Below are 139,850 nucleotides of genomic sequence, written 5' to 3'. Positions count from 1 at the left end.
TTTCACCAATTTTCTTGAGTTGATGGTCATATGATCATTTAGCCAAAAACACTGTATTGATATGTAAATGACCAGATTAGATTTTCAGACTATTGCATCAGTTGTATGGGTTTTTTCATGAATTTTTTAAAACCTTTTAAGACCTTAGCAAAAGATTAATAAGTTAGATAAAACATATTTCTTAGGTGAAACTTTATGCACAGGTAAATGACTTGATTATATTTTCTTGTCAGTACAGCAGTTTTTCAGTTTTGTATACATTTCTTTGAACTTTTGGGACTTGGACATTTTTGGATATAATCCTTTTAAAACACGTTTGAGCAACAGCTATTTGAGATAGTAAAATAAATTTTACCAGGATTGTTTGCTTGCATAGCAGATTATCTGTTAGGTTTTTATACCATTTCACAGATTAGTCATTTTAAGGGGAAGCTTTTTTAAATCTAGACATTTGGATCTACATGTCACATGTTTTACAAAGACAAATCTAGTTTTCAGCAACTCCATTGGTAAAAGATAATTAAGAAAATAAAAAAAATAAAAAAGTTTTTTTTGTTTTTTTTAGCTCTGCTGGTTATAGACTAGAAGAGCTTATGAGATGGCATTTTGTCCATTGTTGTCTATCATCTTTCTGTGAGCCCATGTTTCTTATCACAACTCCCCCTGAACTGCTTGGAGGATTGCAGTGAAACTTTGCACACACATTCATCCCATGATCTGGTTGATCCTAAATTACAAAGGGTCTGCTCAGATATTGACCATGGCTGCCACATTGGCCTTCTTGAAAATAATGCTATTGCCACTCCTTATGGACAGAAGTCATATGGCCAATGAATTTTCACCATAAGGCTTCTTTTAATGTGCAGTTGTAAATTTTCAAATAAATGTCATCACCTCCTGGATAGCTGGTCATTTTTTACCTGAGGTTTCACCAAAGGACATTTTATGATGGCTAGTTGGTCCAAATGAAAATATCTGATATTCTGTATTCAGTATGGCCACCAGGATGGCCATCTTAAAAATCTTGTTATTCATGAACAGAAAGTCTTATCACCATGGAAGCTGCACAACAAGACTTCTTATGTAGTTGGTGCTAACTAAAAGTCTCAGTTATTTCTGTTCCACCTGAATAGGTGGCCATGGCATCATTAAAAAGAACATATTTATTGCAGTACACTACTATGTTTATCCCTATATTAAAATGGTACTGATCAAGCTCCAAAATGGCTTCCATGATGGCCCATCTTGAAACTCTTTATATGGCTGCTTTTCATGAATGGATGGTCTTATCGTTATGGAGTTTTCAGTTAAATGCTAGAATTATTGTTGTTGGTTCATCTCACTGCCAACATGTCACCAAAAAGGTCATCTTAATAATTTTGTTATCACATACTCTTCTTGCAAAAAGGGTGCCATTGACATGGGATTTTCACTAAAATACTAATGGCAATATTTAATTGGTTCAGAATCAAAATGGTGGAGATCTGACACGCGACATATCTGCACTTTTGTGAAGGAGTTTTGAAAACCAGACCTAATTGGTCTTGGAATCAATTCAAAGGTCATTTCTTGCAATTCTACCTTTAATCGAGCTGTTATTAACACAATGACTTGTACATAAAAAAGTGAATTTTGTCCCACTTTCACATTGCATTCAGATGAACAAATTGTTAGTCTGCAGCCTGGCATTGATTTAAAGTTCAAAGGTCTTCACTCGGGTTGTAAACATGATAATGCAGACAAAGTATAAAGGGATTTGTGTTGAATCCATTTTTGGGATATATCTGAGGAATATTATTGATACTCTCTTATAAGTTGGTTCAAACTGCAAAAACAAAGACACTGATCCAATGAGGCATAATACACCTGCAGATCAGGGTCTGTGCTTTTTGTTCTATTGATTACTTATAACAAACTGCACAGACCCAGGCACATTATGTGATGGCAGATCTGGGTCTGTGCAGTTTGCAGTTGGGTTTGTCTTATAAGTGAGTATATATGATACATTAAATGATGGCACATACATTTTTTTTACAAATGTCACCAAACAATATTAATTATATATTTAACACACAAAAAAAGAAAATGGATGTATCTTGACATTTTCTGGGACATTTTAATGATTTTCTATCCATCAAATCCGGTTCAAGGTCAGTATTATTTAATGTTTGTGATGGTTTCAGTATTCGGCAGTTGAAATGAAGAAATTGTCTGATCTTGGATTCCTGAACATTTTCGTCATCCTTTAGATTGTCAGTCCCTTCAAAAGACTCGTGGATTTTAGACATTCTGCAGTTGATTTCTAATTTTTGTCAATGAGATATAATCAACAAGGATTGTGAAACTATTGAATCAACAGTAGTTTATCATTGTGGAATCTTTTTGGCTCGAACCTGGATGGTCATAGACCCAAAAAATTTAAATTGTTTTTAGGACACACATTTTATAATGGTGGTTACATTAAATCTCATTCGCATAAACTAGAAATCTGTCAGACTGATTTGCTATCTTCCGTTTTAGTTGAAACTCTACTGTTCATAATTTTCATGATGGTAGTGAGACAAGTAAACTTGTGAAAATAGTACATTAGTTTCCCACTGTAAGTACTTAAGTATAACACAGTCCCTGATATAAAACAGGTAGATCCCAGTTTTGAATTTTAATTTTCCATACAATACACCTAATATAAAGTGACCTTTCTTGTATCAGAATATACCTTCATGGATCCCCTGACCAGTGTTGTTGTTAACCACTTCAACAATTGTTATAAAATAAGATAAATGCCAGTGAAATGAATTGTGATAATATTATGTTGTAAATATTGATCATGTCAGGATCATTACGCTGACTAATCATTACTTAAAATTGCTGTTTCATAGATGTTTTTAGTTTAAACAGATAAAGACCAGCCATAACCTATTTGACCAAGCTTCCATTATAGTCACAGCTTGAAACTGTCAGAGTACATGTATGTTAGAAGCTGATCAAAGCTTATATTTGTCAGATTATATGTATGTGTGAAACTGGTTAATTTTATAATACAGGTGTGGACATACATGTATATGCAGTTTATTGCTTCATAAAATTATAGTTTTTTCTCTGCTAAAGTTACATCCTGTTTTCTTTTTATACACTTTTTCCAAAATATAATGTTTCATTATTTCTTCAAAATACTTTTAAATTGTGTTTTTTTTTATTATTTTCAAATGATATACATTAAAGACTGGTGAAGTAATAATATATTTTTTACCTTAATGATGATAATTGTCTCATCTTTTAAAGAAACAAAATGGCAAGGCGTCTAAAAAATTTCCTAAGCATGTTTGTTTTTTTTTCATTACATGTAATAATCGGTGATTTGTTACACATAATGCATACATTCATTTATTGGAGATAGTCTGGTTTACAGAGTTTATTTGAGTTTTCAGGAATTAACATTTACTCTGATCATACAAGAAAACATTTGATTACCATATTGTCTATTATTTTTACCTTTAATTTTTGTGATCTGTAACTCATACAAGTCAGAATTAAATTTATAGCTAAAATTGTCACGAGGAGAACTTTTTTGAAATTTAAATTTTTGATCTTGGATTTAATTACATTTGAATTTCCACATCTAAAATTAATTAAAAAATGTATGAAAATTTGTGAAGTAAATAAGAATGTATTGATGTATTTTGATTGTGTTTTTGATCTGATTTAACTTATTTATGCAACATTTTTATTATTTATTATGTTGTATATTTTTCAGCCAAATTTTCAAGATGCATTTACATCCGTATATAAAGAGGTTTACTTTTGATTCTTTTCTAGAATAAATGTTTAGTCATACTTATGGTCGTTGATTTTTAATTCGAATACAGCTAGCTTGGTTGTTGGTTTTTTTTGTTTTTTTCCATACATCCATCTTTCTTGTGTTTTGGATAGCTTCCACAGCAACCATAATGTCTCAGTAGATACCAGGCATTCCATAACATCACTCTGCTTATTGTTCTGGAGGGGCCCCGAGTGGTCTAAAGCGCTCTCCGTTACGGATCACTGCCATCTCACCTCTGTCTGCGTGGGTTCGAGTCTCGGATTCGGCCAATGTGGGTATGTGAGAAAGCTTGCCAGTAGCTTCTCGTGGGTCGGTGGTTCTTTCCGGGGTTTTCCCGGGTTCTTCCTCCACCTTTAATACTGGCCACTTACAACAACAACAACTTATTGTTCTGAATTGTAAACAGATACGTTCCTGTCTATATGTTCTGGTAAACTTGCAATATTGTTGACATTCAAAGTAACCATATAGATTCCATAAAAATGATGAAACGTTTTGTTTCTCTTATCATTCATCTGCATAAAGTTCAGGAAGCTTGTGCTATACCGCTTGTGTTTGGGCATTATCCTCAGTCAACCACATACCTTCTGTTTTTGGCATTATCCGCAGTCAGCCATGCCCCTTGTGTTTTGGCATTATCTGCAGTTAGTTATGCCCCATGTGTTTTTGCGTTATGCGCAGTCAGCTATACCCGTTTTGTTTTTGCGTTATCCACAGTCAACTGTGTTTTGGCGTTATCCGCAGTCAGCTGTACGTCTAGCAGCCGGGAGGACTGCGTTTCTCCTCTACTGACTGGTATCGACAAACCATATTACGAACGAGCATATCCTGTGACCGTGGTTGTTTATGCAATATATTCGCTGAATAATATACCTAACGCTGATGACCTCCTGCCGATAAAAATGTCTCATTTGAATTGTGTTGCAGAGCGAGTTACAGAACAGTTCACAAATGCAATGCGTTGAAATGGTTTAATAGATCTAAGACGTAAAAAAAAAGATGAGTGGGCAGAAATAGTTAAAGATGCCGGAGAGTCTATCAAAGACGTTGCTGAACTTGAAAAAATTAAAATTTCCAATAAGGGCGAAGACACTTACAGGAGAGATTTTATATGAATCGAAATATTTATTTTTAAAAATGGAGCTTCGATAGAGATTATTTATTATAACGCACACGCGTGTACTTCGGGTGACTGTTCTAAATATTTGGAGCGATTTTGGACATCCAACACACGAGATGACCAGAGTTGCGATTAATGGACATTTGCTAGATTTTGACCTAACTGGATTCGCCTGCATTGAGTCATTCGATTTTGCATGTAATCTTCATCCGATTGTTTATGTTTGGTTTGGAAGACATTTTTCAGAAAATTGTTGGGCTTCAGTGAGCATCAACGACATCAAACTTTTTACATCAAGCATGTATCGTCGATGATCGGATCGAATGGTCGAATTTAGTTTATCTAACGGTGTCGAGAGATGTTTCAGCTACGGAGGGTCATCATAGACTGTGCAATGACTCAGGAAACCACTGATAGCAATTGTGATAATATAGTTAAGAAAACAATAGCTGGTTATCAGCGATGTGACAACAAAAAAAAATAAGCGTGATTTTGATCTTGATATTCAATTTATCATGACGCAGCAACAACAACAAGATAATCATTGTGTGAGCTCTAACACAGTAATGTTTTGCAGTATTCGAATAATAATCCAAAACAGCTTACCGTGGATAGAATTAATAGTAGTCTCAGCCACATACGCGAAAATGTGATGTTGACCTGTCTTGAGTGCAGTCGACGTATGGTGCTAGTGTCCTGTTTTTACAGAAGTGAAGATGGTGGTAATTGTGTATCTTCAGGAATTACTTGTAATTGTTCACGCACAAATCCACGTTGAGGAGCCGTTGAATCTAGTCTGTAGATTGCATGTCTACACGTGGATCTTACCACGCTGAAAATTGTATGCATGGTTACACTCCAAATAGGATCAGTTGCTCTTCTTTTACCACCTTCAGGTTCACCAGGTTCGTATAAATATCGTACAGTCACATTACCTAGTATTTATTGTTTTGAGAAAGAATCACGTCGTTGTACTGGTATGTTTTATTGTGATCGTGCTGATGGGTTTCATAGACGTTGCACGAGTAATTTCATTCTTTAATGCAGCTATCACACTTGGTAGTCTTGCAACCCATTCACTAGATCTTTCTGAACTTTATTCAAGGATATTTCCTGCGCATACTGATATTCAAACAATCGCTCAGCAAATGTTCGATTAAATCGCTCAAATATTTCCTGATCGCGATGAATTGCGGTATGTCCTTATGTGATTTTGACGTTATGTTGTTTCATCATGGACGTTACCGCACCAAGAAGTTCTTTGCCAGAATCAACCTGTTGCAACTGTGGCCATCGCAAGGGTCTTCGTTGATAAATTCATTGAAACGCAGATTCAACTTCAGTTGCTGTTTTAGTTTATAGTGGTTCTGCTTCTTTATATCTACTTGCAACGTCAACGACAGTCAACGCGTATGTGTATGTGCGTGATTGACGTCTATGTGTTTTAATAGTATCGTGTGGTAAAAATAAAATATCTGCTTGATGAGTTTCATTGGGAGCGCTGACATCAAAATGTGAGTGCTGAATTTTTTTAGGTGGTGATAGTTAAATGTGCCATATTGCCTGTTGTGCTAACCAATTTGCAGCGACAGAATGTGTGACATTTTCTGCATCAGCAAGTCTACTAATCGCTGCTCTTCCCCTCCAATATCCTCTTGGGCTATAATAAATCGATTCCATTATAATAGTTATTTATGATTAATTATCAGCCCCTAGCTCTAGTTTACCTTTCATCGCAGACCTTACCAACTAATTAGCTAACGATTTTATGAGAGATTTTTTTAAAAACAGACTTTATTATGTTTTCAACTTCACATCAGCAATATATTGTAAATCTGGAATTTTGTACGCGACATCATGAAAATGGCATGCTTGATGAATCGCATTTATTGGATACTCTCCAGGTCTTGGTTGGTCTCGTTTGTAAAGCGGATATCAAGTCTGATTCCAGGACCACAATAGTTATATTCAGGAAGATGCTTCTCACCAGGATACGTATTCCATGGAGTCCCTGGTAATTTCCCCCAGTGAAGCAGCGATATCACCGCCGGCGACTTTTGTTGCTGACGAAATAAATCTGTATTTGTTTGTACCACATTTCACACACTTGCCTGTAAGCGCACGCTTTTTTAAAATTATTGTTGCTAATCCATTTGTGGGGGTGGATTCTCTGAACCGAACATAATATAAATCCATACTATTTATTATATTTCTACAACATGGATATTATTGACTTCTCAGCGACACGAAAGCAAGAGCCAGTCAAGCATCATCCAGCGCTACCAAATTCAATCAGAGCAACTATCATAGATCCATCTGGGTCTGGTAAGACGCAATTGTTGCTTAATCTGACAAGGAGATGGCTCAAGTGGGATAAGTTGTATTAACTGGCATCTTTTGCCAATGATCAGTGATGATACGATGTGCTTAAAGATTTTAATGAATAAGCAAAGTGATCGGATGAAGACTAATGATATTTTAGATTTTATGACCGATATTGATGAAGCTCAATCTGTAGATGACCTGGATGGATGTATTAATAATATCTTAGTATACGATGATGTGACGCTGGACAAACTATCAAATCCAGCTCTAATATTTTCCCGAGGCAGACACAAAACACCGATGTTATATATATATTGCTCACAGATATACACAAATACCTAAAGTTATCAGAGATAACTGCTATATTTTAGTTTAATGGAGTCGATATTCTGTGAAAATATTAATCATACTTGTTGTTCAGGGGACATGGACATGATTAAATTTATAAACTTCCTTTCAAAATCGCAAGCTACCCCACACGGATTCAGTCGCGATATCGCATAGGTCTCGATAAACGTTTTGGCTGAAAGAAAAGAGCAAGGAGGTCGACGACAAATATTGAGTGTCCGGGTGGATAAACGAGCACGCATAAAAAAAAAACAAGCGTCAAAAGATAAAATATCCTGACCTTGTATTTTCATTTTTCGTAGGAATCTTTATTTTTCAAAAATGACCACTGCAAAAAAAAGTTGTAGGATTCTCCCTGCTGCTTGTCCTGATGTTTTGGCGTTATCCGCAGTGAACTATGACGTTCTCAGCAGTAAACTATACCCCTTTTGTTTTGGCATCATCCACAGTCAGCTATACCCCTTGTGTTTTGGCGTTATCCGCAGTCAACTATACCCCTTGTGTTTTGGCGTTATCCGAAATCAGCTATATCCCTTGTGTTTATCTGCAGTCAGTTATTCCTAGTGTAAACATTTTATATTACTACCACCGCTTACATGGAACCAACCCATGGGAAACAGTTCCAAGTGAATTACTCTATCTTTGGCACAAGTTATTTCACAATTAAAGGTAAACCCTGATATAACATTTTGTCTTCCTGGCAAACCTTAAAATGCAGGCAAAATATATTTTTGCAACTTGTTAAGAGTGTCCATTGCAACTGTCTGAACTACCCAGGAGAATGTAGGTCACATTGGTCATTTTTCTTTCACCAGCAAATGTTTACTTATAGATTTATCCCATTGTACAGGTTTAGTTTTTCTTGCAGATTTCCAGCTCAATGTATGATGTGTTCATGGAACTTGGTTATTGTTTTCCTTACGTCATTCTGAACCACTCAATGGAAAAGTAGATGACAGTGATATATATTCCTACACTAATAATAATTGTTAAAGTTTTTTTAAAAAACATCTAATGATCTCCGACTGTAAGTATGCTATGTTTATGGAAATTGTTCAGAGTTTCTCCTTATTTCAGTTTAAACTAACCCATGTAAAGGTTGGCCGCTGCGAACCACTTTCCTGACACTAATGGCTTTGATATTTAAAGATTAACCCTAGTGTAAAAGTGTGTATAATACAAGTCACAAGTATGCGCTCTTACTTTTTTAAATTCAATATAAATTGTTCTTTTACAATTTAACTATAATTTTATTTAACCAAAGTCTATTCAGTTCTGATTATTGCATGTTCTGCACCGTAACTGTCACAAAGAAACCTCCAGACAAAAACTATCCATTACAGTGGTGGCCGTATACTAAACTAGGGTCAAAATAAGAGGGCGTCGAGTGAAATCGTAAAAATCGACGGTAGTACAAATTCGTTGATTAATATGCGCAGTCTTATGTTACGTGTTTAGGCTCTAATAAACAGTAACAAAAGAAAGAGTGAAAACAACAAGCTTTGAAAAATTTAACAAATAATTTATTTCGCTCGAAAAACTCAGTAAAATTGAAAAATAAGAACTTACTGTTTTAAGATTCCAATCCAAAAATAATCCAAGAATAATACAAGAATTAATTTTTAGAAGTGTAAGTAATGAAATGTTCTAATGGATTTAAGTTCGAGTCCCGACAAAAAATCCAAACTGGAAGGTGATGACGTATACTGTAGGCAGTATGGTGTTGTAGTGTCTACATTTCTTTGCTGATTCACAAACAATAATATTCCGGTGTTTGAATTTCAGAATAAAATTTAAATAAATGTCTTTCTCCAAGAATTCTGTATGAGCACTCAAATATTTCCAGGAAAAAGAATTAATCTTATAGAATCCAAATAATCTGAATAAAAATTAAAATATAACTCCAAACTGGTCAAAAACAAACACCTTGACATCAAGTGTTTTAAGCCCAAACTGAGAAATATCTCTCTAAACATAACTAATAAATCTAAATAATGGGCAATTTCGGGAAAAAGCAGAATTTCGAAATAGGGCTGTTTATAATCTAAAGTCACATACCTCCAGTATGGTCTTGATAAAACCAGTCATTTTACCCCAAGAATAAAATGAAAATAGAAAGTTGTTTACTTGTCTCAGTGATTTCTGAATCAAGGTCGGGAGTAAGTCAAAAATAAAAACAGTGTTTCTATTATTAGGTATTTATGAAAAGATTCAGGTCAAACTGACTTTTCTGGAAAATATCAAATTCCTAGTAAACAAAATTACATTACATTGACATGTAATAAAAATAAAAAAATAAAAAATTTAACACTTACAAACAGACAATTAAATTAAATCAAATATAAATTAAATCGAATAACATAAAAGTAGCTTTCGTTGTGACATCACAGCGCACGACATTCTATCTGGAATATACTGGATCACACCTTTAGGTTCCCTGCGTCCAAAAATATCTACGTACATTAAAATTGATTTTGCCGTATACACCTCTCGAGGCGTCTAAATAATGATCTTCCAAAGGAATATGGATGTATAGGATTCCAAATGAAGTGAATACTTGCCACTTAAAGGTATGTAGAATCAAATTCTTAAAAATTACACCCATTACTGAAATAGCCGGTGCTGAATGCCTGCATGACCCGTCTGATTGTAATATTGATGGCGAATCACCAGATGTAGACGTGGTAATGGTCGTCTCATCAAATGAGACAAGGTAAAAATGTTACCTTACTTAATAACTATTCAGCCTACATGCCTGATATCTAAGTTTTTTCTTTTCAGGTTTAAAAGAATCCTTGCAGATCAAATCCTAATTTGTACTCCATTAAAATCTTGTTCAAATACATACGCTTCAATTAACATCAATATGCACATACTAGAAGTGCATACTTTTGGAAGACCAAATGGTGGATATTCTGTATATGTGGGTGTTATTTCCATACTGGAATTTGGTCATGGAATGCCTTGCATTATTGTGCCGCCCCCTTGCCCTCCGACCCGCCCCCCCCCCCCCGAAAAAGTAGTTTCCCGTGATTTTATTGTGTTACACCAATTACTTTTTTATATGCAAGTTGTATAACGTTAAACTTTTAGTTTACTTTATACGACTTCTTTTCAAACAGATCTGACTAATTTTGATATAAAGCATCATGAAATGAAGGGCGTTTAAACTGGTATATATGATGCTGATCAGCTATGAAATATGACTGACGTTAATTAAAAAACAACAAAACAACTTTTAGTGGCTTTTCATAACCCGCTCAACAGAATTTGCAAATAGCATCCTGGAATTGGTGTCTTTCAATACTGGCAATGGTACAATGTGCAGTCAACTACTGACGAAGATACAATAACTAGAAAAAACTTTAAGCAATTATTTAAATAATATATCCAGTCAAAAGAAGAGGAAAAAATATGTGTAGAAAGCATCCTATGAACCTGTATTTCTCAGCCATCTTCACTTGCGTTAAATTTGTTATTAGGCAAATAACTGTCTGAACAGAGAGTGATTGCACTCCCGCTTGGGCCTCTTGTCTGCACACGCTTTTCTTAAAGCACGTTTCACCTGGCATATACATTAACTGTCTTAGTAATTGCCACATTAGTAACATATGTTCAGTATACTATTACCCATTACCAGCTAGATGCAGATTAAAAAGCCTATATGCAAATAACAAGTCAACAAAAACAATAAATTTGTTCGTGGCTTACATATTTGTTCAACAACTTTTGAAATGCAGTTTGACATTTGCACAGCAGCTGTCTAATTGTCATTATTGTGTTTGATTGTAAAACATCTTTGGAATATCCCATTGTCAGATAAAGGTAATGCTTCTAGATTCTTTTATAACCGAGTGGTCTGAATACATACATATGCGCCGGTCATTTTTGTGTGGCTCGCGCTCATATGCAAAGTAAGTTCTATAATTATAGTATAAATATTGTGATATGTATGGCCCACGAACTTTACTTTTTTTGCCCCATGTGACCCACGGTATTGAAGATGTTGGACAACCCTGATTTATATACACCATCATAGCCGGGGAAGTTTATCCTTCTGAAAGGGAAATAACTCTTGATAAACTGTTTATAACTGACTCATAGCACCATCCCACTTAACTGGGAAAGTTTGAACAGTGACTAAAGTAATTGGTAAATCATCTATGTATAGTAAGGCTTGGTCGTTCAAATCCAAGTGGACATATACTTTGAAAACGTTGTTGTTATTTTAGGGTTTAACGACATTTTCAGCACAAGTATCAATGGTGGAGGAAGAACCCGGAAAACCCGGGAAAGATCCACCTACCCACGAGAAGCAGCAGCAGAGAGGGTGAACAGGCCTTTTGCTGAAACGTTATTTTTGGGAAAAAAGCTTCCTACGAAAACGAAAAACAGTAAGGTCAATAACGTCAACACGAAGCTTCTAACTTACCGAGAGTTTCTCTAATTTGGTTATTATTTTTTTTTACGTTATCGTTGAAGTTCGTGTTTTTCTAAATTTGTATGCGCGTGCGTTTACCTTTCGGACGTTTCAGGTCGCACCCTCTCTGCTGCTATAAATAAAATGAGTAATTAAATCATTATTATATCAATAATGGATGATTACACTAGTAGATTAGCTAGAGAAAGATTTGAAACAATTAGAAGATATCTGCCTGTTCATGATACTCTCAAACAAAAACTGCAAGAACGTCAAGAATCTCAAGTTGAAGATACAGAAAGTACAGAAAAATTATTTAAACCAATCATCGAACCAACCAAGAAATTTTTTACAGCAACTGAGGCGGCTCAAAATACACTTGAGACATTGCCTGTTGATATTGCTGGCCGTTTTCAAGCAGCTCGACCCCCCCCCCCCACCAGCAACCTCCTCAACCACAACCTGAAGATAAGCCACAATTTTTTCCAGGAGTCAAAACTAAAATTACAGATAAATTCAAGCCTGACGGAATCGACATTATCGAGGACCGAATCAAATCAATTGATATTGCTGCATTTGGTTATTATGAAAGAGAAAAAGATGTAAAACCAGAATATGTTGCAATTCTAAAACCTGGTGATTGGGTTACGGATGTATTTCGTGTCACTAATAATTAAAAAAATCAAATCAGATTTGCGGAAGATATTTATAATTTTAGCCTCGTTGAACAGGAAGTGAATGAGTATATTGAAAAAGTAGAGCAGAAGGAGAAAAAGGAAAAAGAAATAAAACAGCAATTGGGAAAATTAAAAACAGACAAACTAAAAGGAGGGAGAAATTACCTTCTTCACTAATGAAGAAGAAAAAAACCCAGATATAACAACAAGTGAGGAAGAAGGAGCAACTAGAAGAAAAACAAGTGAGGAAGAAGGAGCAACTAGAAGAAAAACAAGTGAGGAAGAAGGCGCAACTAGAAGAAAAACAAGTGAGGAAGAAGGCGCAACTAGAAGAAGAGCAAGTGAGGAAGAAGGCGCAACTAGAAGAAGAGCAAGTGAGGAAGAAGGCGCAACTAGAAGAAGAGCAAGTGAGGAAGGATAGTATTATGATACATAACCTGGCACCATCTCCACTGGAAGTGGTTTTTCTAATCAAGGAACTTGTCCTGACAGTGTTCCTGCCGATATTGACCGACTAGAAATTCTGATTGGAGGAAAACGTGAGGAAATAATTTTCCAGAAATTATTAATGAAATCTCTGATATTTGTCGAAGATCATTTATAGGAGGTGTTGTGGATCATACCATTTATCATTCTCTGACTAACGAAATTGTCGACTATTACAGCAATTAAAAATAATTAATTAATCAGTGTGTAATTTAAAAACTGATTATACACAATGATCAACGTGGTCATGTAATAGTTAGGGTATTAAACTCACGATTACCAACTTACAGCGCGATTTACGGAGATGGACTTTGTGATGTTGTTCAAGGTCCTTTTTAAAGAACGGCTCAAAAGTAATACCATTTATAAAAGAGCAATGTATGCAGGCTATTGACGTTATTTCGCGATAAAGGTATCAGTGCTGTTGCTGGTAAAGCATTTTCAGCAATCAACGTAAGATTAGCCCGACTAAGACCAAGAAAACCTCAACCACCAGTAAAATTACCGAGGACTGCAAATGTCAGTAAAATAATAAATCAGGCTGCAAATCAAACACTAGCGCAGTTGGTTGTTAAAGAAGTCGTTCCTACAAAGTTGACTAATGAAATTATGCCGACAAATACAAGTTTTATTTCAGATAATGGTATTCGTGTAAGACGAAAATATTTACAATAAGCTGTTTAAACGTATATCCAATTCTCAAAGATGAATCTATATGCGATTATCAATATTATTCTTACGACGCACGTGTACCTAACGCACGGGGAAGAATCGAACTACAAGTTCAAGATACAAATAGGTATTTCTTTCTTACCTGCTGAATCCTTTATTGAAGTAGAAAGAGAGCTTGTAACAGACGTCCCTCTTAATGCAGCATATGGAGCTAATGACATAGTTGGTTTTGTTAACAACGGTATTATGGCATTGTTTGATAGCGTCACATACATAATTGATGGAAGAAATGATGAAACAATTCAAAAAGACGTTGATGTTGCTACAACGATAATAAATTTAGCAAGATATTCAGATGCTAATACAAGATCAGCTGGTATGTCAACGATGTTTGCCAAAGATAACACCGATCATCCTGATAACAGACCACATTTAAGAGTACAAGTACCACGAAATACTGCGACCGATCCACAACTAGCTGGAACGATAGACAGACCCGGTACTGATTTGTCTATATTACAGAATACCAACGACAATTACAATTTAGGATTTAATACAAGTGTATTAATGTTACATGGTGGCCGTAAAAGATTTGCATGTGCTATTCCATTATCACACATGTTTAGATTTTGTAGAAATGTTAGAAAAGTTATCTTTGGAGCGAAATATACAGTTGTACTTGTGAGAAAGGGTAATGGCAATGATGCTATTTGGCGGCCAGCCGCTACTGCTGCTGGTAAAGTAATATTATTTTAACTTTCACATTGGATATCAGTAATGACTCCATCAGTTGCTGAAGAAGAAAGATTAATTAGTTTTATGAAATCAGGCGATAAATATTTGTTATCATGTTTAACAATAGCCACGGAAAGTATTCAAAGTAATGTTGCTGGGTTATTTACATGGCAGATAGTATCACAGCAAGGAGTTTCTGCACTACCACATACATTCATCGCTTTACAAAATGCTGATCGACTATATAATCAAGAACGCAGTCATATGATATTTGACAACCTTGCAGTTAGTGAAGTTTCTTTACGGATAAATGGACATCAAGAAGCATCTGAAGATATAACATTAAACTGTGACAGCACGTATTTATCATATCATCGATTAATGATATTTATGGGACGTGACCAAAATATAGATACCGGGTTAGATTTTAGAAATTTTTATCCAATCTCTTAATTTTCTTTGAAACATTTAGATTTATTCAGACAATCTGTTGTTGATATTCACTTTCGAGCTCGTGTAAGTCCAGTTGGCGGTGTTAATTACAGAGCAATCGCTGTTATACTCAGCGATAAAGCAATGTTACTTAAAGGTGTTGGTGCACGAATGAGAGTTATTGATGCTCCAGGAAAAAAAAAACATGTAATTAAATCGCTCACGATATTTATAGTGTCCTATAGTCGTTAATGTCACTCTCACTTCCGGTCAGGTAAAAAATTACAATCAAATCTTGCAAGGAAATGCGGAACAAAAATAACGTTAAAAAAGATCAAACTTCTAGTGGTGGTCCAAACAAATTATCAAAAACCAAGATCTAACTTAAACATTTAGAATCAAAAACTGGAGTTCAACTTAATCTTTCTCCGAGTTCCATTAAAGACTCAATTAAAACAGGTGGCATATTTCCACTTCTTGCAACTATACCAGCGTTCAAAGCCGCTGTAGCTCCAGCTGTTGCAAAAGCAGTTGCACTTGGTGCTGTTGGAACAGCTGCTGGAATGGCATTAAAAAGAATAACAGGACAAGGATTTTTTTTTATTAAAAAGAGGGAAAGGTCTAAGATTACCAGGAATTCTTTATCGATACGGAAAAGATCTGATACTTCCAGGAACACTTCGTTAATCCGTCCAATGTCAAATTTTTATTTACTTGATACTGCAAAAAAAAAGTTAAATACAAAACATTTCAGAGTTGCTTTTTATGCGTGATCAATTACCGAAACAAACACATAATATTGAAACAGGTATCATTATTCTTGATAGTAGTTCTGTCCTGGTACTCATTGGGTTCCATACACATTTGATCGACGTGGAATTGTTTATTTTCATTTGTATTGACTGGCTCCACCAAAAGAATTTTTAAATTACGTAAAATCAATAAAAACTCCAGTCTGGTATTCAACATTACCAATACAAACAATAACCGATCCGCCAATATGCGGGCGTGAAGCAATTGCTGTACTCGACGCTATATCTTTATCAACATTACCGCCTTATAAAGTCATGCACGAGTATACAAGTAGCCGTTAATCGTTTTAAACAGATCTTAAAGTATAATGGTACATATTTACGGAAGATCCTCTCGCTTGAGTAAAATTCAGCAAGGCGACTTATCTAAATATGCAACCCTTGATGAGGTAAAAAATGAATTCGCTAATCTTTTGAGTCTTGCAGATGTGGACGAAAATGAAGTTTTATTCAGGATAAACAAGGACGATTAAAGACGAGGAATATCCCGTTGACAGATATTATTCTGCGGGTTCCAGATGCAACAGTGGTGTTTACTAAAAACGGTAAAATTTAATAATCAGATGAATCAATTCTATCAATCATAGGGAAAATTGCTGGACGTATCAGAAGAATTGGAAATATTATGTACGGGGATCTCAGTATGAGTAAAAATACAATTATTAATGTGAGAGAACCAAAATCAGATAATACTGTGGTAACAAGAAATATATGTAGACAGCAATAACAACATGATAAGAACTGAGATCAGTCATCGTTTATTAACCGCGGGTGATACAAAAACTGGTTCTCTCAATTTGAATTATAACAAACTTTTACTGGTCTTGGAGAACCAGAATCAAGCCATGACGCTGCAACAAAGAAATATGTCGATGATAGCAAAATTCCGATGATGAACTCGTTAATAACAGTCAATGATGGAATGGCCACATTTAGATCTAAATACTTTAATCATGTACAGGCGTTTACAAATTTTCTTAGGAAACAAATAGAGCCATTAATGAATTTGTGGGAAGCCCAGCGGTTATTGATATTAAACTCTCTGACACAAAAAATTACAGACAGTGTAGTATATACAGCAGCGTCTGAACAAGCATTATGGTCACCACTTAATACATCCATTAAACATCGCACTGATGTTACCATGTTATACAGATTTTCAATACTGGGCATTACAACATATGCAATATCTACTAAAATTTCACGGTGTTTTCCATTAACTGGATCCTCTGGATATTTGTTAGCAGCACTAGATCAAAACGACGAGGGAATATTCGTGGTGGTACCCGAAGAGAAAGGCAACCCCGTGTTATATTATGGGTGTCTTGAATTACTTGTTAAACTACCACCTACTTAAAATTCAATGAGCTCCCCACTCAACATTCAAAGTTTTGGATAGAATCAAGCACGTGAATGGCAAACAAAACTAAAAAAATTTCGTTGACGAATATACAGATTAAGTAAAACAATATCGCAGACGTGTAGTTGGTGTTGACGTAATTGTACATTCGGCGTTTGCTGTTATTGCTGGAACCAGCATATTATTATCAACAATAACAATGACATCACCAGCAGTTGTAACAATCTGTGTTTCAGCTGCAGCAACAGTTGCAGGTTTTCTTAGTATCATCGCAAAAAAACGCACGTATACAGATACAAAATTTGCATGATGATATAACAAAATTACACACAGCGACGGTAGCATATTCCAAAGTATCCTCGTTATTATCTACAAGTCTTAGTGATGGCCAAATATCATATTTTGAGTTTGCAAATATGATTAAAATTGACAAGGAAGTAATGACTTTGATAGAATCCACGTCTGATTTAGAAAATCAGGATTTAAATAAGAATGTCCACTTCGAACGAGCTGCTTCAGCAGATTGTCGTTAATGCAACTCCGTCAAAAACTACGATGATATCGGCGAGCTCAGCTAATCCAGAATTTAGTGTTAACTTTCCAACTGCAATTCCAGCGAAAGAAATAGCGCTAGCACAATTACGAGTATATTACAGCTGGCCAAATATCAGATCAAAATCTTTTGATGGATTATCAGCAAATAATTCACTGGTATTTGCAAATAAAAATAAGGATGATAGAACTCTTGATTGGCAAGTTGTAAGAATTTCCACAGGTAATTATCAAATTGAACAAATTAATGATGAATTTCAGCCAACGCAGAACCAAATCATAACTGGAAAAGAATATAAAAAACCCAGATATAACAGTGCACGAAACAACGTTATCAGCTGCAATTTAAACAAACGCTCTAGATTATGTTGTAGATATTTATCTGTATTAAAAATAGATCTAAAAGTAGCTAACGCAATGGATGTGGCTTATTTAATGTTTGTAGTTCTTTATTATTATAGCTGATTAAATCTAGATGAAGCAAGAAAACTAATTCAGAAAAATATGGATAATATTTTTTTAAATCAAGCAAAATAGCATTGTTTGTCAATAAATAAAAATTGTTTCCGCTTTACCTTTATTCCTCTTGACACTGTCAAAGGATTGTATCATCGACGAAGTCATAAAAACATTACGATAGAGTTATACCCTGAACAAAGATACCTTTGTTTGTGTTTCTTTGAAAATACCGATTTGGTAATATTATTTGCAACACGATGGGGAAAAATAACAAAAAAAATAATAATTTATTTATAAGCAAATATTTGTATAAAATACAGGTGAGGTTACTCTTTAATCGCTCTATCTTTTACCTGACAGAGCTATCTCTATTCATCTGTCTGTCTCTAACACAATTGGGAGATACTGAAATATAATTTTTTGTTTATATTATTGAGAAAACGCCAATCTGATAGTATTATTTGCGACACGTTGTACTGAAATATCCATTCGTTGATCAAACTATTATTTCTTCACCAGTCTCCACGTTCAGAGATTTAACAACCGTTGGAAAGATATGACATTTCCCAGTATTTCCAAATCTGCAGTTTTGACTGTGTAATAGCTCGCAAATTACACATTGTTATTTTTCGGATTTGACTCATAATGATCGATCACAATACCGTCGTCCATTAATCCGTGAAAAGACTCATAATTGAAACAAATTACCGTATTAAGTCAGAATTCTAGACCAGCAATGTTGACTGGCATTGACAAACCGTATTATGAAAGAGCGTATCTTGTAACTGCAGTTATTCATGGAATTTATCCGATAAATGATAAGCCTAGCGTTAATTATCTAAAACCGATGAAATTTTCAAAAATAAATTGTGTAGCCGAGCGAGTAATGGAACATTTTATCAACTCGAAACATAGAAATGGTTTAACGGATCAGCGACTAGACAAAATAAACAAATGGGCTGAATCAGTCAAGGAAAAGGAGCTACAATAAACGATGTTGCTGAATTAGGAAAAAATTAAAATTCCCAATAACAGTACGAACGATAACCAGAGAGATTTTATACGAATCAAAGTATAAATCTAAAGGAGCTTCCATTGAAAGAATTGATCATAATGCGCATGCGTGGACTAATGCAGTAGCAATATTTCAGCGAAATCGAATTTCTAAGTTTTATAACGGTAATACATTTAATTTTATTAATCAGATTAGTAAAAGTGATCCTGTATCCGTGTGGCTGTTTCAAAGCACTGAAGATGATAGTGATCTGATAAGGTCTGATCGAAGTATCTGCATCGAAGAAAAGAGCAGATTTGATCAGATTGTAAGACCTACGGGTGAGATTTATCGAACAGACTTTCTTCATAGAAAAATGAAAAATCTTGCATCAAAATATACCCACGACGATGTCATAAATGAAAAGTTACTCAGTAATTGTTTTAAGATTCCATCCGTCGCAACTCATTTATCTAGAGAGAAAAATTCGTGGAAGCCTACTGGGTTTGATTTCCTGAATGATATAATATCGAGTTGTGTCGAATATGGATACGGCGGATTATGGAATACTAAATACGAATATAGGGATGTTATTTCGGTTGATATGGTTGCATGTTATCCCGGAAGTTTTCTTGGTATGGGAGAGTGTTCTAAGTATTTTGTGCGATTTGAACATCCCACACACGAGATGACCAGAGTATCGAAAAATGGACCGTTACCAGATTTTGATTTGAGTGGATTCGCTTGTATCGAGTCATTTAAGTTTGCTGAAATTTTCATCCGATTTGTTATGTCTGGTTTGGCAAACCTTTTTCAGAAACAATTATGGGCACCAACAGTATTATTACCGTATATGCTTGATGTAAAAATATTATTATTGTTAACAGTAAGTGAATCAATTATATCATATCGTACGCAGAAAGAATATTGTATACCACTACAAAAGAAATATTCTGCTGATGAAAATCCTGATATGACTGATTTTGAGAATAAAATCGCAAAAGATCTTATCCGAAAAATAATCGGTAAATTCACCCAAGTAGGATCATATGATCATAAACGACATTGCACAATATTGATTATAGATGGTGCTGAGCTTGGTTGTATAATTGCTGATACAATGAATAGAAACACGTTTATGAGTCGAAGTAATGTTAATTTATCAGACGGAACTAAAATAGGTAAGGTTGTGAGTTATATTGATGGTGAGTCACCGCAGTTTACTCATTTAAGATCTTCAATGCTCGCGTACGTTTCCATAAATATATTATAAATGATAAATAGAGTTTCTGAATTTGCTATCAGAGTCGCTACGGATTCGTTTTATATCAATAACAAATACAGGGTTGCTAGAACAACTACATATCGGAACTGATGTATCATGGGGTAAATGGAGAATAAAACAAGAAAATATATTTAATTATTCTTAATCCGCTGACGTTGGAAGTAAGTATATTTATTTCCACACAAAAAATCAAATATCCAAATTATCATCTGCACCATCTGTATATGATCCTGTAGCTAGACATAAAACAGTTTATCTCAATGGGCCTGACGGTTCTGGTAAAACAACTCGTGTGATCGAATTATTCTTGAAAACTTGTTCAGAAATAGTTGTTTAGACACCTACACACAGACACGCAAGAGACATGAGAGAAATATTAAATCGTGCACTTAGATAAATTCTTTCGATGGAAGGGAAATAAATGGACTCCTGAACGAATGGGAGGGAAATATATTCCAATGATAATTGTTTGGGATGAAATATGCGCTGTTTCATTAGAAAGGTTAAAACTATTTCTTGATTGGTTATTGACAAAAAATACTACTGTGATAATGTGTGGCGATCATGGTGAACCACCACCCTTTGTTGGATAGTCTCCACGTAAATGGCTGATTAATTTTGCAGATTACTATGAAGAAATAGCTGATGATCATAGCGCACTTGATCAAGAATTAAGAGAGTTTAAGAAATTAATCAGACTACAACCGAATAAAATTCAATTTGAAAATAATGCGTGAAATAATTTCAGAAACTCATATAAACAATTTTTTTTTTTACTTTATGGAGTCCAAATGATTTGATAGTGACAAGCAGAATGATAGTTCGTGATACTCTTCAACAGCAACTATTTATGCTAAGTAAAGAAAAAAATTAAAATCTACCATCAACCAGTAGATACGCGATGACAGAATATCGACGTTGATATACCAGGATAGTCAGAGAATCCAAATTTTGTATCAAATGATATTGTTTTAGTTCCTCTCATTGTTGTTGCGAGCGCCTTAATTAGGGATGGGGAAAAAAAAACTCCATGGACGCTAGGATACGCAATGACAATGCATTCATCAGAAGGATCGTCGATGATCGTATCGAATGGTCAAATTTAGTTTATCTCGCATTGTCTTGAGTCAGAAGAATATCTCAGCGGCGGAAAATTGTCATAGACTTTACAGAACTGATGGTAATAGCGATGTTATTGATGATGATATAGTAAGAAAATTTTTTAGTAATTATAAACAATGTGACAAAAAGAATAAGCTCGACTTTGATCTCGATGCTAAATTTATCATGAAATTATAACAACGACAGAGTAATCATTGTGCGAGCTGTAACACAGTAATGGTGTGGCAGTATTCAAATAATAATCCAAGACAATTTACCATAGACAGAATTAGTAGTAATTTTGGTTACACACCACAGGCGAAAATGTAATGCTGAGCTGTATTGAATGTAATCGACGTCGATGTGCTAGATTATAAAAGTGAATGCGGTGATAATTGTGTGTCTTCAGGAATTACTTGTAATTGTTCACACACAAATCCACGTTGAGGAGAAGTTTAATCTGGTATGTATATTTCAGGTCTACCAGTGGATCTTACCACGCTAGACATTTTATGTGTCGTAATACACCAAACAGGATCAGTCGCTCTTTTTTTAAATTACCTTCAAGTTCACCGGGTTCATATAAATATCTTACAGTCACATTATCTAATACTGTTTGTTTTGAATTCATGTCGTTGTATTGAGATATGTTTGTTTTTTGTAATCGCATTAATAGGTTTCATGACAGTTGTTCGAGTAATTTAATTATTTAATGCATTTATCACACTTGGCAATTTTGCAACCCACTCGCGAGATATCGTATCTTTCTGAATTATTTCATTCGCATATTGATATCCAAATAACCGCTCAGCAAGTGTTCGATTAAATCGTTAAACTATTGCTTTATCACGATGCATTGAGGTATGTTGTCGTCTAATTTTAACGTTATGTTTTTGCATCAGAGATGATACTGTACCAAGAAATTCCTTACCAGGATCAGCCTGTAGCAACTGTGGCCATCGCAAGGGTCCTCGTTGATAAATTCGTTCAAAAGCAGATCCAACCTTAGTTTAGTTTAGTTCAAAAGCAGATCCAGTTTTAGTTGATAACGGCTCTGATTCCTTATACTTGCAACGTCAACGACAGTCAACGCGTATTTGTATATACGTGATTGACTGATTGACGTCTACCAATTTTCATAGTATCATGTGGTAAAAGTAAAATATCTGCTTGATGAACTTCATTAGGAGTGATGACATCAAAATGTGCATGCTGAATTTGTTTAGGCGGTGGTAGATAAAATTTGCCATATTGCCTATCGTGCTAACCGTTTTGCAGCAGCAGAACGTATAACATTTGCTGCATCAGCGAGTTTACTAATCATTGCTCTACCCCTCCAATATTCTTTTGGGCTATAATAAATCGATTTCATTATTTTATAATAATCGATTGATAAATTTTCTAGCTCCGAATAATAATTTACCTTTCATCGCAAATTTTATCAACCAGTTAGCGAATGATTCTTTGAAAGATTTTTTTTTTTTATTATATAGAATTTAAAGCATGGATCAACTTCACATCTGCAGTATGTATTTTATACGTAATATCATGAATATGACATGCTTTATCAATAGTGTGTATTGGATATTCACCAGGTCTTGGTTGATCTCGCCCGTCAAGTCGAGTATCAAGTTGAGTTCCAGGGCATCATTAATTTTATCCTGGAATATTGTTATCTCCTGGGTATTTAGCCCATGGAACTCCTTGTAATTTTCCTAATGAAGCAGCGATATCACCACCAGACACGTTGTGTCCGGAGATAAATTTATATTTATTTATTTATTACCAAATTTTGCACATTTTCCTGTAAGTGCACGCTTTTTATTTTTTGTTATTGTTGTTAATCCACTTGTGTGGGGTGGACGATCTGCATCAAACACAATAAAGATCCATATTATTTATTATATTTGTCTAACATGGATGTCATTGATTTCTCAGCGACACGAAAACAAGAGTCAATCAAACAGCATTACCAAATTCCATCAGAATGATAATAATAGGTCCATCTGTGTCTGATAAAACACAATTGTTCCTTAATTTGATAATGAGATGGCTCAAGTGGGACAAGTTATATTTAGTAGCTCCGTCAGTTCATGATCAGAAACGTTATGACGTACTTAAAGATTCTAATGAAAATACAAAGTTGTTGGACGAAGATGGTAACGATGTTATTAATTTTATCACCGATATTGATGAAGCCCCATCTGTAGATGACATTGGTGGATTTATTAATAATTTAGTTGTAAACAATTATGTGATGCTGTACAAACAATCAAATCCAGCACTGATATTTTCTCGAGGGAGACATAAAAATTCTGATGTGATTTATGTTACTCAGCCATATACAAAAATACCTAAAGTGATCAGAGATAACTGCAATATTTTAGTTGTATTTAACGGAGTTGATACACATACTCTGCGAAATATTCATCAGACTTTGTGCAGCCGACGTATGGACATAATCACATTTAAAAACTGTTTCAAAAGCACAATCTATTCCACATGGATTTACAACAATAAATTTGCATGATCCTCGATCACGATATCATAATGGTCTTGATAAAATATTTGGTTGAGAGATTGATTTAATTACTCATATATTTATAGCAGCAGAGAGGGTGCGACCTCGATGAAATGTCCGGAGGGTAAACGAACGCAAGTACAATTTTAGAAAAACGCTAACGACAAAATAAAGTAAAGTTGTTTTAACCCAATTAGAGAAACTCTCGGTAAGTTAGAGGCTTTGGTTTTAACGTTATTGACTGGGTTTTTTTTATATCTTTTTCGTTTTCATAGGAAGCTTTATTTTTTTTAAATGACGTTCCAGCAGAAAGGTTTGTTCACCCTCTCTGCTGCCGAAGCTACTGGTAAGCTTTCTCACGTACGCATATACCCATATTGGCCGAGCCCGAGACTCGAACCCACGCAAACAGAAGTGAGAGGGCAGTGAACCGTAAGGTCTCACTGGATAGTTTCGTATTTTGACACCCCTTAATTTTTAAGGTAGAAGGCATGAACCTAATTATTACAAGCCTAGCATTTATAAATGCACACATAAGCTAAATCTATAATGTGGTTTAGATTTACTTTGAGTTAGGCTTGGAAATAGGTTGGCTTGTTGGTGACTGCCTGTGACAGTTAGATGAGCATTGGAGATCAAATGCGTAACTTGGGCTGCAAATGAGCTGCCTACTTGGCTTTGGTATTTATGTGTGTCTGCTACAGATGTAAATATCTAAAAATCTAGATGATTGAGGGGTGATGAAAACTATCCTAATTTGTTATAGTACTAGTGAACTTTATTCATGCATCAGGTACATACTGATTCTTTTAGCTGCCTTGTCACAAAAAAATATTCAAAATAGCTATTTCTTGTCAAAAATGAATGTAACATTTGGGGGTTGGTGGCAGTGTTGGTTCAGTATAAAAACCACCAGTTGCATCAGGAATTAACCTGATTACTGCAGTCAAAATCTCACATGTATGCTTTCTGCAAAAATCATTAGTTTGTTTTTATTTGTATCTTCAGTGTAAAATTATTCTCATTGTTCTGTAATTGGTCATTGTCGGATGAAAATTCACCAGATAAACTGTCCAGTGAGACCTAACTGTCAGAGCATTAGATCACTCGACCACTCGCCCCCCCCCCCTCGAAAACGTCATTTTGTGGGAGTGATTTGGCTATATTTGACAGTTGTTTTAAATCGATCTCTTCCTATGAAAACGAAAAAGAAAAAAAAAAGTTCTATAACGTCAAACCAAAGCCTCTAACTTACCGAGAGTTTCTCTAATTGGGTTTTAAAAAATTTATTTTATTTTTGTCGATAGCGTTTTTCTAAAATTGTATTTGCGTTCGTTTACCCTCCGGACATTTCATCTAGGTCGCACCTTCTCTGCTGCTATAAATATATGAGTAATTAAATCAATCTCTCAACCAAATATTTTATCAAGACCTATTCAATATCGCGATCGAGGATCATGCAAATTTATTGTTGTAAATCCATATGGAATAGATTGTGCTTTTGAAAAAAGTTTGTAAATCTGATTATGTCCATACGTCGGCTGCACAAAGTCTGGTGAATATTTCGCAGAGTATGTGTATCAACTCCGTTAAATACAGCTAAACTATTGCAGTTATCTCTGATCCCTTTAGGTATTTTTGTATATGGCTGAGTAACATAAATAACATCAGTATTTTTATGTCTCCCTCGAGAAATAGTCCGTACTGGATTTGATTGTTTGTACAGCATCACATAATTGTATACAACTAAATTATTAATAAATCCACCAATGTCATTGACAGATGGGGCTTCATCAATATCGGTGATAAAATTAATAATATCGTTACCGTCTTCGTCCAACAATTTTGCATTTTCATTAGAATCTTTAAGTACGTCGTAACATAGAAAAAGAAGAGGAAATGGTTAAATAATTTTACTATTTGCCAGGATCAAATATAATTCTAGGATATGGTGGTAATTTGGAACATGGAATTTGGCAGTAAAATTTTCAACATTGATTTTTGCTGTTTCTGAGTGCGCCAAAAAGAGGAATGAAGTTTGGTTTCTGGGCATGCATGATTTGGTATTTAGGCCTGAAGACTACATAGTATATGCGATTATGTGTATTTGACGATAGCATGGTTGTATACTGAAGAGCAAATTTTCATTCTTCTACGAAAAAGCGAAAGTTCATTTGCCTCAGTATAGATGGTTACTGAAGGGGAAGTTCTAAATGCAACCAGACGAAGTCAAGAATGTCCATACTTTTAAATGTATATCAATCGAGCATCTGGAGGTAAGATGTACAGGTTAATTGGTATAAAGACGAGACATGCTCAAGTTAAATCTTACTAATAACCTGCATAACTGGAGCAAGGCCTTCCGAGCTGCTGTCCAAATTGTTTTTTGACACTTGTAGTAAATCAATGAGGTGTTTTCTTTCGTTTGTTTTTTCGCTTCTTGTTACTAAGGTATCTGATATGTGGAAGAAAATTTAGTTTTACGGTCGAAAATAAAGCCAGAAATTTGATATTCTCCAAAACAAAAATAATAGAACTGTCAATATAGAGTTTTTGGTCATCATATATTCAATTTAATCGGCAGAAGTGCATCCAAACAGTAAAGATTTCGAAAATTGTAACACGTATTCTTCTGCCTATTTTTGAACTCTGTTTAAGTGTATGTGTACTTGACGTTGAATGTATGCATACATCTGAATCTATGTAACAAAAACAAATTATTTATTTATTATAGTCAGTTCCTGGATTAAGGTATTTCGCTACTATTAATTTTGATGCAAAACAGGGTGAATGACAGTATGCTGCCCTGAGGTACACCCATCTCCTAAGGATAGCTTTCAAACATTTGAGATAAGTTAGGTAGATGACCCTTTGGACACAAGTTGAATAGGTCATTCATTATGCCATACTTCCACATGGTGTCATACGCTTTGTCCAAGTCCAAATAAGAGAAACTGTATGTTTTGTTTCTTTATAAAAGCTTCCCAAATACATTTTTTAAGTATGGCAAGATGGTCTAGTGAAGTTATCTGGCGTCTGAATCCTCAGTGAATGTCAGACAGTAGTTAGCCGGATTCAGTATATCAGGACTCTATCATTTATCGTCTATTCCAAATATTATTCGAATACAGATTTTTCAATTATCTTGATCGGATGATAATTGGAAGGGTCTGTTTGTTTGTTCATTGTCGGGTTTAGGTACTAGTATTACCGTTACTTCACGCCAAGACTGAGGGAAGTCACCAGTTTTCCAAATTTGATTAAAAAATATTTAGCAGTATATTAAGACCTATGTCAGATAAAGTTAATAGTGGATATCATCTGATCCTGCTGAAGTGTCACGAGCTCGAGCAAGAGAGCCTTCTAATTCGATGAGTGAAAATTTTATTGTAATCTTAAGCTTTAGCAGATTTTAAATTTAGAGAAACATTTTCTTTAAAGTCTTTGACATTGTGGACGATTTTTACTTAATTCTTATTTGAAGAATTTTTCGTTATTGTCTCTGCCATTGCATTTGAGGCTCCTGGTACGGTTGAGGCAACTTCATAAGATTTCTTCCAAAGATTTATAAAGCTGATTTGTTTCAGCCAGCGATGTTAAATATCATATGCCATATTTAATTAACAGTCAAAAGAATTCAGCCTCGACCCATAGACTCTCTCTCTCTCTCTTTCATGGTACTATTTATCAAATTTTCAGTTGTTAGAATGCCACTGAAATGTGTACCGACCCTTTCACGCAAGTTAACCAAAGGAATATTTGAATGCATCATCAAACTAGTGATTGTTGACACGTTTAGGAATACATGAAGTTTTGTTTTTGTATCCCACGCTGCATCATGGAGTGACATTGATAATACGGGGTATCAGATCCACTAAGTTGTCAAAACGACCAGATCTTAAATTTGATTTGCAGAGGTTTTAACTGTTTCTCCAATATGATTTGTTCAATTTTCATCTCTGCATTATCTCTTGACATTTGTGAATATTCCTCTTACGTATGTTGAAAGGTCGCATGTAAGTATACGAATTATAATTACAAATTTAAAGATAATGTTTTATAATAATCTGTTATTTTCTTCCCTCTCGGATTGATATATTGACCGACCCAACGTTTTGTTGACCGTTAAAGTTAAACAAAAGGGGTTGGTAAACTATTCAATAAGATGGATTAGATTGGACTGATTGAATGGATTGCATGGAAGGAGATATTTGAGTTTGTATAGAGAAAAATTGCTGTAGTAAAGTAGCACCGAGATTATTTTGTCTGCAAGGAGTTTTATTATTTGTAATGATGGATACTCTTCCAGTAGCCCTATCACTCTGGTCTTTACTCGCTTATACGTCGAGTAAAACTGCAAACAACAATGATCTTGATCTGCCGTAGCATAATGCACCTACGGATCAGGTCTGTGTTGTTTGTTCTACTGATTAATCTCAACAAACTGCACAGACCGAGACAGATTTTATTCTGTGCAGTATGCATTTGGACTCGACTTATATGCAAGTACAGACGGTATTTCTTGAAAAGCTGTTGTGAGTTGTGAAGTTTTTAAAATTACCGTTTTTTGTTTAAAAACGTTTCCTGAAAACAGACAACTATTGGATCACGTTCTTTTGGTAGACAATCAATTTATCAAAATTTGCATTTAAACCTCTGCAGTTCCATATCATTAAGGTGTTAGACACACGTTATTTGTGAAAGTGGTGGAAGTACGGGACTTCTTGGTGCTGTCACTAGATTGTTAAATCAACTTTTTATTTTACTTGGAGCTTGCGTTTCTACTTTCGTCAGAGGTTTACTGCTCTCGTGGTGGGCCGGATATAATCGGTATTTTGGTAGTCGAGTTATGAATATTATTAGTTTTGTATCCACTGGGGCCAATGGTTTGCTGCTAATTTCGTGAGCTCAGTTAAAAAGCATTCGGTTTCTTCACTGCTACAATGCCGCATTAGTTTTTTGTCTAATCTATTTTGTTCTCGATTCGGGTGGCGCCTATCAAGGATTTTGATGGCATCAGTATAGAGAAGTTGCTTTGAGTTTTTGGCCATGTAACATCTGGCGAGATATAAACTGCATTCGTGGCAGATTTCTTCTCCACTCAAGTTTTGCTGGTGTAGGATTTGCCAGATTTGGCAAATGGAGCTGTGACTTCCATAAATTTCATAACATCAGGAAAGCTCTTGCCTTGTCTGTTTCACGCGTTGTAACTCCTCGAATTTCCAACCAAGACAGCCTCTGACAATTAGCACAAGGAATTTCCTTCAAACACGACGATTCATCGTAGTCCTCCTGCGCACGTCTGGACAGACTGTTTTCCTCTTGAATCCATCTTTTTGGTACCCGTTTTTCTGACAGATAAAGCACCGAAACGGATTAGTGAGATAGGGATGTTCAAGAACCCGACATTGATTGACGTAAGCAAAGTGGCGCAATTGAACATAAGTTGTTTTTGTGGATGTCAACTTGCCATTACGACGAATGTTGATTCGTTTTATTTGAAAGACGTTCTGAGAGCTGATAATTTCGAGCATCTCATCCTCACTGCAGCCAAAGAAATCTAGAGATTGAACACCATGTCTTGAGTTGAGAGATTTTTGTGGAAATACCACAATGAGTTGATCGTCCAAGTCGCCTTTGCAGCCATATATTTTAAGTGGATGACCCAAATTGACCTTTTTTAAAAATATATTTTTTAAAACACTTCTAGTCTTTTCCAGCCAAGCCTTGAAATGCTTTAGCTATCACAAAAGGTGATAAAAAATTTTGCGGTTCTCATCATTGAATTGAGTGATGAGAAATCTTGGCCAATCCCAGACTTGGACGAGTTCCTTATCCGAGTCACTCGTTCGATTATTCCCGATTCTTTTGAGACCAGGTCTCACATTGCCGGTTGTAGTTTTAGCTAGCTTTCACGTAATTCAAGATTTGTTTTGGACGTGGTACATAAGCGTCGCGGGGCCCAACAAAGGGAGAGTCCTTTAATTTGATATACCGCGTTTCACATGTCGGGGCTACATACTGTAGATATACTCAATACATTAAAAAAAGTTACTTAACTGACCCTTGCCACCGCCCCAGATTGCTATATTGCTTTTATCACAAATGTGTCCTTCGAAAGTACGCAGATCAGTGCAACTGGAGATCTTCATTATACCCACGGAATCTTGGGATGACTAGTGAATTGATTAGATTGGGTCTTCATGATCACACGACAAGCTGAAGTCGAGGCCAGGTTTGTGCATCGGAGTGGCAACCATCGGCCTATCCTCTACCTGTTCCACCGTAGAGTTACTGTATGTATGCGTATTTTAAACCCGAAAATAGTAAGACTATTTATAATTTAAATAAATCAATCATATGGTAAGAGGGAGGACTGAACTGTTTGTTTACTTGCGCTGTAATTGCTATCAAGTGTGAAAAATCAGTTTTATGGCTTTATTTTAAAAGTACTTACCTGGATAGATTTAGTGTTGTTTTTAAGATATTAATGGAGGTTTTCACTTTGAAACGATTCAACACATTGTCGAGCGCCTAGCGGTCATGCATCTACCGTAACGGAGACCACAAACAACGGCTGATTATGTCAAGTCAAACCCACCTCAAGTGTATCCAACAGTGAACAATGTCGAAACACACATGCAGTTGCAGAATAATAGGGCAGTAGATCTGGGTCAATGCTGTTTTTCTCCACAACTGATTTAAAGTACACAGCTTAGAATATTATCTTCTGACATACTTTATTAAGGCAGATCATGGACTACACTATTTTCTGTGGCCTGCCTTATATACGGGTACATATGGTATAACGAGGCGAAAGGTACTGAAGCAGGCCACAGAAAATAGTGTAGTCGATGATCTGCCTTAATAAAGTATGTCAGAAGATAATATTCTAAGCAGTGTACTTTAAATCTATTGTGGAGAAAAACGGCATTGACCCATATATACTGCCCTATTATTCTGCAACTGCATGTGTGTTTCGACATTGTTCACTGTTGGATACACTTGAGGTGGGTTTGGCTTGACGCAATCAACCGTTGTTTGTGGTCTGTTACGATAGATGCATGACCGCTAGGCGCTCGACAATGTGTTGAATCGTTTCAAAGGGAAAACCTCCAACAATATCTTAAAAACAACACTAAATCCATCCAGGTAAGTACTTTTAAAATAAAGTCTTAAAACTGATTTTTCACCTCAGACGAATGAGAGAACAGGGAATTTTGCCTCTTAATAGTACAGGTTTGTAGGTAAGGAATTGCCTCACAATACTGTATTAACGTTTAACTCGTACAGGCAACGGGTCATTGGTCATTTCAAATATAGTCACTCCGTCCACACTTGATAGCAATTACAGCGCAAGTAAACAAACAGTTCAGACCTCCCTCTTACCATATGATTGATTTATTTAAATTATAAATAGTCTTACTATTTTCGGGTTTAAAATACGCATACATACAGTAACTCTACGGTGGAACAGTAGAGGATAGGCCGATGGTTGCCACTCCGATGCACAAACCTGGCCTCGACTTCAGCTTGTCGTGTGATCATAAAGACTCAATCTAATCAATTCACTAGTCATCCCATTATTCCGTGGGTATAATGAAGATATCCAGTTGCACTGATCTGCGTACTTTCGAAGGTCACATTTGTGATAAAAGCAATATAGTGTTGTTCGTCAAACCTTACAAAGGGCGCAATCTGGGGCGGTGGCGAGGGTCAGTTAAGTAACTTTTTTTTAATGTATTGAGTATATCTACATTATGTAGCCCCTACATGAGAAACGCGGTATATGAAATTAAAGGACTCTCCCTTTGTTGGGCCCCGCGACGCTTATAGACCACGTCCAAAACAAATCTTGAATTACGTGAAAGCCAACTAAAACTACAACCGGCAGTGTGAGACCTGGTCTCAAAAGAATCGGGAATAATCGAACCAGTGACTCGGATAAGGAACTCGTCCAAGTCTGGGATTGGCCAAGATTTCTCATCACTCGATTCAATGATGAGAACCGCAAAAAAATTTTTTTATCACCTTTTGTGATAGCTAAAGCACTTCAAGGCTTGGCTGGAAAAGACTAGAAGTGTTTTAAAAATATATTTTAAAAATAGGTTAATTTGGGTCATCCACTTAAAATATATGGCTGCAAAGGTCACTTGGACGATAAACTCATTGACGTATTTCCACAAAAATCTCTCAACTCAAGGCATGGTGTTCAATCTCGAGATTTTTTTGGCTGCAGTGAGGCTGAGATGCTCGAAATTATCAGCTCTCAGAACGTGTCTCAAATAAAACGAATCAACATTCGTCATAATGGCAAGTTGATATCCACAAAAACAACTTATGTTCAATTGCGCCACTTTACATACATACATACATACATACATACATACTGTGTCATTAGGCAAGACACTTTACTCCAATTGCCTTTGCACTAAACAATATACTTGTGTTGCTGGGCCTTAAACCAACAAATCAAACCAACCTTTCCCTCCTAAAAGATACCACATATTATTATTTAAAAATAATTCCTATACCACACGGATATTTTAATTGTTGCTGTACGAATAGTTTTTATTAGACGCTGCTGGTTCCTGTTTTTGTTTTAAGACGATATTGGTTTTGTGTGAGCGTGTGCGTGCGTGTGTCTGTGTGTACACGCGCGCGATTTAGATTTTTAACGTAACTTTTATAAAAACAATTGTCATATAGCTGCGATGTCTGCAGTGAGGCAGCTTATAGTGATATCTAGCATCATGCCGCAGACATTTAGCATCTTCTCCCACCCAGTCACATTATCCTGACACCAGGAAGACCATTCCAACACTAACCTCTTGATGCTGAGCGCCTGGTGAGGCAGCTGCCTGTGCCATTTTTCTAAGTCTCTAGTATGACTCGATCGGGGTTCGAATCCGCTACCTTCCGCATCCAAGGCAGACGCTCTGACCACTTAGGCCACTGGAGCGGTTCGTTGTTAGTTTTAATATGATGGCTAGGTAATTCGAGCTAAGTGCCTTTCGAAGGCTGGTTTGGATGGGTGCTGAACCCTTGTATTACAAGTCCGATGCTCTGTAAAATGAGATACTCTGCTCCATTTTTCCAGACGGATACAATTTGATTTTTACATAGACTGGCAGTGGGAAGCGAGACATAGTAGTCGCTTTTCCGGCGTTGTTGTCGTCATCGTCAACATTTTAAGATGTAGATTGAGTTTTATTTTCTTTTTTTATGTATATATTTCCTGAACCTCTTGAAAGATTTCCATCATGCTTGGCGTAACTCAACAAATATGCATATCCGCTTGCCACTCTGCCTTTAGACCAAGGTCACGGTAATGGAATATTTGCGTTACGGTTTGGTTGACGCTTTTGTCACTTGTTTTCATTTCATAATACATTACAAGAATCATTACGAAGCAGACGACATGTCATTCTACGTCTCTACTATAAGTTCACTCGATCCTCTCTCATCTTGGAGTCGAGGTCACATTCATTGAACGTCTGCTTTAAGATTTTGTTAAAATATTTTCCTTTACAAGTATTTTCCAAACCACTTGACGGACTTTTTAAATACTTCGGATCAATCATTAGCATGTTGCTAATACAATTCCTTCTGCGACACGCTCGCTTGATCGTTAGGTCAATCCAGTCATTAAAAAATATACGTTAAGGTTTGTTCACGTGTTTTCATTCACTTATAGTCCCTAACCCACTGATGTTTTTTCTTCATACTTTGAATGAATCATCACGAAGCTAAGTCAGTTTTCACTGCGACATGATTACTCAACGTGTTGACAAAGAGGCGAAGGTCACTCGTTTAACAGCAATTCCCACTGTTTATTATTTGGGGATTTAATACCTCAAGAACGCAGTTCTCCCATTATAAGAAGTGGAGAGAGAGAGAGATGTCTTATAACGTTGTCCAAAACAAAATAGCGAGTGGGGTTATTTATTATACAGAGATACGTTCTAGTTATAATATCAGGTACTTTTCTTAAAAATTTGAGGTGTGCTAATTATTAAACATGGGCTTCTCATTGAAAAATATGTTAGCCACAGCAAATGGCCAGAAGCAAATGGCAAACCTCTTCTACTCCGACCCAAAAAAGCAAAACAGAGCAACTTCATAGATTGCTGTTTTAATCTGCATTTTCGGCAGCAGAATTTGTTAATCTTATAAAATCTGACAGAATGAAAATATTACGGCACACAACAGTTCCAATAGTTTATCCTCAAATAAATGTATTTTAAAAAAAAAGAAGTGACGATCCACTCGAATTACCAACCTTTCACAAATACATGCATGAGCTAATTACATCTTGTAATTATGAGGACACAGCGGTACTTGACTGTGTACAGTATAAGGTCAGTACCGGTATATATTTAATTGCCTCCTTAATATGGCATTTATCAAGCAAGTACTATTTTTCAATTCAATGATGAATTCACAAAACACATTTTTTTTTGTGCATCCAATATACCGTTCGTGGTACTTAGATTTTATTTGTGGTTAAAATACTAATGTTTAATGGAAAACAGCGCAGGTACACCTGTCGATGTTTTACTTGCTCATTGTTTTGCATAACATGGATGAAGGTGAAAACGTGATAGTCATTTTCATTTTCATTCAGGTGGGAAGGGCATTTAAAAGAGGTCCCAAATCCTAAGTTTTATTACGCAAAGGTGGGGAGTGGCATTTCTGAATTTTGCAGGGACCCAAAATTTGAAGTCGCGCGTTCGATCGTTTTCCTTTCGACGTTGTTAAATGAATACCATTATGTCCAAATATACTACGGAACTCTTGCTAAGGTTTTCACTTGTCGTGTTTACTGACTTCTAAGACTCAGATCTGTTATTTGTCTAGGTCAATGATGTTTGTTCTACTAATTATTCCTGACAAACTGCACTTACCCAGATCTAATGGCACATTATGCGACGGCAGATTTGGGTCTGTGCAGTTTCCAATCGGACTAGTCTTATTCTGTGTGTTTTCTTAATATTTCAGTCAGGAGATGTCCATTGTTTACTTGACACACTTATGCACATGAATGTGGAGTGATAAATAATATGGAACAGGACATTGCGACAGAACTGTCGATCGAGCTTTGATAATGAAGTCAAATGTAAAAATAAACTTTGTGGGTAAAGTATGAGGCGCCGTTGCGGACAAAAGCTGATCTAATGAGAAAGTTGCAGTAGAAATTTCGATGTCGTATGTCGAGAAATCCAATATCACATGTTGGATAAAATTACATCTTAAAGTTCTATTTTCAAGATCGAGATTTTAGATTTTATATGTTGAATTATACAGTGGTGGTTTAAAGTTGTATTTCCTGTTACAGTGTATATTTTGAATTACACTGCGGTAGTTGAAATTTCAAAGTCATGTGTCGAGAATCCCTAATTCACACGTTGAATGTAACTGTTTGTGATGAAAGTTCCATTTCATACGGCGAGTATTTAGATTTCATCTCTAAAATTTCATAGTAACGAGAAGCAGTCTCCTTGTTTAAAAATAACGCGGTCCGTTCACGAGAGCGACCTCTAGCGAAGAAATTCGTAGTAATTCTCGACCTGTGAACGGTAACTTTCAAACTGTAAATGCATGAAATGTAATGGCGCCTTTTAAACGAATACACGAAATGATGTATCTTAATACTCGATATTATTTTGACTTGTTAAAGTGGACATTGTGTAACGATACTTTTAACACCAACAAATCATTTCACCATACAAAAATAACAATTCTGGCAAGCACAATAAAATGTCCAATCACCGGTGTAATTCAACAGACACAGTCTAAAAACTCAACATACGAAATGGAACTTTCAGCACCATCAATGTGATTCAACATGTTAAATTGAAACTCTTGACATATGACATTAAAAGTTCAACAACCGCCGTGTAATTCAGAAGATACAATACAAAAACTCAACAATGGACTTGGAATTTTCAACCAGCGCTGTGTAATTCAACAGATGAAATCTAAATACTCAACATATTAAATGTAACTTTCAACATAACTCTTTGAATCAATACATAAATTATGAATTCTCATCCTATTACATTGAAATTTCAAACACCTCCGTGTAATTCAAACGACACAATCTAAAACATCGACATAGAAAATATAACTTTCGACCACTACTGTTCAATTCAACAGATACAATCTAAAATCCCGACCTAGAAAATGGAACTTCAAGGCCAAGCATTTTTGATGCAACATGTGAAATTGGAATTCTGGACAGGTGACATTAAAATTTCAACGGCAACATTCTGATTGGACCAGCTTTTGTCCACTATGGCGCCTCATAGTAAAGAACACTAACCTGTCAGCACCTTCACCCGTGTTAAGCAACATGTACAACCGGTATGGATGTGCCGCAGTATTGTCCATATATGTCATGTGTGTGTGAGAGAGAGAGAGAGAGAGAGAGAGAGAGAGAGATTTGGATTTTTAACATAACGTAACAATTTTAAAATAATAAAACCTGTTAGCGGTATACATTAAGTTGGGGGAGGGGACAAGCCATAAAGGGGGAAGAGAAACTAAAATAAATGGGTTATAATTATATATTGTACACTTAATTTTGGTTCTACCAAATTCTGCCTATGAATAGAGGATGGCTGAATCTGGACAGTCTTGACCAATTAGTAATATTTTCATTGAAGTTTCAACCTATCTAAAAGTTCTTTCTTAAAGCTGCCTTTCCATTGGCTAATTCAAAAGTCATCAGATCATGACCCCTAAGCGGTCGCTGTCAAACCTTCACGTAGGACAGTGGAGATCTGATTTTAATCAGATAGCCTCTTAATGCTGAACAGCTGCTAGTACAATTATTATATGTCTTTGGTATGACTCGGCCAGGGTTCGAAACCGCGACCTCTCGCATCCGAGGCGGAAGCTCTAACCACTTCGGCCTCCGGGGTAGTTCAAAGTTTATTCATATAACCTAGATAAGAACAAAGGTTATTTTGGCAATGTACTTGTCTTCTTTGAGTCGCATTTGCCAAATGTATAACTTTTCGCCTCAAAATTAATTGATTGCATAGTAGCTATACAAGCAAAACCGTACAGAAAGTTTAGTCAAGGTATATTTCCTACAGCTCAGGTTATTGTGGGCGAACCATTTTCTTCTTCGAGTCAAAATGACCCTGATGTTCGAACTTTTGACCCCTACAGTCAAACATGTCTTTGATGCATCAAATGCAAGCCATGCACAAAGTTTGGGTGAAGTTTTCTTGAAGAAGAAGAAATGACATTTAAAAACACAGTACTCATTTTACATTCACAATAACAATGACAAACATGAATCGTACTTGCCAAAAGTCAAGCCATTCGCAAAAACTGGCCAAGGTACGTGACCCAGAACTAAAGATACTGTGCAAGAACCAGTTTTCTTTTTCATTAATAGGGAATTTATGTTGTTTTCTTTTTTTTTAAACCATAAACATATCGATAGGCATCTTCAAACTAAATGCAAGCCACCCACAATGTTTTGGCAAAGGCCTTGAATAACTAATTAGGTAGACGATGTATCATAAAGTTCAAGGCAATGTTGGAATGGTGAGGTTTGATCATTGTTGCAAACATTAGTACATACCAGTATACAAGAAAGTCAAGTGACAATGTACTAAATTAAAATATATTACTAGAAGCAATCTTATTCATGAGGGAAATAACAATTTTGAATATTGTAAGTGAATATAGCCAAATGTGTCCACATATATCAACTATATGTACCAATATATACTATATCATCAGCTAAATGTGAAATTCTGATCCCCAGAGCTTGTAAACAAGGATGGACATTTGCATATGTGAGACATGTACACTGTACTCGTTAAGATCAATGTAAAAACATAATTCAAATGATCTGTTTGAACATTTTTAGTTTATTTTTAGGAGTGTTGGTTAACAATTATTAAGCTGAATGATTCACTGGAATGTGATATCAGGCCGATGCTACATTACCGTACTCTGTCAAATACTAAATTGAAATATGTTACCATACATAGGCATATTCATGATGAAAATAACATTTTGGGATATTTTCATTGCACACAGCCAGATATGCGCCTTACAGATTCACTATATGTACAATGTCAGCCTATATGATGTACTGAATGTGAACTTTTGATCCCAAACGTTCTAAATTATAGGGATATTTGTTCATGTGGGATATGTAACCATATAAAGATCAGTGGTACAAAGTTAATTCAAATAATCTGTTTGAATATTTATCACGCAATCTTTAGTGTCAGTTAACAATTATTATTAATAATTAATAATGCATAAAGCAAAATATCTCATTAGAATTCTAATAATATAATATAGTACACAACGCCGCACTACATAAATCTTATCTTAACCAAACTGAACGATAAAATGAAATGCAGTTTGTGTACAACTTACATAATGTTCCTGTTTCCTTACATCCAAGAGTAGAAATACATGGGGATGGCGTATTTTATCCCTTTGATCTGTATTTCATTCCCTGACAGTTTACATTAATTTAGTAGAGAACTTGAGTAGGTTCTACTATAAAGTTTTCATATCTGTCCTCTCATTAAATATCATATAACCATGTTCACAAACAATTACTGAAAGCTATACAAGTATATATTTGTTACTCAGGATGTCACCCCATCATAAACACATAAATTAACCGTTTGGATCCCTAATAAATAGTCTGAATGACCTAAAGGCACAATACCAAATAGAATTTGTCTTCGTGTATTTTAAGTGAAAGTCTCATTTTTTATAATTCCAAAGAGTATGAAACATCACACTGTATAAATAGTATAATTCTGCTATTTTCACATTTGTAGGTATTGAGGAGGGGAGGGGGGGGGGTCAAAGTTACGTTTGTCAAGCACTTCTGCATCCTGAATTGTGCTTCTTTAGTGTCCAATACCTTACAATCACACGAGTGCCATTTCAACAAAAAAAAACTAGAATCGTCTCTGTTTCCCCTTAACGAAATATACGTAGAGATCATTTGAGTTCTAACTAGGTCAGGTGGATAACATGTGGAGATATGCGTACATGCAACTCAAAAGCTACTTGTTGTACACGAGATTTAACGAAGTTCGCGCGCACATGTGTGTGTGTGTGTGTGTGTGTGTTACAGTGGGATTTTCCATCAAATGAGTGTCATCGTAACTTATATGACTAAAAAAATACAGCTAACAGGTAAAAGTATTTACAGTACGTCCTAATTAATGTCAACTCCCTTGTGTGCGAGACCCACAAAAAATGCTAATTTATACCGTAGCCTGAGGACAAAATCTACACAACGTTCCAAATTGGAAGAAAGAATATGTTTCAATATCCATAACGGCTGGTCCATTATCTCTTATGGTAGGGTTTAGATGAGCATTGTGTATTATGTGTGTGTGTGTGTGTGTGTGTGCGCGCGCGCACGCGCGCAATACAATGGTCAATTACTGGACAGCTAAAGATAGAGGCCACCTATATTTACATATTAGCGTTCAAGATTATAAGCCGAATGACATACGTAATGTGTCAAGCTATACGTCATAAGACTCAAGTATATCAAAGCCCCTGACCAAATGTGTGTATGCCCACAGACACAGGGAATGTGTCCAGCTATATGTCAAGCCCCTGGCCACATGTGCTTCGTATCGAAATAGTGTTACAGTTTGGCTGTTACTGTTGTTTTCCGCTTAGACATGTAATAGTCAAACAGTAAAGAACTATCCATAAATATGCCTAAGTAATACGGTACAGAATAAAAAGTGTGCCCTGAAGTAACCCAAGCTGACATAAGCAATATCAGAGACCGTTCATTAAAAAAGGGAAGATAAATTAACGCGTTACATTTTTCAGCTAACGCATTACAGCCCCAATCCCGCCGTTTTTCATAAATTTAACCATTATTCCAATCTAACTAAATTTTGTGAAGGAAGAAAATGATTTGCGACAAAAAATACATGTATGACATTCTTTGAAATAATCAAACTTTTATATTTAAACAACGTACAAATATTCAATTTAGTATTAAGAGGTGCCACATCCTTATTTAATCATGGAAGTCGATCGTAAAAAATGCGTTCTTTTTCGGGAGTGCTCTAAAAGTAGTGACATGAAACATTCGACAAAACCCGTTAGTGACTAATCTAAAAACAACAACATTGATGGGCAAATTGATTCGAGAGGGAATGGAGAGAAACGGCCTTTTATAAAGCAGATCTGATGGGGGAAAAGCATGCATTAGATACAAATAAGACTTGGGTGAATATTGTTGATCAGCTGGGGACATGGAATACCTTCAAGGGCGAACAAAGGATGAAGACAAACCCATCTGTTGCGGATTTCCATATTAATTGATAAGCATATGACACGGACTTGCAAAAATAATGTACGTCAGTTATGCCTTTGAAGAAAAAATGCTCAAAAATGTTAGTTTTAATGCTGCATCATAACGCAAAAGGAGAATAGCGTATCGCATAAGGATCCCATACCATATCCGACATTGCATGTTGTTGGTGTATTATGTTTACAGAGGTGACGTCATCAAATCTTGTGTTCCAGCTTTGGACTTAAATCGGCTGACAAACAGATGTCGCCGACCAACATCAGATTAATTCGTACAAATGTGAAAAATGACCGGGTTTCTCAGTTAGAGGGAGAAATTACATGGTTCATAATGTAATGAAATGTCGATAATATATATTTCTAATGGCATCCAACGATGTTTAGGACCTATGTCTTTCAAAATTAAATATTATTCCGATGATAAGGCATATAATAATAATAAACTATTCTGACGACACGCTCCCACACCATGCTTAATAGTTTAGAATATTGTGATGATCTATTCATGTATTTATATGTTCGTCTCTTTATATATCTATGTACCAGCCCGACTATACAAGTTTTCTCATAATGCGAGTTTTAATTATAAAAATGAATGCGCTGGATATAGTTCTCTAACAACTTGTTTTGTGTCATTGCATTTGGGTTGAAGGCAACTTGTAACAAAATGTAAGGCTAGGGTCTTATATTTTTATTTTATGTTTCTTTTCGTGAAACGATTAAAGTTTAAACTCATCCCGAAAAGACTAGCAATACCTGTGCCTAATTTTATGTTATGGACATTTAAAGTGTAACTATTCCCGAAAACACAAGCAATACATGTGCCGAATTGATGTCTTGGACCTTAATCGACCCTGAAAGGCTTTGTGGAAATCAAAATTGTAGTGCTGTTAATAAAATAGTTCTACATGGAACACATAGTTTGGGGATTTTCTTTTCTCACTGCGAACCATCAATGACTTGTTTGACGTGTTAAATCATTTCTATTCACAAGATTTGGAAAAATCTAACATACTGTTTTACAGTTCGTCCACATCTTTGTAAATATGTAATGTCCTTTAATTCCTCCTTGACCACTTAAGATATATACTTTACCTCTGGGTCACCTATATTCCTATAAGTATATAATAGGCCAACACATTTAGAATTCACATCTTGACTTTGCATGTAGGGCTAGTGGGTGTAATAGTGGCTGGGTGTAAGAGTGGCATGAACTCAATGTTCTACACCTCCGGAATGGTGTGGTTCACATATCTGGGAACCAAAACACGTACTCTTTTGAGTGTCAAGATATGACCCATAGGTATTTGGTCCCCCAGCTAGTAACTTAGAAACCTGTAAGATTCACAACCCATAAGTTCCAGTAGCAGCTTTAGCGAGGTGCGAAAAGTACGATTGCAACAGGTCCGAAAGCGCAGGGGGGGGGGGAAGCAAAAATTCTTAGTTATTCTTACTAAATCTGTCTTTTTATTTTAAATTTTCTGTTTAATGTTCAAGAGATGATTCTTTCGCAAATAAAGCAAACCTGTCTTTTTCTATGAATATTTCACAGAATTTCTTCAGTGATACACAAATTTGATTTTGGGAACCCATTGTCCTCATTTCACACCGGGCCTGCACAGCCCTAAAAGCGCCGCTGCCTGACATAACCATATTTTCAGTTAGTGGGTATAAAAAGGACCATTATAACATTCTCCCAACATGGCCCTTGAGTTAAATCTGTAGCCCAACCCCTCCGAATCAGTAAATATAAAATTTGATATACAACAACAATGGCCCTTGGGTGTAACTTAACCATCTGGTTCTTAGCCAACTCATATTCACATGCAAATGACAGGAACCACTGATATTAATATGTGCAACGTTTGGGGTCTGGATTGAATACAATAGTAACACACTCACCCCACAACGTTATGGTCTTGGATTCGATATACAGCTTGTTGCTGCCTCAGGCAGCAGAAGATGACCTTTTCCTCAATACAGATTGTGAAATTGTTCTCTCTCTCTCTCTCTCTCTCTCTCGTTGTTATAACTGAATATTTGTCACTAAAGTTTCTGTGGACAGGTGATTGGGATGAGATGTATATCGGGAGAATATAATTATTTCTTCCAGCTCGCCCATCAGCCCTCACCCCCACAGTTCCGTGGATAGGTGATTGGGATGAGATGTATATCGGGAGAATATAATTATTTCTTCCAGCTCGCCCATCCCCCATTTTGAGGCCCTGTTCCAACGCGTTGATTATGGTAGAAATACCCTTTACAAAATGTCTTGTATTTGTGTTGAAATAACTCTTATGTCAGCTGTTAATATTGTTGAGATACCACTCCCAATATAAGTGCGTTCAGTACATGTCAAAATGATACTCCACGAATAATGCACTGCGGTAAACAACTGTGATAACGTTATTAGATACTAAGGTAACCCGACTTCTGCATCGTACCTGGTCATTAAACGAGTTTTTTTGTTTGTAATTTGAATTAAATCGTTGTCTGAGAAAAACGTAGACCTAGATAAATAGCTATGTTTACCAATATATTGGGTTTCATCTGCTTTGTTTCTTGGTTTGCATGTCTTTTCTGGGTGGGGGTAAGCGTGGGGAATGGAGGGGATATTATGTTGATACAAGTTTTGTCTACCATTATCCCCAAAGACGCGTCTATTCTTCAGGGACGTCCGGGGGGGGGGGGCATTTACCCCGCCCTCCTGAATTTGCATGTGCTGTAAAATGTAAAATTGCTGTTGCATATACACGAAAATTAACAAGCCCGTCAAGTTTAGCCCCCCCCCCCCCGCCGAAAAAAGTTGAAATGTTATTTTTACTGTCACGTATTCACTTTTGGCTTTTGGTGTAGCAGTTTCAATATGCAATCTTTTCAAAAACTGGAGTGTTTACCAGTTTTAAAACACTCCCCGTATTGTATTTAAATGACCTAATTATTTGCTGGAGATAAAAATAACCCCATGTAATAGTGTTTACATTATGCATATACTTTCTGTGAATGTACCTGTAAATATTTTGTGCATTTTGGGATTGTATGAAGAAAACAAGAGGTAGTGTGTTATTGTTAACTAATAAAAGCGGTTGAACGCCAAAAATGACATTAGAAGACAGATATTTAACCAAAATTAGAACACTATCTGCAGTTTTACGAGTGTAGGAAAGGTTGAGTTATTGTTCCCCATGCCTGTGCGGGTAACGGACCCGCAAGCCTTGGATTACGAATCCGACGCTTGTCAGTGACCTTGATCTTGAAGATAACCCTGGCAGTAATGTGACACTTTGCTGAGATAATTAACTGTACCATATTTCATCCCTGTACCTCAAACAACTTTTTAAGGAATACAGCAGAGAAAGAAACCTTAAAATATTAATCACGAAGTAAAAGTTTTAAGCTTTTTTAAAATAAGCCTGAAAAGTAGATCACTGCAACCCTTCTACAGTGTATGATAAATCTCCATTCCCTGATACATCCAAAAGTAAAACACACCACCCCACCCCCAATTTACGGCGAAATAAAATTTAGCGAACTCAGTGTCTCACCTGTATAAAGTTTAACCGTACAACCCTTTGTACCGGACTTTTATCACGTAGGGCAAGACAAAAACTCATTGCGTACCTGCATGTAAACGTTAGACATACTGTATTACTGTCCTATATTTTAAATTGAATACAACCACTGATGCAGGAAATATGCAACTTCCAAACATTTTAATACCAACCTTGAACATTGTTTACAAAGCATACTTTGAGCTTACGCATTTTGCGGAGGCATGTGAGACAATCATGGCAGAAACTCATCGGTGGGTTACCACCACTGGTCGTCCAGACTAGAAATTTTGTTATGCCTGGGTGCGTTCAGCTCAATTTGGTAAAATTCTGTGTAGCATTTCTTATGCTAGAAGTCCTTTAAACATTTCCAAATATTTAGTAATGGTGACTATATTCGATAGCTACTTAACAGTGTTTTCAATTTCTGCAGGGACGAGAGCTGTAGTAATATTAAATTCACAGGTGCGATTGTTATTAAACTTATTTCAGAAGACTTGAAGGATAGTTCCAGATTACGTAGTTGTTCTTGTACTTTTTGTCAAGCAAGCACAAATTTACTAAATAAAATGTCAGGAGAATTTACACGAGGAGGGAGTATGTGACCCTGGTCCAGCGTTATCTACAAATTTGTTGTAGCTGGATGCAAACTGAACCAAATGCCACTTTAGCAAGCTATATTTAGCTCACCTATAGTCTGTTCCAATGTTTATGTTCGCTGTCTTGTGTGGTGTCAAGTTCATGGGTGATGAACAATGTGCAGGTTTGTAACGAGTTATTAAGTTGTTGTAGGGTTTAACGTCATTTTTCAGCACACGATAGGCTATACATGGCGGCCAGTATTAATGGTGGAGGAAGAACCCGGGAAATCCCCGGAAAGAACCACCGACCCTCGAGAAGCTACTGGCAAGCTTTCTCACATATCCACATTGGCCGAATCCGAGACTCGAACCCATGCAGACAGAGGTGAGATGGCAGTGATCCGTAACGGAGAGCGCTTTAGACCACTCGGCCACTCGGGGCCCCAGTTATTAAGTCAGCAATTGATTGCAGTGCATGTGCCAACATTGATTCCATGCCAATCTAATGCAAGCATCTCCCATTCCTCCTCTCGACTTTGGAGACAACACTGGCATTCCACTGTAACGTATGATGAGGCTGGTCTTTCATGCAAGTGAAAGCAGGAAATGGGCATAATTTTAAAGAATTATAATGCTTCTACACTTCCGAGTCTGCAAGATTATCATTTTTATCATTGTGCTAAAAAAAATTAACTGGCATGTGGGTTGTGTATTGTATGTTTTGTTTGTAGTTACTCCTAGTCTTGTGTAATAAGTATTCACTATGTATTGTTTTAGGTTTATTCCGCACTGTTCATATCCATTAATAAATCCCTTGACCAGCACCAAGTGTTGTAGTTTATCACTTCTCCTTAAATATAACCCACAACACATTGGTCTGGTCAAATAGAGTTGCTATAAGACATTTAAGTTGACTGCCATAGTGGATATCAGCAGATATGTTCATTTCAGACCAGCTAAATACTTTATGATCATTCAGGAGTAGCGTTAACACTTTTCCAAATGATTGTTGTGGCAGCCATACTTAACGTCAGAGTCAATTTTCATTTAGAACTAGCCATGACAAGTCTTGTAATGGAAACCCAAGATGGCCTCCATGGCAGCTATATTGGACATTGTCTGAACAGCATTTTCATTTAGGACCAACCAAATCATGGGATGAATGTGTCAAGTTTCAAAGCAATCCTCCACAACTTGTGCAGAAAGGAGGTTTCAAGATCTGCAGTTATTGTTTTGGACCAACTAGTTAAAACTAAGCCCCATGTTGACGTGACAATCTATTGAGGAGTGGTGACAAGACTTCAAGATGGCCACTGTAGTGTCCATAACGGATGCCAGAGCAACATTTTCTTTCTAGACTAACGAGACCATAGGATAAATGTGTGCATGACGAGTTTCAATGCAATCGCCCAAACATTTCATATGCTAATGGACAGATGCACATCAGATCTTCCTCTGAGCTCTTCTGGTCAATATCCAGTGATATAAAAAATGAAAAGATGCCCCAAAGAACATGTGGTCTCACTATGATCTCTAAACATTTTGTGGAAGTAACTCAAAAGGCCCACAGATACAATTCAAAGGGTGCACTTACAAATTTTGTCGTTAACAGGGATAAAGTTAAAAGGAACCAGTCCATAGCAAAGTGTGCCCACTCTGTTTAACAAACTAGAACATGGTCAATTTGTAAATTATATGCCAACAGGTCTCCAGGACTTGGAGATTCGGTCAAGGAATTTTATTTTGAACATTTGTAGAAAAAACTTTCTTTTAGCATTACCCTGACCACGATCTCTGACCCAAGAATCAATAGGTTTCTTCATTATCCCACAGTAAATCATCTGAAAACTGGCCAAGGAACTTACACTTCAGCAAAACTAATTTATTATGCACACCAACCTTCAGGTATTGCAAGCTCTTAAAATCAATTGATCAACTGACCATAATGGTTGCAAAACAGCACGAGTCGTTTGGTGAAAACCAATGTCCAATTGACCACCCATTTAAGATAAGTAGCGATTACAAGATACTGGTCATCAGGTTGGCAGGTTTCAGTTAGAGAGAAAATAACAAATTTTAGGACTCATTTTTAAAGTACAAAACTTTTGAGTAAAGATGCAATACTGCAGCTGAAGGTACATGTGTAAAAACCTTGGTTTCCAGACTCCACCATGGCTATAGACGTAACAAGACAAAATTGTAGTGAAAAAATACAACACATCTCAAAATATTTTTTTAGTTTAGAATTTCAAACTGCAAAACATTGTATGACAAGATGTTATTTTTGACGAGGTTTCAGGATATTTTCATCAAATTCAAATCAGATTCTAGGACCTTCTTAAAATGTTGGAGGTTATGGGATCCCTGCAATTGGGACCAGACAGACGAGAAATATTTCGGTAAAACCGCATCCTTACAGGACTCTGAAAGTTACCGACTATCCATGTTCTTGAATGCTGAGCAGAGTTTCAACAATACAAGGCATGGAGTCCTGGCATGCAATGGTACAAACCGAGGCATACAGCTATTTTGTCATTTCAGCAAAACACCCAACTGATGGAGAAGACACAACTTTCAAATATATGGGACCTTAACACCATTTACCGAGAATTTCACAATGGAAAAGCAATATGGAAGCCTCAACATTCACAGGCTAAGACCCACCCACCCATCAACAAACTTGGAATTCTTGATTTTAAATGCAAGGTCGTTTTGTTTGTCCTTGTGGTGGAAGGATAGGGATGAGAAAAATGCAGCATTCATTTCTAATCAAATTTTATTTCAACACATCAATTAGCACTGATACAAATAGCCCACTTACATTTTCAAACAAGAAAGCAACTTGTAAATTACTTAAACTTTCAAAATGACATGGTACATTATTGCTTCATTCATTTACATATAAAAAAGATGTTAGGTTGGAAGCCAAGACATTAAAAATTGGAAAGTAAACGTCTTTCCCTTTCATTATGACTTTTAGGAATTTCATCAAAGCCTGCAGAATTATCACTGAGACTGCAATAATAGGTTGTTAATGAAATGTTAAATTTCGAAAAAAGATGTATCAATGTTACTCAAGGTGTTTATCTAAGACTACAATTTACAAATAGACAACACAAGAAATAAAGTGCATTTTCACGTCAGCTTTGAAGGTAGCATTATTTTGTTGCCTTAGATTTTTTTGTTTTTTTTTTAAATTTTTACATTTTTTTTTCATTTTTTAAAATTTTTGTTTTAACATGTACATCGTGCAAGAGGGCAACAAGTTAATGTATTCCAATAGGGCTGCAAAAGAAGACTTGCTCAAGAAATCAAAATAGGATGAAGCAATGAATGTTCACCTTGTATATTAAATATTAATAAACAAAATCTAAAATCTAAAAAGGAATTTTTATAACAATCAAAACATGAACTTAAAAATTTCCTCAAAAGAGAATAGCACATAATGCTTCACAAATAATGATATGCAGGTAACACAAGCAGCTGTAGATGGCAGTGGTATCTATCCTGAAAAGAATTTACAAACATGTACTCAATTTTACAGCCATATCAGAAAAACAGTCAGTTGACAGGAAAACACTATCATCAGTTATGCAACTTCAAAGCATTCAATCAAATCATTAGTGTTATGTCGTACAAAAGTACGGAAAACTTCTAATCCTCTACTTCAATGTTCTTCAGCTATCAACTTCATCACATTCTGTAATGCAAACAATTGTCTACCAAATACAAAGAATTATGTGTACAATAATAGTTCAATCATGCAATCATCTGAGAAGTGCACAATAAAGAAATTGCAAAACAGATGATATTTTTAATGCAGATGTTGTAAATCCTGTACATCAAAGACAAAATTTAGAGAAAAAAAAGAGATGCAAGGGTCTAGGCAAAGGACATTTCACCCCAGGGTAACCCCATCTACAACTGTCCATCAGTCAGAGTCACAACTGTCGATAGTGTAGACCAGAAACAGAAGATCTTCGGCTTTTGGTACCAATGGATCGCCTGGTGGAGCCACACCAAATCCCAAAAACATGAATGTCCGAACCAAATTGGCTGAAAAGAGAATGAAATAATAAACATGTGATAAGTTCATCTACAGGTTCATAAATGAAAAACATTATCCAGACAACAATGTTATGAAAACTGTTGTTACCTGATGCAGTAAATGCACCTTTTTTAAATGTATTCGACTATACTTGTTTTGAAGCTATCATATGGACGGACCCAATAAAATTGTCCTAGTCCATCTTCAGAGCAATACAGAACAATGGTTCTACATGTTTTAGCCTACATTTTCATCGCAGCTGTTACCTGAAAGCCAAGAGATATTATCCTTTAATTACTAATCTACTGGTTCCTTGCCAAAGTTTTAGATGGTTATTCAATTCATCAAAGTAATGCAACTGAATGTATCAAGGCTTCAACTGATGTCTGCACATTTGTCCTCGAGTTGCTTTGTTCATTAGTGTCATTTATTTCCAATGTTGTTTAACTGCCTAAATTGGGGGGGTTGGGGTTGGGTTTAAACAAAATATTAAGAATCTGATATTATTAAAGTTTAACAGGACCCATATATATTAAAGAAGACCACATTTCAGCTCTTTTCTGGTACACAAGACAAACATATAAGCAGATTTCTGGACAGGGATATGTATCTGGCATTTGTATGTTCGAGTCTCTGGTCAACCAATGTGGGCATACAAGAAACCTCAAGAGCAGCTTCCTGTGGATGGTGTTCTACCTCGTGCAAACAGACTGGTTGCAGTGTATAGCTAGCTTACTGTGTGCTTAATCCCACAAAACCAAAATTTCTGGGCAAACATCTGGCAATTGCAAAATGTTAGCACTAATGATATTCATGATTTGAACATGATCAAATGATACTTTTGTAAAAGAGCCAGTGTAGTTACCTCGGTCAGTCCTGTTTTTCTTTAAACAGAGAATGACGTGGCTGCAGCCCAGCTGTTCATCTGCATACTCCAGGAGAGTAACTAGGCTGTGGAAAAGAAAATACAAATGTTTACTCCTAAATAACTGTGCCAAATAGGTCAACTGAGTTTCAAAGAAACATCAAGGTCTTACACATGAGCATTGAACATGTTTTAACAGCACTCAAATTAACAACATAAAACATCACTTGACCATATAATAAATTCAGCACAGAATAAATACTAATTAAGAATTTATGTAAAAACTCTGGTAGAGCCAATAATGTTCAAGTAAGGAATAATCTGCAAAGTAGAACTGACGACTGTCCCAGCATAGACCCAAATATGTGTAATATTTTAAACATTGCTGTAACTAATTATCTGGATATGATTCAACAATCACGGATTAAAATATCCATAAATCAGGCTAACGGGCAAATAAAAACGTGCAAGGCACAAACTTGTCCAGGCGAAATAACAACATGCAATACCATGAAAATCACAATTTAAGGCAAGTAGATTATCTTTGAATTTCTCCATTCCTACAAGTGAATATATATATATATATATATATATATATATATATATATATATATTTCTAGGTCTTTGTCTATACTCTTAATGAAAGAATAATGAACAAACCGACATTTCAAGAGCTAAGCGCGAGTGTAACAGTGTCTATTAATTTAGCCACATCAACTGTACCTTTCCTTGGATCCTTCAGGCAGAACGGTATTAGGGATCTCAGCGTAAAGCTTGCCATCTACCAGGATTGTTTCCCATGTGACGGTGATACCATTAGCTACGTTGATCTGGAAACTAAGATTCTTGGCGACCTGTCATTCAAATAATAAAAAGGAGTTAATCAAAGGTAATTTGGGTCAAAAAATACATATTATACTGTTTGCCTTCTCCCACAATTGGTCTATCACATCTTCAATTGCGACAGACTACTTGTGGGAGGGGGCAAACTAGTCTTCGTAGCAACAAAAAAAGTAAAGTAATAATAACTTCAAGATCAAAATACACTTGCCTTGTTCTTCTGTGCCAAAGGTCTGACAGTGGTGTACTGCTGGTTGAAATGTCCTTTGACTTCGACAGGGGGCTCTTTTAAAACCCCCACGCCGTTGCCCTCTGTCACGAATGACACGTTGACGGCGTGGGGAACATCAGGAGCACCACTGAGGCCCTGGACCCAACCGAATACAATACCGTTGGTCTGACAAACTGAAGAAGAAAAACAAATTGCTCAGATAAAATTCAAATACAAGCAAGCATACTATCAAAAAACATAACCAGTAGTGTATTGTATTTGGCCTACCATCATTCTTTACAATCACACCCCAGCCCACAATTACTTTTGTGCTGGATATTAAATGATCAACAGTGTTCAAAAAGATAAAAGCCATGTGCTGGTAACCTTAAACGCATCAACCCTAAATGAAATTCCAAATGCCTGGACTCACAATTTCCACATGCCTAAAATTTCACCTTTTTAAATACTGTGACACACTGGAAAGGCTATAATTCGAATATAAAATCAATAGGGTTCAGAAGAAAAATATCAGCTTGAAAAATAAATTGAACACTATTCGGACAACTGAAATGATAATAATATAATTACAGCTTTGTAATTTAAAAAAATCATTCAGATCAGAATGAGGTTTCCCAGGTTCTTAATAAAACTTAAGTAACCGGAAGAATAGTCAGAAGTCTGCATCAAACTTTTTGTTGTTGCTCATTTATTTACAACCCAGAAGCATACAAAGCATGTGCAGTTTTGTTGAGTGCAGAATATATCTTTTCACAACTAATATGGCAGAGGCTAGTGCAAGATTGCTAAAATGGTAAAATTCCAGAAAGTACAGAGTCATGGCATTGCATCACACAAGGCAGTCAGTTTTTTGTGTTCGATGGAATTGTATCAAATGAATGAATGCTACTGTCTATGAAGCTCTTTTTTGACCCTTCAAATCTATGAGCCCAGGGATTGCAATGGGCCTCGCTAATGTCAATTTTTTTGTGCTGTTAACAATTAAATATAGTCTTGGGTTTGGAGTTTGAGAAATTCAAAGGCATCATGACAGGAAGCCACAAACTTGAATATAAAATCGTACTATATTGTTACATAAACAAATCTTTTGTTCCTATTGACAAACCATCCCAGCACTGTTACATCATAATCCACTTATGCTGTCATCTGGCCTTAGTCTCTTAATATAACCCAAATAGTCACGCTACATGACTAGCTACATTTGTCTACCACTTAAGGCTGGAAAGAGAATGACTACAATCGAACACGATTGCAATTTTTTTTCCTTTTTGAAAATTGTACCAGTCTGCCGAAACTTAAAAGAAAAATGATTACCTTTGAAGCAGTGACTGTTTTGTATAAGTAAAAAAAAAAAAAAAAAACATTTTAAAAAATGCTGCCTCCATCAATGTGTTACAAATATCTGGTGTTGCTGAAGCAGTAAAGAATAGGCATTTGTTTGGTCCTTCAAAAAGCACCTTTAGCAGTGCCTTCAATAACACGTGAACCTTTATCAAAGCAAGCCAAGACCTTTGCTCAAAAAAGTTGGCAACAAACTTAAATAAAAGCATCACATGTCATTTTTCATACGTGATTGGAATGTATTTATGACAGTTTCCTGTTTGCAACAAAAAACTTTATGCTTACAATCAAGATTCCATAAAAATAGAAGACGAAATATAAAATACTTCAGCATGGGGTAACAAGCACTGATGGATAGAGTAATGGTACACTGCTTTTATAATAATGATTTCACGGAGAATTTAATAAATTTTATCTGAAACAGAACAAATATACGTCTGTTATTGGCTTTCTATGCCTTTTTTTGTTTTTTGGCCTCTCACCCACGACATCACAAAATGGCGTCCGACTGGTTATAAGGCGATGGTCAAGAACTAGGACAGTGAACTGACTGTTCTTTAGGAATTAATTTTATAAAATCATTTCCAATGTACTTCCTAGGAGTTAATAAATAAGAGTTCGACTGCCTTTTGTATTATTAAATTAACTTAGTTTCACCGATGGAAAACGCCAAGAAAATTTAGCAGTGATCAGCTTCCGGTGGAAATTTTCCATCAACATCGTGTCGAAGGTTGTACTTCTACCAAGCAATTCTGTTAAAATTTTAAAAGTGAACTAAAATAAAAAGGAAATAATATTATACATACATATTGGTACTTCGCAAAGCTGGCATTTTTTCTTCCTGCGCTTTCGGGCCAAAGTTCTCGTCTAAAATTATTGCGTCCTCGACACTCAACATCGCTGTTGTGAGGTGTACCTCACGCACAAAGTTGACTTGCACGCAGCTGCGGCTTGGCGAATATATATACCCTTAGTTCAACTGACGTCATCAAATTTCGACGACTAAACTTAACTGAAACGAAACTAAACAGTCAGACCTTGTTTTATTTTTGCTAGAGGATAAAAAGAAAGCAATAAAAGTATTTTTTAATTTTATTCGCACATCGAACATATAAACATTTCTGAGCATGCTTGAACAGTAGTGACATATAATCATCATCACCATCATCATCGTTGATGTATCGTCCTTAGTTAATTGATTATTACAATAATGCACTGTCCTCGTTAATAGACTCCATTGACATGTACGCATTATATCATTTATATCAGACAGGATTTTCTGTTAAGTTCTTTTCTCAATGGTTATTTACTATGATATATTTGTTGATGTTACTTTTATTGTAATTCTAAGAGAAGGCATGTGTATGATTTATTTCCAAATTTATTGAAATCTTGTTGCCATTAGATCGATGACAATAAGGACATTTTACGGACTCATGTTGTTATATCAAGTTGCTCTTCGTTTTCTATTAATTGGTATTGGCGTGGTATTATGGGGTCAAAATGTATATATGGTTAAAAATATTTATGGGTCAAAAGTTTTATAGGTCAACGTGTTCATGGCGGTCAAAAAATGTACAGGTCAAACGTGTTATAGGGTCAACATGTTTATCGGGTCGAAATATTAATAAGGTCAAAGTGGAAATTTAATGTTAAAATATGTATCTGCAATCTAGGACACCGCATATACTATCCAGCAATTGCTTTTTTTATTACAATCCAGCATACAACACATACTGTCCAGCAACTTGCTTTGTATTACAATCCAGCACACAACACATATTATTCAGCAACTTGCTTTGTATTACACTCCAGTACACAACACATACTATAAAGCAACTTCCTTGTATTAAAATCCAGCAAACCCCTACTATACAACACTTGCTTTTTGATTACTATCCGAGCACACTACCATTATAACAAACAACTGCTTTTTGATTATTATCTGAACACACTCCCCTACTATCCGACAAAAAGGGTAACATTATTTATACACACATCCTATATTTACAATTTCAAGTTTTCTGTATGGATCGAATTTAGTACGCCGGCAGATTTAATACAGTCCAAAATAATCAACAAAATTCAACACGGTCAATAATCAAGTGACGAGTAAAACATCACCTATGGATGAAAAACGCATTCTTTACATGATTCACGTTTCGCCTCCTAAAGGTAGGGACTACGCAGAAGAGTGTTATTGTTTCATAAAATTCGCACTAACAAATGTAATATAGTCTAGATTAAAAATTCACAAGATCAGATGTGCTCAGTCCGTGTTATCAATGTGGGCCGAACGTATGCAGATAACAACGATACAGCAGAATGAAAAAGACCATTGGAAAGAATTCGACAACCGGACAGAGCCAATAAACGAATAGAAAGAAGAACTCCTTTTGCAGCAAGGAGGTATTTCCAAAGAGGCCAAATGTCACATTCCTGAAGTCGTTTGTGGAGCTCTCGTGCTTCAAGGATCCAGTTTCACAGACGTAAACAACATTCATGTGTATCATCATCAGGAACATTTCAATGTCATTTCCAGTATCACAGATTGTCTTGTATACACTTAGTATTGTCAGAAATGAGACCAAGGAGTTTGCAGTAGGGACCAACACATGCACTATGGAAAGAGATGCCATGGGTGTTTAGCTTCCAACTCATGCATTCATGGCAAGAAAAGAATGAACTGGACAAGTAGTTGCAATACAAGTATTTGTTAAATAGAGTGACTGTACACCAAGACTGAATCGAAGTATGACCGTGTTTCAATTGATGGCAAATGCTAACGAGTACAAAACCATCACTGAAGAAGCCATAATATACTCGCACCAAGTGGAAGTTTTACCTAAAGATGTCAAACTCTCAGCATAACGAACGCCAAGTATCCTCTAGTACGAGTGAATGTGAACGCCTTCACAATTGCCTCTGAACTCCAATCCAATATAGAAGATCGTGTTAACCAAGGACAACTGCCCTGACGTTTGGTGATTGGCATCGTCGGCAATGCAGCCCTGACGGAGCCATCGATCAGAATCTTTTGACTTCCAACACTTAAGCGTGTCCAAGATATAAGGCACTGGAGTGTACACGACCTTTTGAACCTAGCGTTACCCAGAAAATATTACTTTGAGATTTCACTCGACACTTTATGAAGCTACAGGACAGTTAGCTACCAACAGCTTCCACGGTATTTCCTACGACGATTATGCAAGGATGATATGCTTTGCGGCCATTTATTTCACTCAATACCAGTGCAGCCACGAAGAGCATTTGCACCCAATGAAAGCAGGCCAACATGGTGTATAATTTCATCGACTTGACATAACCTTTCATGTAAAATGTCAAGTGTGAATAAAGATGTTATCATAATCTGTCTAAAAAGAAAGAAAAAGAAAAATGGTACATGGGAACTTCATTACCTTTTGGCTTACAATTCGTACACCGATTCTTGGAATTCTATATTGTGAACTTCTCATCGAAGACCTATAGATGTTCGACCGCTCCGGAGGCCTAAGTGGTTAGAGTGTCAATGTGGGATGTCGCGGGCTCGAACTCCGGCCTATTTATACCAAAGGCCTATACAAAATGGTACTAGCATCTGCCTCGCTAGACGCTCAACATTAAGAGGCTAGTGTTAGGACTCTTTGGTCTAGTGTCAAGATAATGTTACTGGGTGGGACTTGATGCTACATGTCTGCAGCATGATACCCCAGTGCTAGACATCACTATAAACTGCAACACTCCAGACATCGTAGCGATAAGACATAAATTGTTAAGCTACGTTAAAAATCCAAATCAGACACAAACAGACGCACGTCTAAAGCCGTTCAAGCCTATGTTATCAACAAAGACGATATTCATCATCCAGGAACCCATTTAGTAGTCATCTATCTTCCCAACAGGCACTGTGGAACATTTTGATTCTTGTGGAGTATCGCCTCCGGATAACTACATCGTTGGCTTTATAGACGAATGTGAAAACGTGATTTATCTGCCCATAGGACAGCACTCTTTTGCATTGGAAAAGCCCGTGAAACCAACTTCCGGCAAGTATTGATTTCATGACATAGAATACCAGTTGATCTGATTGGCTATTACAATACCAGTAAAAGAAATCAATTGTTGTATTTGTAGTAATAAGCGGATAGATAAACAAAAAGTTACCTTGTACAGACTCACATCGGTCCCCGAAAAAAAAAAAAGATTTTCATAACGCAGTGCAACATTAGTGAAACAAGCAAATTTCTACCTTGTGTGACATTTTGTAGCCATGTGAAGAAGGTGATGGCGTTACAGCAGATAAAGGGTTTATGATATCAGACCTAAGCACACCAAAAGCTATACGTCTCATCATTCCACCATCTAAAAGTAAATAGAAGCTACCCAAGCGAGAAGAACAACAGACTAAAATCATTGCTTTTCAACGGATACAAGCTGAAAGAGCAATAGAGAGGATAAACCATTTCCGGCTGATGCAGGATGTGAAGCCAATGACTATGGACAGTCAGTCATCAAAAGTATGGAAAATTTGTTCAAGTCTTGTTCATATATATGCTGAAAATATGATATTTAAAGTGTGTTTAGCATTACATACTTTTGCTTCTATTTAAATCACAGGTTGTAATGTTTATTGTACAGTTAACCTATTACTTTCATCAATAAAGTGAAAAATATTACCCAGTTACCATGTAGATCCCTCAAACAACTGGCGTACCTGCCCCTGCTACACTTCTGCTTGTCAATGACATTATAAGTGTTCCATACCCTTGAATGAATGACATAATAAATGAAAGAAATTAAACTGGGTGATAAACATTCAGTTACCATCTTTTATCTGATGTGATATCATCAGTGAGTATGTTGGTAAGTTTTCTGGATTCTTTAATTAATTAAAAATGTTCTCATCTATACATTTATAATTAATTCACCTTATCATTTAAACATCCTTTCAAGGGCTACTAATACCCTTAACATACATTTTATACAAAACAACACCAATCCAATAATGCGACATAATATTATATGAAAAATATGTGCATTTAAGATAACTGTTAACATTATTCAACACACAGGAATATGAACACATACACTTAAACGTATGCGCTTTACAGCATTTTTGTCCGTAGCTAGGTATATGTACTTACCGGAAGTTTGTAGTATGCAGCTGCGCGCTCTAGCAAACAGGGTAGGTAACCGTACTTTCACATTTGCCTATTACAGGAGATGCTGTATCAATACAATTCAATAATGTGAAATTATGGAAAGTAGTGGTGTGCTGGATTGTGATAAATAGAAGTTGCTTGGATTGTATATGTAATGTACTGTATAGTAATCAAAACGTTTGCGTGTGTGTGTGTGTGTGTGTGTGTGTGTGTGTGTGTCTATAAATCGTTTGACACTTAAATTTTTAATCCATATGAAACTTTTGACTATAAAATAGTCTGACCCAGTAAACACCTTTTTTTATTATTCCCCTTACAATGGTACTAGTGGGTCTAAGAACCAACAACTGACTGCCTCACAATTCATTATAAGCACGCAAGTTATAACAATTGATACTGGTTAAAACTAGTACACAGTGTTACGCCTCTATGGTCATAAACTAGGTAACGGCAAGAAGCAAAACCAACACGTTTTGTAACAAATAATTTAATGATCAAAGATATAAAATGAAAATGCTAGATGAATTTACAGTATTATAAATTGGATCCAAAATAATCTTAAAATGTTCTATTCAAGTCCGAACAAAATCCAATATTCTCAAAGAATACCAGTTCCTCGAATGTACGTATCTCAAAGGCATTATCCAGAACTATTTTGAATAATTCAGTTTAATCTGAGAAATATTTTCTAGTCCAATGAACAAGAATCCGAAATAGGAATAAATCCAAATTAGGAATGAATCGGATTGTTCAGTTTTATTCTCTTATATGCCTTCAAGAATCTATTACGACTATATGTCGCAATATACCCCACCTGACAGATCTAACTATTAAATCTAATATTGAAAAATACCTATTCATGTAACCTAACCCATCCAATGGGGGAAAAGCTAAGAACCCACCAGACGCACCAGCCATAGAAAAATTACCCTAAAGTTGTCAACGTGTTGTTGTTTTTTTTTTTAAAGATTATTATTTTTAATCGAAAACACCTACCTCAGCAAATATTTTTAGATACTACCCTATCTACACTCTTAATATAATAAAATAGAATTTGATGTCCATGTACAAAATCTATAAATAGCTATATAATCTCTTGACTGCAGACGATCATTAAAATTTACAGTCAAAACAAACATTACACATAATATAGACACATTCATAAACCGGGGGCCCCGAGTGACCGAGTGGTCTCAAACGCTCTCCGTTACGGATCACTGCCATCTCATCTCTGTCTGCGTGGGTTCGAGTCTCGGAGGCTAATGTGGATATGCGAGAAAACTTGTCAGTAGCTTCTCATGGGTCGGTGTTTTCTTCCGGGGTTTTCCCGGGTTCTTCCTCCACCATTAATACTGGCCGCCATGTATAGCCTATCGTGTACTGACAAATGGCATTAAACCCTACAACAACAACAACAATAACAACAACAACAACAACATTCATAAACCAAGAGGTCCACCAATATTGAGATCCATAAAAATAGTATTATTCTAATTCTAAGCCCATTGCAAAATTTGATATCGGATGCTTCATATAGGAGAGAAAAGGAAAGGAAGAAAATGTGCCAACAGTGTCTTAAGAAAGGAGTGTGGCAGTGCAAAAATGAAAAGAAAACTACATTAATTGTAACCATTATCTATATGTACACATATATACACACATGCAACTATGCACAAATACGTACACATACATGCACACATAGGAGCTATAACAGACAAGGCATCACCTTCAGTTTTGGGTTTATTCTGGACTTTTACTGCATTTTATTAAGACTTTAAATTACTATGATTATTTTGGGATTTAATTCGCATTACCGTAAGTTCATTTTTATCATTTTCACTTTGTATTCAAGGGAAATAAATTATTTCTTACATTTTACAAAGACTTGTTGTCTTTCACTCTTTTCTGTTACTTATTTTAAGAGCATAGACGCGTAACAGCACGCACACATTGATGTTGCCACTAGATTCAACATTCACTTGTTCTTAAAAGATTTTTTTTTACAGTAACTGTTTTCTCTGCCGATTTGATTACATTTGTATTCTGTTATCATTTAAAATGAATATTTTCTCTTTTTACAAATCCCCGTTAAAAAATAATTAAATACATAAATTAGGAGACAAATAGCACTTTAACAATTTATCTCATTAACACATTTGAAATTACTCTGCTTGATAAATCTGTATTGGACCCCAGTCCAAAATTTAAAAAAAAAATATTAGCAAATAATAATTCTTAACTTTACCGAGGAAATATAAAACGTTAGATAAGTCCTATTAGATGATCCTGTAGTTCACAAACTGGACGAGTTAAACAATATGTATGTATGTATGTATGTAGGTGCGTGTGTGTGCGTGCGTGCGTGCGTGTGTACGTGTGTGTGTGTGTGTGTGATTCAGATTTAACGTAGCTTTAACAATGTTTCAGTCATATCGCTACGATGTCTGCAGTGTGACAGTTTATAGTGATGTCTAGCACAATAGATGCGCAGTAGAGCTATCCGTCATCAGCAGCTTCGTTCTATCACCGAATTTCTTTTTCAGCTTGATGTAATATAAATCGTATATCTGTAAAACAGTAAAACCACCATACATCAGTTTATTTCAGAATGACTAGCTCCAAGTCATCGTCAGTAATTGTTCTAGTGCCAAATGCTAGATCTTTCTGATACTTAAAATGTATTTTCATCTGTATATATTTTAGCTGATGTTCTCTATCTGAGGTCATCCCTTTGCTTTTCAGCACTGAACTGTTCATCAGTTTGAAGAAATCGTTTTCGAATTATTCTCTTGATATAGATCTAAACTGGTATTTAACTCAACTCATGATTTTAACCAAGGTTACTGATCACATCGAAAATTCTGAGTCGGTTATTGAGTTTTGGTCTTAAGTTTACGCAAAGCTTTCATTGTATACAATAGTTTTGGCACATTTAGTTTTGTAATCATTCGTCAATTTCCTTTGCAGCTCTGAAAAATCATTGTCATTTTCCCTGGAATTAATTTCTCCGGAGGTCACTGTTAGTAATTAAAACGAATATGGACAAGTTTAGAATATAAAAATCAACTTCTATTATGTGACCCGAATACCTATCAGCTACTTAGTTTGAACAAGTTTTTTTTATTTATTTGTTATTCACTGACATTTTTCATAATTTGCTCATTTTAAAGTTTGAACAAGCATGTGCTTGATCATGGCCCAATCACTACAATTATCAAGATATTAGTAAGTAATGAATGACCTTGAAATTTCTCGCTCGCCATAATTTTTTTAGCGTTATTCCTCTGCGGCTAGGTTCGATCCTTTGAGACGAATGAATTTTTTCCTATATGGAGATTACCACATGTGAGCAGTGTTCTTTAGTTGCTTTAATATTTAAATGGGGGAATCATCGTAATTATATCTCCTATTCCTGACTCAATCATCATGAACATTGAACACGGGATATCTTTAAAATCACATCATGAGCTAAACCAGGGATACTATAATTGATGTGCTGGCTAATGTGCATAATCATTCTCACTGATATTTCTAAATATTTGGAAGAAGTCGCAGTTCATTAGTGTATTTCTTATTTCTTTACTTAACATTCCTTTTTGAGTTTACCTATTTGATTCAAGGATATAATTGACATAAAATAGCATGTACATAGTGGTAATCGTGATCAATGTATCTGAATCGTGAAGTGATGTGTAAAACGTTCCTTTATGAGGTATAGTTGTTTATCGAGTCCATTGAAACTAGAAAGATACTCAAATAGATTATGGTCATGAACGTTATGGGCGCAGGTATTCGCCGTGTCTAAATGTATCTTTAAGGACTTTTTTCACGCATATATGCATGAATTTGTTGAGTGATAATATTTTTCTTCATCTTTTGCAAATACCATAACTTCTGCATTCTCTGCCTCAATTTCTCGCACATAGTTTTGTAAATAGTTGTAAATCCATTTAACACAATTTGTACATCTGTAAATGATTGGCTTAAACATTTATAAATTAATTGTAGGTATATATAACCCTGAGAAAATGTGTTTAGATTCCTAGAAGTCATATTACTAGTTTGTGGCACCATCATGTACATTTCATGTGAGATATATAACAATACTTTCAAGGTCACAATAAACAGCATTACGCTTTCGCTTATTTTCTGTGAATGTTTGGCATATTATATCTGAAATAACATTCTGTGACATTATCAATTTCAACCCTGTTCATTAGGTTAATAGAGCTTGTTATATGGATAAATTCTCTGTAGTCAAATTTCTCTCCGCCCTCGGTTAGTTTCTTTATAAATGTGATTGTTAACTCGAGCTGAAAATTTATAGAAACCAAATTTTATGATTTCCGTAAAGATTATATTTTAAAGCAATGTTCAATGTCATAGAGAACGAAATATACAAATATTTATTGTTAAGGGCGTAAAATATGTACGTTTTTTTTTTATTTGAACAGTCTTTAAGTCTTTAAATGATTCTGTTAAAAGTTTGTTTATTCTCAGTTCATTTATTTTACGTGCACGATTAAAATGAATCTTTTTTCCTTACTTTCTTAGAATCGCTAAATCTTTATAGTTGCTTTATTTAAATATCAATTTTTCAGTAGAGTTTTAATTCCGCTTATAGGTGCAAACAAATGTCAGTGGATACTGTCACTATTTTGATTTAATTTAAAAATTTCCAGTCAATATTTAAAATCTTAGAAAATTTAAACGTACACTTCAGTACTAATTTTTCAAAAAGTAAACTATTTTGCTTATCTATCTATCTATCCATCCATCCATCCACCCACCCACCCATCCATCCATCCATCCATCCACCCACCCACCCACCCACCCACCCATCTATCTATCTATCTATCCAGCCATCCATCCATCCATCAATCTATCTATCTATCTATCCATCCATCCATCCACCCACCCACCCACCCACCCATCTATCTATCCATCCATCCAACCATCCATCCACCCACCCACCCACCCATCTATCCATCCATCAATCAATCTATCTATCTATCTATCCATCCATCCATCCATCCACCCACCCACCCATCTATCCATCCATCCATACATCCATTCATCCACCCACCCACCCACCCACCCACCCACCCATCCATCCATCCATCCATCCATCTCTCTATCTATCTATCTCTCTATCTATCTATCTATCTATCTATCTATCTATCTATCTATCTATCTATCTATCTATCTATCTATGCATAGATTGTGATTGCCTGCCTGAATATATAACGCCTATATGCACTGTTAGTTGTATTTATCTGAACTGCACAATCTGCCACCACTCAAGGACGCGTACGTTATAATACAGTGCATCCATGCGTTCATTATCGACTAATTCAGTAATGATTGTCATTTTTAGAAAATTCGATTACACTCACCATAATTCACATTGCAATTATTCACTTTGTTTCATTCGAATGCATTCACATTTCTTTAGAAGCAAAACGTCGATGTTATTTTCTAAATTCTTTATTGATAATTTAACAATGACTCCGAACAGTATGACATTTTGGCATGACATATACAATTAAAAGTATTATGTGAACAAAAGAAGTAATTTAGACATTATATAAAGACAATTGTGGGGAGCTACGTTTGTACAGTGACAGTAGCTTCTCGTGGGTCGGTGGTTCTTTCCGGGGTTTTTCCGGGTTCTTCCTCCACCATTAATACTGGCCGCCATGTATGGCCTATCTTGTGCTGAAAAGTGGCGTTAAACCCTACAACAACAACAACAACGTTTGTATAGGATTCACACCATGAAATAAATAAATAAAATATAGGCTGATATATTAGGATGTGAAAGCGAAAGAATCAAATTAGAAGAATGGCTACATGGAGAAAATACGCATAAAGAGTATACACACACACGTACGTACGTACTTACATACATACATACATACATACAGGTATGGCTAATAGACTAGAAGCGGACCATAATCTATCGTACGTGAGCATTGTCACATAGGCGTATTTACTACGGTGGCGTTAAATATTCATTGTTGTTGTAAAATTTGAAACAAATATAGTCTAACTAAAGTCTATTCAGTCCTGATTATTTAATGTTTTTCACCTTAAATGTCATAAAAATACTTCATGCAAAAGTTGTTGATCGCTATGGACTTTTACAATGGTGGACAAGTATTGAACTGGGTAAAAAAAAAAAGAGGACGTCGGATCAATTATAACACATAACAGGATAGTTCGAATGTTTTTCGATACGTGCAGTTTTCATCGTGATATCAGAGCGCAACATATAATCTGGTTTGTACCGGATGATACCTTTTGGTTGGCCTTGTCCAAAAATGAGAACAATCTTTAACGATTTTGCCGTATATATTTCCAGTGGCGTGTATATAATTACCTTGAACTGTGATATACTTACGGGAAGTATCTCGTAAGAACATAAACAAGATTTACCTCCTTTCCAATATTGTTTATTGAGTTTTTGTTACGAATGACCTTTTATAAAGGGAAACGACTATTAATAGCGCGCGCGCGTGTGTGTGTGTGAATTGGATTTTTAACATAATTTTAAGAAAATTCAGTCATATCGATACCATGACTGCAGAGTGGCAGTTTATAGTATTGTCTAGCACTGGGTCATCATACAGCAGACATGTAGCATGTTTCCCGCCCAGTCACTTTATCTTGATACCAGGACGACAAGTCCTAACACTAAAATATTAATGCTGAGCGTCTAGCGAGGCAGCTATTTATTAGTACCGTTTTATGCCTTTGGTTCTATCATGCGTCCTCCTGTATCCGAGGCGGACGCACCAGAGTTAATGAAACCGTTACAGAAGTTTCATGTTTATCTTCAGATACTAAAACTGTTGTCTGAATGATCTATACTGCCGTGTAGTATGTATGTATGTATGTATGTATGTATGTCTGTATGTCTGTCTGTCTGTATGTATGTATGCAGTGGCGTCGCTAGGGGGGTGCGGACCGCACCGGGTGACACCATCTCAGAGGGGTGACACCAAAATGAAAATTTGCAAATTTTACAGAGCACACACTGCTCGGTCTAGTCGGATTTCATAAGCGGATAACCGATCATAGTTAAATACATGACTAGCAGGCACATCAGTGGCGTCGCTCGGGGGATGCGGGGGGTGCGTACTACACCGGGTGACACCATCAGAGGGGGTGACACCAAAATGACATTACTAAGGATTCTGTATGGTCTGTTACGGAAGGAGGACCATGGGGGTGACACAAAGTTGTTTAACTTACGGTTGTAGACCGCAACGAACACATTTAAGAAAACTGTGTACGTACAAATTTTAGCTTATTTGCACTGTAAACATGTTGGCCCGTATCAGCCATAGCTAATACCCTAGTATGCCTATTCATTATTGCTAATAGCTCTGCATAGAATATAAATATAGAAGGTGAAAGTGGTACCCTTTGTCTAAAACTACGATAACTGTTAAATATACCCATTCACTATGACGCAGGAATTTATGTCGTCATAGAGTATAATCACACATCTTTTAATAGAATTTCCAAAATGAAAAATATTTCCGTTAAATATTTCATCAAAAAATATACTTTAGTTGAAACCCGTTTCTTCTAGATACCTTTGTGGTAATAATTTCTGCACAATCTTAGATCAAAAATGTAGTATGATATATGACAACAAACTGTGCGATGCCGAAACGTTATTAAGATGATGAACCACAATAAAGCTTACTCCATAGGGTAAAAATAGTAGTCCTAAAAAAAAGTTGCTATTGTCAAAATTAAGTGACTGGATTTAATATTTGACAGATCCTTCCGATAGCTTCATAAAGAAGATAACAATTTCTGGTTGTTCAAGTTTAATTATGATATAGGATACTTCCAAATAATAAATCCTTAAAACATAATTAATACTGAATATTAATAAAAAGCACTTTTTTGCCCCCAAAAATCACCTGAGTCACTAGATCCTTTCTTCTGTGAATGTTCAAGAATGCAAACTTCTTGGACAGATTAAAAACGTTACATAGATAATGATCTGTGTTTACTAAATGTGGTTTTGAATGTGATTCATATTCACTACTCAGACCAAAAGTAAAGATTATGAGAGAGAAATAGCATAAATGAAGTGTTCGATGTGTTCTACATTCGGAATACTTACTTTAAATGGCAGGTTGTATGACGACCTTGATGGCACTTTTACTGGTAGGTTGTATGACGATCTTGATGGCACTTTTACATGGATAGCTAAGGTAGGTGCGAGCTCTGTAGACTACATAGTTGCTTTCTCAGGACTTAAATAGTTTATAACATAGACGATTGTGTACATTTCCCTTTCAAATGCACCTTGAAATATTCTTTTAATTACTTCGGATGACAATACAAACAGTGATTATAAAGAAAATACTTTTTCTGAGAGTTAATATATATTTTAAACGATATGTTTAAGGAAAAGGTTTTTTTTTAAAATTTTAATGAGTGCATTGATTAACCAAAATATCGATGGGACAATAGTTATTAGATTTGTTTTATACGACAGTTGATTTTTAAAAGTTCGACACAGTCTTTTCTATTTAAAACAAATTGATCACATCTTGTTTGGTGGATTCTGAGTGTGAAAATAGCAAAGGTGGAGATAAAAAATAAGTTGCTACACTCAGTTTTAGAGGAATTAACTCTCCGGTTAATCTTGAGTTGTAAAAGCATGCAAAAAAAATCAGTTAAATTATATTTGTAAAGAAAAGGAAGGAAAATATAAACAGAAACATATGAGCTTTCTTATTTCTGTGAGAGATCATCAACAAACGTTGCGGAAAATTCTCAGATCATGTGGCAACAGGACATATTTGAGAAAATCTAACTTTTCTGCGTCAGACTGTTATAATTATTTAAGAACTTACTATGTTCTTAAAGGTCGCTGAAGATAGCAATGACTAGGACCTCTTTTGAATAGACAGATTGTGATAGATGAACCTATATCTGAAGAGGAAGTTGCACACGGCATACCTAGGCTCAAATCTGGAAAGGTGTGCGGTCCAAATGGGATAGGAATTGAGTTTTCCAATGTAATATGCAGCTTATCACACCCCTGTTAATAACACTGTTTAACAAAGTTTTTAATACTGGTGTTATTTTTTTTGAGTTTGTTAAAAGAAGGTATTATATGGCCACTTCATAACAAGACTCTTTAGACGATTCGAGTAATTTCAGGGATGTATCATTGATTAATGCTGTGTGCAAGGTCTTTGCCGCTATTTTAAACAAGTACGAATGGACTGAAAATAACTGCATTATTGACGAAGCACAAGCTGGGTTTCGACGTGGATATTGCGCCGCTAATATCTTATTCACTCTACGGTCTGTCATACATATATAAGGAGCCATAGTTTACTGTTTGTATGTCAAATTTTCTATCGCAAGATGTTGGAAATGTTAGAATATTTTGTATCTGTAATATCACTCTCTCAAAGAGTGAAGGATTGTACTAGTCAAGACTGGCATGATGATGTTAAGCAGTCCAAAAATATAAGTATTTTCTCTTCTTTTCTTTCTTTTCTTCCTCCTTTTTCTTCTTTTTCTCTTCTTTCTGTTTCTCCTCCTCTTTTTTCTTCCTCTTCTCATTTTCTTCTTCTTTTTCAATTTTTTCGTTCCATTCTCTCATCCCTATCCTTTCCTCTTCATCCTCCTTCTCCTCCTTTATTTCTTTCATCAGAGCACTGATCATGTCCTTTACTTTTCTTAAATTGTTGATCTCCATCTTCACTCGATGGGGACTATAAGAATAGCGATCCTCGTTTAGCCTAACTAACATTTGCTCCATCATACCCAAATTGTGCAGGACGTCTTGCAATGTTTTCATTTTATCGAGTTGGTTTGAAGCCATCTTCTTTTTTATTCTCTGTAGAATGGTTTGAACGACGAATACTGTGGGTTCTTATACGAAAAACGCGGACGTGATGGAAAACATCCCCCTAAAGCCCAAAAGTTATATTACCTAGATCATCACTTAAAACTTGCGGACGTGAAGGAAAACATCCCCTACTTTTCTCATATCATATGATCTACTATCCACATACCTGAAGCAACAATAAACAAACCCAAAATCTACTATCCACACACGCAAAGCATTAAAATCAAACCCCAAATTTACTATCCACACAAACATACGTGATCACTTACAAAGCCCAATAATCTACTATCCACACAAACGTACGTCAGGTCTTACAAACACATACACTCACACCACATACGAGTCAGTGTTTATATTCACACTACTCTACATACACACATTGGCAAATGGATTACTATTTCTTTTCTAGAGATTGGGGTAGCCCTGAAATGGGCTGTTTGTTCTTGAACTCCAGTGACACCTGGTTAATGATGGCACCTTCCAGGCCTGGCACCACACACACACATCTTCTTCCCCAGTCTCCTTTTACTTTTATTTTTTGAGAGCGCAGAGGGAGGATGATTGGATTCAGCACCCCAATCCTCTGTCTCTGGTATCTTGTAAGCCATCCTCTCTCCTATTTTCTTTTCCTCCTCTTCCCTCTGTCTTCTCTCCTCCTCTTCCTTCTTTATTCTTCTCTCTTCTACTATGGCCTCCGCTGCCAGTTCATTTAACAGGCGCCTGACATATTCCAGATGTATCTGGAGTTCAAGAAGTTTGCTTATTCTGGTATTCATTGTCTTGTTAACGAATGAACAGGGTAGCTAGACTGCCAAGCGAGTTTCAATTTATACTAAAAGCGCGGACGTGATGGAAAACATCTCCCTAAAACAAAATTGATATTACTAGATCATGATCAAACAACGCGCGGACCTAAAAGAAACACTCACTCACTTTTTTATACTACCCATTACTATTCTAAAAAATTTATTAAACCAATAATATACTATCTACATACGCAAAGCAATCCAATCAAACCCCAAATCTACTCTCCCCACACGTCAAACAGCAAAAAAACATGATCTTAATCTTCTATCCACACAAACGTACGTGAGCACTTACAAACACACAATCATATACACAAACACATACACTCACACTATAAAAAAGAGTCAGTGTTTATACTCACACTAATCTACATACACACATTGGCAAATGGATTACTATTTCTTTTCTAGAGTATTGGGTAGCCCTGAAAAGGGCTGGGTTTTTTTTTTGTTTGCTATGGCAATCTTATAGTTTCTAAGAATGCGACGTCCTCTGACGATAGACTTTCTGACGATAGGTCTGCTTCTTCGGAAAGAGAACAAGAACTCTTTGGTGTCGATACGACAGTCGACAAAGCCTCTGTCAGGTTCAGGTTTTTGTTGCTGCTGTTGTTGCTGCTGTTGCTGCGCTCTCTGCTGTTTCTGAAGTCTGTACTTCTCTGTCCATTCTTCTTTCTCCCTGTTCACTTCTTCTCTGAAGAGCTCTTCTATCAGGTCTTCAGTGACTTTTAACATTCTCACATTCTCTGTCTCTTCAGGCTTCGGTATCAGACTGTGTCTGACCCTATGCAAATTCACGTAGGCTTCGTTTAGCTTAGCTAGTTTGGAGCACATCTTCGTAGGAGGATGAGTCGGCAATGGATGGTTAGACTGTTGTTGTTGTTGTTGAGTTGGATTATAGTGGTGTGCGCTCGCAATGAGCATGTACCACTGGTTTGTGGTGCCACAGGCACCTTTTTGATTGCTCCTGGGGGAAGGAATGGTGCCACTTCCTCCAGGCATTTATGTGTTCACAGAACACTTTTTGATTGGGCCGTCAGGTCGAAGTACTTTTGTGTACATATCGACCTGATTGTAAGGCCTATATTTTTGTTTGTATTTGTATCTGTAAGAGTGGGATTGGAGCCAGCACGCATTCTGTCATTCATTTGCATTGATGAGCGACCAGTGGGATTGGACCCGATCTAGTTCGCGTTTTAATTTATGATGCGTGCACTGCATGTATGGGTTTTGATGTCTGTCCGTGGTAAGGGGTGAAAGTGGTCGGGCTCGGGCGGAGTTGTCTTGCCACAGGTTAGCAGGGTTTTTCCGATCCAGGATATTTGTTCTAAATTTCCGTCTTTTGGAATTTGAATAAAAAACTCTGTGCTGTTTTTAAGAGAGGTAGAGTTTATTGAGGTAGATGTTAGCTAATAGGTGACAGCAATTTGATTGGTTTGTTTTGCAGCATTGTGTTGCTGGCCCTGGATGGAATTGGTGTTTTTTCCATCTTATTGAGTAATTATTTAGGGTCCTGTTTTTCTAGTTATAAGTTTTGGTTGCAGCCTTGTGCTGCTGGCCCTGATAGTCATTGAGTTTTTTGACTACCTTATGCTTGTAATGTTTTGGGGTATTGTTCTATGTTATTGTTATATTTGCAGCATTGTGCCGCCGGCCCTGATAGTCGTTGGGTTTTTCGACTACCTCATATGTGTAAGTTTTGGGGTCTTAATAAGGGTATCCCTGATGGTCTATTCTTGCGACCACCTTATGCGTTCTATTTTTGGGATTACATAGTTATATCTAGGTTTATCTTGGCTGTCACCTATGTATAGAGAAAAGAGTTTTTGTAGCTGTTGGTTAGGATGTTAGGAGAAGGATAGGTAAGGAGGAGTGGAGTAGGATTTTATTTTCACCACCTACCCCCCTGTACATTTCTTCCTGGTTTTTGTACTAGTTGTTTTTTTTTATGGTTGGTGTTTTTTATTTTATTCTTGTTATTTGTAAAGTTTTATCAGCCAGTGGATTTGTTTTGCTTATAATTGTTTGGATTTATCCTTAGTTTGTTTTAGTTTATCAGGTCCCTGAACGGTCGTGTTAGTCTGTGAACCCACCAGATCTATCCGGCTGTCGCAGTTCCTAATTAATTGTATTTAAATTTTTGTATAAAGTTCGGTTTTTTAATGAAAGTAATTCCTTAGTTTGTTTTAGTTTATCAGGTCCCTGAACGGTCGTGTTAGTCTGTGAACCCACCAGATCTATCCGACCGTCCCAGTTCCTAATTAATTGTATTTAAATTTTTGTATAAAGTTCGGTTTTTTAATGAAAGTAATTCCTTAGTTTGTTTTAGTTTATCAGGTCCCTGAACGGTCGTGTTAGGCTGTGAACCCACCAGACCTATCTGGCCGTCCCAGTTCCTAATTAATTATATTTAAATTTTTGTATAAATTTCAGTTTTTTTTAAGGAAAGTAATGATATTGTTGTATGTGGTGTTTAAGTTGGGGTTTGTGCTATTGAGGAATTCTGGATATGTACTCGTCGATCCTATTTTATTCTGTTCCGTTTTGAAAATTTCCCTTTCTTTCCGTAATTTGTAACATATGTTAAAGATATGGTGCAGGTCTTCAGGCTCCCGACAGTAGTAACAATTTGGGTTGTGAGGTTTTGGTCCTATGTGTTTTCCGTAGCTGTTGGCCAACTTGGTTTTTCCTGTATAAATTCTATTTATTACTTTTTGATCTTTCCCTTTAAGTAAAGGCGGTTTCCTATTTCTAGTGGTTTCTTTGAGTGTGGTATGTAGTTTTTTGCCTGTCTTGCTATTGTCCCAATATTCCTGCCATTTCTGATTTATCATGACTGTGATTAGGCTGTAGATTTCACTAACACTGTAAGCCAGTGGTACGTGGTTTAGCTCGCTTAGTTTTAGTTTAGCTAAGTCATCTGCTAGATTGTTTCCTAGTATGTTTATGTGGGATAGGACCCATAGGAATTCTACTTGTTATTTATTGCTTTTTAGTTTCTTTAGTATTAAGTTGGTTTTATTTAGAAAATTTTCTCTGCTGTTGGTGCTGTTATTTAGAATGGTTGTAAGGACGCTTAGCGAGTCGCTTATTATTACTGTTTGGGGTGGGTTGTTTTTCTCACCCATTCTAGTGCTTATAGTATTGCCCAGAATTCTGCTGTGTAGATTGAACAGTGGTCCGGTAGTCGGTGACCAACTTGTATTTTAAGTTTGGGGATTACGTATGCAGCTGCTGTTTTTGCGGGTTTAGTGGTTTTTGAACCATCTGTGTATATTTGTAGATGGTTTGCATATTTAGTTGCTAAAATTTCTGATGTTATAGTGTGCAGCTGCAGTTCTTGATTTAATTTATTACCATGTTTGGAGATAGAGGTATTGATGTTTGGATCTTCGTTATACCAAGGTTCAGGGTCGAAGTTATTGTATTTTTCTTTTTGGTTTATGACTATGGAAAGTAGTTTTGCTAATTCGTGCACTATTTTTCCTGTTGGTACGTGGTGCTTTTGGGTGTTACTAAAGGAGATGTTGCATTTCTCTATTGCTAATAAGGTGGGGTGAGTGTTTGATTGTGTTCGTAATCGGGCTGCATATCGCAGTATTAATTCCTGTCTTCTGAGATGGAGCGGTAGCTCACCTGTTAGTACTTGGAGTTCTGCTAGTGAAGTTGATGGTAATGCTCCAGTTATTGTATTTAGGGCTTTTCGTTGTACTTGCTCTAATTTTTTTAGTTGTTTTGCTGGTGCTAGGTTGTAAACTTGGCACCCATAATCAAGTTTGGATCTTATTAGTGCCCGATATATTGCTAACAGTATTTCCTGATTGGATCTCCAGTTCGATCCTTTAAGGCTTCTTATTAGATTGATGTCCTTATCGCATCTTTGTACTACTTCCTGTATGTGTTTTCCCCAATTTAGGTGTTCGTCGAAGTACATACCCAGGAACTTCTTAAATTTAACATATTTAATTACTTGATTGTTTATTGTAAAAGTCGGTTGTGGTTTATTTAGTTTACGTGTGGGTGAAAATATTATGACTTCTGTTTTATCCTGTGACAGTTTGAACCCCCATTTGTCAGCCCATTTTCCTATGTTATTTAGACTATCTTGTATAGTTTGTATGGTTTTTTGACTGCTGGGGTTGCCAGCTTTCCATATTCCGCTGTCGTCCGCGAATTGCGAAATTTCAGTTTGTGTGGTTGCCAGATTTTTATCTAGGTCGTTGATCATTAAGTTGAAAAGAGTGGGACTGAGTACACTGCCTTGTGGAGTTCCATTTTCAAGGGGGTGTATTTCAGAGTGTGTGTCTCCAACTCTAGTTATTATTTCGCGGTCTGTTAAAAAGTTTTCGATGAAATTAAACATTTGACCAGTAATTCCATAGTGATTTAATTTGGCTAGTGAGCCTTTGGTCCATACTAGGTCAAATGCTTTTTCTAAGTCTAAGAATACCGCTATTAGATTCCTATCTGCTTTCCTTTTTGAGTTGAAGGCTAATTTGATCGCTGTTTCCAGTCTTATGAGTTGATCCGTAGTGGATCTTTTATTTCTAAATCCGCATTGGTTTTCGGATATTAAATTATTTTGCTCTAGGTGGCATTTTAGGCGATTAGTTATTATTGTTTCCATGATCTTGCATATATTGTTTGTTAATGAGATAGGTCTGTATGAGCTGACGTGGTGGGGGTCCTTATTTTGTTTCAGTATAGGAATAACTATAGCAGTTTTCCATTTATCAGGTAGTATTCCTGTTTTCCAGATTTTGTTTACGAAATTAATTATTGATTTTTTGATGTTAATTGGAATATTTGTATACATGATATATCCTATTTTATCCTCTCCAGGGGAAGTTTCTTTTTTGGTGCTTAGTGCCTTATCCCACTCAGCAGTTGTAATATCTTTGTTTAAGTAGGAATTTTTATTGCCAAGGTCAGTAAATAGTTTACTATGGGTTCTTTCTACCTTGTTTCTATGTTGTTGAAATGAGTTGGTGTGGTTTTTATTACTGCTCATTTTTGCAAAGTGCTTAGCTAGTGTTTCAGCCTTATCTTTGTTTGTAATTGCCCCTGGTAATTTTGGTGTGCTATTATATGTTTTTCCTCTAATGGCTCTAATTTTGTCCCAGACTTGTTTGGTACTGGTTTTGATATTTATACTTTTGCAGTATTTTTGCCAAGTAGTTTCTTTGGCTTGTTTAATGATTTTTTTGAGTTCCTGTTCTTTGTTTTTGTAAGTGGTGAAATCCAGTGAGTTTCCTGTGCGTCTAAACTTACTGAGTGCTTTTTTCTTATTTTTATGTGTTTGTTGGCATAGTTCGCTCCACCACGGGACTGGTTGTTTGTTGGGGCGGCCATTTGTTTTAGATATGCTAGATGTTGCAGCTAGATTGATAGTATTAATCAGGTTATCATAGTATGTGTTTAAATTATCATTTTCTATATCCTTGTGGTCTATTGTGCTGAGTAAGGTTTTATACATTTTCCAATCTGCTTTTTCGTATTTCCACTTGGGTTGTGTTTGTTGTGAGTTGAACTGAGTAGTCATTTGCAGGGTGGTTATCAATGGGAAGTGGTCACTGCCTATGATGTCAGTTTGATCCACTCTCCATTCCGCCACCTGTGCTATTGATGTGGAGCATATGGTTAGATCGATGGCGGTGAGGGTACCATTTTCGGGGTTTAATCGAGTTCTGGTACCATTGTTTAGTATGGTCAGGTTGGATTCTGCTATCCAAGTTTCAACCAACCTGCCTCTTTTGTCCGTTCGATCACTTCCCCATATCTCGTTATGCGCATTGAAATCTGCGCATATGACTACTCGGTCCACCTGTTTGTTGTCATTAATTTGTCGGTATAAGTCTATGTTTGAATTTTTACTACTGCCTCCTGGATCGTATAAATTAAATATTTGGATGTTCTCTATTCCAGTGTTTATTATTAGTGATTGAATTTCCACTGACTGATTTTCGTCTACTTTAAGAGGTATGGGCACTGGTGTTACGTTGGGCATGTTATTTATAATGAAGATAGCTAACCCCCCTCCTTGCCCTTTGAGTCTATTTTGAAAGTACCCTGGGGCGTAACCCTGAATTTTTGGTAGGGTCCTTATTTTGTTGGTGATTTTTGTCTCTTGAATGCAGATTATGTCAGGTTTTATAGATAAGTTTTGTAGCTTTAGTCTTAGCTCATCTATATTGCCTGACAGTCCCCTCGCATTCCATTGCCATATTGTTAAGTCCCTATTTGTTGTACTATACATGATGGTTATGTTCATTTATTGGTCTATGGTGTTGTGGAGTTTTATATCCTACTTGTTCCAATATGAGTTTTAGTATAGTTTCTAGGTGTTTGATCCTACTTTCTAGTGCGTCTAGTTTGTTATTTGTAATATTTGTTGGATCCTTGATTTGAGTGGTGTTAATGATATGCGACCTTTGTGGGTGTGGGATGGTAGGTCTACTAGAAGTTTTTGAGGATTTTGAAGTGACAGCTTTCAAGTTTGTTTTGCTGTTAGATACGGTTTGCTTCGGCTTGTTTAATAATATTTCCTGTTTAGCTGGATGGTAGCTCATGTTTTTAGAGTTCATTAGTTGTATAATTTGTTCTTCTCTAATAGCATGGGGGCAGTTTGGTGTGTCGGGGAGGTGGTTTCCCTTACAGTTTGTACATAGTGGGGTTTCCCTTTTGCATTGCCCTCTGTGGTTACCTCCGCACTGTTTACATGTGTGTTGGTATTTGCATTTAGTGCCATAGTGGCCCCAGCGTTGACAATTGTTACATAGTCTGGGTTTATTGATATATGCTTCAAGTTTATATCTGATTCCTGTGGAGTTTAGTTTAATTATTGTAGATAGGGGTAGGTTAGATTCTATTACTGCTGTGTTAGTTTCGAATCCATGGTGGTTCCTTAGTTTGAAGGCTCTATTGATTTTGGTTCCACCTTCCTTGATTTGAGCAGTGATTTGTTCATTGTTTAATTTTTGCAGATTCCTGGTTAACTTCAGGATAGATTTGAAAATTGTTTTTGGTGGCTCTTCCTTTTCCTGTGTTGGATACCTAGGTTTGTTTGGAATTCTGATATTTGAGTTGAGAGTGGCTCCTCTGGTTGTTTGGTGGTGTTTTTCTACTTGGACTGGTATAGTGTTGATGTCCCTTATTTCTAAATAGTTGGCCATTTGCCTTTGAGTGCCGCAGTGCACTATTATGTATCCTGTGTTAGGTCTAATTATTTTGAGCTGCCCTGAGTGATTTCTTTGTAGGGCTCCTATGATACTGTTTGTAGTCATGTTGGTAAATCTGGGGTTTCTACTTTTAATGTATAGTGTTAGTTCTAAAGGGTGGTACTTAGATTTGGGTTTTTGATTTGCGTGTTTTGTACAGTTTGTTTGGGGGTAGGTGGTTTTCTCTAATTTGGTAATTTCTTCTATTTGTGGTATTTGGTTTGCTGGAGTCCGTTTTGTCTTAGTCATGTTAGTTGGTTCCAATTTTTGTTTCAAGGGTCCTTTTCCTTTTCCTAAATATCCCTTTTGTTTGATTGTTGTAAAAACGGGGGTGGGGGTGGATTCTAAATCGATTGGACTATAGAGTAAGTCTTTTTCCGTTAATGGTTTGGATGGCCCCGGGGTTTGACTATTATGGTATTTAATTGCACAGCTTTTGGTCGGGTTTAAGGGTTTTGTTCGGGTTTTGCCCGTAGGCGTTATTGTTGAGTTTCCTTTGTTAGTCTGCTTAATCCCCTGCTGTGCTATCTCGCTATAACTTCCTGCCCCTGCTGTTTTTGTCTCAATTTGTATAGTTATTGGTAGCTTTCTAGGGGATAATGCTAATGTTTGGAAATTGGGAGTTGGTGTTCTAAAAGAAAGGTCTATCGTGTTGTTTTCCATGGCCAAGGTACTTTCCAAAACCTCCCCCCCCCCCGGCAAGGTATCGTAAGTATTGAATATGATGGGAGAACTAGGGCTGAGTTTTACTGCCTGTGCTCTTATCAATTCAAAGTCCGGGGTTGAGGAAGTGAAGGATAATTCCGTGGCTTGTATTTGTTTGGAGTTTGGTGTAGTTTTAAAAGTTCCTATGTGTGTAGGAGTAGAATCTGTAGTGTGTTTTTTAGCATTTATTTTGTCCATTTTCCTTTTTTGCCTAACTTCCCTGTAATTTCTGGTGTTCCTATCGTGGATTGCCTGCTTTGTTTGGTTAGACTGGAAACTGCCCCGGTTTTTTAAGTCAAAGCGCGGACGTGAAGGAAAACATCCCTCCACGGTTTTCGAGCCGGAAGGTTCAGTGAGTGTCATGAGAGGGATAGTAAGAAGTCAAAGAGCATGAATCAAGATTTCTATAGTCAAACAAACCACAAAGGCATTTTTTCTTCAAAACATAACATTTTTTATTCAAAATCACTTAACACTAACAAACAACTATAACATTTTTAACAATATAACATCAAACATTTTTTTCAAATCACAAACATTTTTTTCCAACTAACACATTCTTTTGGACAGGACTGACAACGTTGTGAATGAAATTGTGATTTCCACTGTTGGAAGTCATTAGGCCATTGATGGACACTACGTTTCCTAGCTTGAGACAAAAGATAAGCATAATGGTCACAAAACGATTGATTTACTTTCACATCGTTTCTAGAAGAAGAACGAGATCAAAATGAGTCACTAAATGTTCTAAAGATAAGCCCAGGCTGCGATGATGCAGAAAATACACACAATATTGTCCACACACCAAGGAATCTGTGCCTTGTAATTTCACATTATTGAATCGGGTGGTCTGAGCATTTCTTCTCATAAAGTCAATGATATCGTCTTCCAAAGGAGGCAATCCATACGAATCGAAATATTCCACACATCCTTCTTGAGGAAAGTAGACGGCTACCCAGTGGGTTCCTGGGAGATGACTGTCGTCCGTGTTGATCACATAAGCTTGATGGTCCTGAGGTTTGCGATGAGGGAGTTCATCTTCAGCACAGACGACAGGATTCCAAGAAGCCGTGTACGAGCTGTGGTTCAAAAGGTAATAAAGTTCCCAGGTATCCATTGATTTGTGTGGTTTTCTTCTTCACAGGTAATAATAAGTGATCAATTCGATCCTGACTTTTTGCTTGAAAATGCCTGACAAGTAAAAGGCGTTTAGCTTCGTCTCCCCACTTTGATTCAGGACAACTTCGATACGAAGAATCTCTTGAGTGGTTAATGGTGGACAAGAATGTTCACGCAAGTCTTTATACCACTGATGTAACACGACTTCGTCCGAGATGAGACTCCAAGCTTCGTCCAGATACTCGTCCAATTTTTCTTCTTGACTCAGCATCATGCACTTATCGTGTTGAATTTGACTGGGATGACCGTTTTGACATCCATAGCAATCTTTCTTGATCAATTCCGTTATTTTTTCGACCAAGTGTTTGGCAAAACAGGAGACTAAATGGACTACTTGTTCTGGCCATCTCGACTTCATCATGATAACTTCTTCTTCCACGGTCTCCTCACATTCCATCTCTAAAGTTTCTCCACTTTGTAAAGAGGGATAACAGTCTTCCATGGCTTCTAATAGTCTAGAATGACTTCTCTCAAACTATGGTATTGTCAAATTCTGCATACTGGAGGACGTTCACTGTGTGATCTGGAGGTGGATTTGCAAACTGAAGTTCCACACGAATCTGACCCGATTTTATAGGGTGGAAATGTCCCTCGTCGCTGCCTTGGTCTGGAGTGAAATCAAAACCCCACAAAGCATAACCTCCTGCATAATCGTCGTACGAAATACCGTGACTGGTGTTGGTTCCTAACTGTCCCGTGGCCTCATACAGGGACAAGTACGATCTCAAATAATTCTTCGCGACACCAAAGTTAGGCTCAAAGGGTTGGGTACACAAGGTCTTGCCGTCGCGACTGACTTCGATCTTGGACACATTGTAATGTTGAAACTCAAAAGGATTTTGATCGTGGGTTCCGTTGAAGGCTGAATTCCTGACGATACCAACAATCAAACGCTTGGGTAACTGTCCTTGGAACAGATGATCTTCGATCATAGATCGCTGTCCAGAGGGAATGGTGAACGTTTTCACTTCTACGCGTCGTATCGGATACTTGGCAGTCGTTCTGCTCAACGTCTGACTGACGTCGTTTCCCACTTTAGGTAACACTTCCACACGACGCACGTAAAGTCGGGCTTCTTGAATGATAGTTTTGTATTCATTGGCATGGGCCATCAAATGGAAAGCGGCACTGCTACGATTCAGTCTCAGACGGATATCCACTCCGTTGATCAAATACTTTTCTTGTAACCACATGTCCAAATGCAAACGATCCATCAGTTCTAAACTTCGCCCTTGCAGAATTTTCTTACGACGGTCGTTAAACCCCACATTGTGAGGATTGTCATCTTCTGTCAGGACTGTGTCGCTAAACGTGGCTACACCTGCCGTGTCAGGTTTCCATACCACGCAAGCATCCAGATGAGTATATTCTTGGCTTCTTTTCCGTACGTCAAGAGATTTTCAAGGTAGGCAGGATATGGGTAAGTATCCATGCTGCTGCTGACCAGTTTGTTATTCAAGTACAAGTCCACTTCGCTGAACAAGGAATGCATGAAATTGTTGACAGGAGCTACTCTAGCATCGCCTCCTTGATTGGTGTTGTCCGTTTTGATCACTTTCACTTTCAAGTACAGGTAACTGCTATTCAGATCGATGTAATCTTTGGGCTGTCCTTTGATTTCAAACTAAATGGGAGCGGAATCCGTCAAAGAGGAGACGGGGTGAAATTCCACCCATTGGGATTCTTGCATGGTCATCATGGTGGGTGGCATGGCAAACAGATCCAGTTCCGACTTGGAACAAGCGCAAGACTCTCGGTGCATCATTTGTTTCTCTTCCTCAATAATCGAAAACGTCTAAGTCTCGAACGGTTCTTCTTTTCTTTGCCTTTCTAGCTTTAGACGTGTGAAGTCTGGTGAAAGGGTGTTTTCTTCGTCGTCTCTTTCTGCCTTGTCCTTGCTGAATGCCTGACTCGGTAGCGTGCAGGGCATTTATAGGTGTGTCTCGTCGACCCAAAAGGTCTTTGCCCGTTTGCAGCAAGACATTTTTGCCTGCCCTCATGAAGGCTTCTTTAGGATTTTGTTTGTCGATGATGACATTTTGGAGAAATTCTTTGCCTTGTGTCAGTTCCGCATCTTTCAAGGCGTGCAATCCGCGTGTCACCATCGGTTTCAACACCAGGGCCACCGAACGAAAGGCCGATTTCAGCATATCTCCTAAACCGTGTCCTCGCTGTCGAGCAACCCCTCGGTACACTGGATACATGACTTACGAGTCGTGAGAGAACCGTTTTCGAAAATGGAGTTTCACCGTGACTTTTCCTTTGGTGAATGGAATATTTTGTCCCAGATCTCCTTTTATAGTAATGTTGACCGTGTCCAAATACGACTTGCTGACAGGCAAATAGTGAGGATGTACAAATTCGCGGTGAACGTGGTAAGTGTTTCCACCTTCCTCGTCAGTGACCGTGGCAGAATCCACTTTGAAAGGAATGACACGCAGTAACGGCACAGAGGTGTGTCCCACCACGTTGTACTCCACTACATCGGAGTACACAAACATCAAATTCAGTCCTTGGTTCAGTTCTACCGGGGCACGAAATAACTTGCTAAAAGACTCGTTGTCGTAAATGATTGGTAATTCGTCTTTCTTGAGCATGTCCATTCTCATGTCCATGTCTCCGCCCAACATGTCAAACAATTCAGGACAAAATAAAATGGAGACGATTTTACTCCCGTCAAATTTCATCAAGAAGCGACGAGCTGCTTTGTGGTATTCCATGGTGACACTTTTCTTGACACTTTCCAAAGCTTTCAGAAACACGACATTAAACCTGGAGGCTATGGTGCTCACCAAATGTTGACCACTAAAATAATAGCCTGGGGGAACGAACAAGTGATAGGTTTTGTACTTTTGATTTTGTGTGCCAGGGGTTTTGATGTTATATTTGCCATGTGTATCCAAGTACAGTTGCATTTGCTCGTCATAAACTTCCACATCAAAAGAATTTTGATTGGGAAGGACATTGAGGACTTGGGTCGGGTGAATGATTTCTACTAAAGCCACTTCCCAACGGGCTTCGTGATCTAATGGGATTATCTGAGGTAATTTGGCCGTGTAACAGCACAACGTGTACTTGGGAAACACCTCCATGGAACTGTCACTGGGTAAGGTTAAGTAAAATTGGTTTTGGTGACTCATAATTCCAGAGTTCTGTGGCTGTCCGAGGGGTTACTGGACGTCGTCCAGTTAGGTAAGTAACCTTTGTCGAAAGTGCGTTTGGTTTTGCCAATGCGTACCCAGTCTCCCACGGTCAACACTCCACTTTTCTTGGGGGCAGCCCTCGTCGGGGACGTACCAAACAGGCGCTCAAACACCAGCACTTCGTTCTCGGGAGTCACTTCTTGCGGGGCACGTCCGATGCTTCGATGGTAAGATTGGTTGTACGCTTGCACCAGGTGCGGTAAGATGTCGATGTACTTCAGAGTGTGGTGATGCTTAAAATATTTCCACATACGTTCTTTCAAAGTGCGTTGAAAACCTTTCACGATGCTGGCTTTGGTTTCGGGATTCTCGGTGGTAAAAAAAATGAATGTCACGTTTCTTTAATTCTTTTTGGAAAGCTTGGTTCAGAAATTCGGTGCCTTTGTCCCTTTGCCATCGAAGAGGGTGACGACCACTTTGTTTCAACACTCGTTGCAGGGTTCGCACTAACTCGCTGCTCGATTTGGAAGTCAAGGGTACGACCCAGGCAAATTTGGAAAAGACGTCGATGACACAAAACAAATATTTGTAGCCACGATTGTAGCTGGCCAAATGAGAGACATCGGCTAAATCGGCTTGCCATTGATGATCGATGCCTTCCACTTGGGTGCGACTTCTGGAAAACTTGCGTCGAATGGGTTTGTGTAAAGTGTAGGTAGCTTGTTCTTGTAACCATCGTTGCACTTGATTTAAACGGACACTTTTCAGTCGCATTTTGGCAGCACGATACAATTTTTGAACTCCTGCGTAACCTGCAGGATGCGAGGGATCGTAGTAAATGCTGGCTAACACTTTTTCCATTTTGTGTTTGTGTGTTAATAAGGTACCTACTCTTGGAAGATGCTACTCTTTTTCTCTTGGGGTACTTTCTTGGATTGCAATGCTTTGCGTGTGCGACCGGCAATAGGTGTTGAAGAGGAGGATGTCGGAACAGGGGATATCGGTTCTTGTTTCACTTCTGTCTTCACTTCTGTCTTCATTTTCTTTTTCTCTTGTGATGAAGAAGGGGTGGTCATCATCTTTTTAATCCATCCAATTCTGGAGGTAGGTGGTGTTGTTAACTTGCGTACTTTTTCTGGTGGAGTTTGAAACCCTTCTTCTTCTTCTTCTTTTTCTGTCTTAGTCACTGGTAGTGGTGGTGGTGGTACTGGTGATGGTGCTGGACTTTTCATCAAGGTCTTAAAATCTTTCAGAGTGGGTAGAGCTGTTTCGTCTAAAGCTTTCTGGTGAAAGAGTTGTAGTCGTTGCAAGAGTTGACCGTACTTTTGCGATTTTTCTGTTTCGGACAAATCTTGGAGATCCATCAAGGACTGCAATTCGTGTTGTAACTGGGACATTTAGCTCAAATGGGGATTAGGAGGTAAATACGGGGTGCGTTGTTGTTGCCAACGATGGTATTCCATCCATCGTTTGTAAGGCACTAAAGCTAGTTTTCGTCCTTCCATGGGGTTGTCAAGGGTCGATTCTGAGATCTTGGGACTTCAGAGGGTCTTTTTATCTTGCTCCCATCAGTCCTCCCAACATGGTTCCCAAGACTCCTTTCAGCAATGGGCCTAACAAGAGGGGTAAAATGCCTCCACGTTGGACCAACATCTTCTTCTTTTGACAAAGGGGGATTTTCTTTTGAACCATTTGGCGAAGAACGTGACGATGTTTGCCTAAGCATTGTTTCTGGTGTTTGGACAAAGGGATCGTACCTTTCAAGACGTTCAAACAACATTCGCACACGGTATCGATGACCTCTTTGGAAGCTGATTGAATGAGTTTTTTTCGTAGGGGTGGAGAAGCTTTGGACAGGACAGATAACATGTCCCCATGTTTGACTAAACGTGGTGGCAGTCCTTTCCTTTTCTTTCCTTGGGGTTGTTTAGAAGAGGGATGTTTTCTGGAGGGTGACATCTTCAGGAGCACCAAAACACTGATACCCTACTTGCTCACACACCTTTTTTATACTGGAACGCGTCGCCACTGATTGTCTTTACGTCGTATCAACTTGAGGACAGGCATGACACGTCGTGCAGGGGTACGTAACGGACTAAATCGAGCCAGTTCTTGCTTGGACAAATCCAGTAAACTTTGTAACATGCCCGATCTTTCTTGGACTTTGATTTTGGGAGAAGGTACTGTGTGAGCAGCAGCCACTGCCACTAAATTGGAGGGTCCTGCCACTGGGGAAGTTCTTGGGGTCATCAACGGAGAAGTTCTTGGTGTGATCAACGTCTCCAAGTACTCTTCAGTTCTTGGTGTCATCAACGGAGAAGTGGATGAACTTGAGGCTGCCGGAGACGGAGTCACCGTCGTGGCAGGTCGTGGTTTGCGAGTGTAAAGTTGCGTCCTGGCCGAAGTGCCTCTCTTGCGACTAGTTTTCTTCTGTGGACTTTTCTTTTTCTGGGGACTTTTTCTCTGTTTCTTTTTCTGGGGGCTTCTTTTCTTTTTCCGGGGTGGTGTCTGGTAAGAGGAGGGTCCCGCCACTGGAGAAGTTCTCCTTTGGGACCTGGTCTTTTTCTTCTTCTTGGAGCTTCGTTTGACTTTTTTCTTGGGGAGAACTTTGGGGTCATTAGGATCCCATCTTAAGAGAGAGCGAATGATGACCCCTCCTAGAGTACCGCTCCCTCCAGGTTTCAAAATGATTTGTTTTTTGGTTTGAGTGTCGATGCGGGAATCGGCCAGTTGGGTCAAAGCGACCTTGTTTCGATCAAAAAAGCGTTTGGTTTGATGAGGAATCTGAATGATCCCTTGGAGTAATTGACGTGCCGTCACCGTGAACCATCGTAAATTTGAGACTAGCTTCTAAGACACGAGCTCGTGTTTGTGGATTTTTTTCTCGACTGATGCCATACAAGGCACGAATCGATTTGACGGGAAGATGCGACTGAAGGGACGTCATGTTCACACTGTGTGAGACAGACGAAAAAAGGTCTGAGGTTTTTATAGATTTTTTTTATGGGGAGTGAAATGAAGTCGAGGACGGAGACGTGTACAGGACAGGCCCTCCGTCTTGGCACCAGTGGTGAAACAAGTGGGTACGAAATCGCAAATCATCGGGGGTCGTAGGTTTCAAGTCGAAGAGTAAATAGGCGTGTGGAGTTTGAGTGGCATCGTCGTACACCTGAGTCAGCCAAGGCGTTCCTAACTGTTTGGCTAAGACTTGCACTTGCGATTTATCTCGAGGGCTTTTAAACAAGACCACGTAATGCGCATTGAGACTGATGGTGCGATGGGCTTTACTTTGTTGAAACAAATTTTGAGTGATGTAAACGACACTGGCATTACGATGGTGCCCTTTGCTCGTGAACCACAGTTTAATTTCTTCTTCGTCTTCTCCTAACATGTCGTCGAAAATGACCAAATGGGTTTGACGGGAGTCAGAGACGATGCCGTCGTCTTCTTTAGGAATGCCTTCCACAAACACGATGGAATCGCCTTGACTTTCTCGCAAGAGGCTGTACGCCGATTGCCACTCTTTGTAACACCACACGATGCGCTGAGGTGGTCGATCGATCAAATGATGTTTATGTTCGATCAAGCGTTTGACGAATTCGGTTTTGCCTGAACCGCTAGGTCCACTAGGTCCAGCAATGAGCATGTTAAAGGGATGGTGAAGATACAAAGCCTCCCAACTGGCACGATCTAAGTGTTCGTCGATGACTTTGACAGTAGAGGAAGAGGGAGCAGAGACAGCAGAGGTAACCATAGTCTTAGGAATGTCACTTGTGACACGAAAACAGACAAGACAAGAGTTTATATACTTTTTCAGGACACGTTTATTGAATGTTTCAAATATGAACAACACGAAAGACAAAAATACATAAAAGCCAAATAGTTATGTACATGAATAAAAAACACATCAAAACGATCAAAGTGGAAGATAAACAAGTCTCTGTACAACATGTTTTTGGTAACCAAGATGTCCTAGGGACAGTGTGTAATGTTCTTACAGTCTCTACATGAGGTATTGTCACACAAGTGTCCTCCCGGAATGACCTTTCAGGAACGTCCATGACAGTCCTGTCCTGAAGCGAGTGGTTGTTCTCGGTGACGGGCTCTTCTGGCACTGTCACTAACACAGGTTGAAAAGTAACTTTTTTCCTTGAACAACTCTTGTGCATACTTGGCCACTTCTTGGATCCAAGCCTCAAAACCCCCCTTTTTCCAGTCACGAACATCTGTCCAGTGGGGGTGTAAGTCACAAGCTACACACACATCGTCATACACGTCTTCGGTAGCTAAAAGTTGACGAATCTTTTTTCCTGTTGAGGTAGAGAAGTATCCAGATGAAAACGCAAGGCTTTGAGCAAAAGGAGTCTTTCGTGACCATTTAAGGCCATTTGGGTGGTAAGTACTGTTCGTAAAGAGTCCACAAGGAATCGGCTAGTAAACGAAATCCCAGAAAACAAGTCACTAAGACACACACCACTTGTCGACCCAAATTGAATGGATACAGTTCTTGTAATAATTGATGGTAATGATCCACGGTTTGAATATAGTCATTGAGTTCCTTCCATGGAATCTGTTCAATTACATGTGATAAAAGTCGTGGCATGGCAGCTTGTTTTTATACTCTCTTTGTTTCGGAAACAATACACGTACTTTCTACCCAGAGATCTTCGTTCTCCAGTGGGGAATCTAAATCTTGCATACCGTAACCTAAACTTCAAAGTTTGTTTAGAAGTTTCCTCTTCCTCTAAGTAGATTCCACGTAAAATATGTTGGTAATCCTTTAACTTGTCTTCCTGAATGCGTTGCACTAGGTGAATCTCGAAGCAACCAAAATGATCAACACGTGGATCATCGGGGTCTTGGAAGTATTGAACAAGGTCTGACCACTGAAACAATTTCTGACGAATCAATTCTCTTATACCATTCAGGTACCAGTGGTTAAAGATCTGGTGGCGTAACGGATGCAGCTGTTCTTTACGTTTCACTTGTATTTTGACCAGCTCTCGGTAAATGCGTTCTCTCAACTCCACAGGCAAAGCACGAATGTTCTCTTGTAAAGCATCCATGAATAGGTCAGTCCCTACAATTCACAATCTTCTCCTAGAGCAAAAGTAATCCACATAGTGAGTAATTTCTGACCACTGCCATTCAGGGTAACGTCCAAGAATGTCACTGAACTCTTTTGATGTAAACGGTCTAGAGTAATATAATAGGACGAATGCACACTTGACCCAAAGAAATCTAACACACTGGCTGACTTTTTTCACTTTCCTCTTATGAATTTCTCGACACAAAAGTTCTACAGTTACCCATTGAGATTTCACTCTGGCAAACCCCTGCCAAACTTCCTTGTAAATCTTCTCTTGCAGTTCTTTAGGTAATGATTCAATATCGTTTTTGAAATGAAGTTTAAATACTGGTCTCGGTGATGTCCAACATTTGACTCCTAACCAATCTGGTTTCTTTTTCGTCAACGACATGGTAAGTTACTTCAATGTCTCGGTCCCACTAAGGGTAAGTAATGACAATTCAGTGACCATCGAGCATGTTCTACGTAGGCCGAATCTTGCGGTTCCCAGTGGTGAAGTGACACACCGCAACTGAAGCACTTGACTTTATCCCCTTCGCCCAAGTAGAACAATCCGGCTCTGGCTAATTCTTCGGGGGTTGGTCCTCCCAGATACTTAGGCCATTTTCCTTTGAACGATTGAAGACGATTTTCAAAGTCGCAGTATTCCGACAAACACACAGGAATCGAATATTCGTCTTTCCCAGGTTCGTTTCGATGAGGGTTGGGTGACATGGACAGGAGTTTTCTCAGGGCTGGATTACATCCGCAGGGGGGTAGACGTGAAGGTGAACATCCACCTTTAAAATGAAACCCAGTAAAGTGTCCAAGAGGACGAGCGGCATCGCTTTCGCATCCCTCAGGTTTGGCACGCACAGCATCACTTTCCATGATAGGGGTAGTGAGAACAAAGTTCCCATGATGCTTTACGGCATCGCTAAGGTTACAGCGTACAGCATCGTTCCCATCGCAAGGCTCACAATCGCATTCCACTTCAGACGTCCCACACTTGAAGTCTACCTGTCTGAACTTGTTTTGTGTTTCTCTGAAAGTATTCATCTTGTTCGCTTGTCTTGGTAGTCACAATGAACTATCGATCTTGACCATAGCCCCTTTTTATACTAGTCGCAATGCAGTCTTAAGCTTGTACATCGTTGTCTTGTTTTGGAAGGTACCGTTTCTAAGGTACCGTCATCGTTGTACCGTAATGTCATGGGTGGAAAGGCTATAGAAAGGTAAGGGCATTGCGGAGACCATCGAGTATGTTCCAGAATAGGTGAATCTTTATACATACATAGATCCATTCGTAACTTCAGTCCGCAAGCGAAACACTGTACTTCGTATCCCAATCCTGACTCAGGTCCCAAGTAAACAAATCCTGTTCTAGCTAAAACATGCGAAGAAGGTAATCCTTTCCTATCCGTAGGCCATGCTTGAAACGTTTCCAATCGACGGGCACAATCACAATAGTCAGGCAAGAAAACCGGAAAATGGCAGGGTTTGAACTTGGAGTTCTCATCGGGTTTCTCACTCGATTCTTGCTGTGGCGAAGTCATCCTTCTGGTGGGTGGCTATCCTCTTACAACCAATGTTTTATACCAACATGTCCATACGGCAAAGTAAAGTGGTTGGGCAGCCGCACTCGCTTCTGGTACACGATTTGATAGACTTTTTCCAAGGGTCCACTGACGATGTGGTGAGTGGGTAAACGTACAATCTTGTTGGGTTGATAGGTGGTCACTTTAAAGTGTTCATCTTCTCTAGACTGCAAGGCTTCTTTCAATGCGCCAAAGTTCACCACTCGACTGGTACGATAATTCAGAGTCAATCCTTTCACTTTACACGTCGTGTGCACTTCTCCTTGTTTGTCCCGGTATTCGTAACCGTAATTTTTAGGACCACCACTGGCGAAACTTAGAATCTTGTCGTCGGGGTGCTCGTCTGTCCAGGCTCCTAAACGGTCTCCTTCGATGTCAGGGTGCTGTTGACTCGGGTGGTCAATGTAAATGCAACTGTCCGTGTCAAAGTACAGGACACGTTCCCCTAACAGTTCTAAAGCTTCGTACAATTTTAAGCGAGCATGAGCTGTCACGTAAGCCGAAATGATAACATTTCCAAAGGGGTCGTCTTGTACAAAGTCCAGATCTTCTTCGTAATTCACAAAGATCAAATCCTCGCGAACGACGTCCACGTGTTTCATGAATCTGGTTTTGTCGTGAATCATCTGGAAGTAGAGGGAAGGTTCGGTCAAATATTCCGTCTTGGATAAACACGGGCGTTGTGCCATTTTACCCCACAAGCAATTTAACATCACTTTGGCAAACGATCGCCTGCCTTCGTTTTTCTCAGTGTGATCTAAAGGGATGCGTTCTTGTTCATAGTATTTCTCTTTGAATGTCTTTTGGTCTTCGGGAGTGTGACACCAGGACGGATAGCCGCTGGCTTCTTGCTTCAGTTTCAAAAAGGCATCCACGTAGTCTGCGAAAATGCCTTTCTGCGCGGGGTCACCCTTGTGGTATTGTTCCGTCTTGGGAAAGTGACAAATTTCGTACACTTCTAACAGTTGGTATCCCATGTCCAGAGCTTTGAACAATTCTACGCTGACCCACGTCCCCGTCAAGGCTCTTTCTTCCTGGGTTTGATGACAAGGTTGCTCTTGGTTGCACGTTTCGGCACAAGTACGGCACAAAGGAAACATCAGTTTGCCTTGACAATGATGAGGTAAGACGGGATGATATAGGTTCGTGGGAGGCAAAACTTTGCACTTGATCAAGCCTTCGTATTGTCGAATGTTTTTCAGGTCGATGTGTTCCGTGAACAATTGCGGGTGCCCTACAGGAAAGCGAAAATATTTGCACACGTTAGGATACAGCGAACACACGTCCAAGTATTTGATTTCTTCTCCTTTCTCTTCGTCGGCTTGGTACAGCAAACAGGTGGCATTGGTCCTTCCTCCGTACAAACTATCCCTCGGGTTCAGGGGGTCCATGAACTGGTAACTTTCCACGAGGCGTTTAAATTCGGGATCAGTTTTCAAACGGTGATCCTATTCGTGTTTCCACATTTCCACCACTTGGTATCCTTCCTGTTCTAACTTTAGGCGTCGCTGACAAGTGGCCTGGTACAAGTCTTCCATGGTTCGTTGTAAGCGAGCATGCTGAATCCATTTGTCTTCCTTGTCACACAAGTAATGTAACCAGCGTAGGGCTTTGACCGAGTATTGACGTTTGACATAGTTGGTCGTTTGAGGACTGATGACAGCCACGGTGTTTTCAGGCATGAATCGTTGTCGGTACACTAAGGAACACGCTTTGGCAATGGTGCAAGCTTCTTTCAAAGGATCGACCCCTCCGTGTTCCATGAACAGTTCTCGAAATTTTCCACAGCAACGCCGCAAAATGTCCACGTCGGAACGACAATACTTTAACATTTCTTCCTGAAAGTCAAAAGGGTTCGAGGCATGGGTCTAGTACCAACCGTAGAAAGCGTCTCGTTGTTCGGTACGCATGTTGTCGGGGTCGTAATAGTGAGCCTCAGGTAAATGGGGTAGAACGGCGTGTTGATTGGCTTCCGTATTGAAAAAGTGGTGAAAGTACCCTTTAGCCATTTCTGTCATTCCAAACGTTTTAGGCATTCGACTCAAAGACATGGCCAAGTAACTCATCGAATCTTTAAACTGTACTTGTCCTACTTGCATGAAAATGATTTTGGCTCCGTTCAAAGTGACTTTAGGACGTTCGGTGCCATGTTCCGTATAGTATCTCAAAAGAAACTGTCCGTCGTATCCGGAGAAATTGTGAGCCATCACCGTGGCATGACGATGACAATCTCCGTAACGTTCGATGTCCTCTTGGCTCCACGTCTTGTCGATGGGGTCTAAGACCCATCGGGCGAAATCGGCTAGCGTGTTCGGTCCCCGAAAGATTTTTTCACGCCCTCCAGGAATCTTGCTGCAGTAAGGGCAATGACTCACGATAGGTTCTTGAGTGCACTTTTCGCACGCTCGATGAGCCACGCAGAAATTAGGAATGTGAATGCCGGTCTCTTGCATGCATTCGAAATCGAAAAAGATGAAATTGTCTTTCTTCTTGTGTCCATCCTCTTTCTCTGGTTGGGGTTGGTATTTTTGCACGTAGCATTGATGTTCCAAGTCCACGATGTGGTGACAAATGTGACATTTTTTCTTTCCTGAACATACGTGTGCCTTGGCACTATTGGCACGTATGCCTTGTCCACACGCGGAGCACAATCTCAGCAGTTGACAAACGCATTTCTTCTGTGAACCTTGCGCCTTCAAATGTTATTGGTAACAGGCAGGGCTGACAAACGTGCGCTGACAAGTTGAACAATGCACTGGTTCTTGCCCTTCGCTAAGACAGGGTGGAGAGAACAAACATCTTGAGCATTTCGAGCCAAAATGCTTGTGTTGCTCTCGATTGTTATAGCCATAGTCACATTTCTCACAGTAATAACCGTATCCCAGGAATCCGGTGATACTGGTAATGGTATCGAAATGGTCATCGTGATGATAGACATGAATGTATTTTCCGTCCTTAAAGTCTTTCCCTCGAAACAACAGAGGCCCAGGCATTTCTTGAGGGTGCACTTTCAAGGTGTAGCATGGAGCTAAAATATCTTGCAATGTTTGCATCTCAGGAATGCCACAGGGTGTGTCTGTGGACAGGCCGGCTTGTTGCAACAGGAGTTCTGCTTTACTTCGTTGTTTGGCTCGGTCGGATCGTTGAATAGTTTTCCAGGTTCTTTTCCATTCTACCGTGTCGTTCTTGTTGGCATAGGTTCGTCCCACCACGATTGCACGGGCTAAACACATCTGGTCTTGAGGGTTGTGAATTCGGACGAGACTCTTTTTGGTGATGCGAAGGTCGTTCACCAATAAGACTTTTTTGCGGCCAGTCCCTTGAGAAGGAGAGACGTGGGTCATGTCCAGTGTGGCTTTTCCATCGGTGATGTCAAACTGGTCATTGGATTGTTGTACGTGTTGAATCTTGTCCATGACTTTGGAAGCAGTCAATTCTGCAGGGCTGCTAAACTCGATGCAAACAGGGGATTTCAAACCGTCGTGTTGTATGGAAAGTCTCAAGCGATCGTCTTCTTTGGGTTGACATTGTCGCTTGAGTGTGGTGAGCAAAGAATCCCACACCCCGGTGATGAACCCTTCTGCTTTCTCCAAGGGTACTTCGGACTTGAAATCTTTAAACTTCACCGTGTATTTGTAAGCCGTGGTTCTAAATTTTCTAGAGGAGCGCTTTTCCGTCTCTCGAATGGAATAGTACTTTTCAGGGTTGACTAAGGGTGGTGAACTTTGTTTAGAGGGTTCGGATTCTGGTTCACTCATGTCCTCTTCAAAATCACTGGCATGAATTTGTGCCAAGACTTCAGCCCTGGTACGAGGCGATAGATCACGTTTCTGCCTCTTACTTTCTTCTTCTTTCTTCTCAAATGAATTGGATCGTTTCATCTTGAGTGCAAAACGTCAAATGACTAAAGTTTAAACACCATAGACTAATTTATAGTCATGGCAGACCAGCGTATATAAAAGGGTGTGTGTCTTGTCCTTTCACTATTCATTTCACTCTCAAACCGAGCACAACGATGGAAGAGACTACACAAATCGAACATTTCATCAGAGCTTTGCGAGGGGTCATTAGAAAATTCTCTTCAGACCAGCCGACGGACTACTCTCCTTCCTTGCGAGATAAAATTCAAGATACTTGCTATATCTGTCAGAAGAAAGGACATTGGTCTTCAGAGTGTCCAGACCGTCAAAAAAGAAAAAAAAGGGGCTAGAAAAGACAAAAGTCAAGATACCTGTTATTATTGTCAAGAAAAAGGACATTGGTCTCCAGATTGCCCAAAAAAGAAACAAGAGGAGTCAGAAGAAAAGAGGGATTCTTCAGAACAAGAGAGGGATTCTTCAGAGGAAGAAAGCAGCCAGGTAAAGAAAAAGAAACAGGAGAAGAAAAGAAGAAGGGAAGAAAGTGAGGAGGAAGAGGAGGAAAAGAATGTGACGGTGAAGAAATTTAAAAAACAGAGAGACTAAATAATGAGACAAAAGAAGTGTATGAACTTTTTAAAGTGCTCTGTTGTGAATTGTGAATTGGATTGTAAATATTTATAAAAGAATAAATTAGGTATAAAAAATGTAAGTGTCTTTGGGTTTTGATTTTAAAATAAGAACGTACACTCACGCACTCATACACAGACACGTACTATCGGGGTAAAATGTTTTTTTTTTTTGAGTTATTGGCAATTGAAAGTCTATCTCTTTTCGAGAAATGTGGGTGGCCCTGAAAAGGGCCTTTTTTTGGTGTAGGGGTGAGTTTAAGCAATCAACTTTAACTGCCTTAAGCCTTTGCCACGACCAAGTCCTACTTCTGGACTGCGTCCTGTTGATGATGATGATGATGATGATTTGGTTGAAATCACTAAGGGTGGCATGGTAGGCTTAGTCACAGGGTTGGCGTGTTTAGCTCGGGAAGGTTGTATTCTCTTCGGTCGTAATAAAGAAGTCTGATACATTTGTTTCAGACTTCTTAACTCCGCTAAAATGTCTAACAATACCGTGACCGTTTGATTTTCACACCCTTGTTTCTTTGCTGCTTCTTCTTCTTCTTGTTTTTTTTTCGTACCTCTTCTTCTTGCTGTTGTTGCTGTAGGAGAAAAGCTTGTTCCGCTTCCTTTTGCTGTAGCATAAATTTCTCCAATTCTTCTTTCTGTCTCTGTCTAAAATTCTCCACGTGCGGTAATGAAGAAGGAGACGAAGGTTCCGGAACAAATTCTTGCGAGGTAAGAAAATCCACAAAATCATAATTCACCTCTTCTGAAAGTAAGTCCGGGTTCCCTTGGGTGGTCTCCACTGCTGGTGCACCCCAATTGATCGTTTTCTGAGTTTCCGTCATGTTGAATAACTGTCGCATAGATTGACTGCACACAGGCGCTAGCGAATCTATATAGACCACGTGACGTCACAGACTGCTCTCTTCGGATTGGATGCGGGCTGACTGAATTTTGTAACGCGTGTTTGGATTGGTCAACAAACTCAATCCGTTTCAATCCTACCTCCACCTATAAATAAGCGCTGTTCACTGCATTGATTCACCTGTTCTCGGCGCCTCAACATGTGGATCCACGTACACTCTTCCACCCTTGTGTCAACGATGATGTTCCGGACGGACATACCCATGTATGTCCGATCCAACTGGACAGTTGTCCATAGGACAGACACCAGTCTGTGGATACGTAGGATCTACGTAGAAAGACAAGGATGCCTCAAAAGAGTCCTGATTTACGGTCCTACAGTGAGACGCAGCCTAAGGACAAGAAGAAGACCAATGCGGTACCCCTTATGTTAATGGATACATTAACATAAACCCAAAGGCCCTTTTCAGGGCCACTCCAATCTCTCGAAAAGAGATAGACTTTCAATTGCCTACCCCCTTTTTTTTTTTTTTTTTTTATTTTTTTAAAATAGGGTCCCGACCCTGTTCCATTTTCCCTTGTCGCTCAACAGTCCCAAAATATATTCCCCATGTTAAATTCCCCTTGGTGCTCAACAGTCCCACGATTTATTCCCCATGTTAAATTCCCCTTGTCGCCAGGGTACAAACTTTTTTCTTTAATGTTAAATTTTCCATTGTCTCCAGGGTACAACCCCCCTATTTTAACATTAAAGTCCCATTGTCGCTAGGGTATCCCCATTCACTACTGCTGATTTTGATCTTCAAGTCATAAACTTTCTGTAGAGATTGGTACACGTGATTGAGTATTACTTCACATCGTTTGTGCAGTTTTTTTTATCACAGTAATTTGCTGTCGATAGAAGATTAAAATCGTACATTTTTTCATTTGTAAATATTATCAAAATCTAAAAGAAAAGTATTCAGACAAATTTTGGTATAATAGTCCATCTCTGGAAAAATTGTATGGCTTTATGTTAACACAGAATCATGTTGGTACTCATAGAGTTGCATTATTTACATACCATTTGCTGCATCGGCAAGAAAATATATAAAATATTTACAATACGTAAATGTACGTTTCGGGTGATTGATTTTGTCTTTGCTTATATTACTATATTATGGACGGTGATCTAGATTACCAATTAAATTCTTGAATCCTTAATCTTTAAAAAGTAGAATTTATAAAAAGATACATACTTCGGAATTGTTTTAAGGAATTTAAACTTTCAGAATGAAATTGGAAAAAAAAAAGATTTTGCTCTAAAAATATAACAATCGAATTTATTTTTATTTCAGTCTTTGCAGACTTAGATAAATCTACTTGATTTTGAAGATACTTAATTTTCGAATAATCACCACACGCAGTAACTAACCTATATAAAAACTCTCTACTTGCATTCCCAATGTACTTTTTCTCGAAGGGTAAAAATACATGAATTCATTAACAATAATTCATGTGTCTAAAAATATTGCTGATTTTCCAATGTCATTAAATCATTTGACAGAGGATGTGTATAATAAAATTATAATTGTCGTTAAATTATTTAACATAGTATGTGTATAATTAAATTTTCAATGTCATCAAATTATTTGACAGTGTGTATTCCCGAATTGTCAATGTCATTAAATATATTTCACAGAGTATGTATATGCCGTTAAAAGCTTGACAGAGAATATGTGTATGTTAAGTGCTGAAATCTACATATTTATACTTCACCGCCGTCTTTAGAAAGTAATGTGCAGGTGCGCTTCAGTACTCTATTCGTGTATTAAGAAATTAAAGTACATGAGAGAAGGGGGAAATGAAACATCTGTAGGTGCTTGCATGTGCTTTATTCGTATCTAGATAAAATACGAAAGAAAATATGAAAAGTTTACTGGACATTGTTGGTAAATGTTGACTAGTAGCGTAAGCAACCGCTCAACCATCTCCAGTAGGGTTCAAAATTTCCATAAATAACTTTGTTTTTATATCTGGAATTGGTACCAAAATTATTTGTTTGGGGAAGGGTAGGGTAGAATTTTTTGCTGTGCCAGATCAGGGGGTTTAAAAATTTCCGTATGAAAAATGGAGTCTGTTCTATTGCACAACAGTCAAAGAGGACCAACATGATAAGTAGCAATAGTTCACGTATGTTTGTATTTGGCGAATAGAAAAATGGTATAACGTCAATACAACGAGATTTATATCAAACATCGAAATATACGACATAATATTAATAACAATACCGTGTGTTTACGGTAGATTGGATTTCTTGTTGAATTTGTCCAAGCTCACATTGATTACACTAACAGTCAGTATTGCATCTGGAAAGTAAAACTAAAGGTGATTTTAATACGAAGTTACCTCTCCGTGTCAAAAGAACTGTTATTTCGTTTCATGTATAATTTTCACCTTTGTTTTGTAAATGCTCAAATTTATGTGAAGATTTCGCTTACATCATTAAAATATCCATTCATCTATTTTAACATAGATCACACTTATTATTTTGAAAATAATTTATATTTTAGGAATAGATTTAATATTTGCTAAAATATTGTATTAATCTTCCTGAGATCCATTTTAAAATTCAAAGAAGTTTCGTGAGCCTTCGTAATGATGTAAGCAGCACCAATGGCTTCTACTCGTAACCCTACTAGGTAAATCTGTTAAAAAGTAGAATTTTGTTCAGTCTGTCAGCTGAAAATGGATCTAAGCAATCTGTTGATAAATACCCTGGCAATTTCGTCTGCCTTCCACCCATTGCCCCATCACGCGGTCTTGAAATCAGACTTTATTCATGTTAAGGAGGCATGCTCAAGGAGTCAAGGTAGTCCTATAGTCCTACAGTGTAGCACGTATCATGAGTTATCTGTTTTGGTGTTACGTCTTACTGCCCAATTAACGGCATTTTTGTGAAGCGTTTTCAGATGTTGACTGACATTGGAACAAGCGTCAAATTTTTAAAGAATATCCCACTCACTTGGCAGCACATATTGAAACTTTTCCACAAATTAAAGCCGTGTTGATATAGGCGGACTTTACTTTCTTTGATGTCTTTTTCAGATAAATTAAAATTCTCTTACAAGCAGATGGACCTGTTATTAAAGTTATGTTGACCATTATTTCAGTTGCTTGGAATGTGACAGAAGTGGCGTGTGTGTCTGATATGTATTTTTAAAGTAGCTTTAACAATTTTGCAGTCATATTGCTACGATTTCTGCATTGTGAGTTTATAGTGATGTCTAGCACTGAGGCATCATGCCAAAGACATGTGGCATGATGTACCACCCAGTTACATCATCCTGACACCAGGCTGACCAGTCCTAACACTAACCTTGTAATGCTGAGTGCCAAGCAAGGCAGTTGTTAGTACCATTTTTGTAAGTCTTTGGTATGACTCGGCCAGGAATCCCACAACCTCCCGCATTCGAGTTGGATACTCTAACTGCCAGAATTAGTTAAAAGGACGATAAATATCTTGAACAAAACTAAGCTATCGAAACACATCCTTCAATATTAGTATATTTTTATTTGTTTTGTTAAAGAAACATTTTTAATCTAATCCGATTTTGACATTCCCCACTTCCATTGCATTCCAACCAGCTTAACAGAGCATGAAAATGCATCCATTTGCTACTGTCAGATTTTGATTCCATCAGGATGAAGACAGCAAAGTAAGTATAAACAGTTAGATTTAAATTTGTGGAAGATGGGCTGCTAAGTATGTGACATATTCCTGAAAATGTTATTTTTTGTTCTCCAGTCATTTGACTTGGAACACGCTACACAAAGCCGTTATCTAGGCAGTAAGAAGTAGCACCATAAAATAAAAAAAATGTGATACATCTTGCATTGTAGGACTAGGTAGTCCTACAGTGTAAGATGCCTCCCCTGATATTTGTGTTTTAAAAGGCCACCATCTAAACTGCCAAAATAATGGCATTGTGTAGTGTGTTCCGAGGTCGACCAACATCGGAATAAGAAGTCAAATTTTCAGGAATATCGCCCACTTGATAGCCCATAATGATGCATTTTCACAAACTAAAGTCATTGTTTTTTGTCATACTTTACTTACTCTGATGTCTTTTTTTTCTAATAAATTCAAATTCTAACAGAAGCAAACAAATGTGTTTTGACGTTCTGTTGGCCTTTACTTCATTTGGCTGGAATGATATGGAAGCTGGGAATGCCAAAATTAGATTAAGTTGAGGTATGTTTCTTACCAAACCAGCAAACTGAATAAAAAATATACTAATATTGAAGTCATATTGACAGATTATTTTCCCTTCCAGAATGTTGCTATTATGTACTTTTTATGGTTAAATTTCTTATATTTCAAAAGCTCTAGGCATGAAATGAGAAGAAAAAAATTGTGATCAGTTTTATTGTTTCCCTTATTAGTGTCCACACAAGGCTGAAAAGGTAGTGGTGATTAGGCAGGATTTGGGGATTTATATTGATTAATTTATTGCTCAAATACATACTAAAACATAATATCAGGGGTCTGTTCATAGATACCATAATCTGCCTTGTTTGATTATTTAAAATCCCTGTTGACAAAAATGCCAGATGAGTATCTGATACATGCCAACCATTACACTTCTGGCACAATCCTAACCTTTTTTCCTCCTACTTATGATTTATGCTTGCCTTTATATCAGTTATGCTCTTTTGGTACAGTAAAAGAAGAAAAGAAAAATAAAGCAATAAAAAGTTGTTTTTGTCATTTTTGTTATCATTTCTTTAATTCCGCTCATATAAATTTGAGAAAATTCTTAAAAAGATCACTACTGCATACAAAATGATTAAGGATATCTTCCATTTTATCTGTTTGTACCAACTTTATATGACCCATTTCCAAGAAAACAGACAGGTTTCTTCAAATTCGAACTTTGCCTCATAAATTAATCATATTAATAACCTAGTTATTTAGCAGACCAGTCTATACTTTTAAAGAAAATTGCATCACATGTTAAGTGAAATGCTTTACATTGCAAGTTGTAGATGCTATATGATGGAAAATGTTTGAGCAGATGGATCTGTTCAAGTTTCAATGCATGTCAGATCAAAAAAAAGGACAAATTAACACAGCTTTCCAATTTTTAGAAGTGTATGAGAGTAATGTAATACAGCAGACTGAGCACAGGATCATGCACATTATAAAATTCCAGTTCACGCTCATTCAATGAAAGTTACACATGTAGACTAGTTCATGTGAGCGCAGAATGTAAATAATTTTTCAGTATATTTTGTGTTTTGTTCTAATACTATGATCCTATGCATGAAATAGAAATCACATCTGACATGCTCAGTGACACCTATTGTAGCCATTTTAAACAATAGGCTAATTGGTAGTCTTTGCACTAAGCTGAAGGGACACCTTTCAAACTTAATTGTTTGTAATAAAGTGCATGGGGTAGTGAAAATTCAAGGAGATGGTATGACTATATATTATAATCTATGTGATCCTTAGTCATACGGTTTTCTAATCTGTCCTTATTTATGGACTAGTAACAGTTTTTAAAATCATACAAATTGACATCCATGTACAAAGGCACATGTTGAAACAAAAGTAGTGTAAACACTGCCAATATAAATATGAATACCAGGGCTCATGAATGATTCAAGCATTTTGCTATGTATAATTCTGATATGCCTGTAAATTGTTAGGTAGCTGAAAAATATTGTATTACTAGTATCTTGCTAGATCCCATTTTCAATTGTGTATTTCAGAATATGGAATTTGCTAGTTGACATCGAACATTGCCTGGTTTTTGCAGGCTGAAAATATTCAGCTATCAGAATACTGAAAAAGTTTAATTTTGGTCAGCACCAACAAAATCATTTTATATATATATTTTTAAAAAAACCCATTAAATTACGCACCAATCAATATACACATCATTTTATAACTAATGGGTCATGAATCTCATTTTAGGTTTAATTTGTGAACCTCAGTAAACTGAAAAACCACTAAAAACAATCTTTTACTTGGTTGTTGGGATTTTCAGTCTTCATGTTTCAATTAAGTGCCTGGCCCTTATGAAGGCATAGTCACACTGTGGTGAACTATGTACATATGTGAGGGAAGGCTCTTTGTACAAGTTAAAACAGGTTAAAAGTATACACAGTGTCCATGCTTAGATATGGTGCCTCCAGCACCAATGTGTGCCTTAGAGTTTTCCAGCGGATGATGCTGTAATGGCGAAGATGGATGTCCGTGTGGGAAGAAAGAACTTATATGTGTATCCACAGAACAATATGGTACCCTGTATCTGTTGGCATCACTCGGGTTGATGCTTCCGCTGGGATGAAGTATTCTGTTGTCAGTATTTCAACCAGCTGTTGATGATCTGGTACTTCATGGTGAGCTTGCTCTGTTGATGATGGGTTTGCAAGTCTTCCCACTGGAGGTCCTTCATCATGGTTGTGATGCTACTCATTCGTTGCTAGTCACCAGGACAAACCTTGCTGCACAGTTCTGGACTCTTTCAAATTTGACTGCATTGGTCTTGGAGTGTAGATCTTATACTGTGGAGGCATATTCTATCTGTAAGCTTACAAGTGTCTTAGAGTTTCAAATTTAAATTAGAAAGAGTTATTGGCCCTGAAAACCAATTATTTTATTTATTGCTTCCCAACATAAGTTCCTCTGTTTAAGGCCCTGTTTGATTGTTGTTGTTGTTGTAGGGTTTAACGCCATTTTTCAGCACACGATAAGCTATGCATGGCGGCCACCATTAATGGTGGAGGAAGAACCCGGGAAAACCCCGAGATAAACTACCGTCACACGAGAAAGCTATTGGCAAGATTTCTCACATGCCCACATTGGCCGAATCCTGGACTCGAACCCATGCAGACAGAGGTGAGATGGCAGTGATCTGTAACAGAGAGCGCTTTAGACCACTCAGCCACTCAAGGCACCACCCTGTTTAATGTGGCGCTCATGATGACCACATCACTAATATCTTCATGCAGTTTTAATTATTTTATTATTGAGAACTTTTTTTACATTTCCACGGCTGTTTTATTTTTTATGTAAGATGTTGATCTCTTATGTTGCCTAAAGATAGCTGTCCCCTGATAAATAAATAAATAGCCGTATGATAAATTTTGAAATGATAAAATCTGCACTTTGAAGAGTTATACAATTTTGCATAAAAATTCTGAATATTCAGTCACATTCATGTGCAACTTTGTATAAAATGAAATTTTATTCTTGCCTCCTTATAAGTTTCAGTTAGGGAATATGCAGGTATAGAACATTATTTACCAATATATGTCAATTTTCCTTGCAGTGTGAAGATAGCTCCAGGTGCTGTTGTCTGTGATGAGAGTGAAATTTTTGGAGATGTTACAATAGGTAAACATATCTAAATACAACTTGAATGGCTTACCATCTCATATCTCCATGCTTCTTATACATATTTCCTAATTTGTAAGTTTTGTCAGATTTGTCAGGTTAAGGCTATTAAAGAAAATATTTGAAAATGTTACCATAATTGAAACTTTAGTCACAGGAACTCAAGGGGAGGGAGTCAAGCAGCCATTGTAACATGTTTCTTGCATACAGACAAGTAATAATTTTGACCCAGCTATTTAGGATGAGATAGGGTGATAGACAAATTGACAAATTGATGGTATCACAGTATACCCAATAGTAAATTTCAAAGTAGTGCCCACTCGCTGACTACGTGTAAGTCTTCCATGAAGCCAGGAGGTTGGCACTCACTTTGTTGTCAATCCATAATCTAGGCCTTATCATGAGGTGTAAAACAAGAACAGAGCTATAATCAAATTTACATAAAACATTGTCTGGTATTGACTTTTTAAAAAAAAACACTTTCACTTGTAATAAACGAGTTTCAGGACATGTGCTTTTTGTTTTGGTATTAACTTCATTAATATATTCTGTTATTGCACCTTAACTTTTTTCACTTTACTGAAAAACTTTAATCCTAAAAGATTTTTCTATAATTTTGCCCCCAAAAATAAAACTTTGATATGTAGAAAAATAGGCTAAAATTTTGTGAAATAAAGGCAATACAATGTATAAGTGATGATTACTATTTAAAAAGCAACCTAGCCGAACTCAAAACTTGTCAGTTTTTATCTGCCTATCTTAAGGCATATGTTTGTATCAATCTGTCTATTTCTGAGTTTGTTTCTGCACAATAACTCCAGTTCTTCATCTGGTCAAAGATAACTTGAGTTCTTCACAGGTGAGAGGAAAACTATTCTTTCTACATAAGTTCTACAGCACAAACCTGAACCAAACTTTTTGGATTGTTTCCACTTTGGGGTAAGAAAAAAGCACTCACTGTTAGGGTCAAAAGGTGAAATGTCAAGGTCACTGTAATTGAAAGAAGAAAACTGATGTCTAAACAAAGATATTAATTCTGTCTCGCAGATCTGGGGAAAAAAATGCATGGATGGTAGTAATGTAGGAGATATAAATGACTTCTCCAGAACCAGTGAATTGAACTTGATCAGACCATACAGAAGCCTGTTTGGTAGAGTTGTCTAAAGCACTTACATTTGCTGATCACTGTGATCTCTACTCTGCATTGATTTAAGTCTTGGGCTTGGCCGATGTGGGTATATGAGAAAGCCAGTAGTTTGGTGGTTTTATTCCTGGGTATTCCACCACTTGCATTGGCTCCATGTATAGCCTGTTGTGTGCTGAAAAATGGCATTAAACCCATAACAACAGCAGAAAGCACCCTGGCATAAGCACACTTCAGGTTTTTCCAATGTTGCCAATCCACAACCAAACATGGCCACCATTAGTATAACAATAAAAAAAACCTTTAAATTTCAGATAATGGCCCTTGTTGTTGTTGTGCAGTTTAACGCCATTTTTCAGCACACGATAGGCTATACATGGCGGCCAGTATTAATGGTGGAGGAAGAACCCAGGAAAACCCCGGAAAGAACCAGCAACCCACGAGAAGCTACTGGCAAGCTTTCTCACATACCCACATTGGCTGAATCTGAGACTCGAACCTGCACAGACAGAGGTGAGATGGCAGTGATCCATAACGGAGAGCGCTTTAGACCACTCGGGGCCCTGATAATAATGTTTTTCTTAACTGTGAAATTTGTGCATTTTATTTTGTTGAACATACAGTACCATACTTATGATGATTTGACAAGAGCAGCATATTGATCGCTCTTTTTCAACGAGTGATAACCCCTGAAAAATACAAGGTGATATTTAGATATCAAATATATGTCAAGTAATTTTTAGGGGTGGTTCTATGAATGAAAATATTATATATCAAGTTTTTTTTAAATCAAGACTATAATAATAGTATGCCGACTTTATTTCAGTATTGAAAGTCCAAATAGTATTTTTCTTGAGTCTTTTACAACATTCAAGCACATTTTCTGTCATATTTCTAGGAGTCAGTGGCCCTTAATATAAGGGTCAATGTGAAACCATGTGATTTTTAAAGATTTATTTCTTTTTCTTTTCCAGCAACAAGAACTGTAATCCATCCAAAAGCCAAAATCATAGCTGAGGCTGGACCAATCATCATAGGAGAAAACAATATCATAGAGGAACTCACCCAAATTGTTAATAGGTACATTTCACAGAAGCTATGACAGTAGTATCTTTTCATACCAAAGAAGAGTTCATTTAATGTAGATAAGGGTGTTTTGCAACAGTATAGGCTGTAATGTTCTGTAATGTAAAGCACTGTATATACAATACTGCTGTTAACCATCATGGTAAAAAAGGTCATGGATATAGGGCATTAGCATTAAACAATTTGTATATGCCCATAATAAGGCATGACATTGTGTTATGGATATAGGGCATTAGCATTAAACAATTTGTATATGCCCATAATAAGGCATGACATTGTGTTATGGATATAGGGCATTAGCATTAAACAATTTGTATATGCCCATAATAAGGCATGACATTGTGTTATGGATATAGGGCATTAGCATTAAACAATTTGTATATGCCCATAATAAGGCATGACATTGTGTTATGGATATAGGGCATTAGCATTAAACAATTTGTATATGCCCATAATAAGGTATGACATTGTGTTATGGATATAGGGCATTAGCATTAAACAATTTGTATATGCCCATAATAAGGCATGACATTGTGTTATGGATATAGGGCATTAGCATTAAACAATTTGTATATGCCCATAATAAGGCATGACATTGTGTTATGGATATAGGGCATTAGCATTAAACAATTTGTATATGCCCATAATAAGGCATGACATTGTGTTATGGATATAGGGCATTAGCATTAAACAATTTGTATATGCCCATAATAAGGCATGACATTGTGTTATGGATATAGGGCATTAGCATTAAACAATTTGTATATGCCCATAATAAGGCATGACATTGTGTTATGATGTTGCCTGTCATCCATATGTCTGTCTAACATCAATTTCATTTCTGCAGAGTAACTGGATTGCCCACCATCAACAGTTTTGAATCTCGTGGGTTGGTGGTTCTTCCCTGGGTTTTCCAGGCTTCTTCCTCCACCAGTTGTACTGGCCGCCATGTATAGCCTATCTTGTGCTGAAAAATGGCATTAAATCCTAGAACAACAGCAACAGTTTTGAAGTTTTGTTTGGATGGCATGCACTTGGGGTGAGGAAGAGCCCAGTCTGTTATGGAGTAAAATACTCATAGGTCATAGTCACTGTGACTGAAAGAAGAAAAATTACTTCAGCACAATAATTCAAGTTCTCCAGTCAAATGTTACAAACTTTCGTGGATGACTTGTACGTGGGGTGAGGAAGAATCTTAGTATTTTGTATAAGAATATGTTGATATTAAGGTGAGTTTTGGTAGCTCAGTTGTTTGGGCATCAGACTCCTGATACATTGGAGACAGGTTTTATTGGAAAGGAACTTAGCTCCCATTACCTTGGCATGATATAGATAATTATCTGTTAAAAGTGCTGTTCAAATCCAACCTTGTATATTTTAAAAAACAATCTTGCATGGGTGAGTTGGGTCAAAATCAGGAAGTAATTGGAAGGAAAAAAAACCAACAAAGTTTTACCTTTTATATGATGAATTGTTATGACATTTCTTGAATAAATCGTATCCATTGTTGACAAAAAGTGCTTTTTGCATATTAAGTTCACAGTGTATCCCCCAGGGGTGTAAAACTGAGGGTAAAAAAAGCCCCTTGGTGTCAGAACTGGGGGTCAAATAAAAAATGTAGGGGTCAAAAATGTACTGACAAAATTTTTAGCTTGAAATATGATATTACAACTTGCACAACATACTCTCTCTCTCTCTCTCTAAACATACCAATAAACTAACAACCAAATGCATTGTCCATTCAAAGAATAATTTTCATAGTTCATTTTTCTTTTAAAGTCATACTCTCATTATCTTTTTGAAGCAATATTACAGACCAACACATTACATACATGCAAATACAAAGGCCTAATAAATCTTTTAACCAAATGGCAGTTAATTTGCTGCCTGTCATAAAATGTATACTATCATCGATTTCATTGTACTTCGTCCTAGAACAGATTTATCCAAAATTCAAGGAGGCTAATGATTCAGCTTGTTTCTAATAAGTTACACTTGAATTTTAAGATCTTTGGCTTATTGCAGCAAAGTTAAAAACCATCAAAATCTGCAATGATCCCCTGACTGTGTAATCCAAATAAACGCATTTGTCTCGGCAAATTTACTGATTTCTTTGTTGTAAAAGAATGTCTTGGGTTATAATGTGTTCTCCAAATATCTTATGGCGAACGAGGGCAGATTTTTTAAAATTCTTAAACCCTGTCATGAAAGGATTATTCACTTTTGCAGTCTTCGCAATCACGCAATCCGAAGTCATACCGGTAATCCTAATGGATGTGCCGTATTCCAGTCAAGGGAATTATTTTCTCCATTTTTCATTAAAGTTAGATCCACGGTTATTCTTTTGAGTTCTGCCCTCTTTCACTTTCTTCGCTAATGATTCTTACTGCACGACATTTTAATCTGGAGATTACTTTCTAATGCAACAAGCATTAAGGTTAAACATCGAGATGACAGCTTGCTGAGCTCAATGGAAATCACATGAGAGCTCACTAGATTAGGGGAAGCTATTCCGTCATAACATTGCCTATGCTAGTCTGGTTCCTTATTTTGTATGTTCCTGCATTGCACTCCGCTATACGAATAGAGGAGCATAACACAGGGAGTAAACAAAGCGGGGAACCAGTCAATGTCCATGCTCGAAGTATACACGATGCCACCCCTCGTCCAATGCATTGGATATTAAATAAATCCTGATCGCATTATGCGAATCCTTTGCGTCCAAAAAACACACGGGAACAAAATGTTTGCTTCAATTTTCTCCGGCATGCGTCCCTGACGTACAAATGTGCATAAAGGGAAACACTGAAGTTCATGTATGTGACAACCTGGTGCAAATCTTTAGTTCTCTTCACTCTTTGTGATGTATATAACCATAGGTATAAAAATTAAATCAGGGTCCCTGCTGGACAAAAATCTTTGAGCAAAGTGACTTTGCTTACCTGACAGAATAGGACAAGATTGTTGAAAATAGGGAGAGGCGAGTGTGGAATGGTTAGAACTTAATTAGTTCAAAACTTTTGCTTTGTTTTATTTTGAGACAGTTTGAAAACAAAAGAAATATCATTAAACCTAATGCAAATGTTCCATTTTTCTTTAGTTTGACAAAGCACATTTGATGAGTGGCTTTACAGTTCTTATTTGAACTTGAAAAACAGATAACTTTCAAACATTGGTGACAGATATTGAGATAAAAATCTTCTCTTCCCTGCTTTTACAGGATGAATTATGAAGTTATGATGTTTATCTTTTCTAGCATGCAGCTTATGCATAAAATTTCACAAATTCAAGCTTCATGTATGAATTGTTATGTAGGAATCCTATAGATCGAAATGTACTGAATCAAAAGCATGAAAATACTAAAATATTCAAACAGTGTTCATTCTTGAAGAAAACGAAGACACGTGAGTTTATATTATACATGGAGTATGGAAACTCTCAAAGAAATGCTACATCCGCCTTATTTTCTATCTTTATCACGGCATCTGTTTTGCCCAAATCACCCCCCTTGTATTGGCCATACTAATGTATGCTGAATTGGTGACGTTCTCAATAAGGCATAATATCCAGAATTTTACTGTAGCATGCATTTGTTTGTATGCATCCTTTGAAACTCCATCATGTTTTAGATATGCTATCCTGGTCACATGTCATTTCCTGTGATGAAGCCAAGATTATTGAGGATCTTTGTGAAATGTCAACCTACAGCAGCATGTTGTTAGCAAGTTAGTGACAGTTTTGAAATTTTTCACACAGTACATTAACCATGATTTTAAAGAGCTTAGGTTGTGTTTATTAAGAACAGGAAAGTGAAAATGGATATTTTTATGATGTTGATGTTCCTGTGAGCTTGTCAGAATGATAGATTACTTTATTTTTCATCACACAGGTACTTCTATTAAATATAGCATTTAATGTGTGTACTCATATTTGTCATGTGTATGACGCATGTACCTATTAACCCACACAGGCAAAGATAGATGCAACACTGATTTCTCTTCCAGTGTTATAGGCACATCATGTCAATTTCATAGTTTTAATTACTCTTTGATCACTTTTAAAATCACTTGTCCAATTTGGTAAGAGGATGTTTAAATTGTAGTTTGCCTGAATGCTTAGGGTTGTAGTCTACTATCTACTCGTATGATTGTAGTCTGCTATAAATCATAGCTTCAGGTCAAAGTGAGACAATTAGATAATTCTCCAAATTGCTATATAAATAGTATGCCTCTGATAATTTTAGAATTCATTGGATACTTAAAATAAATACCCATTGTGGAAATTATAAGTAATTATAAGTGTCAATACATAGACCATTCAGGGAGGTGACTTAGGCAAAATAGTTGCTTTTTGTTGTAAAATGTTGTCTTGCAATGACAGGACATTGATATTCGTGTCACCCAATATTAGGGTCAGTGTATTTGAGAATGTGCTCAGCAGTTACTGAGTTGAGGAAATCGCACTGCTTTTTTTTGTAGTTGGATTAACCAGTAACTGGATCAAAGCTCCACTTAAATGTCTTATCACTACTGGCCATCGGTAATCAGAAAATGTCAAATTAGGGCCATTATCGGGGCTTGCCAGTAGCTTCTCATGGGTCGGTGGTTCTTTGCAGTGTTCTTCCTCCACCATTAATACTGACCGCCATGTATAGCCTATCTTGTGCTGAAAAATGGCGTTAAACCCCACAACAACAACAAGGGCCATTATCTGCTGTTCCACTCCTGGCAAATCATAGCCTCAGAGCAAAACCACAACTGACAATATCAGCTTGAAGTACACACTTAAATAAAAACTATTTTTGAAATTATATACAGTAAATTTGAGTATATGTTTATTTCTTCTGAATTAACTGAAAGATTGACTGTTACTCAAAGTTACAATAAGAATTTATAAAATTAGAGGTTGAACCAAACCTCATTTCCTGTTGATGCTGGTTCTGGGTGGCAATTTGTAATGAGAGTGCACCAGTTTGACTTCCTGCTTCTTTCAAGATCATGTATCAACTTGTATATGTGGAGTAGACTAGGATAATATAATATCCAGTAACAGTTTGTGCTCTCAGTCATTATCTTAACATAATTGAAAGAGGCAGTTTTCAATCTAATCTAATAAAGAAATGTATAAAAAATTTAATCTACAGCAATAGCAGCAGCTAATTGAATTACTACCACCACTACTACTACTGTAAACATTATCATTATCCATGCACATTTTACTAAAAGACTTCTTATGATGTAGTGTTCCTCCTAAATATGATGTCCAATATGGCTGCCTCAATGACTGTTTTGAAAATCTTGTTACTGCCAGTCCCTCCTGATACTGCCATGTTGTTTTCACCAGAAGAATTCTTATGATGTTTAGTTGGTTCAAATGAAAATTATATGGATCTGATGTCCAATATTGCCACAGCCGTTGCCATCTTAAAAATGTATTTATCACTTCTCCTAACTGGATGGTCATATCACGTTTTTTTTTACCAAGCAACTTTTTATGATGTCTGGTTTGTCTTAATGTTGTCATTCAGACATTCAGTATGCCTGCCAGTGTACATCTAGAAAATGTATCACTATTCACCCTAACTGAATAGTAATATCAGCTTGGGGTTTTCACTGAAGGACTTCTTATGATGTCTAGTTGGTTGCAAATGAAAATGGTGGCCATCTTGAAAACCTTGATATCACAAAATCTCTTAGATGGCTGATCATTGACAGTGTGCTTTCACCAAAGGATTTCTGATGATGTCTAGTTATCTTATATGTTTAGGCTCTCATTACCAGTAACAAAGAAAAAGTGAAAACAACAAGCTTTGAAAATTTAAAAAATAATTTATTTCTCTAGTTAAACAATTTAAAAATAAAAAAAAGAACTTAAGGTTTTAAGAATAAAATCCAAAAATAATCCAAGAATAATCCCAGAATTAAAAATTTGAAGTCCTAATACTAAAATGTTCTAATGAATTCAAGTTCAAGTCCCGACAAAAAATCCAAAATGGAAGGCAATGACATATACTGTAGTCAGTATAGTGCTATTGTGTCTATAGTTCTTTGTTGTTCCACAGACAATAATATTCCGTTGTTTGAATTCTGAATAAAATTTAAAGAAATGTCTTTGTCCAAGAATTCTGTATGAGCACAGAAATAGTGCCAGGAAAAAGAATTAATAATTCCAGAAATAAAATTTCATCTCAACTGGTCACAACAAAACACCTTTCTGCTTTAAAGGTAAATGCCCAGACTGACTCAATTCTCTATAGATAAAGGATATACATTAACTTGAGATACAAAACAGATTCCCTGATGAGGGTCAACGCTCCGGTAAAACCAGAATTTCTAATACATCTAAAGTCACATAGTTGCAGTCAGCCTTGATTACACCCTATAAATCACACATTAAAAATGAATAATAATAAAAAAAGTTGTTTACCTGATTCTCAGTCAAGATCAAGAACTAGGTCAACTTTTAGATACAAAGTTAGGTGTTTACTACAAAACGGTCAGGTCAAACTAATTTCTGGAAATTACACTGGACAACAAATTTTTACAAAAGTCATGTTACTGAAATAAAATTAGTCAATTCTTATCAATTTTTATGTGCTGAACACGAATATGACAGTCAAATTGCAAAATTGGCTCTAGTTTTTTTGTAATCTGCAAGAAATTAATGTTTACATAACGAAATGCATTCCAATAGTAAAAGGTCAACTGTAATAGCCTACCTATAAAAAATCAAGTCATTGACTACATCTTAGATTTCTTCGCCTGTCTCTTGTACAGCTGTTCGGGAGCATCTCTGAGGAGTGTCCAGCAGTAGTCAGCCAGCATTGTAGTGGACCATTTTCCCTGGTATCTTTGTTCCATTGTTGCGATATCTTGATGAAAACGTTCGCCGTGTTCATCACTAACAATACCACAGTTGCTAGGAAAGAAATCCAAATGGGAATGAAGGAAGTGAATCTTTAGAGACATATTGCAGCCAAGTTTCTTATACTTCATCATGTCTTCTACTAGTTCCTTATAGTTTTCTGCCCTAACATTTCCGAGGAAGTTTGTAGAAACTAGGCGAAAAGCATTCCATGCTTGTTTCGCGTCACCTTCCAGCAAGTTGTTGAACCGGTCATCTTTGAAAAGCTCTTGAATCTGAGGACCCACAAAAACTCCCTCTTTAATCTTTGCTTCGCTGAGTCGAGGGAATTTTTCATGCAGGTATCGGAATGCTGGCAAAGTCCGGTCAATGGCTTTCACGAAGTTCTTCATCAAACCTAGTTTGATGTGAAGGGGTGGTAGCAAGATTTTCTGAGCCTCAACCAGAGCTGGGTGTTGGATATTCTTCTCTCCAATGGCTACATTCTGCCTGTGAGTCCATTCCTTCCTCATGTAGTGCATTTCCCTTGCTCGGCTATCCCACTCGCATAAGAAACACATGTATTTTGTATATTCTTGCTGCAGTCCCATTAAAAGGGCAACTACCTTCAAATCACCACAGAGGTGCCAGCTGTACTTGTTATACTCAATGGAATTCAGTAGCTGCCTTAAGTTATCGTATGTCTCTTTCATGTGGACAGCATACGCTACTGGAATAGATGGAAGAATGTTTCCATTGTGCAAAAGCACAGCCTTGAGACTCAGTTTCGAAGAGTCCACAAATAGTCTCCATTCTTGTGGGTCATGAGTGATTTTTAAAGCATTCATGAGGCCCTCAATATCGGAACAGAATATCAGATTACTTTCCTTTCTGAAGAAAGGCTCCAATTGCTGGTGGCGCTTTCGATATGCAGTAATTGTGACATCTTCTTCTAGAAGATTCCATTGTTGGAGTCTTGATCCTAGCAATTCTGCCTTGTTCTTTGATAAGTCCAAATCACGAATCAGGTCATTTAGTTCTTCCTGTGTTATTCTGTGTGGGGTTGATGATGCACCACAGTGAAAATCTGGATCACTGCATGCTGATGGACCAGGAGAAGAACAGGTCGACTCACCTTTGTCTTCGTCAGATGAATCAAGAGAATATTCTGCTGGAGGTTCTGGAATAGGAAGTCCCTCACCATGTGGAACTGGTCTCAATGCAGACGGAATGTTTGGGTAGACTATTCTCGACTTCTTTCGCTTCGTTATTCCGCCGGAAAGAGGAGGAACCAAGCAGAAGTAACAGTCATTTAGGTGGTTGCTTGGCTCTCTCCACACCATTGGGACTGCAAACGGCATTGATGACCTTTTGCAATTCAACCACTGTGAAAGCTGTGTTGTACATGTAGCACAGCATATATGCGGAGCCCAAGGCTTGTCTTGGTCACCAACCTTGCATCCGAAGTAAAGATGATATGCCTTCTTCACTTGAGAATTGATACTTTTCTTCTGGTTGGCAAATGTCACTTCCCCACAAATATAGCAAAAATTGTCCGCGGTATTAACACACTTTCGAGGCATTACTGTTCTTTATTGTACGTAAATGGATAAAAAAAAATAATAAGTTTTATGTAACAGTAGCTTGAACTGTCTCGCACAACGTCTAAAATATTTTAAATGCTGAACCTATCTGATTGGGCTTTATATAGTACACTGCTTACGTCAGCTTCAGCAGCCGCCTGGCATTAGTATAATAGGCCTACACATGTATAGTACACTGCTGACGTCAACTTACTTCAGCAGCCGCATGGCATTAGTATTGCATTGCATCAGAAAATGATGCAATCAACTGTGGATGATGTGAGCATGATGGTATTATGCAATGTTACATCATTATTCCGGATGTTGCTGCAGTCCTACTGGAGAAATTTACACAGTGAAACATAGAAAATGAGGTATATGAATATCTTCAAAACGAGAGCCAATACAAATTTTTCACGGTTATATTTGTGTTCGGCACACCAAAATACTACAGATTAGGGCCTTTTCAAGTCAGTAATGATTTCACTGTTGACCAGTGTTAACAAACTCCAGTAAACAAAATTACATTACTTACTTAAAACTCACAAACAGACAATTAAATTAAATAAAATGTAAATTAAATCAAATATACATAACAATAGTCTTATCTTGAATTCCTGCAGATTCTTTTCAGCTAGTAGATCATAGTTGCTTTGAGGGGCTCTTGTTTTAAATAGTTTTACTGATCCCAAATATTCAACGAGAGATCTCATATTTCATGCTACTGTTGTATTACTGTTTACCTAAAGATATTTTCCTTCTTTTTCCTCAGGACCACAGAGAAAGGTGGTAATCAAACTGTGATGATCATTGGAAATAACAATGTGTTTGAAGTTGGCAGTTGTATCCTTGATTTCTCTTTTAGAAACAAATGTAGACCAATAATACAACCGTTTAGTTCTCCCTCATTATAACACCACCATTGGGAGTCATGGACTGTACTGCATTTTATTTGGACTGCCATATAGTGAAGTATACTGTTACATACCTGTCAACCCCTTGAGATGAAAACCAGTATGCCAGACCCTGAAAAACCTTACAAAGACCAAAAAAAACCTTACATGAAAAAATGTATTCATACATTACATAAGATCATCAGTTTTAAAACAACAAATGTTATACACATTTTCATAATTATTTACATCTCTGAAACTTTATTTTATTTTATTCTTTTGAGTTTGAGTGTTTTGTAATACACACATGTTATTATATGCAACACATGTACCCTTTGTAATTTTCAAAACGTAATCAGGGGTTTTAAAGTCTATGCATCAGGTCAGTGTTTATTTTACAATTTAAAAAAATGATGTTAGTGTGTCTGCATTCAGGGACCTCATACAATCTATAATTTTTTTCATCATAGAAAAATATCTCTCACAGTCTGCATTATTGGGTGGAATGCGTTGGAAGCTGGGAATCCCGAAATCGGTAAAAAAGATCATAGGAATCTTGAATAAAACAAAGCTATCTAACACTTTTTCAGTATTAATATATTTTTATTCGTTTTGTTATAGAAGGATACTTCAACTTAACCTGATTTTGGCATTCCTGGCTTCCATCACTTTCTAAAGCATATTAGAGTTATCCCGGCATTGCTTGCACATAGCTGAAAAAGATTCTGGATCGTGCTTGATTTTTTTAAAAAAAGTTATGTCCAGACTCCCAGGATTTTAAAAAAAATGTGTAAATTTAACAAATAAAAGGTGAATTTTTATAAGAAAAAAATCGTACAACCACGAACATGAAGAAAATGTACAAATTACTGATAACCTGTACAAATTGACAAGTATGCTGTACATATAATTTTACTGCTGCATATTAAAAAGGTATCCCATACTTGCCTTATATAAATAACTGTATTATAATGAAAGGCCTTATAGTGAGGGAGTGCTGTATTATTTAGCAAAGAATGCATGCTATATATTTTACATTCTCTCATCCAGTTTGAATCATTGTCTAATTCATATGCAAATTGTATGATAAAACTGGTATCTCCATTCTTGTAGGCTATCCCATAATTCCTAAATTGATGCAGTGCTGTGAGATTTTTGTCATTATTCAGTTAAGAAACATTCCTTAATTGAGCCTTAGATGTGGAATCTTTGAAAATTGGGGATCATAATGTTATTGAAGCTAAAGGTAAGAATTGTATATGTTCAAGATTTTCTGTGCACTCTTGTAATTTACTTAGTAAGAACAGCCATTTTACCTGAAATTTTGTGAGAATTATGTTTTGTAACAGGTTCCAGTCTTCATCATTTAGAAAGCATTTTGAATGAATTTAAGTCTAAAATGCAGTAGTATAATTGATGTTAATTTTAAGGGTGTAACTAAAATACTGAAGTTTATATTTCTCCTTTGAATGCATTTCACAAACAAATTAATGTTATGAAAATAAAACCTCCACCACTGAATACAGCTGTCCTGAAAAGACAATTGTTTTTACTTTCCTGTCTAATGTACCAAAAGACAAAAGAAAATAACTCCTACGTATTACCTGATCTTACCACCATTGATGTTTTTACTGAGTACTTTCAACATAGTACTGAGAGACCTAAAATCCTTGAATATTTCTGGTTTCAACACATATGTCTAGAGAGTTAGTATAATAAATAGTTGGTATGAATGTAATTGCTACATGTTGCAGTTATTAATTTTGATTCTTGATCAATATTTATGAGACTTTTGGTGGTTGTGGAGTTCTTGTATTCAGACATTGTATTCCAGCATGGTATTATTGGTGTGCATGTTGTTAATTTCATGATCCATGATTGATCAAATGAATATTATTTTTGGCCATTCTGAATATTTTGTTAGCACTACTCCTCATATATGGACAGTGATATCAACACATGGCTTTCAGCAAAACTTGTTTTATTGGGCCTAAATGGCTACCATAGCAGCTCTCTTAAAAATCCATCCAGGCAGATGGTCATATTGGCATGGCATTTTCACCAGAAGATTTCTTATGATGTCTGGTTGGTCTGATATGAAAATGGTGCCAGTCTGACATCCTGATAACCACTGTTTCAGTCATTTTAAAAATCATGTTATAGCTTCTCCTAAATAGTATGTGAATTTGACATGTCTTTTCACCAGAAGATGACTTACGGTGCCTAGTTCATCCCAAGTGAAGATGGTGAGGATCTGACCTCCAATATGTTGATCAGTGGCCATTTTGAATTTTTTTTTATTACTGCTAGATGGATGGTCATATTGGCATCATTACAGTATGACTTCATTAATCTCTAGGTGGACTAGAATTAAAATATTGCTGTTCTGGTATGCAGTATGACCTCCATAGTAGATATCTTGAAAATATTGTTATAGCTACTCCTTCTCAATGGAAAGTTGTATTAGCATCATGATAATTGCTATATTATCACAAAAAGATGTCATTGTGACTATGACAAGTATTTCATACTTCACAGTCTTTGGTTACATATTGTTTTAAATGTTCATGCTAGAATCATTAAGTCACTAGTACCACACCAGTACAAAACAAGGTTGCAGGGATCTACTGGATTTTACTAGTTTTGGTGAAGTTTTTGCATTTAACCTATGACAATGTTAGTTTTTGAATGCTTTATCTGTGCTATCCAATCTAGAATCCCACATTGCTGAAGTAGGTCATTATGGCCCATAATTTGTGCTTCATTGACTTGGTTTCATTTTTTGTGTTACATTCATTCTCATGCACTCTTCATGCTAGGATTATGAAACTTGATAATTAAATGCACCTCTGTTAGTAATTAATTCTTACAACTAAAGTAGGTCACTGTGATCTTATTCTTGAATAACATAGATTAAGCTCATGATTACATAGATTCTTCCATGAAATATACAGTCTAGTCTACTTAGACTGCCCTTGCAACCAAAGGTCAGTGTGATACACATTTTATGCTTTACTTACTGTGTGGTTAAGTATTTTGTTTAGTTCCTGATTACATAGATTTTTCCACACAGAATATCCTTTCTAACTGTGAAGTTAGAATGGATATATTTATTCAGTGGTTAACTTTCCATATTATTGATTATACTTGTGTTTTGTTAGATTAAATGTGTATTTTACATGTGAATGAGGAGGATAGGAATTAGATAAGTGGACTGGATGCATTTAATATTGGACTGTATGCATTTAATATTGGACTGGATGCATTTAATAGTGGACTGGATGGATTTAATAGTGGACTGGATGCATTTAATGGACTGGATGCATTTAATAGTGTACTGGACACATTTAATAGTGGACTGGATGAATTTAATAGTGGACTGGATGCATTTAATAGTGGACTGGATGAATTTAATAGTGGACTGGATGAATTTAATAGTGGACTGGATGCATTTAATAGTGGACTGGATGAATTTAATAGTGGACTGGATGCATTTAATAGTGGACTGGATGCATTTAATAGTGGACTGGATGCATTAAATAGTGGACTGGATGCATTTAATAGTGGACTGGATGCATTTAATAGTGGACTGGATGCATTTAATGGACTGGATGCATTTAATAGTGGACTGGATGCATTTAATAGTGGACTGGATGCATTTAATAGTGGACTGGATGAATTTAATAGTGGACTGGATTTATTTAATAGTGGACTGGATGCATTTAATGGACTGGATGCATTTAATAGTGGACTGGACACATTTAATAGTGGACTGGATGAATTTAATAGTGGACTGGATGGATTTAATAGTGGACTGGATGCATTTAATGGACTGGATGCATTTAATAGTGGACTGGACACATTTAATAGTGGACTGGATGAATTTAATAGTGGACTGGTTGCATTTAATAGTGGACTGGATGAATTTAATAGTGGACTGGATGCATTTAATAGTGGACTGGATGCATTTAATAGTGGACTGGATGAATTTAATAGTGGACTATGAAGCATGAGCTGTAGTGGCTAATCAAGGTAATCACATACTTGAATTGTTATTCCAATGGTGGTCTTACTGGCTGTCACTCACGTGTTCCACAATGTCTGTGACCTTCATCGTGTAAAATCTGGCTTTCAGAGGCGGACATTGGTAATGGATTCTGAAGCAGATATTTAGGACAATGATTTTCAAAAGGAATTATGTTTCTTCAGCTTTGATATCTTATGAAGTACATTCTTGTTTTTTAATGTTTTATATCCTAAATGCCCAATTGCAGAGGTCAACATTTCAATCTCTGGATCAGTTTTTAGTCTGAATTTATTTTCTTTGATAATTAATGTTTATAATCACTACTGGAGACAACTAAAGTAATTATTGTTTACAATCTGGTTTGTTTTCATAAAACTAGTCTTAAATCATAGATTTGTTTTAATGAACCATTGTTAAATTGGAGATACAAGAAGAGATTATATTTTTGTTTTTAGCCCATGTAGGGAGACAGGTGGAACTGACATCGGGCTGTATCATTGGATCAGCATGTTCCATCACCAGCAGTGAAGTTATGCAGGAGAATACTGTCATTTATGGAGCAGACTGCAGTCGGCGAGTCCAGAGGGAAAAGCCCCCTGTAAGGAATATATTCAGCAGTGTTACAATAGAAGAAATTTTTGTCAAGGCTGCTTTGGTAAAATCTCAGCATGGCAGACACTGGATCATCCATGTATGTGTCAACCCATTCATCCATCCACACCTTAGATGAACCTCAGCAGAGTTAATGTTTCTTATATCCTTTCAATCCTGATTCGTTTCTTTTGTTTTGAATTTGGTACCTATCTTTAGGGGGCCCCGAGTGGCCGAGTGGTCTAAAGCGCTCTCCGTTACGGATCACTGCCATCTCACCTCTGTCTGCGTCGGTTCAAGTCTCAAATTCAGCCAGTGTGGGTATGTGAGAAAGCTCCCCGGGTTCTTCCTCCACATTAATACTGGCCGCCATGTATAGCCTACCATGTGCTGAAAAATGGCGTTAAACCCCACAACAACAGCAACAACCTATCTTTAGTACACACTTATCTTTACATAGCTAAATTAATGACTTCATTATTAAACTTGTAGGTGGGCTTGACCTGCCAAATGTTTGCACATGCCATGCTTCAAATAAGTAACTTTTCATAGTGGCTGGTTTGGATGTGTCTGCTTATTGTTCATGGAAAGGGATTAGTGTACATTGTTTGTGTGTAGATTGGGCTTGAAAATTGCTTTTAATGTCATCCTTACAGAGGAAATATTACACAAATTAATTAAAAACTATGAAATATTTAAAACATTTTGAGTCTAAAAATAAGGATGCATTAGGTTTTTTCTGTACTTTCTCTGGGGATAATATAAGTTGATTCAATCAGATGCTTGGGAAAATCTGCAATACTTATTTTTATATTCATTTTCAGCCTTATCAGATTATATGTGGGAAAATGAGGAATTTTAATTTGTTTTGATATGAAAAATATCTTTTTCCAAAAATTTCATATATGTTCCTTGATGTTTAGATTAAATGTACGTTTTGTCACTCATCACTTCTGCCAGTTGTTTCTGCATGTGTTCATGTATGGAAAACTCAGAATTCAGCACTTTAGATGTTTCATTGATCAGGGTTTGATCTGTATCAGAAGTTTATATTAATAAGTTAAACAAAACTCACAAATAATCAGCATATTTAACATGAAACTGTAATTTTTAGCTCTCCTGGTCAAAGAACAAAATAACTAATGCAGTGATCCTCAATCCATTGACTGTCCATTGTCCATTAGCAGTTGTTTATTTTCATTATTCCACCTAAACTACTTGGACGAAAGTCATGAGATTTTGCATACAGTTTCAAAGTGAGCTTTTAGTTGGTCTACTGCCCCTCATATGTCCAGTTGGTCTACTGCCCCTCATATGTCCAGTTGGTCTACTGCCCCTCATATGTCCAGTATGTCTCCTAAGACAGTAATCTTGAAAATCTTATTACACCTCCTTAAAAATCAATGGTCAAATCAATTTTTTTTATTTTCTCCTTAAAAAAATCTTTTGATATGTTGATGGTTCTAAATCAAAGTAGTGCTTTTTTTTAACCTCCAACATGGCCACAATCTTTAAAATCTTCTTATTGTTATTCCCTACAAATTATCATTCAAATTCACACAGGGGTTTTCTTACGAAAATTCTGTTGATATGTAGATGATACTTAATTAAAATGGCAATGATTTGACATCCAACTTGGCCACCATCTTGAAAATCTTATTGATCCTCCTTGAAAATCACTAGCCAGATCAGTATGGGATCTTCTCCAGATAACTTATTTTGATATGGTCCTAAATAAACATGGCACTGATTTAACCTCCAAGTTGGTCACCATCTTGAAAATCTTTTTATTGATACTCATTCTGATTGGATGGCTGTATTGACATGGGGTTTTCCCTGAAAAACTTCTTGGGAGCTGTTCCATTTTAACATATCCAGGGAAAGCAGTTTTTAGAAAAGATACATGCCAGGGTAGTGGTAGTGGTGGATCACACATATGTGAGTAATACATACAGATAAAATAAGAAAATTTGAAAATATTTAAGGTTTATTTAAGGAAATGAAATTTCTCATCAATGATCTTTTTTTGTTGAATTGTTTTCACTTTTCCTTGTAAACTGAGAATGTCTGACGACGTTTTTTCCTTTTTGCAATAATGTATACCATTTTCAAACTAAATCATAGCCATTACATTAAACTCCCATGTCTACCTAGCTAATACAGAAAATGCTCATTGTTTACAAAGGAAGTGCTTGTCACATGATAAACTTGTTTTAGTCTTGTACACTTTCACATACATCTTGTAATAATAACAATGAGGCTTAATTATGGCTAAATATCATTTTTACTAAATGGTGACTGGATGGCAAGCTGACATGAGATGAACAAAACTGTTTGGGCTTTTGTCACAGTGATAATTATTGGTGTTAATAATAGCCTGTAATTATTAAAGTGACAAAATCTGACATCAAGGAACACACCGAAGTAAGGATAGTCCAATTTTCAACCTCATTGTATTAATTCAATTTGATTACTTTATCAGCATGTCGGGCTGTTGAATTTAGTAATCAAGAAATAATCTTGGATCTCCATCTGTATTCATCAATTGGTGTCTGCTTGTTAGGGGTAAAGTTTACATTTTTGTACTAGCATGCTGGCTTTATTAGAGGGGTGGCCATCCTAGTAGGGTACTTTTGAACACAAATCAGTACCCAGGGATTATGGCCATTAAAATAAAGAGGGTGAATATTCCAGAGGGAGACCACTGTACTCTAATTACTCAAAAAGTTTACATGAAAATAATACAGATTTTGAAAATGCATCTATGGGTGACTGCTTGATGTTGAAAGTGTGTTTGTATGTTCTTATGATATGTAAATGGTCCTATATTAGAATGGTGTTGATTGGATCCCCTTCATGACCACTGCAATGATCATTTTTGAAAATCTTATAGCTACTCTTTCTGAATGGTTGGTTGAAATGCTGGTTTCATGAACAACTTTTTGATCTGTAACTGGTTCAGAATGACACTAAATTGGTACTAATCTAACCTGCAGCATGTTGCCATCTTGAAAATCTATATTTGCTGCTTCTCCTGCATGAATATCATATCATCATGGGATTTTCATGAAAAACTTATGACACATCTATCATCATAGCCTGAATGAAAGTAATGCCAATCTTAACTCAACCAGAGCCACCTTGGTGGCCATCTTGAAAATCTTCTTAAATTTACTTAGAACAGGTGGTTAAAAATGGCTTTTTTTTTACAAAAACACTTCATATGTTTTCCTGTTGGTCCAAAATGAAAATTGTGTTGATCTGACTTCCAACATAGCCAACCTTATGGTCATCTTGGAAATCTTGTTATGCTGACCCTCCTGAATGGAAGGTCATATCAACATGAGGTTTCCATTTAAGGTCTTGTGTTAAAAAATTTAAACTCTTGCATCAGCATGGATTTTTTTACTAAATGACTAATTTCTATTTGTATTTGGGTCTTGTGTTGATCTGACCATAAAGAAAATTGGCAGTAACAGAGACCTCCTTAAAGATCTTAGTGTTGCTTTTTCTCAACAGATGATTGTATCAACATGGTGATGCTACTGAATAATTGCCTAATGGAATTGCCCAAGAGAAAATAGTGTTTATTTGTGCTCACAGAATGGCAGCCTCAATGGTGATATTGAAAAATTGGTTATTGCTTCTCCTCCATATAACAGTGCCAGTAGCTTCTCGTGGGTTGGTGGTTCTTCTCTGGGTTTTCCCGGGTTCTTCCTCCACCATTAATACTGGCCGCCATGCATAGCCTATCGTGTGCTGAAATATGGCGTTAAACCCCACAAAAACAACCATAACAATATAACAGTAATATCAGCATGGGGTTTTCACTTAAACACTTCTTGCAGTAAGTAGTTGAACCTTAATAAAATGGTGCTGATGTAACTTCACATTAAGGTCATCAAAACCTTGTTGTTGCTACTCCTCCTGATTGGCATATGGTTTTCAATATTGAATATCATGATAGTTGGTTCTATATAAAAATGATGCTGATCCAACCTTGGCAACCATTTTAAAAATATTATGCTACATTTTCTGATTGGATGGTTTTATCTATATTGGGGTTTCACTTCAGTGTTAACAGTATATATCAGGTCCTGTATAAAAATTATTTGAATTTCAATCTGTTAACCATAGTGTTAATCTAAAAATATTATTACTACTGCACTGACATGTGTTTCACTGAAACACTTCATGTAACGTGTATTTGATCCTGAATGAAAGGGAGCAAGAGTCTCACATTTTTAATCAGAAGGTTGTACGTTCAGTACCTACCAAGGTCAGCCTCAGTGTGCTGCAAGTGTTTTTCCCTGAGAATGGCATTTGACTACAATTTCTTTGGTATGCTATAACCAAACATGCATTGAAAGTGCCATTAAAATTTATAATATTGCTCCAAAAGGATGAAGCAGATTGCTAAAAGTACAACCATAAAGGAAAATGAACATATAAAATTACTCTAAGAATGGAAAATGTATTTGTTTGTTAATTATGCATGTTTATTTTTAATTTTTAGAGAGACAGAAATAGACGAAGTAGTGCGAGTTGCAATTTCTTATTTCAAGCGAGGGTTACCATCAATTTTACACCCCTAGGGGATACTCTGTGACTGTAAATGTCATTTCTGTCAGAGGCATGATGTTTTGGCTCAATCAGAATACTGAAGTCCTCAAACATAGATGAATTGACAGTATTTGTGGAACTGGAGAATAACTTTTGGCTTGGAAGGATTTCTTTTTAAAGTCTGTGGCATGCTGTCTGTTCCTCTGTTGTTGAGAATAGTTTGTGTTTATAATAATGTCACTTTCTCTATTGAGCTCTTTTGGCCTTAAGAGTCAGTCAAGCATTGTACAGGGGCATAATTCAGATTCTACACTTCATAGGAAATTATTAAATTTTTTATTTTTCTTGATATACTTGACTGCTTCAGTGTAGTACTTAACACATTAACCCCTGGCGACGAGTTAACATGGCAGGAGGTAGTAGCCTACTGCCAAGCTCTATAGTGGTCATGTGTGATACACTAAAGTGGGTGGATTTATAGAAAGGTAGACAGATGTAGCTCTGCAATGATACCAAATAATCTGAAAGTTTTATTTGCACTACAAAATACAGAGGAAAAAAACTAATTTTTTGGACCTGATTCTTTTCCATCTAAAATTTGCCTGTGGTCAAAATCGATTTGGTGTCTGGAATTTAGACTTTTTGGTCTCAGATCTAAGCCAGACCGATATGAACTGCAAACAGATAGATGAAATTTTGCAAAAAGTAAGATAAGATGGGCATTTGGAATAAAGAGTGGACTCAATATGAAAATTATGGGTCCATTAAGCAAAAAAGAACTTAATTAAAAATTATTAGTAATCCCAATTTTCTAAATTAATTTGTTAATGGTACACATTTTCACCACAATCCTTTCTGCTTTCTGTTGCCCCCTCCCCTCTCATGCATTACGGACAAACTATGCAGAAATGTGGAGTGAGAGAGAAAAGGAATTTGGGCTGGATTAAAACCTTGAAATAAAAATTACACCAGGTAGCCTTCAAGAATATGGTTCATCGTAATGATATGTGTGCACTTTGCGTGGGATTTTTCTACAGTGTGTATCAATGATACAGAGTTGTAAACCATGTTGACTTTATATACAGTTAATTTCTAGGCTATGTGGTACACATACTGTGATGTATTTAATGTTTTGTTGTTGTTGTTTCTTAAGCATACTATAATGTTCTAAAAATCAATTATTATTAATTTAATATTAAAATGTCCAAAGGTCTCTCTCTCTCTCTCTCTCTCTCTCTTGAATCTATGAAATGAAGAGTGTAGAGGATTTTTGTTTGTGTCATCCCACTATGTCTCTGGACTTACGAATGATGGTTAAAGTTAAGTCAAACCGACCAAATGATGGGGGCGGGTTGAAGTCAAATCAACCAGAGAGTTTTAAGGTCAAACCGACCAGGGAGAGAGTTTATGGTCAGTGGTACTGTTTCAAAAGCAGAATATGACTTAGATCAACTGTAATTATATTAAAATATTTTAATTGTCTCTTGCTGCTGGTTTGTCATTTTGCTTAGTTTCCATTCCACATTAATTTCCATGCGCTGGTACATGAAATGCAAAGCGTTCTTGTGAATGGCATAGCTAACCAAGTGTTTGTAGTGATCTACTTTTATCATTGAAACCATCTTTCATGTTTAAATCGTCTGTGTATATTATTTCAATTTAATCAATGTGAAGAAAAATAGAAACTAAAAAAAGAAAACAATCAACTTATCAATATGCGAAGGTGATTGTGAATAGCCACAAAAGACATTGAAGTACATTTCCTTTTAATGAAAAATGTATGCATCTTGTATATCATTGATATAGCGTACATACTATATATATATATATATATATATATATATATATATATATATATATATATATATATATATATATATATATATATCCATTCTTAATACTTTGATTTATGTATATTCTAGGCCCAGGCTTTACAGATTGACTTTCTTACCAAGATTTTGCCCAATTATCACTACCTGAAGAAACCTTCCAAGGCGGCTACTCCACAAAGGACCTGATCTTCATGTCCAACTTAAATTTGGGTATGTGTCATTCAGTGTCACTAATTTTAAATTTGGGTATGTGTCATTCACTGTCACTGATTTTAAATTTGGGTATGTGTCATTCACTGTCACTAATTTTAAATTTGGGTATGTGTCATTCGCTGTCACTGATTTTAAATTTGGGTATGTGTCATTCACTGTCACTGATTTTAAATTTGGGTATGTGTCATTCACTGTCACTAATTTTAAATTTGGGTATGTGTCATTCACTGTGTTTTTTAGACATTAAATGTGTCATTGATTAAGTATGTTTCATTAGTATATTTTCCCAATTGTTCGAACACTATAACAATAAAACACAAGGCAAAGGCTAAGTCAAATCTTATCTCCTGGACTTGGGGAAAAAACCTTAAGCTGAACTATTGCCCCAAGATCAGTATTAACAGACATTAAAATGGTGGTTAATGTCAAGGTGTGTTCAGCCATCTTTAGATGTGAAGCCTGGGCCCAAATTAAGGAAGAAGATTAGAGCTGCAGCAACCAACTTTTATTACCATCCTCTTATTCTGAGCCAATAAAACTTCACTGACTTTACTAAAGAAATTATGTTAACTAGATGTTACATATTTTTGAGGTAGCAAATCATCATTCATAAATTATTAATTTTTTAAAACAGTAGAATTTTTCACTCTGTTGGTGGAAATTCTGTTAGTTTTCTCAACCAAAAATTAGTTCTATAAATGATTAGTTCTTTAAATAATTAGTTAAAGAGGAAAACCAGTTAATCATGGAAAGATAATACTACTACTAAGCAGCGAATCCGAAACTGATGACACATTTCCCTGTACAGTTGATAATTAGGTATATCAGTGTTTTCTCTTTTGTGACAACTTTTAATATCTCTGTTGAACATTTTTTAAATTAAATTTCACAAATACTGGCTTGCCAAATAATATTTGGAGAAGAATGTGTAGAAAGAGTGGTTAGAATTTCATCTTAAAATCAGGATATTTTGTATTATCTGGAAATAGTTGCATTATGATGAAATGGCTGACTTTATTAGTGCAAATTACCTTTTTTGATATTGACCAAATCACATCTATTTGCTTTGTCATCTTACGCAAAAGCAAAGAAGCTGATCTCATTAAACAATTTATTTTCTGTTTAGGTTTAATGCTTCATTCTGCTGAATGCAAATAACATCTTAACCAGTTAGGTAGTACCCAGGTCATATCAAAGAAAAAAATATTAATTTCCTATAGTAGGATGCAACAGCAGCTGTTTGGCTCATTTAGTGTAGTGGTACCTAAAGAAGCAACATTGGACCAAAGAAAAGTTGTTTCTGAAGACATGGTCGCTGAAAAGAGATACAATTCTTCAATTTTGGTTTATGGGACTTCAAAAACTGACTCTTTAAGGCAGATTATTTCATAACTGAGGTGACTTTTAAGGCAGGTTGAACTGTATATTTAAAATTTGGATGCTGTTTCTTAATGATAATTTTTAAAGACACTTTTTTTCTGATACTAATTTAACAAGTTTCCTGATTTGCCATATGCGAAATTGTTGATCCTGTATACTTTATTTATTTTGCATTGACTTTGGATTTTTTCTCAAGATTGTTTTACTGAAAGTCCCAGCAAGTATTAATGTAAAACACAAAAGCATAATTTGAGTGAATTTAAAAAGATAAATAAAAAATAAACAGCTATTAGATACTACTGTTCTCTTTGATATATAGCATGCTCCATTATAACATAAATTCACTGCCCCGGTGACCTACTGGTTAGAGTGTCCGCCTCAGATGTGGGAGGTCATGGGTTCGATCCCCGGTCGAGTCATACCAAAGACTTACAAAAATGGTACTTACAGCTGCCTCGCTTGGCGCTCATCATTAAGAGGTTAGTGTTAGGACTAGTCGGCCCCGTGTCAGGTTAATGTGACTGGGTGGGACATCATGCTACATGTCTGTGGCATGATGCCCCAGTGCTATACATCACTATAAACTGCCACATTGCAGACATCGTAGTGATATGACTGAAAAATTGTTAAAGCTACGTTAAAAATCCAAATCACACACACACATATAACATAAATTCATATATAACATGGTCGTGGTGTGGCTCCTGAAATTTCATATACATGTATTTTTCTCGTACACAAAAAAAAATTCTTTCCTAAAAGTATGAAAAAAATGTTAATAGTTTATTATCATTTTGGGGAAGAGATTGCATATGAATAATACAAGACGATCATGGCATGGCTCCTGAAATTTTATATGTATTTGTCTTGTACATGAAAAAGTCAGTTTTTTTCTTCTTAAAAGTACCAAAAAAAATGTGTAAAAAGTTTATTCTAGGATCGTGTAGTGCTTTGCCAATGTCACAAACTTGGATTTATTTCCTTATTGGCAGCAAAATATACCATCTGGTGATTTTTTTGCATTGGCGACATTGTTGGCTGTTTAAACATATACGTACAACCTTTGGCTTGAAGTGGAGAAATTCAGAGGCCCCATGAAAGGAAGCTGCAAATCGGATATAAAATGCACTGAAATTTATCTCTTGTTACATAAACAAATTCTTTGTCCATATTGACAAGCCATCTAAACAGTACATTGTTATATTGTAATCCGCTTATCTTGACACCTAGCATGAGTACTGTATATTGTGAGATATCTGCATTTTTGTTGTTGACATTTCTGGTCACGGACATCAACTGGATGAGGCATTATCTCGTAATTTATCTTTTGTCGCATTTTCGGCCACTCACTAGTAATTAATATATTTACATAGAGATTGGTATGTGGATGGTAAGTGTAATTCCTCTTCTTTTCACTCCAAATTAAATCATTCAGAACACTCACATTTTCTGTAATAATCCCTGTCATCAGATCAGAACACCTGCATCTCTATCGTCCGTTGACCCTTATTAAATTTCTGACGCACGAGATGAAGTCAGCATCACTTTGCTACCACAATCGTATAAAATATTAAAAAAAGACCACATCTTACTTATTGGTTTATTCAATAGGCATGGAGGGACAGTAACTAGAATAGCCAAATGACGGCCAATTCTTTATAACCAATGTACCCAGATAAAATAGTTTGCTGAAATTTCCAAGGAAACAGATTACCTTTGAAGCACCAGTTGTTATGAAAACGTACTCAGCAAGTGGAAAAAAAATCAGTCTCAGTCATGCAATACAATTATTTGATGTTGCCACTACAACAAGAAATGTGCATGTGTTTGGTTCTCCAGAGCTGTCCTTCAACGGTGACTTCAATAACGCATGCATCCTTCATCAAAGAAAGCAGACTACAATCTTCAATAAAAACAAAGAACTTTTCTTCAGAGGAAGTCATTACCAAACGTAAATAAAAGTACTGGAATCTGATGGATTATTGCATTTTCTAATGTGACTGGAACGTGTTAACTATGCTGTGAAAGTTTATTTTTTTGCAGAGAAAAAGTTTATGCTTATGAATGCTACCAACGGCAGCTTAACCCTTTACCTCATACAACCGTCTTTGGACGCCTCTACAAAAGTCGCATCGAAGCGACATTTGACGCTTCTACAAAAGTCCCATAGAAGCGCCTTTTGACGTCTGCTGTAAACATCAGCCATTTTAAGCCGGTTTTTGTAGCACCACCTTCGGGGAAAACCCCTTATTAGATACTACATTCATTTCTGTGAATGATAATTACGTCAGATCACGTGGTCACTGTTTATGTACTGGTCGATATCTGCTATTTAAAGTAACTGGGTCATAATCTCCACTCTCCAAAATGGCGGTCGCGGATTTCATTCAGTACTTACGAAGTTTTCATGATTAGAATCAAAACTATGAAAGATTCAATAACCTAGGTAAAGGCTCTGATATTGATATAGGCTGCAATTAGTTTTTATAAATTATCAAATTTAGATGACTTAGTGATGTAGACACAGATGAAAAACTTGTAAATTTCGAGTATGAGAAATGGCAGCTCTACGGTTGGTGACACGGCCTCACTGACATGACGGTGAACGAATTCTCTCCAGATTTTAAAGCACATAACAAATTCTTCCGTGATAAATAATTACACAGCTATAACAATCGGACTTTACTCTTAAACTGTTCCACATGTAATAGATGTGTACCAAAAATGTAAAATGGTTAAAATTGCTGTTAAACGTAACATACACTACATTGCTTAATAGTTCACAGGCAAGCTATGCATATGCGGTCGACTAGGTAACCTGTGTTCTGTGTATAGCGAGCTGCACTTTGTCACTATGCTCTATGAGGTAAAGGGTTAAAATGCAAACTAACTTTTACCAACTTGGGACATACTGAAAAGTAAATATGCTTCGTCATTCGTTACATAATTGTGCTATGTTTTTCCACTGAATTCGGACCAATATGACCTGTGACAAAATTATTCAATATTTTAAATCTGTGTGTGCTTATTTTCCATGGAATCACTTGTATTGTGGATTCAATGTATGTGATGAGATTTGTGGGTGTAGTACACAGTGTTGATAGATTAGACATGTATATATAAACAGTATTCACGTATATGTACCAATTCATGGTTCTCTAAATAAAGTGAACTATTATATATGCCTTCTCTGTTTTCACTACAGGTGTATTTCTCATTTAATATGCATCGATTGAAGATGGTGACTGTGCCGATTAAGCACATATTTTTCAGTCGTCATTGATGCAGATAGTATATACACAGTATTGAAACCATTTCACCTCTGTCTGCGTGGGTTCGAGTCTTCTTGGATTCTGCCAATGTGGGTATGTGAGAATGCTTGCCAGTAGCTTCGCGTGGGTCAGTGGTTTTTTCCAGGGATTTCTCGGGTTCTTCCTCCACCATTAATACTGGCCGCCATGTATAGCCTATCGTGTGCTGAAAAATGGCATTAAACCCTACAACAACAACAACATATTGATGAGCTGATATATGCATGTATATCACAGTTTATGAATGAAGCACACACAACAACAGTTAATCATTGTCACTATGACCAGTGTTAGTAACACAAATTCTGTAACATATATTGGCAGCAGGCCCATACATATCATAATTTTGCATAATGGTTTCTCTTGAAGGCTAAAATCAGTGTGAGAGGCTCTGATGGGCAGTCAGAATAAGAATGTAACCATTATTTCAACAGTTATTTAAAACAGGATTGGACAGATTGTTGGAACTTTCTTGTACAGATTTGTTACAGAGAATGTTATTTCCTTTTGTGTGTCAAGTGAGGCTTCTGCATTGTTGTTCGTGCTTGTTCATTTGTAACTGGACGATATCAAGGAAAAGTTCTTCCAGCCTCGTCTGAGAGCATGGTGATAGAGAATTTTAAAGTGAAAGTATTGTTTTCTGACTTTAGGAAAGGAACATTGGTTGTATTTTTATGGCATATCATCACTGTTAGGCTATTTAGTGCTATACCATAGGAAGAAAAAATTCTGGCTGTTTCTCAGGTATATAATACAAATTTATACATACTTAAGGGAAGGCAGATTTGTAAATTTGAGGTTTTCTTACCCTTCGTCACTCAAAATAATTTTTTTTCAATATTGATGTATTTATTTCAGGGCCACTTGTCAGTTGGATTCAGTGCCTGGTGAAGGGCTTCATAGATCTGTGGATGATTATCTCACCTGGGTTTCACATGATGAGACTAGATGTTACTTTTCTGTTGGTTACAACATAAAGATTCTTTGCTTAAGATTTTATGTTATACATTTTGCAAGTAAAATACAAGGGGGTAAAAATAAATGAACCCCAGTGTCTGTAGGTGCTGACTGAAAGGTATATGTTTCTGAAACTAAATTATTTTTATCTGCTTGTAGGCTTGACTGATGCTTTGAGTAGTGTCAAGAAAAAAAGAAAAAAATTCAGAATCCATGACATGACTATATTGTATCCGAATTCATGTCATAATGAAGCAAATTTTAGTAGGGTTCCCTATAATTGAAAGGATGAGACACAACGCCAGTGAATAATCCAAATATTGAGAATTTGACATCTTAAAAGTTCATTTCTTTATATCTTTAACAGTTTTGCCCCAAGATACTGTTTTATATATTTAGCATGCTTACATATGAATCATCACTATTAATGGACTTGAGATAGCAGAACACTCCAACCCTTGTTACCAAGGATTGCAAATGTAAAACTTTAAAATACCCAAAAAGGTACTTGGGTAGTTTGTACAGAACAAATGATGTAGAAATCTTGTCTTGGATAGATTACACACTTTTACTTAGGAACATAATGTGTCAGAAAATAATATTTTTCTGATGAACAATCAGTTTGAGGTGAAATCAAAGAAAATTGTGAAAGTTCAAATGTAGTCATTTCTGTATAAAAAATCAGTAAACTTGCGCAAAAATGTTTACACTATTTTAATTCACACAGTATTATGATGCTTACCAAATATGTTTCATACCTGAAGGATTGCATCATTGTAAATCCACAGATGACTGTAACAGTGATGCCAACCATTGTCTAATTTGCAGAATTATTTTAAAATGTTAGTGAAGCATCCACATCATGAATTACATTGATGCAATTTTAAAAATTCAAACTTTTATGTGATAAAATTTGAACAGGAGTAAGGCAGGAAGAAATTACATTACAAGTATAATAGACTGGTTCATTAGTTTAGTTTCTTTTTAAATAGGTTACCTGAGCATATGTAAGGAAAACATCTTCAACCTTCCAAATCGTGCCTCCCCAAATTGATCACATCTTTTGACTAGTTTTGGCAATGAAATTGCCAAAAGTGATCGTTTGCTTGCTGAGACGGGCGAGACTACTTGCCAGTACCAGCATGCTGACAATGATCAGTCTAACACTGTATGTTGACACTGGTGCTGGCTATGGTGATGGATCCGTCAATAGTCAGTATTTGACTTTGCATCAGATGTCAAATGACCCTGGACAGCAAAGGCATGGTCTTGACCTACCTCCTCTATCTCCGGGATTGGGAATGGTGATCTGCATACACAGTTCCACACTCGAGATGCAGACAGCCTTTGGCACCCAGTCATGTCACTTTAGCTCATCTCTTGACAATAACACACAGCACATTTGGTACCAGATTTGTTGAACAAGCCTTCTGCAATCTCATGTCCTGGTCCTATGAAGGCATCATGGAACGACCCAAGACTAACAGAACCTATGGTGGGATTTGCACCAAGATAACGAAATTCCAGTCGAGGGTTAAATTGTTTGCATCCCCATGAGATTCTGCCAAGGGGACGACAAAAAATGTAACCCTACAAATGGGATTTCCGTGCCTTGGTACAAATACCCACATAGATTATTTTTCTCACCCAGTGTTTTCCAGTTCAATTAAATAACCCTGCACTTCTGCAATTTAGTTAACAGATTTAAAACACAGTATTATTCATCAGATATTAATTATTATTGGTTCTCGCTATATAAAGGTCATCAGGTATTGTACTTTTTTTTTAACGAAAATCTGATGCTGTATATACTCACGTATAAGCCGAATAATTTAGGAAAAAATAAAGGCCTGGAAGAAGAGGGGTCAACTTATCCTGGGTACAGTGTCTAAACTTGACAGTTTTTAGGTCTTTTTGTTGACTACTGTAATGGCTGTAAATCTTGGAACATGAAAAAATAATTTGTTCCTTGTCCTAAGACTGCGTGTAAAAAGAAAATTGGTGTCCTGACAATTATTAAACTGTTATAAAGTAGTATGATTGATTTTGTTATTATTTTGCATTGCATATTTTCTGATTTCTCCAACACGAAATTAAATAAAGGTAAATACAGACTTCATAATTTGTGGGCCAGTTGAGTTTCCCCGGGAGACCAGGCTTGACTATAATGTACAGTACTTACACGGTGCAAATCATGTACAGCATCACTTAAATCCTTATTTATGCCCAAATGTATTAGATGCAGTTTTTGCTCAGTTCATTGTTTCGACTAAATTGCATTCCTTCAGATAACATTTCAGCTAGTCCTTAATAGCTGTTTCATTTACGTTGAATCACACACTCATGAGTTCATTTTCAGTGACATAAGCGATCCTACAAACTAAGTTAATATTTATGACAAGGTACACGTTTATTTGTACACGGCACATAACCAGCGTAACTGTTACATGTTCACGAGGAATGGTAATAATAAAGGCTAAAATTCTCATTATAGATCAACTGAGATCATCATCAATCTATGTTAATTTTGTGTTTTGGCTGGACATTATCATAACTCTCCACACAATGGAAAGCTTGATGTTCAGTATCTCCTTTGTTGATAATTGGCAGATTTGTCTTTTGTTTTCCGACAGCAATACAGGCCATTTAATCATTAAAACCCTGAAACTGGCTTGTGTTAAGAAGGAATTTGGCCGGCAACTATACCAGTACATTGATGTGTAATTGCCTTTCATTCCATAATATTAGGACAATTACCGTAGTTTTGTAAAACGGGGTGTAAGGCATACCTGTCAACTTTCAGAAGCCAAGTATGGGGTGCCTAAAGTCAAGAGGATTTTTGTGGCATTTTTTAAGCCTTGTTTTCACTAAATATTGACCAATCTTCTGGGTCCAGTATGTGTGAAATTCACAAAGGATGTGCTGTTTCTCCCTGTAACATGCCTTATTTTCCCCCAGAACGTGCCATATTTTCCCCCAGAACATGCCATATTTTCATATTTTGGTCAGCTGTGGCCAAACTGCACAATAACTAAAGGTTAGTCTTAAACAAGCAAAAAAGCCAGTGTGACTAATTAAAGGTTGATCCTTCTCAATGCAACTATTTTGTGAAAACAACTGGCCCTCTGTCATAATTCAAAGAAATCATTTACACTACTGTGTGTTATGCAAGTACCAGCAGTTGATTGTCAAATAAAGGATGCCCAACTTTGTTGACCTAAAGGTGCCTAAATAGGCGGCCTCATGGTACCATACATGTGCTATTTCCCCCTTGTAGTATATACAACCTTATTTCCTTATCGTCAACTCTTAAGGCATTTAGTATTGCCTACAATAAAGCATACGTGTTCTGAACTAGTTTTTTAAGGACATATGCTGCGTGGTATGTATTTTCATTCCATCTTTTAATTTAATGATGGTAATTAACATTCATATATATGGTATGTAAATGCCAGGTGTTCACACATGTAAGTTCTTTTGCTGGGAATGCACAATAGCATATGGAGTTAAGCATTCATAGTGATCATTCTTGGGATTGAAATTAATTGTTGACAATTTTGTTATGGTTTATTTTTTTCTGATTTTTGTATTGTTGTAGAGGTAAAAAAAAATCATAAATTTATGTGAATAATGTTTAAACATAACAATCTATTGAGTGAAGAAACAAATTCTTTCTAGTAGAGTAATTATTTCGTCACAACAATATTCACAAGTGTTACAACAGAACATGGCTTCCATGGATTGCAAACGATATATACATATTTATGTAGGACTCTTTTTGTTAAGGAAAAATAAAAATCAAAGACGTAATAATCGGGAGTTCTCTGCAAAACTCGGGAGGATATTATGAAATTGGGAGGTAGGCAAGGAACGAATCCTAAAATTGGGGGATGGGGTATCCTCCAGGCATGAGAGTTGACAGGTATAGTATAAAGTTACTTAAATGAAAGTAAACTACCACTTAGTTTTTACAGTATTAGCATAATTTTCAAAGCATTATTTCTGAAATTTCATTACTGTATTTTGGCGATATCATTAAAGTTTAGTGCAGTGGTGGCCATGATTTAACTCAGTGGTGGCCATGATTTAACTCCAAAGGATATACTTCATTCAGCAGAATGTACTTCATTCAGTGGATGTTCAAACCTACAATGTACATGCGGCAGGGCGATTATGCAAATATTCTCAGTAGCCTAGAATTGCAAGCATTGAATCAAACGATATTGTTGTTCATTGTGTTGTCATACTGGAATCACATTTTAATGAGTTAGGTATTTTCAATTTCAGTGCAAAATAAAGCCATAATTACTTGTGCACCGATATAAAATGTCCAATGGAATAACGCATAAACAAACAGTAGAGTCAAAAGGGAGAGGTCTTGTCATTTTAATCAAGTTATGTACAACTCTGAATTGGGCAGAAACAAAAAAAAACAGAAAATAAATGCATTTAGAACTTACTATGTGCATCTTGTGATATCTTGGAGTTGTGTGTTGGCTTATACGCAGGTCATGCACTTTTTAGTGTTTATACCTATTCAGTTTGGGGGGTCGGCTTATACGAGAATTGTTTTTTTTAATGAAAATCTGAATAATTATATATGTAGATTCATAGAATCAAGCTCTATATGCCATTCTTATACATGATAAAACAAAAATCAAGTTATTAGTTGTTGGAAGTACTGTGCAACATGTATCTCAAGCCACATGCTGTTGTTGTAAAAAATACAGTACTGCACATTTATAAGAATGTGCCTATTGACCCTAAGTAAAAAATGTTCTGCACATGAAAAAAATAGAAACAAAACCATTTTATATTACCATATTACCACATTTAATTTTGTTTTACTATCATCAAGGGAGGGCATAGGCCAGAACAAAGACCTGTTCAGCCATCTAGCCAATTTTGACTTGACCTAATTGAAGGCTTGGTCCTCTTTCCAAAATGGAACATTCTGTTTGTTCTCATATGATTAAACAAAGTATTCTTTGGACCACTGCCTTGAGCATTGCTGACTAGAATTTCACATCAGACCTGCTTTATAAGCACTAGCATTTCCTGGCAGATCAGTGTAATATATGCTTTGGTTGTCAGCCAGAAAGATCTGCAGTTTCATGATGATGGTTCATGTTTTGTCATGATGGTTCCTGGTTTCATTGTTAGTAACAAGGCTTCAGATTATGGGAAATCAGTCTTTTGATTTGAAATCGTTGTCTTTGGCATCTTCAGTACCTCATTAAAGTGGTACCTGAAGTGTTCTGAGCCAGTCAGATAAAGGAGACCTTGATTGTTCTTACCCATATAAAAGGAAGTGATGATATTTCGTGAAGGATTTTCTCTATTGAATCCATTGGGTTATCTGTTAAGCTTTCAAGAGATAACAGATTATTACAGGGTTTGGTGCTAATGCTAAGAGGAGAGCACTTTTTAGCACTTTAATTCCAAGCAGACAACAATAAGTTCTTCATTTGCTGAACAAAGACAAAACGATGTGGTTTACATCTTTTTTAGCTTGGATGGGTTGTATTTTTAATGCAGTTTTCTTCTAACATATTACGGTACTATTACTGTTATTCCAAAAATTGGATTCTGAATGTAAAATCAGTATGTACATAATAAGAACCATTTGTTCTCACTGGACTTATTTTTTGCTGTTTACAGGTTCATAGGATACAATATGTTTGTACAGAAGTTTGTGATTTTTAATGAAAGTGTTATCCAGTCCAGATGGGCTGCCTTGATTCCCAAAAATTGGCACCAACATTCATGATAAGCATGCTTATGGGTTGGCATTGTTACTGTAGAGAGGGCTTTGTGCAATATGTCACAATTTTTGTTGATATCTATAAAAATGTTAACCTGATTTAATAATCTCGTGACTTGATCATTTTATGTTTTTTGTAAATCGTGATCCTGGGTTAGCAACATTTGTTATGCATTTGGTTTTCAGGGTGAGACGAATATTGTGTAGGGCAGCTCAGTGCTACTAGAATGCAATGTATGGGCTGTTAACATGACTTATTCTACATATTCAGAACTATAAAAATACTTCACAAGGAGATATAACAGTATATTTCCAGAAAGGAAATAATTATTAATAATTTATCACAGAGAAAGAGGGAATTCTTAAAGCTTTGTTTTTATTAAAAAGATATCCAGGGCTACTAAAGCAAACTTAAGTTTTCAGGTTCTTTTTTTGATAGCCTATTGGGCTAATGTATGATTCTGAAATATGTTGGACCCTGTTGTTGTGTTATTTGTTGTTCCACATGCAGTTTATGGTTTGTATGCTAATTAAACCTTGCATTAAAGAATAAAGCTCACATGGCCTCAAGGACAAGTTAGAGTGAAATATGGTACTGCATTTTGTGTGCAATGGCCATCTTCCATCAAAAATTGCTATTTTCCATTTCTCAAAAGCCACTGAACCGGTTTCAGCCAAATGTGGCATTAAACATCCTTTCACTTTATACAAATGTTGTCAGTCTATTATATAAACTGCTAAATATAAATTAATGCTTCTCCAAAAATTTACCAGCTGCGACTAAAAGTATGTCAGCTTAAATACCTTTTGAAGTGAGTGTAAGTGATGCTGATCAATCATGGCCACTATTACTAAAAGTAGAAAAACTGTTAACGTCTTGTCAAAAACCATTGATCAGAATTTGACCAACTTTGACAGAAAGGATCATTCATGTCTTTAAGGTCTTTCAATTTTGCATAATTTTTTTTGCCATCAAATGGTGCTGCTGTTACTACAATTAGAAAATCATTAAATGCCTCTTATCTCAAAACCCATGCAGTAGAAACTTATAAAATTTGACAGCATCTTGGCATTTTAAACAGATGATATTGATTTGTCATTGTGGCTAAAAATAGAAATACCCTTTTTAAAAGTTCTTAAAATCCAATTGTCATTGAGTGATCGAATTTTACAGAAAAAAATCCTGGCTTAAAGAATTTCAGTTTTCTACAATCAGTACTAATCCACCATCATTATGGTCACAATTACAAAACACAACCTTTAAACAATATCTCAAAAACCACACCGAATTTGACCAAGTTTTGATGTAAAGCATTCACGTGCAGCAGCTCTACTCGTCTAAAAAATTATGCCAATCTGGTGTCAAATATGACCACAGAAATTAAGAACAGATGTACCTGTAAACAGTTTTTCAGAACCATTGAACTGAATTTGAACTAAATTTGTAGCATCTAGGTTTTAAGGCCTTCAAATTTTTTACAAATGAGGATGATCTGACTTCAGATATGGTTGCCATTACTGAAAATAGAAATGAATAACTTTAAGCAAAAGCATCAACAACTAATCAACAGATATTGATCAGATTTGACTAATCAACAGATATTTATCAGATTTGACTAATCAACAGATATTGATCAGATTTGACTAATCAACAGATATTGATCAGATTTGACTAAAAGCATCATGGCTTTTAAATGTCTACCATTCATTATATGTCATTAATAAAATAACTGAAAAACTTGTAAATATCAGAAGTAATCATATAACCCTCATTTCTTGGCCAGCTGCCCTTGCATATTGCTTTTAAGTACTGTTGGGAATAGGGTTTTAAATTTAATTATTAATGATATATTCATTAGAACTGTCCAGTCATCGATTTTATTTGGTTTGTGATATTTTCTTTATTTTTCATTGAAAATGTCATTTTTGCATATTGGAAACAGTCTCCTTGTCCCCATATTCATGGAATTGCCAAGTTATTTTACAAAATTTCCAGATAGTTGGTGCTGGTGATTGACAAACAGTAAGAGTACATGGTGTAAATATTTTTACCTTTATCTATTAAAAGTTTTTGATTGTAATATAGTGAAAACATTAAAATATCATGTGTAAAAATATTCCAAAGTAGAATTTTTTTTTATCATTTATGACTGATTTTCAAATTTTATAATCATATATTTGGTTATTTGGCTTATCCAGCAAGCTGTTTATTATTTTGATTATTTGTCTCACTACTAGAGATTATAATATCATTCAACATTGTACAAATTTGTCATGTTTTCGCAGTCATTATTGAAGGTTGAAATGTTATGAAGATTTTATCTTTTTACATGTTTTACTTTGCCATGCAGTCTGTCATCCTTTTGCAGGGTATAATTCATTCCCTCAGATAACCTTTGCTCCATTTACTACTGTTGGCACCTCACAGACTCCGTGATATTAGACCAATGACCTAGGCCGTATCACTACAAGAACAAATTGCAAATTTATATGATACAGTACCGATGCTTACACCTCAAAATAGTTGTTTGAATATTTAGTTATAAATATATTTTGTTTCAAATTGTTCCTAAAATACAAGCACTAGGATGAAATCCACTTTAAAGGTAATTGTAAATATGAATATTTTTGTTGTGGTTTAGAAAATTCCTGTACAATGCAAAGATATTTATATGTGGCATTTGAAGATGGCTAATGTAATTTCTATATATTCTCAATAAACTATGGGAGAGATAAGGTATCGTAATGTAATAAATAAAAATGCTGCGTAGATTTGTTTTGTTTTCATTTCTAGCACTCTTCAGTTTGCAAGATATAGATACGAAGGTATCTGATTATTGTGATATGTTTAATTAATATTTGTCTGTATTTGCTTATAAGCTGAATCCAGCTGCAAACTTCATAGACCAAAATATGCTGTTGCATAATGCATGTTATATCTGGGTCTATGCATTTTTGTTAGGAGTAATCAGTAGAACAAATACCCTGATCTACCAGCACATTATGTGATGTTTGATCAGGATGTATGTTTGCAGTTGGTTCCAGCATAAAAGTGAGTAAATACGCTAGGTACTTATACATAATGCATTGTGTACTAATACATAATGCATTGTGTACTAATACATAATGCATTGTGTACTAATGCATAATACACTATGTACTAATGCATAATACACTATGTATTAATACATAATGCATAATACACTGTGTACTAATACATAATGCTTTGTGTTCTAATACATAATGCATAATACACTGTATTAATACATAATGCATAATGCAATGTGTACTAATGCATAATACACTGTGTACTAATACATAATGCATAATGAACTGTGTACTAATACATAATGTATAATGCACTGTGTACTAATACATAATGTATAATGCACTGTGTACTAATACATAATACATAATGCACTGTGTACTAATACATAATGCATAATACACTGTGTACTAATATATAATGCATGATACACTGTGTACTAATACATAAGGGGCCCAGAGTGGCCGAGTGGTCTAAAGCGCTCACCATTCCGGATCACTGCCACCTCACCTCTGTCTGTGTGGGTTCGAGTCTCAGGTTCGGCTAATGTGGGTACATGCGAAAGCTTGCCAGTAGCTTCTCGTGGATCAGTGGTTCTTCCTGGGGTTTCCCAGGGTTCTTCCTCCACCAGTAATACTGGCCGCCATGTATAGCCTATCTTATGCTGAAAAATGGCATTAAACCCTACAACAACAACAATAACATCAACAAATACATAATGCATAATGCACTGTGTACTAATACATAATGCATAATGTACTGTGTACTAATGCATAATGCACTGTGTACTAATGCATAATGCACTGTACTAATACATAATGCACTGTGTAGCAATACATAATGCATACTGTACTGTGTACTCTTACATACTACACTATGAACTAATGCATAATGCACTGTGTACTAATATATAATACATAATGCACAGTGTACTAATACATAATGCATAATGCACTGTGTACTAATGCATAATGTATAATGCACAGTGTAATAATACATAATACATAATACACAGTGTACTAATATACAATACATAATGCACAGTGTACTAATACATAATGCATAAACACAATGGTGGCCTAGTAGTTAGAGCATCTGCCTCGGATGCAGGAGGTTGTGCGTTCAGTCCCCAGCCAAGTCATACCAAAGACTTGCAAAAATGGTATTAACAGCTGCCTCGCTTGGTGCTCAGCATTAAGAGGTTAGTGTTAGGACTGGTCAGCCTGGTGTCAGGATAATGTGTCTGGGTGGGACATCATGCCACATGTCTGCTGCATGATGCCCTAGTGCTAGACATCACTATAAATTGTCACACTGCAGACATCATAGTGATATGACTGAAAAATTGTTAAAGCTACATTAAAAATCCAAATCACACACACACACACACCAATGTTCAAACACATGCAGCCTTAGTTTGGTCAGGTAGTGCAAGATTTTATTGTAATTACTTTATTATGTATTAGTAAGGAGAACCAGAAATTTGTTGCAAAAAGAATTTCACTGTAAACTCTGGATAATATGTGTATTTGTGAATCAGTGACGGTTATATACGATTATAATCAGAAAATACATTAGTTCTTCCTTTATATGTAGACGTACAACCTTTTCTACAAAAATATCCTCAGTGGATTATTTTCCCATATGTGTTTATTATTCACAGTGTACAGTGTAACAAATGTACTTAATTGTAAAATGTGTCCTACTGAGCTGCATAGATTAGATCTGCCATCACATAATGTGCCAAAAGATGGATCTATGTAGATTGTTAGGACTGTTCAGTAGAGCAAACAACATAGATCCTGATCTGCTGACACAGTATGTGCCTCCAGATCAGGGTTAGTATTTGCAGTTGGACCTAGCTTATAAGTGAATGTGTACATTACTCATTTTCTCACCCAAATGTTATAAAATGCTATGATTGAAGTTACAAAGTAAAAATAGAAATATTGTTTAGGCATCAATAGAGACTGCATCAGTTGCTGAACGTAACTGGTTGCCACACAATGTTTACTTTTAACTATCTGCATAATTGTGCTGATAGCAGCAGAAAACTATTTTTAACAGTTGATGTTTACAGCTACTAACACAAAAACACTGCAGAGAATCTACAATAAGTACATCAAGCAACAATCAGTTATGTGCAGCAGCTGATGCAGGCTATGGTTGCACCTAATTTCTGCCTTGTCGTCATATATCAGCGAAATGGCTGTCTCTCTCCCTCCCTTTCATATCCTCTACAACCAAATATAGCAATAGCAATGTCAAGGTAGTTTCCACAATATAATGTGAGTTTAGTATAATTTTTCTCTCAGACCTCTTACATGTATGTGACTTATGCATGGGTAGCGGCAAAAGCCTTTCAATTTTGTCACAGCTGGATCCAAGATCTAAGTTAGTGGAACTGACAATATGATTTTCCTTTCTACATCATGGGCAGGGGTTTCAAAGCTATTGATTCTGAGGCTTATAGGCAATTGATCAAGGTCAGTTGAGCCATCATTGTAATTTATTTCATTTCCACTCAAGAAATCTGATTTATGGAATCAAATTACATTAAGATTCATACTAGACTACATCAGGATGGAGGCAACTTGTTAATTCTTGAGCACAAGGTTAAAGGTCAAGTTTCATGCCCAGTTTGTATCAACTTCATAGTTGCATCACATTTTAGTTGGGGCAGCAGCCAGTTGAATCTGTGATCAATAATAGATCATGGTTCAAAGTCACTGGACATAAAATCAAAAATTGTAAAATTTATTTTTGTAATAGCTACATTCAGTCAGAGGAAAAATTGTATTCTTTTGAGGGATGTTTTTATAGTACCAGATAGTAACATAATGTGCATCAAGTACTGGAAGTAAATGGGACTTGTCATGTTTTGCATATGTATTTATATGGAATATCACATTCATTTTAATTATCTATCTATCTATCTGTCTGTCTGTCTGTCTGTCTGTCTCTATCCATCCATCCATCCATCCATCTATCTGAAGGACACACGGTACTAATTATACGGAAGAACTGTGAACCAGTCTAGAAATGGGTGAAGAAATAATAGAGTATTTACAGGTTTGATGGTCCATAATTGGTTAATAATGAAAATTAAAATTTTAGGAAAAATATCTTTTGAGATCTTATCCTATATGTAATGTAAAAAAAAATATTGACAAATTTCTACTGATGCAATTTTAGCATTTT

The 139,850-nt window shown here is 36.6% G+C and overlaps 2 protein-coding genes across 2 annotated transcripts; one reads left to right on the top strand and one right to left on the bottom strand.

The window, feature by feature from the left end:
* Positions 1-48,388: 48,388 nt before the first annotated feature.
* On the bottom strand, positions 48,389-52,862 carry LOC149793397 (ornithine decarboxylase antizyme 1-like). Its single transcript, XM_089967378.1, is given in 6 exon segments — positions 48,389-48,645; positions 49,503-49,588; positions 50,226-50,356; positions 50,554-50,691; positions 50,693-50,747; positions 52,722-52,862. Coding segments are annotated over 6 exon segments (627 nt in total). The 5' UTR covers positions 52,814-52,862; the 3' UTR covers positions 48,389-48,520.
* A 41,737-nt stretch (positions 52,863-94,599) lies between these two features.
* Positions 94,600-136,373, top strand: LOC149793396 (dynactin subunit 6-like). Its single transcript, XM_089967379.1, has 8 exons — positions 94,600-94,710; positions 99,352-99,416; positions 101,535-101,640; positions 110,845-110,915; positions 112,164-112,211; positions 115,448-115,590; positions 122,069-122,188; positions 127,741-136,373. Exons 1-7 carry the CDS (start codon positions 94,685-94,687, stop codon positions 122,162-122,164), a joined length of 555 nt encoding a protein of 184 aa, XP_089823505.1. The 5' UTR covers positions 94,600-94,684; the 3' UTR covers positions 122,165-122,188; positions 127,741-136,373.
* Positions 136,374-139,850: the final 3,477 nt, after the last annotated feature.

The sequence above is a fragment of the Sinohyriopsis cumingii genome, chromosome 8, assembly GCF_028554795.1.
Source record: "Sinohyriopsis cumingii isolate HCF-2022 chromosome 8, ASM2855479v2, whole genome shotgun sequence".
Taxonomy (NCBI): domain Eukaryota; kingdom Metazoa; phylum Mollusca; class Bivalvia; order Unionida; family Unionidae; genus Sinohyriopsis; species Sinohyriopsis cumingii.
Note: the sequence above shows the minus strand (reverse complement) of the source record. Positions and strands in the feature narration are given on the sequence as shown.

Bases quoted from the DNA above. Each gene is read 5' to 3' on its own strand.
- LOC149793396 (XM_089967379.1), top strand. From the start codon at position 94,685: ATGGCTTCTACTCGTAACCCTACTAG. The intron at 99,417-101,534 runs GTAAACATATCT...TTTCTTTTCCAG, and splicing joins TTTTGGAGATGTTACAATAG to CAACAAGAACTGTAATCCAT. The intron at 112,212-115,447 runs GTAAGAATTGTA...TTTTGTTTTTAG, and splicing joins TAATGTTATTGAAGCTAAAG to CCCATGTAGGGAGACAGGTG.